The following is a 123,081-nucleotide window of genomic DNA, read 5'->3' as shown; positions in this document are numbered from 1 at the left end:
GGACTCAAGACTACACAATAAATTATAGAGTTTTATAATTATGCTAAACAGATTAAATTGAATTAAAAATAGCAATGCAAAATATTAAATAAAGCTTGTTGTAAATTCAGAAGATCAAAAAGCTAGGCCTAGGGAATTTCTCAAGAAATTATGAAATATTAAATCAATCAATAAATTAGGATTCAAACAATTAAGAACAGATCTAGAACTCTAAACACTTTTGTAAATTAAATCAGTTCTCACTGCAAATAATATCTAAATTTAAAACCAGAAAATCCAAATCTCTTTGTAAAATTCTAGGTAATAAATCAGCAATAAAAACAGGTTTAGATTGTTCACAAAATTATTAAATCAAATCTCTTTGCAAGAAATAATTTTGCTCATCAAAAGGTTTTTGTCAGGAAAATCAATTATATTCTCATATCAATTTATTTTCCTAAAGTATTAATTCTAGGTGATCAATCAAGAATTAATATGAAGAACAACCTAAGATGAAGATCTAGAAAGATAATGATCTAGAAAGATAATGAATCTTAAATAAACAGATCTAATAATTCATAAAATCCTTGTGAAAAACCCTAAACCTAACAAACAAATTACTCAGACATAATCAATGAAGAACAAGACATAATTCTGAATAATATGCAATTGAAATTAAAAGGGTAACGAGGGAGTTTAAGAATTCTTCTCTCAAAGCAGTTCAGATCTCTCTCCCAAAAGCTCTCAAAATCTCACAGGGTTGCAGAAAAATAAAACTTGATAGAATGAAACTTAAGGGTTTGGAAAACCTAAAAACACTATTTATATGTCCTAAAACACGTCAGGGACTTGTTTTGCAATTATGGAAAACTTTGGGGCAGATTTGTAAAACTTCCTAATTTGGCTCTTTTCTCGTTGGCAACAAGGGTGTCGATCGATGCTCTCTAGTGTCGATCGATGCCCTCTCTCGTATTCGACTCCAAGCTGATTTCCTCCAGATTATTGCTCCAAAATAATCCAAACTGCTCCACTTTGCTCCTTTCATGCTAAAAACCTGTAAAGACTCAAAAACAATCTAGAAACAAATGAAAATACACTTAAAGACTCCTTATATCATGGTTAAAAACCACAAAAACCATGATATATCAACTCCCCCAGACTTAGCCTTTGCTTGCCCTTAAGCAAAACATAAACTTAGACCTGTGAAAGAAGTTTGAAAACAGGGAACTCACTCAATTGCATGATGATTCTTATTTGCACTCTTCATTTACCTGACTCAAGAACTTACTTCTTATACTTAACCATGATAAGCATCAACATTCCTTACTCAAATCCCACAATCCCTTGGAATCTCTGAAATATCCATTGTCATCTCATTAGTCAATATTAAAGCATAAATAAGGTGAATTCTTACCTTGGGTGTATTGATCAGTGGCATGTGGACTCTCTTCAGGCCAAGACTTTCTTCTTACATCTCCTTTCCTCTCCCTTTTCTCACTTCCATTATTTTTTTCTTTCTTTTTTTTTTCTAAATCAAAGGTGTAAGCGAATACCGGGGTCATCGGTAATTTACCTACCCCTTGCTTCCAAGCTTCGTGTGATCATTTGACTCAAGAGTAGAATAATGAGGTCACAGGTAATTTACCTACCTCTCTAAACTGATCAAAATCATCTTTTATTCCTTTTTTTTTTTATTTTTTTTTTTAAAAGCACTGAAGGGAAGAGAGAGGGGAGACATACTCTGAAAAATTGCATTGTCTTGTATGGTCTGAAGAAGAAGTCTAGTCCACTGATTTCCAACCCCAAAGTAAGAGATTAAGTCCGGTTAAAATCCTGATAAAAGTTGAGACAATGTTAGATCAATCAGATATCCATTGAATAAGGGCTTTCAGGATTGTTGATAAGGCTCATAGTCTTTCTAAGCTTCAGTTCTGAGATCAAGCATAAACAAGTAATCATTAGAGTGTAAACCAAATAAGAGAAATCATTAGTCAAGATCATAATTCCCAAAGACAAAAAGAAAAATTTTGAAAAATTTGACTCAAACTTTATGGTTTTGACTAACACAACTGAAACTCAAAAACAGAAAACATAGTAACTAACCTCCCCTAGACTTAAACAACACTGTCCCCAGTGTTATCAAGTAAGAGGAAAGCAAAAATAAAAATAAAATAAATAAAAATCAAAATCAAAAGAAAAAGAAAAACCAACCAGTGGGTTGCCTCCCACTAAGCGCTTGTTTTCAGTCATTAGCTTGACTGTGTTAGAGCTCATGCATCCGGAGGATCAGAACATGGCATTGAAATCCTCTTCATCCAAGGCGGTGTATAAGCGTTAGGTGCATGAGGCTTGCCAAGGATGTTAGGAACAGGACCAGGGCGGGACTTAGGTATGGGAGGGTATCTTTTCTGTCCTGCAAAATCATCAACAGAAGAAACAAGCGCTCTACGATAATCTCGTGGCTTGGTTAACTGCAAAACAGTTTTTATCTCTTTGAAATTCTTGTTGATGATAGGAGGAAGTTTAGGAGAAGAAGATGCATACCTTGGCCTTACCTGAGGGCTCTGGAGTGTGGATTGATGACTCTTCTGTTTGGGAATAGGTTTCTGACTTGGAGCATCAGTTTTGGACAAGCTTTGTCGCGGTCGTGGAGGGGTGTCGATCGATACTCTCTTGGTGGCATCGATCGACACTGAGCCTGATGCTCGTGTTGCAGAAACTTTTTCAACAGAAAAAGTCTGTCCATCAATAGTAGGAGCCCTCCTCAGCTTATCCATCTCAAAATTCAAACTCAAACCATCCACATTCAGTGCTATGTGTCCCTTCTGCACATCAATGATGGCACCAGCTGTAGCCAAGAAAGATCTTCTTAAGATGAGAGGATCTTTAGGCTCTTGATCATACTTCAGCACCACAAAGTCAGTAGGAATCATGAAGTTGCCAACCTTAACTGGAATATCCTCTAAAACACCTTCAGGAGTTCTTCGGGAGCGATCAGCTAGGATTAGAGAAATCTGAGTTGGCTTGAATTCTGTCATCCCAAGTCTCACAGCAACAGAATGTGGCATCAAGTTGATGCTAGAGCCAAGGTCACAAAGTGAGTGAGAAAACCTTCCTGCTGAGATTGAGCAATCAAGTACAAAACTTCCAGGATCTGGTAACTTCTTAGCAGTCCTACATTGAATGATTGCACTCACTTCCTTAGAGACAACTACCTCATGCTTTCTCTCCTTCTTCCTATGAACAGGCTGGTTCAACAGAATTGCACTAACATCCTTAGTTAGCAATGCTCCTTCTTCAGGGCTCAAACCATTGGATACCATTCTCTTGACATAGCGCTTAAGTGGTGGTGAAAGCTTCACTGCATCAATTAAAGGCATCTCAATCATCACCTTATCCATCATAGTCTTGCATCTAGCTTCCTCAAGCTCCTGCTTAGACCTTCTTGGCTTGGGAAAAGGAACCTTAGGCTTGTAGACCCATTCAACAACAGCTGGAACCTGAGATTTTGTGTTTTCCGCATCTGACTGAGATGGGTATCGACCGACACCCAGGTGGTGTTGATCGACACCATCATCTGGATCCGACAGATTGGCCGATTTTTCTCCTTGTTCTGCAGAAACAATTTCACCATCATCTTCATCTCTCACTGATATGGCATTGCAAGCATGTCTGGGGTTTGACTCAGTTCTTGCTGGAAGATAATTCTCTTGCCTTTTGACAGACCCAGCAGTCTGTGCAACTTGAACCTCCAGCTTCTTAACATGAACATTCAATGCTTCTATCTTCCCATTCAGTTCAGTGTAGACATTGTCAATCTTTCCATTGAATGTCACTGTCAAATTCTCTTGACCTTGTAGAAGCTGCTCAAGCATGGCCTCCATTCTACTCTCAGAATAAGTCTTAGGAGGTGGAGACTGATAAGATGAATTCCCATAGGTTCTTGTATAGCCATTGTTCTGTTGCTGCTTCTGGTCACCATTGTAAGGTCTGTTTCCTTGCTGATTACCGAATCTCTGTCCCTGATACCCAGCTCCATACACATAGTTGACATTCTCCTCTGAATTCTCTGGCTCTGGCTCAAACGTCTCAACTTCAGCAGCAAATTGGACTGACTTCTTTCCCACAAGAAGATTGTGCACTGAATCAAGCTTAGCACTAACAGAAGCTAGCTGATTTGCATCAAACTCTCCATGCAGTCTCTTTCTTTCAGCATCAGCTCTTTTAGTGCTATTGCTAGAAGCCAAATTCTCAATCAAAACTTCTGCATCTTCTGGAAATCTTGTCTTGAAGTTCCCATGACTTGCAGCATCTAAAGCTAACTGATACTTCCAGTCACACCCTCTAAAGAAGATACTCAACAGTTGTACCCTTGAAAAACCATGGTGTGGACAGTCTCTTTGATAAGCTTTGAACCTCACCCAAGCTGCCTTGAAAGCTTCATCATGTCCTTGCTTGAATGAAGAGATCTTGACTCTCAGCTCATCTGACATTGCATCATCATAGAAATGGTTCAGGAGAGCCACCTTGATATCATGCCAATTTGTCAGAGATCCAGCTGGCAACTGCTTCAACCACTGAGATGCCTCTCCTGCAAGTGAGTATGGGAAGAGCTTGCAGAATATGAAATCCCCAGTCACTCCATTAGCCTTGATACTGGTCACAAGATCCTCAAAATGCTCAATATGGTCCAGAGGCTTCTCATGGGGCAGAGCAGAGAAAGGTCTCTGTCCAACCAGTTAAAAGTAAGCAGGCTTCAGCTCAAAGTCATTCCTCTGGAATGGTGGAGGAACAATTGCAGACTGGTTCTCATACATAAGATCAGCCCGGTTGTAGTCAGCAATGGTCCTGATCAAGTCTCGGTTCTGCTCCTGTCGTCGAACTGGGTTCTGTACGTGGTTGGCAGCTCCACGTCCGTCTGCAGGAAGGGGGTGTCGATCGATACCCTTTTGTTGGTGTCGATCGACACCGTCGACACCATCAGCTGGTTCGTCGACAACATCAATTTCAGCAATCACATTGCCCTCAACATCAATCTTTTGGCCCTGCTCATTGCGCAAGTGGCCCTCTTGATCCCTCAAAGCACCATCCTTATCTCGCATCAGAATGATAGTATTAACCATCTTTAGAGATTTGGCTGCCTTTCTGTTCTCACGCTCAAGTTTTCCTAACTCTTGGTTTGACAAATTCACAGTAGGACCAGACTTGTTGCTCCTTGTGTGAGGTCTAGGAGGCATGCACCTGAAACACCAAAGAGAAGAAAAACAAAAACGTGTAAGTAGAAAATAAAAAGAAAAATTTAGACAAAATCTAAAACTCAAATCTAATGGTAGATCAAAAGAGTCTCCGGCAACGGCGCCAAAATTTGATATGCTCAAATTAATCCCTAGAGCTACTCTCTCAAATTAAGAGATCACTGCAGTACTTAGGGGTCGAATTCCACAAGGACTCAAGACTACACAATAAATTATAGAGTTTTATAATTATGCTAAACAGATTAAATTGAATTAAAAATAGCAATGCAAAATATTAAATAAAGCTTGTTGTAAATTCAGAAGATCAAAAAGCTAGGCCTAGGGAATTTCTCAGGAAATTATGAAATATTAAATCAATCAATAAATTAGGATTCAAACAATTAAGAACAGATCTAGAACTCTAAACACTTTTGTAAATTAAATCAGTTCTCACTGCAAATAATATCTAAATTTAAAACCAGAAAATCCAAATCACTTTGTAAAATTCTAGGTAATAAATCAGCTATAAAAACAGGTTTAGATTGTTCACAAAATTATTAAATCAAATCTCTTTGCAAGAAATAATTTTGCTCATCAAAAGGTTTTTGTCAGGAAAATCAATTATATTCTCATATCAATTTATTTTCCTAAAGTATTAATTCTAGGTGATCAATCAAGAATTAATATGAAGAACAACCTAAGATGAAGATCTAGAAAGATAATGAATCCTAAATAAACAGATCTAATAATTCATAAAATCCCTGTGAAAAACCCTAAACCTAACAAACAAATTACTCAGACATAATCAATGAAGAACAAGACATAATTCTGAATAATATGCAATTGAAATTAAAAGAGTAAAGAGGGAGTTTAAGAATTCTTCTCTCAAAGCAGTTCAGATCTCTCTCCCAAAAGCTCTCAAAATCTCACAGGGTTGCAGAAAAATAAAACTTGATAGAATGAAACTTGAGGGTTTGGAAAACCTAAAAACACTATTTATATGTCCTAAAACACGTCAGGGACTTGTTTTGCAATTATGGAAAACTTTGGGGCAGATTTGTAAAACTTCCGAATTTGGCTCTTTTCTCGTTGGCAACAAGGGTGTCGATCGATGCTCTCTAGTGTCGATCGATGCCCTCTCTCATATTCGACTCCAAGCTGATTTCCTCCAGATTATTGCTCCAAAATGATCCAAACTGCTCCACTTTGCTCCTTTCATGCTAAAAACCTGTAAAGACTCAAAAACAATCTAGAAACAAATGAAAAGACACTAAAAGACTCCTTATATCATGGTTAAAAACCACAAAAACCATGATATATCAGTAATGTACCGGCCGATGTTGATGCCACTTTAGCATGTGGGGTACTAAGTATTTGTCAAGGGAATGAGGTTATGGCCGTCCATTACCTCCAGCTGTTTGATGCACATCATTATCCTCTGTTGTCTGCGTGTGTCAGGGCAACCGGCGATGATTTTCTGTTTGAGTTATCTCGTTATAAGACGGCCCGAAAAAACTCATACACAGCCTCCCTTCGCTATCCTGACAGCCCGTTACTCCCTTCACCCGCTTGTGCTGTGATGAGTTATTTGGATAACGGTCTCCATCCTCTTGGCTATGGAGACTGTTATGAAATCATGTGCAAAAACTGTTACCTTTGGTGGTTGTCCCTCAAAGTCTCTGAAATCCTTTAGGGTTTCCAGCAGTGATTTCCAGTTTTACCTTATCAACTCGTGACTCTAAAGTTTGTTTATTTTAAAATAATTATTTTTGATTTCTTAGGCGAGTTTCTTTTTCATGTATTAAAGGTCCCTGTTATCCACCTTTTATGCTTCCACATTTTAGTATCTCCTCTCATTTAACCGCTGAGTTATAGTAAAGTTATGGCTGAGTTATCACAAGAAACAATCTGAAAGCAAACGACTGATTTATACGTTTTTACGGCTAAGTTATGGTATTTAAGGGAAAACAAAAGGTCTCTTCGATACATGTAACGGTTGAGTTATAGTGATTTATAAATCTGTAATGGTTGAGATATCGTAATAACGGCTAAATTATAAATCCGTAATGTAGGATATTTATAGTCTTAGAGTGATTTTTACACGTTCTATTATTAGGTTAACTTATGGTTTCCCGCCAAAATATCGCTTTACGGCTGAGTTGTAATATTTACGGGAAAACAAAAGGTCATGTTACGGCTGAGTTATAGTGAGTTTTGGCTGAGTTATCACAAGAAACAATCTGATATATATGACTTTACGGCTGAGTTATTATATTTACGGGAAAACGAAAGGTCTCTTCAATTCATGTGATAGCTGAGTTATAGTGATTTTTTAGGGACGCGTGGCAAGAAACATTGAATGTTTGCACGGTCTTTTAGAGTGATTCTCGGGACGCAGTGGAATCAATGGCGGTTGCGTTCCAAGTTTTAGTATAAATAGGGAAAGGGTTGGAAATGTTCAGAGCATTCCAAACTCAAACGAAACTAGCAAAGATGCCAGTGACTACCCGATCTGCATGGTTGAAACGAGCCCGAGAACAGACAGCCGCTGGAGCTAGCGGTTTCGATCCGAATACGTAGGATAATCCCCCCCCCTCCCGTGAAGTCGTTCCGAGTTTCAAGTCGTCGAGCCGGAAGGGGATCCTTTGCAAAAGGAACTCCGGAGGTACCGAGCTCGCTGCAAGAGACTAGGCGCGTATATCAAAGCACTTTGTCTTAAACTCGAGCAAGTCTTTCGGCTCTGCCGATTGAAAGGGACTATCCGAGTCTTGGATGAGCTCATTGCTGAAGGTTTTTTTCTGGCGAAGTGGCGCATGACTCGTCTACTTGCTGAGCATGCCTCATGCGAAGAACAGGTCTCCTGTATGGTGGTGCCCAACTTAATTGATGGTGATTACGAACCTTTGGGAGAGTCTGACTTCCCGCGCATCATGGACGTCCGGGCCTACCAAGGTTGCCTGGAGAGGCTGAGGCGGTACGTCAACTACTTGGAGTCAACGGACCATTTCTTCCGAGAAAGCCATGCCATAGAAGGTCCATGTGCCTTCTTGGAGGAGATTGTGTCCAAGGGCTCCGAAGTGCCGATGGAAAGGCTTGAAGCCTTAATGCGGGAGCGTTAGATCTGGCGATCTGAACTGAGCAAGCTGGTGGTGGAAGAACCGTTGGAGTCCGATCTATTCGGTCCGGCTCCCATTCTGAGACGACAGTACCGTCCAGAATGCTAGAGACGATAGCCTTCCCATGGGAACTAGTTCGCTGATAGGACGCTTGTCGCTTTTTATTTTTAATTTTTATTTTTATTTTGGCAAATTTTCGAACTGAATGTAATCAATTTGAATTTAATGGAAAACGAAAGCTGAGTTATAGTGACTTGACCTCTCTGGTGTATATATGACTTGACGGCTGAGTTATAATAGTTACGGAAAAACGAAAGGTCATGTGACGGCTGAGTTATGGCTGAGTTATCACAAGAAACAATTTGAAAATAAATGAGTGATATATATGACTTGACGGCTGAGTTATAATATTTACGGGAAAACGAAAGCTCTTGTGACGGCTGATTTATAGTGAGTTATGGCTGAGTTATTACAAAAAACAATTTGAAAGTAAATGAATGATATATATGACTTGACGGCTGAGTTATAATATTTATGGGAAAACGAAAGGTCATGTGACGGCTGAGTTATAGTGAGTTATGGCTGAGTTATCACAAGAAACAACTTGAAAGTAAATGAGTGATATATATGACTTCACGGCTGAGTTATAATATTTACGGGAAAACGAAAGGTCATGTGACGGCTGAGTTATAGTGAGTTTTGGCTGGGTTATAGTAAAGTTATGGTTGAGTTATTAAAAGAGATTGATAAAACATCATTAACAACAACATTAATTTGCTTGGAATCCATAATTATTAACAACAACATTATGGGAACATAATCCCATCATACAACCAAACACAAAATCATGCTACACTAGCTCATCCTGCTATCTTAAATAGACCAAACATGATCATATAACCAAAAACTATCACAACTATCATCATCTTCATCCTTGCTTTCAATTCTGATTTTGCATCTTCAACCCTCTCAAATAGCTCTTTCTCAAGCTTCATTTGCATCTTCTTCTCAATCTCCATTTCCATTTGTATTTTTACAGTTAGAACAGAGAAAGACTCTACCTCATCCAACAGTGCCTCATCGACCCACTTGAAGAGGTGGTCATCATTCATAAGCTATCAAGGTGATGGAGATAACAATTAAAACAAGAACAGATTCAACATAAACCAAATCAACAAGAACAGATTCAACATAAACAAGAACAGACTCTACCGTCTTCGCAGCTGCATAACCACAACGGAAGTATCGTCGACAAGGATTTGACTCCGATTTCGAATTTTTGGCCATGATTGCTTCTCCACACCAACATCTCTTAGGAACGCCAACAACTCTACCTCGTCCTCTCTCTCGGACATTTGATGCACAACTCGAATCTCTAGATACATTGCTCATGATTCCCAGAACTTGATTTACGAGAATTTGATTTTTTAGGGTTTAAGCATTCGACATTTGGGAATTTTCGTTTTTAAGAAGAAGAACATCACTCTGGTTGGGTTCTGATTTTTTCTTGGGTTTTAAATTTGTTTCAAACCGGGTTTAGGTGGGTTCCTATCTGGTTCAGTTCGTAAACCGTCGAAACCCAGGTTATGGGGGGGGAAATAGTATGTGTTTCCTGCCAAAATATTGCTTTACGGCTGAGTTATAATCATTACGGGAAAACGAAAGGTCATGTGACGGCTGAGTTATAGTGAGTTATGGCTGAACTATCACAAGAAACAATATGAAAGTAAATGTCTGATATATATGACTTTACGGCTGAGTTATAATATATATGGGAAAACAAAAAGTCTCGTTGATTCATGTGACGGCTGAGTTGTAGTGATTTATAAATCCTTAATGGCTGATTTATCGTAATACCGGCTGAGTTATATTAATATGAAACATTACAAAAAGAAATATAAAAAAAAAAAACAAGTTCAAAGTTCATAAAGAAGAAGACACGACAGTACAATGTAATTCACTTTTAAAAACCGATTAAGAGGAAGAGGAAAAATGAGCTTTTAGTTTATCCCAATCAAGAGGAGGAGGAACCACACACTAGTCGGCATCGGCCTCCGTAATCTCTCTCATCTCCTCTAACCTTTTGTGCTCTGTCGCTCAGTCAAAAAGTTCTCCACCCAAGATTTGATTCAGTTGGGATAGTTGAGCGTCGATTAGTTCCACTTGATGCAGGAGGACGGTTTTCTCTTCCTTCTTCTTCATATGATCATCTATCATACGCAGAATTGCTGTGTAGCGATCAGTTGTCTCCGCCTCGGCCGCGACTCTTGTCGGAGTAAAAGCTTCGGACACGGCCAATAGTGATTCCTCTTCCCACTCGTAATCTGCATCTCTTGCTGGGCGTTTACTGGAACTTGCACCGGCCATGTTCATGGGCGATATTGCTTTGTCTGCCTTGCGTTTTTGATATTTATTGGAACCCTCTCCGTCCATAGCTCAGCTATCAAAGTAAAAACAACCGTCACCAACTGATAGGTGCAATGATCAGAAGAGATTGAGAGGGGATGGAGAGGAGACTTACATATGAAATGATCGAAGGAAATGCAATATATTAATATTGGATGTAGAGGAGATTTGTAGGTGCAATATATTGTGAAGGGATTCAGAGGATATTTATATGTGTGATGAGCGGAGAAGAACGAAACGATACAATGAATAAGAAACCGAAACGATACATTGAATTAAGAGAATATAAAGGAAAAACAATAGGAAAACGAAATGTCGCGTCTATTATTAGGTTAACTTATGGTTTCCCGCCAAAATATTGTTTTACGGCTGAGTTATAGTTTTACAGGAAAACGAAAGGTCACGTTGATTCATGTGATGGCTGAGTTATAGTGAGTTATGGCTGAGTTATCACACAAAATAATTAGATAGCAGAAAATGAAAGGTCACGTTGATTCATGTGATGGCTGAGTTATAATACTTGACAGCTGAGTTATTACACAAAATACAATAAATCTCCCTAACTATAGAGCACAAGTTTTTGCATTGTGCCCAACTTGCTTACATCGCGAACATGCGTGTTGCTTCCTAGGGTGTTTATTTTCAGTGGCAACTTCCAAAGATGATTTAATCCTACGCTTCTTTGGGCTTCCTGGCTGGTTCACAACAATCGGAGGCAAGCACTTCTGATTATCCACAACTTCAGGAGCAGGGAATGATTCATCTAGAGGCATGATTGAACCAGCCCATCCGTTAACCAAATCGACACTCCTAAATTTTGGATCGCACATGGATATACGAAACACATCCATATGCTCTACAGCTTCGATTGCATGGATGCATGGTATTTTTTCGTGGTCGAAACGACGGCACGTGCAACTTTTTATTTCTAAATTTACAACATGCAAAGATCATCCATATTTCACTTGCACACGTACAGCATCAATCGTTTGTACCTCCATAAGTCTTGCTATGGTGACACGGTCCTAGTAGGGAGTAGAACAAAAAAAACGTTTTAGGCTAAGTTATTAAAACAATTACGGCTGAGTTATTGAAACAACAATGGCTGAGTTATGAAAACTATAATGGTTATGGCTGAGATAAGGAAACAATTACGACTGAGATATGATAACTGTTATGGCTGAGTTATCATAATTGATGATTGACTTATGTAAACTTACCTATAACAGTTTCTCAATACCTCGAGTGAGCGTTGTTAGCTGCGATTTCGCATCCTCTCTCCGTTCAGAAAACCATCTGGTCATCATATTCCGTATCGATTCTAGCAGTCTAAATATGGGAAGACTTCTAGCATTTGACAGTGCATGGTTCATTGATTCTACAATATTCGTTGTCATTAAATTGTACATTTCACCCGGGAAATGAACACGCGCCCCCATTCGGACACCAGCTCGTTGGAGGTATCCATGTAGTTCGGGATGACGTGCTTCAATCTCATTGAAAGCCTCATTAAAATCAGTTAGCCTAAAACACCTTGCCACTTTTTTCACCAGAGGGAAAAAATGTTTTCCTTTGAACTTCACTAAGATGTTCTTATACAAATGGTAAGTGCAAATTCCACTCGAAGCCAACGGATACACTTAACCAATCGCTTTCCCTATTGACTTATGTCTGTCATAGATTATCGCAAGATCCTTTTCGTCTGGAATGGCAACTTTGAGTTGTGTAAAGAACCAACGCCAAGACTCATCATTTTCAGTGTCAACAACAGCGAAAGCTAATGGGAAAATTTGAAAGTTATCATCCTGAGCTAGGGCTGTTAGAAGCGTCCCTTTGTACTACCATGGAGAAACGTTCCATCGACAACAACAACTTTGTGCATGAAAGGAAACCCAGCAATACTCGCACCAAAAGCAATAAAAACATATTTGAATCTATCTTCATCACCTATTTGAAGACGCGTGACTGTACCCGGATTTTCCCTTTTTAACTTGTATATGTAAGAAGGCAACGCTCTAAAACTATCCTCAGGAGTTCCCAGATCGATCTGCCTTGCATTCAGCAGCGTTCGATATGCCTTCCAATAACCCATCTGTTGACACCAACAAATTAATAAATCAGCCATAATATATAGATAACTCAGCCGATACATTCGAATAAATCAGCCGTAAATAATCAATAAATCAGCCGTAACATGTACTCACCCTATACATACCTATAAGTCAGTCGTAAATAATCAATATGTAAATAACTATCAATAAGTCAGTCGAAACATATTAATTACCTTTAGACTAAATTGCTTATTGGAAAAGACTCCGACACTTTTAGGTTTAACTTCCGGACCAAGATCACCAAGATAGTCCCTGTAAAGACCTGCCAATACATCAGCTGTTGATTGGCGGGATCTAGTAGAACGTTCCGTCACAGAACATGTGTGTTCCGAATCGTATACACGAACATGAAAATCCGGGTCATCCCCTTGTACAGATGCACGAAGTCTCCAAAGACATCCTTCAACCCAGCACCTATAAACCGATTGTCTCGGATTTGATACTGGTATATGAAAATCGAATCCATCCCTAACCAAAATAAGTTTCACGTGATTCCTGAAATGCTTTTTGCTCCTGAATCATTGTCACATCAATTTTTAGCGTTGACACCTCCAACCTAATAGCCTCCGGATTCATCTTTGATCCGGCAAAGTTATCATCTTTATGAGCTTTCTTCTGAGGAGGCGGAGTAGGTGGGTCTTCCTCTTTACTCTGAGGCTCGCCCAATACAGAAAACTTCTCGTCATCAGATGACTCACCATCGGAGTCGTCGAAAACATCAAATCGGGTTGAAAATTCATCGTCTTCTTCCTCGTCAGATGCTACTTCAGCTTCTTCTTCTTCTTCGTTTTCTTTGTCAACGATCTTACCATAATCAAAACAAGTGCCTTCAAATCCCCCAACGTACACTTCGTATGTAGATTCTACTTTCGAGTCACTGCTTGGCCAAATCATACTTCCTCTAGCTCCACTAGTTTCTGTAGACTCTTTCGCCGAAAACTCTACACAGAGGCGTAGCTGATCGGTTTTCCATAGCCCCCAAAAACATTGCAATTGTCGATCATTGGAGACAAAAACTGGTGGAGTATCATGCGTCATATGTTTCAGTGCCCTGTTCGAGAACATGTAGTTCAGCTTTAGCTCATGGCTAAACGCGTCCAATCTGTAGTCTTCAAGAACAAATTCCACAAGCTTGTCGTGTGTTGTGCCTCCATCTATCTGCACAACTATACACCCTCTATCGTCGGTGTTAAATACATATCTCTGTGTCTTTATCCAATTACCGGACACAACTAGTACCGAAACTGGATCCATGAAAGATAATGAAGAACAAGGTGAAGAAGAAGTAGAAGAACAAGTAGAATAAGAAGGTAAATAGTTCACTTATTAACCAGTTGAAGAACAAGAGTCGAACGACGTTTCGTATTTCCGGAGAAAAAAGATGATGACATGGATGTTGCGTCCGACGTGGCAAGTCAGTCATCAAACAATTAATAACTCAGCCTAAATAAAACTCAGCCATCAAACAAATTATAACTCAGTCACAACATGAAAAACATTACAGTAATTATAAACAAACAAATTGATGCCAAATTCAGCCGCTTCATCAACTGAAAATATGTAACTCAGCCGTATCGTTTAATAAGTCAGCCGTAACTGAATAACATTCTAGTAATTAATATTTTGCTACTAAGTCAGCCGTGAAATGGCTGAATTGTACTATAAGTCAGCCTATCACGGCTGAGTTATAGCTTTTTTACCATAACCCAGCCGTAACAACATCTCATAAGTCAGCCGTTTTTTCATAAAATGGTAACTCAGCCGTGTCGTAGTGATAACTCAGCCAAAATTTTGACAACTCAACCATCGGGTGAAAACTCAGTCGTAAGGATGGTTAAGTTAGAGCATAACTCAGCCAGATTTTAATAAGTCAGCTGTAACACTTGGCTGAGTTATTCTCTAACTCAGCCGTCCGCTCTTACTCAAAACTTTTTTCCATAACTCAACCGCAATATACCTATAACTCAGCCGCAACATACCTTTGTAACGCGTTACAGCTGAGTTATGGTTACACGTCAACAATTTCTGACGTGGCAATGATATTTTTGTAATTATGTTTTCCGGTAACATAAAACAAGAACACGTTGGGTATTTTGAAAATACCCAAAATATTCTAGTAATAAATTTTTTTTTTTGTAAATTCTGGTAATATTACCTAAAATGAGTAACATTTAAGTAAATCACCCTTTACTTTTATTCGTTTTCTTTTAAAAAAAGAATGTAATGGTGTAGTTCATAATTTGGCAAAGTCTTGTTATATTGATAAATTTATTTATTCTGATTCTGTAACTCAGCCACCTTGACTTTGAGAACCGTTATGTATCGAGTATTGACCAATCTTGAATAATATAAGGTCTATTTGAGGAAAAAAAATCTTTAAACATATTTTTGGTATGGGAAAAATGTCATTTAAACCATGAACTTTCAAATTTTGGCCATTTAAACCATGAACTTTGTTGTAGGCCATTTAAAACATCAACTTTTGTTGAATAGTTTTTTTAAACATGAAGTTTCGGTGAACAACCCAAAAAAGACATGACGTTAAATCTGATAATTGACCTACTAACAGACGTTACTATTCCATTAATCACACCGTTACTAACAAAACGACATCGTTTTAATGGAAGTTTTAGTTTAAAAAATGTCATTTAAACCATGAACTTTTAAATATAGGCCATTTAAACCATGAACTTGTAAATGTATGTCATTTAAACCATGAACTTTCAAATTTCTGTCATATAAACTTTGAACTTGCCTTAGGTGTTAGGTGAAAACTAGACAACCTGAAAATTTTGGTTATCGAAGCAAACAGAAAAGAGAAAGCCTAACCGTTCGGCGCAATTGATTTGGAAAATTGGATTTCGGTTTGGTTCGGTAGGTTTATTAGAAACCACACAAGTATATAAGTCTAACCGGCTAAACCGTTTAACCCTAGTTTAGTTTCTCTCTTCTTTCTTCTTTCTTCTACTCTGCCTCATGATGCGATTGTGAAAAAGAGAATAAAGAACATCAATTCATCCTTCTTTTTCGATCTTTGTCATGTATTTTGTGTCTTTTTGTATTTGTCTTGAATCTTTTTTTTCATTTTTTAGGACACTACACTAGAGTTTGAAGGATTGATTATCTTGTTTTAGGACACTACACTAGAGTTTAAAGGATTGATCACCTTTTTTATGTATTATAGTTTAAATGATATAAATTTGAAATTTCATGGTTTAAATGACATACATTTATAAGTTCATGGTTTAAATGGCATATATTAAAAAGTTCATGGTTTAAATGACATTTTTCAAATTAAAGCTTTTATTAAAACGATGTCATTTTGTCAATAACGGAGTGATTAACGGCATAGTAACGTCTGTTAGTAGGTCAATTATCGGATTTAACGTCATATCTTTTTTGGCTTGGTCAACGAAACTTCATATTTAAAAAAGCTAATCAACAAAACTTGATGTTTTAAATGGCCTACAACAAAGTTCATGGTTTAAATGGCCAAAATTTGAAAGTTCGTGGTTTTAATGACATTTTTCCCTTTTTGGTATAATACGTTCATAACATTATAATAAAAAACACCAAAAATTAAATAAAAACAAAAGGAAATTAGTTCATGAATAAACCCGTATAATTTCTGATTTTTGCATTAGGCGCTAAACCCACTTAAAATGAATGATTAGCGCGCTTAACAATATTTTAAACATGATACAAACCTACATTTAATAAATTACAATGTATAAAGTATATGCAAAGTGTCTTAAAACATAAATGAAAAGCTAGATGTGATTAAATTATAAAATACGGTCTAGGTTTAGAGACATGGTCTTTATAAGTTTTAAAAGAAGCAATCATTATCGTGTAGTTGGATTCAAATGTCAACTCTCAACTAATCAGAACAAGAGTACATAGCCCGACTTGTGTGCCTCTTTATCTCTACTCTCCCCACACAAACGTGCCAGAATAAATATATATTCCACTCTCACCAAATTTCAAAATAATACTTTATTAACATACTTTGGTTACAACTTACAACAACTTGCTCCGCACATATCTCGTTTCAACTAAAATAATTAAATCGGCCCAATTTGGCCACCCACTCTCACTCTTTTTCTCACGCAACTTCCTCTCTTCTCAAGATTCTTCTCCACACTTCACCTTACCTTATTCTATATATCTATCTCTCTGCTCTTTTACTTAGGTTTCTTGTAACAATGGCGCTTGAAGCTCTGAACTCACCAAGACTGGTCGAAGATTCAACAAGATTCCATGGCTTTGAGCAGTGGACCAGAGGCAAGAAACGATCAAAACGTTCTAGATCTGGTCATGACGACCACGATCTCACTGAAGAAGAGTATCTAGCTTTTTGTCTCATGCTTCTTGCTCGCGACCGCGGCGATCTTGATACTGTAACGGCCGCCAAGAAGCCGGATTATAAGTGTGGCGTATGTGACAAGACGTTTTCGTCTTACCAAGCTCTCGGCGGTCACAAGGCGAGCCACCGGAGTTTAATCGGAGGTGGAGATAAAGATAAGTCGATGGCAGTTTCCGCCGCCGTGAAATCTCACGTTTGTTCGATCTGTTTGAAATCTTTCGCCACCGGTCAAGCTCTTGGCGGCCACAAGCGGTGCCATTACGAAGGGAATGGAAACGGAGGCGTTTTGAATTCGGAAGGTGTGGGATCTACTAGCCACGTCAGCAGTAATAGCCACCGTGGGTTTGACCTTAATATTAGGCAGGTACGGGAAATTTCGCCGGACGACGAAGTGATGAGTCCGATGGCGGCGAAGAAGCCTTGCCTGAAGTGAAGTTTGGTGAAGTTTACTATAAACTGTAAATACCAAATTTTCGATTTCAAATAATCCAGTTTTGCAAACAAAATATTCAAATTTTTTTTTGATAAAATATGATGTTAGACCATGGGCAACGCCGTCGATTCGGGCCGTCCCTGGTTTTTTTATGGATTTAATTTAATTCTAAAAGGCCCATTATTGAAAAAACGGTTCTTATTATAGGACGTTTTTCGTCCGTCTTCTTCGCCACGTGGTCTATTATGATTGGCTGTCGAATTCTCTAGGGTTAAACCAAAAAATTGTCAAGACAAATTTTGTTTGACTTCTTTCTTCTCTCGACGGCAACGACAAAGGCGATACACATCGTCGACGATATCACGAAGGCGCTCCGTTCTTCTCACCGGAATTTCTTTACAAAATACCAAAGCCGATATTCTGTTTCTCCCGAAGCCGGTCCGATCATCTGTCTCGAAGCTTGTCCGGCGATCCGATCTTCTCTCCCGAAGCTTGTCCGGCGATTCGATCTTCTCTGTCTCCCGATGCTTGTCTCGTCGATACCAAAACAACGGTCTTGCTTCTAATCGCTTACATCGTTGTTGTCACCGTCTTCAATCTCTTAGCTATTGGATCAATCGCTTACAGTGTTTTCCAAGGATTTTACGGTAGACCTGTGAGATTGATCTCCGCTGTTAAATCGAGCTTCGCCTCGTTTCTACCACTCCTCGCTACTTTGATTTCATCCAATTTCATCGTTTTAGGGGTTTTCTTGATTCTAGGGATTTTAGCTTTCTTGTTTACTAAGCTAATCCAGATCATCCCAGGTCTTCAATTCGGTTACGCTTCTCCGTAATTCCAAACTCTCACTACGGTAGTAACAATCATCTCGATTCTAGCTGTGGTTAAGCTCTATGTGGATTGGGTTCTTGCTTGGGTTGTTGTTGTTGTTGAGTCAGCTTGGGGTTTAGCTCCATTGAAGAGAAGTAAAAGCTTAGTTAAAGGAATGAAGAGTGTTTCTTTGTCTATCATCTTCTTCTTTGCAACAACTGAGTTGATTCTAGTTTGGATCAGTACCGTAGCTGCCTCTGCTCAGCTCGACGATGGTGGTGGGAAGTTGTGGACGAATGCTTTCTTTGTGTTGCAGATTGTGATCACGTCTGCGGTTTTGACGCTGTTGATGCTGTATAATCTTGCGGCGACTACTGTGATGTATATGTATTGTAAAGCTGTTCATGGTGAGCTTGCTTGGAAGATTGCTGAAGAGTTTGCTAGAGAGTATGTGAGTTTGCCTTTTGATGATGGTAAAGTTCCTCACTTGGTCTCTGTAGCTTACAACAACATCTGATGATGAATCATATTGATGATGATGAAGTAAAAGATCTATGTTTGCTTTTGTGTGTTTAAGGTAGTGTTTGAAAAATCTGGTCTTTTTGTATTATAAAAGCATGTTTTTCACTTTGTATATACATTTAATGTTCTTGTGACTTCAAAACTTTGGTAATGTCTCTGAAATGATCCAAAATGGTTTATCCTTCGGGTCATTTGCTGCTCTCTCTACATGTTTCCTTACTCCACAAGCCGATGTTGTACACTTATAGTAGCTCCTGTGAATTAGATCAAAAAGCATTAAGGAAAAAAGACCGATGAACTCTATCTTTAAACTCGATGACTGGTTTCTAAATTCACCTTGGATAAGGATTTCCTTTGACTACTTTCTGACCATACTTGCGCCACCTATATCCATCATCTAAGAGATCAACTTCACTCGTTGTTTGGACAATAATCCTAGGCTCTATCACAGTTTTGTGCGATGAAGCAACTGGTTCTGAAACCCGAACTTCAATATTTCTGCAACAATCAAATATTGTCTTAATCTCATCAGAAACACCAATACATATTTGGACTAACTTTGGACATCTTCCGGATAATGAAGATTGATTTTAAAATTTCTATGAGTTGAATAAAATGTTTGTTTTTGTTTTTATGTTTTTATGTTATATGTTTTCTGTTATTAATTTCTTAATTGTATGTTTTTGTTTTTTCAACTTTAAATAATTAATCTTTAAACTTTCAAAATATTATTATTTTATTAGGGGGACCAAATACAAATAGACACCAATGCTCATACTAAAAATAAGAAACTATCAAAATATTATTATTAAATGTGAGGGACCAAAAAAAGTCCCCAACCAATGTGGATGCTCTTAGCTCACTACCTTTTTACAGCATATGAATTTAATCGTCTTTTTACAGCATATAAATTCAGACAAATTCCCCATAAATTATCTAGATATTTATATATATGTCAATTTTGTTGAGTTACCTACAAAAGTAGTCTAAAAGATGTTCATGATCTACCTGAATTGTTTAGATGATTAGCTATATATATGTTTCAGTCCTCTGTTTCTAAAGTACACACACTAAACATTAATATATCTGCAGAACAGAAGTAGCAACAGCAAATTAAATTTGATTTAAACCACGACTTGTATATTTACAACCAGACTTCTTGTTGTTAAAGTTAAACTATCAAACTGAAATGGTCTCTCTATTTGAATCAGATGATCTCCTAACATTCTCATAACTCCAAAAAATTGACCATATTGAGTGGCTTTCGTACTTACATTCAGTTAACTTTTGTCACTTTTACTATTTTAGCTGTGTAATCTGTGTCTTCAAACTGCATTCCGTTACCTGCATAGTTTAAAGATAAATCCCCAAATTTCTAGTTACAGAATGGATCAAAATTTAGATATCGTACCTGCAGAGCTGAGATTGTGTTTAGGAGGTCCCGGCACACGTCGAGCATCCTTTCCTCCTTGACACTTACACTGCCAAGTTCTGCTGCCAAGCTGCTTATCTTCCCAACCTGAGAAAATGGGATTCACTTTTTAGTATATAAATATGAATAACTTATCGACGCAAATCCTCTTCTCACAATCACGTAGTGCTGACAAAATTATGGAACAAAGTAATTTAGACCGGATATTAAGACACTAATCATAATCAGAGAATAATGCGTAAACGAAGATAGTGGACTATTCACTTGACTGCAAGAGGAGATGGGCGCAATTAAACAAGAAGGGATGTGCTCTGTCAACTCAGTACATTGCTTACTCTCTATTTGTCTTAACATTTCCGTGTAGGTGTTAAAAATTGCAGCTACACACTATTGAGTTCGGCAGTAAAAAAATAAACACGACGAGGGAAAAGATTGGGTCACCTTTGGCAGCAACAAGCATATGGAAGATGCCATTGCCTGCATAACATCAACTGCTGAGCAAATGGCATCCTTAACACTTTGTACGTTTACCTGCATATGGTATCATCATCAGCAAGCATAACATATGTTTTCTCAATACAGTACTATAGGCAATACGTGTGAGTAAGAGTCAAACCATTGCCCCGCAATCAACAGGTAGACAAAGCGTGCTGCCTTTCAACGCTTCAGCAGCTCCTACCAAAGAACCCATGTAATCCCGTTCCATAACCAACCACTCTTCTAGATGTCCCATCTATATATTTGCACGAAAAAAAATTAACTTTCTTGCTAAGTAAGATCCAATTTGGAGAAGGTCCCAAAGCTATAAGAGGCAGAACATACAAATGAACCTAAAAGGGAAAATCACTCCTATAAAAATGTTACTTAAAGAGCACAGGGGGATAAGGCAGTTCAAGATATATAAAAAAAGCGGATTAACTTACCTGCCTATTGAGAATAGATATCAGTTTCAAGTTCTGCTTCAGGTGCTGCAATTCAATTCTTTTGGCTCTGACAGAATCATACAGCATAGAGATATTTATCCATGCATTGTACAATCTTTTCTGCAATGAAAACAACGCTTCATCAGAGTTTGTGGCCTCTCATTGAAAACCAACTGAAAACTAACAACTTAAAACTTAGCCACTTGAACATAGTTGGCATAGACAAGCTTGTACAACATAACAGATTTAACTTTTTGAACACAAGAGAGAGGTGCCTACGAGTTTGTTTTCATTGAAACTAACTTATTTTCTAAAACCATTAGCTATTGTCACATTCAAAGTGGCCGAATGTTAAAATCCAAAATTGATTGGAAACACTTACTGTGCTAATAATAAAGGTTCTAAAGCATTCAGTACGAAAAGGATTTACTAACCTCCGCTCTCATCTTTTGTGAAGAGATAACAGCATTTGCTCGTGCATTAGCAAATCGCCACTGCAGCAACCTATTGTGTAAAAGCTTTAACAAGTGAGCATCAGCAACCCCATTATCTCTGATCTTCTCTTTAGCATCCACAGCAAAATTCAGAACCAAAGGTGTGGTTTTAGTTAGGGAGCTTCTCACTCTTAGTGGGCTCATCCTGCCTGAAGGACTAATCCCTCTTGGAGGAACCACGCCTCTCGAAGGGCTTATTCCTCTAGCAATGCTGGTTCCTCTCGGGGAAGCTGCAGTCATACCAAACTTGCTAGGTGAAGCAGGTCGAATCTGCTCACTCTTTGGAAACAATTGGCTTCCTTTAGGAGACAAAACATGACTATCAACCGATACCTTCCTCAGTCCATTAGATTTAGAAACCTGTGAGCCAGGCTCTAACCGATGCTGCGACAGATTACTAGCCAATTGCGGAACTCTCCCCTGAACCACATTGCCACGAGCTGGTAACATTCTCCCTCTTCCATTAGAGCTTCCAGAAGAAACACTCTCAGTCTCTAATCCAACACTCAATGAATCTCTCGTTATCCGCGGTCTATTATTATTATTCACCATGGAATTCTGAAGAGCTCTAGATACACCATTGCCAGATCCGTTCAGTTTCTTCCTAGTATCAGTGAAGTCTACACTCCTACTCAAACAACTCGGTTGCACTGACCTAGGCCATTGCTCATTGAGCTTTGTCTTCTCTTGCTGAGCTCCACAACTCCTAGATGCTATTGCCGTCGGAATCGTCTTCTTCTTCTTCTCTACTGTTCCTCTCCCCGGCGATGAGTTTAGCTTCGATCTAAACTCAATCCCTGAGAACGAATCCGCCTGAAACGACGCAAACAAGCTTCTCCCAGAAGTCAACAACATTCTCTGCGCTGAAGAAACCTCTCCACCACTACCACTACCACTACCTCGTCGATCCAACGAGTCACGACGTGGTGTTGATCTCGGCCGATTTATAGTAACAGACGGAGTCACCGGTCGAGTAACAATCGGCGATTGACATCTCTTCGCCGCGGAGGACGGTGACGACGATTTGTGGAAAACCGACGACGACGAAAAGGAGGAAGCGCCGTTAAGGTATCGCGACGCTACATCTCGTGATTTAGGACGGCGATGCGATGCTTCCGATGGAAACGACGGCGGTTTGTTCTGTTTAGCGGCGTTGAACGAAGCCGAAACTGCAGCTGTCATCTCCGACATTGAGAAATCAACATTGCGAAATGTGAGCAGTGAGGAGAGATTTATACAGTGGATGATTTCTCCATCGGGTTTTAAGAGATTACCGGCGAAACTAGGGTTTGAGTTTAATTGGAATTTGAGTCAGTTTAGCACTGTAAAGTATAAATCTCCGGCGAGAGAATAGAGTGTGGGGAAGGTGGGAGAGGAGATAATTACGTGAGAGCATAACTCATAACTGTCGTCGTCTCTTTTACTCATTTAATATAAAATGAGCAAATCCTGATCTATAAAAACTGAAAAGTACCATAGACGACCAAAAAAAAAAAAAAAACTAAAAAGTCCCACATCGCTCAGACCCAAAGAGATGACTAGGGAAGCAGGGGTATAAATATAGAAGCGGTGTGTACGAGCAAATCACTTACCTGGACGGGGTCAACTCGTGATCAAGCAGACGAGTGGCCTAGGCTAGTGATAGTGTTAGACAGTTGAAATTTTAAATTCTAAGTTTGATTTATTAAGCTTACTATTAATATTTTGAATTTTGGAGGATTTGTTACCCTAACCAGTGCCAGCCCGTCCATAAAACAGCCAAAGCATGTGCTTTAGGCCGTATGTTATATTCTAAATTTTTAGATTAGATTTTAATAATTTCTCTTCGCAGGATGGTTATGTAGCTACTAAATGCATTCAACTTAAACAGACAGTATTCTTAATTTTTCTTCTATAATAGAGGAATTTTATTTTTTACTCTAATTCACATCTATTCTCACATATAAAATAGAAATTGCTATTTTTTTCTCTATAAATAGATAAACTCTATTTTTTTCCTCTATAAATAGATGAAAATATAGCAATCTCTATTTTAGAGGTGAGAATAGTGGTTGATTGAAGTAAATTTACCTCTAAAATAGATTGCTATATTTTTCTCTATTATAGAAGGAAAAATAGAGCAAACCATTGGAGATGCTCTTCGAAGGTAAGTTTTATCTCTTCCTAAAAAAAACTCTAACCCAAGTCAATAAATGAACCCATTAAAAAAAGCCCACAAACTAAACCATATCGGAAAAGGACATTTTTGAGATTTCACCAGCGGAATCGATACAATTCTCTATAAATACAGAAGGTTTGGCGCAATAAAGGAATCTATAATTCTTTCTAAAGCAAAGTACATGGCAAGATCGTCTAAGCAATTCGCCCAAAGAGAATATGACTCATTCAATACGTTGACTCAACCCGAAGCTCGACTAATTATATTCTTGTTCGGCATCGACCAATTCTTAGATTGTTTTACGTGCTCGTTCATCTTGTAATCGTTCCTATTTTTAGTAAAATTTAGACTCGTCTATAAAAGAGATTATTCTTACTTGCCTTGAGATTCCCACAACTTGTTTGTAAGATTCATAGAGGAATAAAACGAGGAATCCTAAAATGTATGCTCAAGACTGTTTCAGGTTTCTATAACTCGTTTCATGATTCTACAACTCATATAAACTTTTAAAATCGTGTAAGATAGTAAAAAGTGTGTTAATCATATTTATAACTAAAAAACATCTTACAAAATCTATTTAAAACCTTTTAATATTTTCTGAACACCTATTAAAATCCTTTTAAACCTAATTAAACAATATACTTATGTTTTATTATCATTTTAATTAAAAAATTTAAGAAAATTTTAAAATCTTTATAAAACGTTCTAAAATCGTTTACACTTAAAACAATAAGAATTGTGCTTTATAATAATTTTTTTTTCAACCAAACATTAATAATTAAAAGAGAACTGCAAGATTGGTGGCCCAAACAGGAGGATAAGAGTTTACAAAAGTAGTTTCAGAAATTAAAGATCTTGAAGATCGAGCAAGACAATCAGCCCTTGCGTTGACGTCTCGTGGAACCCTGGTGAGGGTGAAGGAGTTCGAAGCAAAGAGAGATCCTCCAGCAGGTTAGAAAAAGCGCGCCAATCATCCGGCGTCTGCACCATCGCAACTAGCTCTGCACAATCCGTCTCAAAAGCCTGGCAATCGACTCCAGCCACCAGTAAAGACTCCATAGCCCAGATCAGCGCTTGTAATTCCGCATGTAAAGGGGAGATGCTTCGTCGGTGACTCCGTGCTCCCAACAGAAGCGTTGAATCCTCTCCACTGCAACACCACCAGCCCAGACCCTGAAAAAGATTCGTACCTTTCCAAGAACCATCAACTTGACATCGGGGAAAGGAACCCCTGTCCTCCGATAAAGGCGGAGGATACAGGTATCTCACTGAGTAAGATTTGGCCTCCTCCCACAATAATTTATCATTAGCCGCTTGATTCAAAATATCAATTGGCTCTAGATCTATACCCTGGAGAACCTTTTTATTCCTATCTTTCCAAATTGACCAAACAATCCTAAGGAGATAAAGGGCTATATCCGAAACCCCAGATTGTGAAGACACCCGCCAGAATATGAAATCTAAATTCGCATATATCGATGTATATGGAAAACCTCCCGGATCTAACAAAACAGGGGACATCTCCCAAATACCTCGAGACCAAGGACACTCAAAGAGTGCATGGTTTATAGTCTCCACTGCAGAAGCACATCGCTTACATGAGGTATCACAGCGAATACCCCGATGCGCAAGACGTTCTAACACGGGAAGAGTACCAGAGCCAATCTGCCAAAAAAAGTGTTGGATCTTCGAGGGTACATCTAGTTTCCACGACTGTGCCCGCAAAGCCATACACGTCAGCCCATACTCTACATCCGTGATTAATTCCCGGGCCAACCGGTATCCTGATTTAACCGAATACTTCCCGGACTTAGTAAAGTGCCATATTAGTCTATTCGGTTGATAAGTTCTACTTACCGGCATACTCCGAATAAGTTGTATATCCACCGGATCAAAAAACTCCTCAAGAATAGGCAGATGCCAATCCTTTGTAACTGGGTTAATTAAATGATTAACAATCAAACCCGGGAGCCACAATCTCCCCCGGCCATTCGCCGATCTTGGACGAATATCCAGTAACCATGGATCACGCCAAACCGAGATGGAGCAACCGGAGCGTACCATCCATCGCGCTCCATGTTCCACCAACCCCTTGGTTGAATAAATACTTCTCCATGCAAAGGAAGGGTTATTTGATTTTTTTGGCATAAGAGGATGCTTGTTCCTGAAATATCGACCTTTCATCACCCTAGCCATTAAAGACGTCGGATAATGAATTAACCGCCAAAACTGTTTGGCCAGCATAGCTTCATTGAATTATTCCAGAGCTCGGAAACCTAGGCCCCCTTCATAATTATCTTTACACAATTTATCCCAAGCAACCCAGTGCATACCACGTGCCTTATCATTGGACTTCCACTAGAAAGTGGAAATAGCACTCGTTAATTTAGACGTCAAATCCTGTGGCAGTTTATAACATGACAAAACATGGGTAGGAAGTGCCAAAGCCACCGATTTAATCATAATTTCCTTACCACCCTTTGATAAACACTTTGCAGACCAACCATTTACACGATCATCCAGCCGATCCTTAACGTAGCTAAAAACTTTAGTTTTCGAGCCTTGTAGGTTTTCAGGAATACCCAAATAATAACCCATACCACCCTCCTTAGAAATCCCAATAACTAATTTCAACTGGGATCGAAGATCAGTAGTAACCTTTTTGCCAACCATGATAGAGGATTTAGCCAGATTAACCTCTTGTCCTGAGGCTCTGCCATAGTTGCCGATTATATCCATTACCGTCCTACATTCCTGCGCATTTGCCTTACAAAAAAACAGGCTATCATCCGCGAACAACAAGTGCGAAACAGTAAGACTACCACGGGCAATAGTAATACCCGTTAATTTCTTCTCCCTTTCAGCCTTTTTAATATTTGCTATCAAGACCTTTGTGCATAGTATAAATAAGTATGGTGAGAGAGGATTCCCCTGGCGTAATCCCCTCTGAGGTCTAATAAAACCTCGGGGCTGACCCTTCAGAAGAACTTGATACGACACTGGCGATACACACCACATGATCCACGAAATCCATCTCCTATCAAATTCTAACTGAATCAAAACCGCCTCTAAAAAATTCCACTCAACCCGATCATATGCCTTACTCATATCTGTTTTAAATGTCAAGAACTCCGAGTTACACCGGATATTAGTATTTAGTCCATGGAACATCTCCTGAGCCACAAGAATATTATCTGTAATTAAACGTCCAGAAACAAAGGCTGATTGCGTTTTTGAAACCAAAAGAGGCAATAAGCGCTTCAGGCGAAAACACAATACTTTTGAGATAATTTTATAACTCACATTGCAGAGGCTTATAGGCCTAAACTCCGCCATCCGCTGCGGACGGTCCGTGTTATAATCATTTTAAACGAAACTTCTTAAAACCTTTTAAAACCTTTTTTTGTCAACCAAATATTAAATTAAAAGAGTACTCCAAGGTTGGTTGCCCAAACCGGAGGGAAGAAGTTTACAAAAGTAGTTTCTGAAACTAAAGAACGCGATGAACAGGCAAGACAATTTGCCCTCACATTTGACGAACGCGGAATCCTGCTTAGGATGAAGCCGGGAATTAAAGATCTGTGTAAATTGAAATCATCCAACAAGTTGGAGAATGCGGGCCATTCATCAGGAGATTGCACCATCGCCACCAGCTCTGCACAGTCAGTCTCGAAAAGGGAACAATCAATGCCAGCCGCCAACAGAGACTCCATAGCCCAGATCAAGGCTTGTAACTGTGAATGTAGAGGTGAGGGGGTTCGTCTATAGCATATTGCTCCCATAAGTAACACTTTGTCCTCTCTATTGCAAAAACACCAGCCCAAGCCCACAAAGGAATCAGACCCCTTCCAGGATCCATCAACCTGACATCACGGAGAAGGTTCTAGATTTTCCATAGGTGTCGAATAATCCATGGCTCTGCCCGTGAATGACCTCGCCTCCTCCCACAAGATTCTAACATTAGCCGCCTGATTTATAATATCTATTGGTGCCGCCTCTGTACCCTGAAAAACATTTTTATTCCGATCCTTCCAAATTGACCATAAAATCCAAGGTAGACGAGAACAAATATCTGAAACACTCGATTGAGATGTCGCCCGCCATAATAAGAAGTCTTAATTAGAATAAACTGAGCCATAGGGAAAACCATCAGATGTTAACGAAACCAGAGATAAATCCTAGATCCTACGAGACCGAGAACACTCAAAGAGAGCGTGGTTTATCGTCTCATCCGCCAGCCCACACCGTGTATAAAGGGTGTCGCACCGAACACCCCGATTAGCTAGCCGTTCCAACACCGGAAGAGACCCGGATGCTATTTGCCAGAAGAAGTGTTGAACCTTGGAGAGAACGTCAAGTTTCAAAACTTGTGCCCAAAGGGCCGTACACGTCGGTCCGGACTCAACTACCTTAATTAAATCACGGGCTAGCCAATAACCCAATTTGACTGTATATTTCCCGGATTTAGTGTAGTGCCAAATCAGTCGATCCGGTTTATATGATTTACTGATTGGAATAGCCTGAATAATACGAATATCCTCTGGATCCATGAACTCCTCAAGGATGGGCATATGCCATTCCATAGTGTGTGGGTTGATCAAATGATTAACCATTAGGTTAGGATGGAGCAGTCTCCTGCGACCATTAGCTGGTCTTGGTTGGCTATCCGGTATACAAGGATCTTTTTATATCAAGATATCACAACCAGATCCTAATGCCCATCTTGCTCCTTTTTCCACTAAGCCTTTCGTTGAAAAAATACTCCTCCAAGAAAATGAGGGAGAGTATGACTTTTTGACCAATAGAGGACGTTTATATCTAAAATATCGACCTTGCATCACACGAGCCATTAGAGATGTTGGGTAATGAATTAAACATCAATCTGCTTAGCCAATATCGCATCATTGAATTGCTACAAATCACAAAAACCTAAACCGCCTTCGCATTTATCATCACACATTTTATCCCAAGCTACCCATTGCAAACCACGAGCTTTGTCGTTAGACCGCCACCAAAAACTTGAAATAGCACTTGTTAATTTAGACGTTAATGCATGTGGCAATTTAAAATAGGACATAACATGAGTTGGGAAAGCCAACGCAACTGACTTGATCATGATTTCCTTGCCGCCTTTCGATAGATATTTTGCCGACCAACCATTCATACGATCATCTAACCGATCATTAACATAACTAAAAACCTTAGTTTGCGATCCCTGAAGGCTTTCAGGAATACCCAAATAAGAATTCATACCGCCTTCTTTTGAAGTACCAATGACAGACTTTAATTGGGTTCTTATGTCCTCCCGAACGTTTTTACCAAACATGATAGATGACTTTTCCAAGTTAACCTCATGTCCGGACGCTTTTCTATAATTGCCTATAATTTCCATGACCGTACTACATTATGTCGCTTCTGTTTTACAGAAGAATAAACTATCATCTGCTTTATTGAAAATTAATTGTAAAAGGGTTTTTTGGATGTATATATAAGTAGTAATATACATTCCATAAATACTCTTTGTGTGCTAACTTATTTTTTCTAGTAAGTAATGACATTATTTGTAACTATAAATTTAATCAGAGACTATTTTTAAATGTACTTAAAAATGTTACTATAGATATGGTTACAACAACAAAAAAAAGAAAGGAATCTTTGACCATATCTTCAATCATATATTACTGCAAATATATATGCTATTTTTGACCCAACAGTTAACATTGTAATATTTATCAAATTAACATTTCCACATTAAAATGTTACAGTCAAAACATTTCTACACATGTGAAGTGACTTTAGTGCAGTGGTCAAAGGTAAGTCCTTAATGCACAAGGCACCATCACACCAGGGATCGAGTCCCGCTCCCTATGAATGTAGGAATTAGGCTAATGGGCCGGTATTGTGGCCTAATGGTTGACAAAAAAAAAAAAACATTTCTACACAATGGGTGTTAGTGGTTTATTCTTAGTGAGTAGTAAGTAGGTAAATTGTTTTCGGTTTAAGAATCAATTTGCAATTATAATAGAACGAAAAAACTGAATATAACTATTACAAGTGATATAAGTGGTATAACAGAGAAAAGTGGTATAATTGAGAAAAGTGGCATAACTATTAGAAGTGGTATAACTGGCATATCTGAGTAAAGAAGTATAATTGTTAAAAGTGGTATAATTAGTACAACTTGTATTCCTAAGAAACTAGTATTTCTGCTACAAATCATTATGTGTTAATTTCGTTTTGTTTTAATAAATTCAATTATCGGCTGATCCATTTTTTTATAGAATTCATATATATATAGTTAAGGAGGAAAACAGTATATTTATTGTTAATATGATTTTTTCTTGTTAATTTTGTACTGTCATTATGTTGTATTAGAGATAAATCTAAATTATATATCGTAATTTTGTAAAATTTAAAAATTAAAATTTGAAGTGGGGATTATGATTTAAGTCTTATTTTCTATTTTTATATACATAAGAAAATGTAATCTCAATCAAACATCGGTTACATCTGGAGAATTATTGTCAAACATGGTAAAGATAAAAAACATCTTAATATATTATAGTTACCGTAAATATGAAAATATATTAAGAAAGAAATAAAAATCATTAGAGGTATTTATACCATAAAAAATTTACTTTTGCAATTTTAAATGAATAAAGAACTTACGTAAATTAATTTAAAACTGTAATAGGGCTTAACCACCGTAATTGTGAATGCATATGATTTATTGAAATTTAAGAAATTAAGGAATAACCAAACTTAAAAAATTAAGGAGCAATCTAAGATTACAAAATGCCTAGATCTAGCAATAAAAATAAGATGACATTCTATAAATAAATAAGATTTCATTTCTTTGCTAAAAATGAAAAGATACAATGGAAATAAAATTATAAATAAGCTTTTTTTTACGAACAAAATATGTTGGAAACATTCTTCGTTACTTATTCAACTGCTACCAATTCCATTCTCTGTTTTGGTCTTCTGAGAGTCGCCATGAACTTACGATATTTTCTTTTGTTCCTTGCACGAAGTCTCCGAGCTCTTTCTTTGTTCGTCTCACTCTTGTAGTGTAGTGACATATGTGCAGCAAATTTTTGAGAAGTATCAAACACCTCATTGCATTTGGGACATGTATATGGACCATTTTTTTCACGTGGTATACTATGTGTACGACCATCATACTTATCATCACCACTTTTCTTATCTTCTTCAGAATCAAAAGTTTTGGTTGGTTTGAGAATTTTCTTCAAAGATCGACGATCTTGGGGAACATGGTTTTGCTTTGATGACAAAGAAAACACATCAGAATGATGAGGAGCAGCAGAATGATGAGGAGGAGCAGCGGATTGATGAGGAGCAGCAGCAGAATGATGAGGAGGGGCAACATAATCGTATGGATAAATGACACTAATAGGTGTCGGATTCAAAACTTTACGTTGTTGAGGAAGAAAATCAGCATGATGAGGAGGAGCATCATAGTGATGAGAAGGAGCAGCAGAATGATAAGGAGAAGCATAATCTTGGCCAGGATAAACAACACGAAGAGGTGTTGGATTCAAATCTTTGCGCTGATGAGGAAAGGCAACATTATGATGAGGAGGAGCAGCATGATGATGAGGAGGAGCGGCATAATGATGAGGACCATCATGATCATGGTCCGGATAAACGAAATTAAGAGGTGTTGGATTCAAAACTTTGCCATGATTACCAAGAAAATCTGGAGGAAGAGAAACAGGAATCCAAATATTGGGGTTAGAATCCATGACACTATTGACACGTTCAATTTCATATTTGGCACTATTAAGTATATTGGTAGAAAAATATTCAACACCAAAAGCAGAATCAAAGTTTCTCCTCATCATATTAAATAGAAAAGAAGATGAAGAGAGATGTGAATTTTGATAAGAAGAAAAAGAAGGAGTAGAAGCAAACAAATTTGCACGGTTCATATGATCATGATCAGATGTTGTGAACATCGATTGAACCATCTTGGAGTTTTGATTCATTTCGATGGAAGACATTTCACGATGGTTTACGAAATCATCACCGTATATATTGAACATATTTGGATTGGAAGACATATTGAAACTTTAAGTGTGTTTAACACCATTTGTCTACCTACCCTTTTATACAGTTTTAAGTAATAAAAAAAAGGTAATGAAATGAAAATTTTCAATTCAAAGTCAATATATTTTGTTATTTGGTTAATTTCAAATTTGGCTCGTTATTTATGACTATGAATCACTTATTTGGCGGGTTATTTACTTTTGTTGACTAGTTAGTAGAAATTAGTATTATGGTTTGAACTGTACATTCAGTATTAAATTTTATCATTCTAATCTTCATAGATTTTGAACACATGTTTTTAGCATTTATAGTCTTTCTTGACTGATTAATTAGGTTTGATAGTTAGTTTAAAAATTATGGGGGATTTTCAAATATCAGAATTTTTTAATTCATATAAAATAACTAATTAAATATGAAAAGAAATAAATTAATAAAATATTATTTTAAAGAAGTTTAAAATTCTGATATTTAATGTTAATATTTAAAAGTAAAGAGACTAAGCCAATGTAACAGAGAGTGGAGTTCGCCGGACTCCACCCCTTTTTGGATATGATGAAGAAAACGGCTTCTCCACAGTTTGAGTTTTTTTTTTATAAAGGTTGGAAAATATACAACATGGGCCAAAAAGGAGAAAAAAAAAGATTCGATAAAAAAGAGAGAGAAAGCTTCAAAAGGAAGTAGAGGTCGAGTTTGCCCGATGCCAGCAAGCAGGAACTCCACTGATGTTGGAGAGATTCAGTGGTAGCGGCGCCTCAATGGTTGTGTCTGGGAGAGAAAGTTAGGGAGAACCCTTATTTGATATAATCTAAATCTTACACTTTTCCTTATAATTCAGTCGACGGATCTGGAAACAAAGTTATTTATGTCTTGCCAAGCACTACTCTACGATTTCTTTACTTAATCAATCCAACGATGAGAAAGCAGCACAGATTTACTCTTGCATTATCGTAATAATGTATGTATTAGTTACACAATATTGACATCTAAAGAACAAAATTTAGATAGACACTCAACCAGTTGATATATTCCTTTTTTTTTTTTTGTCAAACACTTGATTCAATCTCATAAAACCAAATACAAAGAGAAGGATACAAGGATCCAAGTTCTAAAACAGAAGCAACAGAAAGGTAATCCCAAATGTCATACAAAGAGTGATAATAAATAACGACAAATGATCCAAAAGAGCTTTGAGGCACTAGCTAAGAAGCAAATGTCACATGAGAGGTAATGGTTTGTCGATAAATCTTCTATGGAAAGCTCAGTGGTAGACGGATTGGTCCCTGTCAAACTATGACTAGGTGACATTGATAAGGTTGTCATGGCTAAGCAACTTGCCGGCGCAAAAGATGCTTCTTGAGGTAATACAAGGGCCATAACATGGAACTCCATGTGTTTGGGAGCAAAGAAACTCTCCAATTAAGCTATCAGACGGATGTGCCAAAGATATGTGTCCAACCGTAGCAGAGCAGGTGGAGTCTCCCTCTCATAAGATCCTTGGCTATGGAGGTTAAGGCTTTCACACAAAGCTTGCAGTCGACATGACACAGACAATGAATGGTTTAGTGTTCCCGGCATTTGATGGGTGTTGGTTTTTAAAGGTGGCAGGATTGAACAAGGAAAAATGATTGTCAGCTACTTGAAGTATACGCCAACACATCGTCACACATACAAACAATATAAATGTCTTGTTAACTACGTGAACTATTGTCATCACATAAGGACATCCATAAACAAGCACATGTTATGTGTACAACACCATAAACATTCAACTCCGGTGGTTGGTTGGCCGGAATCCGGCGTTGACCAATGTTGACCGACATTGACCAATATTAACCGGTGTTGACCAGTGTTGACCAGCGTTGACCAAAAAAAAATATTCAAAAAAAAAAAATTTCCTATAAATAAGAACTTTTTTTGTTTTTAGGTATTTTTGATAAAGAAATAAAAAAGATAAATGATTTGTATAATTTACAAAAACAAAATATAACAACAAAAAGTTATACACCAAAATTTTATGTTTAGTAGATTTTTTCATAAAAATATAACAAAATATATATTTTTTTCCTTTTAAAAAGCATTTTTTATTTTGTATTTTCAAAGTTGGGAGTTATAAATATTTTTTTCTTTTTACTTATTTATAAGATTATGTCATTTGAAATATATCCAAAATATTGCCAACTATTTCTTTATTTTTAATAAGAAAAAGAACAGAAGAAAATAATGAAAATTTTTATTTATTTACATGAAAGACATATATCTAGAAGATAGTTAAAAAAACAAAAGTTGATTTTGTAAAAAATTTTGATAAATGTTTTGTATAATTTACAAAAACAAAATATAAATGTTTTGTACAATTTACTTATTTATAAGATTATGTCATTTGAAATATAACCAAGGCATTGCCAACTATTTCTTTGATTTTACAAAACCAACCTTTGATTTTACAAAATCAACTTTTGTTTTTTTAACTATCTTCTAGATATATGTCTTTCATGTAAATAAATAAAAAATTTCATTATTTTCTTCCTTTCTTTTTCTTATTAAAAATAAAGAAATAGTTGGCAATGTCTTGGATATATTTCAAATGACATAATCTTATAAATAAGTAAAAAGAAAAAAAATATTTATAACTCCCAACTTTGAAAATACAAAATAAAAAATGCTTTTTAAAAGGAAAAAGTATATATTTTGTTATATTTTTATGAAAAAATCTACTAAACATAAAATTTTGGTGTATAACTTTTTGTTGTTATATTTTGTTTTTGTAAATTATACAAATCATTTATCTTTTGTTTTTCTTTATCAAAAATACCTAAAAACAAAAAAGTTCTTATTTATAGGAAAAAATAATTTTTTTTTTGAATATTTTTTTTGGTCAACGCCGGTCAACACCGGTTAACATTGATCAATGTCGGTCAACATTGGTCAACACCGGATTCCGGCCAACCAACCACCGGAGTTGAATGTTTATGGTGTTGTACACATAACATGTGCTTGTTTATGGATGTCCTTATGTGATGACAATAGTTCACGTAGTTAACAAGACATTTATATTGTTTATATGTGTGGTGATGTGTTGGCGTATACTTCAAGTAGCTGACAATCATTTTTCCTTTCATATATCCGCTGTTGCACTATATTTTGACGTATGGGTTTCAACTTTCAAAGCCATGGTTTCAAGAGCTTTAAATTACATCTTCATATCTTTTTGGCCGTCAACTTCCCCAAAACCATTAATTTGCTGTCAAAGCTAGGGACGACAATAACGTAACATAACAACGCAACGACAAAGACAACAACACAAGATCCATGTTATAAATTGAGCACTTAATAACTAGCCTTATGCGTTTTGCTGAGGCTATCACTGCAAGAGTTATTGCACCACCGCTAGGTGTCTACGTGTTTTGGATCTTTTAACCATTTTGACCTACCAACGAAGTTGACAGACCTTCTGATGACCTGAGGGAATATATGCCCAATGCTCAAATCACAAAACTCACCGCAGAGTCTGTGAGTTTTGGTTGCATAATATTGTGGACTAATTATTTGAGAAGTAATTATATGCCTTGAGAAGTAATAAAAGAGAAATTATCACTTATAGGCTATGGTTGCATAATATTGTGCACTAATTTTCCACGATTTTTTTACCAAATTTTCTACCAAATATTAATTAAATAAGCATGTAAACAAATAATTGTTAAAATCATCCCCTTCAACTAGCTCCGCCATTGCTTATAATAAGTTTTTATGTTTGCCTAAATTATGATTTTCATTTGTAAACGGAGTCACTCTAACATGTGGTCGAAAATGTATGTATAGTATCAAATTAATGTATGTGTTCCATCTTGGTATAATGGTATTTTTGTTACATCTTGTCATAAAAATGATATAAAGAAATTATATAATCCATATTGAAACGATTTATACTTGTTTTGGTCATTTTTTAATGTAAGCTTTTATGTTTCATTGTCTATACCAAAAACATAAACAAAATGGAATAGGTGGTCTGAATTTGAAATGAGTAAACGTAGCCAATGGACAAGTTCAGTTGGTTCGCCGACTAATGAAATTAGTTAAAAAAATAACAATTTTACAAAGAAAAAATTTGAATACATACCTCAAACTTCATAGGGAATTTAAAATCTATACTAAATTTTTTTAGTCTTTGAAATGTACCTTATGTATTCAACTAAATGACTATATTATCCTCAATTACAAATTAAATTAAAATAAATATAATATAATTAAATTAATTCATTTGAAAAAATATTTTTAAAAACATTATGTAAACTAGATATTCAGAATTTTGCTAAAATTTTCTAATTAGAATTATTTAAAATTTAAAAATTTAAAAATTTAAAAATTCGGTATTATTTAGTAATTTAATTTTAAAAATTTAGTATATAAAAATTTAAATAAAATTAATTAGAATTATTTTTTTTCCATTTATGTTTAGTAAATGTTTTAGATAATATTAGTTTTAAATAAATGTATAATTCACTAATAATTCTTCAGTTTTTTCCATTTAATAAAAAAGTTTTGAAAAATAATTATATATTTTAATTTATTTTGAAAATTGTTAACTTTAGTAAAATAATAAAAAAATTGTGAGATTTTAGAAAAATAAATCAACAGTTCAAACAAATCGACTATGTAACAAATCAATTATTAAAAGAATAAATTGACTTTTTAATATAAGTCCACAAAGAAAAAACATAAATCAGCATGAACAAAATATAAGTCGACAGTTCAAAAAATCAATCATATTAATAAGTCAAGTTAAAATGAAATAAGTCTACTAAGAGCAAACAAATCGACGGAAAAAAAATAAGTCGACTTTGTAAAAAAACAATCAAACAAAAAAACAAGTCGACAATTTTAAAATAAATCGACGTAAAATTAAATAAGTCGACAAAAAATAAATTTAAGTCAACCATTTAAAATATCGACCTTATTAATAAATCAATGTAGAATATAATAAGTCAACAATAAATAAAAAATCAATAGAAAACAAATATAAATCGATGAACAGAAAAAAATAAGTCACTTGTTAAACAAATCGACTATGTTATAAGTCCACTAGCCATAACATAAGTCAACTGTTTTAATGTAAGTCGATGATAAAGATAATTAAGTCAACAGAAGTCAAAAACAAAATAATAGTTCAAAAAGTCGACATTATAAATAAATCAACATTGATAAAATAAATCTAAAACATTGATTATAAATTGTAATCTGGAATTATTTATTTTTAAATAAATTTAAATCTAAATAATAAAAATATTTAAATTCTTTTATTTATTCAAAATTTTAAGATCAAAAATTGATTGATGTAATCATTATTTAAAATACAATAAATACTTTTTGTTATAATTTTAAATTATTAAATAATTTATTCTGAATTTAACAATTTTAAAAAGTAATTTATTTTTAAAGTTGATTTATTTTTAAATATAAATTTAGTTTTTATTGTTTTTTATTTAATTGTTAAAACTGTTTAATAATAAGGATATTTCTGTCCATTTTCATTTCAAAATGTGTAGTTTCCAAATCACTATAATATTAAGTGTAGTTTTCAAATTTCTTTTCAAATTTAGTATATTTTTCAAATTGTCCCACAAAACAAATATATCAAAATATGGTATACTTAATAAATTTGGTAATTTTAATCATATAACACTAATACTAAAAGTGTACAAAACAAAAGTGTATAAGTATATTAGCACATTTCAAGTGAGAGCAAGAAATAAATATCTATTATTGATATCAAATACTGAAGAAAGTACCAGATAATCTCATCAAAATTACAAGATATAATCATACAAAACTTAAAGCTATAAATTTGCGCATAGCGCCGTACTAATCTAGTATATTGTGATGTAACAATCAATCACCTAATTCTGAAGATATGCAGTGGAGTTACGAATATATTGGCCCTTAGACCAAGAAATTAATAATTAAAAAAGGATTGAGTCAAGTAAAAAGGATAAAAAGATTCACACGAAAAGAATATGTAAGTTTGACACTGGGAAAAAAGTAAGGCATATATAAGAGATACATAAATTATCAAAATGCCTTAGTTACATTACATTTAATAAAATCAAAGAGTCGTTAGGTGAAATGTCCAACCAAAAAAGAGAAAAAAGCTATCACATCATCACACAATACTTGTTGAGTACTCTTTTGAAGACCGGCCTTTAAATAAGCCCAGAAGAAGCCGACACACATATATATACAAGGATGCAACAAACACACACTTGTTTGGACATCAGTATCTAACCAGTTGACTCTGACATTTCATCTTTCTACATGGATTCATTGGCTGAAATCTAATTATTTTAATAATGACCACTTCTAAATTGGAAGTCTAATATGCTTGATGGCATAAGGATACTTTTTTTTCGTTTTCTTTTTTTTCTTTCCGAAGAGAACAACAATTTAAAGATACCACTATCATTATTTTTTCCCTTCAAAGAGCATTGATTTTAGAACTAAATGTATCTATCATTTAATTCAAAAGAGAGTGTGTTCTTCTATTAGAAAATCCATTTGTGTATGTAACTTGGGAGTTTTTAGTTATATAATTTTGTAATTTAGCTATACATTTTGGAGTAATTAATTTGTCACCAAAGTTGATCAGTAATTCGTTAGCTTAGGTATCCAAGAAAATTAAATACTGATCTTTTGCTTTCTAGGGGTGTATGGAGAAAGAGTGTTCTAAAACATTTATTTCTCGTATTTTTTTCGCCTTAAAGATTAAAGAAAACAAAAATTATATTTCAAAATCTTTTCTCATTAAGGAATCAAGAGTTCTGTATTTCAATGTATTATAGCAAGTAGTAAATCTAAAAACTAGAGAGAACACTTGGTTTCTCAGTATATTATGGAAATGTAAGTAAGCCATCAAAGAAATATTTTTAGAGCCATGTGCATAGTATTATGTCTCAACATAGGTTATAAACTGTTTTTTTCTAATGTAGTTGAGCAAAAAACAGGGAAACCAGAATAGATGAACTTAGTAGTATCAAACTTTGTGTATTTTTTATATCTACAAACACTCATGTGATGATAATACTCATAAGTACACATAGAGGCATGCCACGGAATATATAACAGCTAAAAACTCTGCAACCTCGAGTTTATTAAAATTTTGCGAACCTCACCACACTGCAAGGGACCCGTCAAGGCTCTCTCAAATACAAGGATGGTTTGGAACATCTTGGGTTACATATATAATAAAACCGATCAGAATCTTTGGCAAAGATATGAACCAAGAAGATTCCAGCAAGGTTTCTTCCTCTGTTGTTGTTGTTGTGGTTTGATCTGTAAGCCGCGATTAAGATCTTCATTCTTGTGTAACAGATTCCACATTATGTGTATGTCTTCGTACTCACAAGAACTCACGTCATGTTGTAGCCTCAGGAGTCCTACAACACACAAGACCATCATTTAGTTTTTCTTTTTTTAAGATATAAAACCGATTCATAGAGACGTCCTATTAATCCGGAAGGTGAATATATTCTACTTAGTAAGGATCTTACCACAAGCCCATCACGGATAAAGCAATAAAACCCTCAAAGACCTTAACTATATTGAAAGCTCAAGAGCCTTTTTGGATCCTATATATAGCTAAAAATTTCCACCGACAGTTTCTTTACATGATCATGATTCACAAAAAGAAAATGATAAAATCTAAACTAACTATTATATGATCAAGAATCACAAAAGAAGATGATAAAATCTAAACTATTATAAGATCAAGAATCACAAAATAAATTGATAGAATCTAAACTAATTACTATTATATATATGATCAAGAATCACAAAAGAAATTGATAAAAACCTAAACTAACTATTTTTTTTTTTGGTTGGTTTCCCTCAAAGCGATGAAACAGAGAAAACGTTTTAAGGGGCTGGTGAAAGGGACAGTGAAGGGATCGGAGCTTACCACTGTGTCGGAAGCCAACGCGTACAGTGATACGATTCCAGATGCGTCGGGTGGGGAAGGCCATCGTGTTCCACCACTCTCTCCATCTAAGGCCGGCCATTTGATCAAAGTGAAGGGAGAAGAGAAGAGAACAGAGAAGGAGAGAGAAGGTAGAAAGGGAGAAGAAAACTCAACCCCCCCAAAAAACTGACGTTTCAAGCAATAACTTCAACTAAATAGACTCATAGAGAGGAAAATACTTTTTTATTTATAAGGAAAGACATACCAGCCGTATATTCTACTATGTTTTATTGGTAAGAAATATTTTATAAATATAAAATAAAATACGGAAAAGACTGTTAGGTCCTTTCATCAATGCAAAAAATAGGCATGCACATTCGAATTAAAGATAGAAAAATAGGCATGAGCATTTGGATTAATACGGATATTACTAGTATGATAGTATCGAATCAATTTGGTTCAAATTATTAGATTCTAATAATTTCAGTTCGATTTAACTTTTTTGTTTTTTACTCTATTACAAGGTATATTCAGTCAAAAATTTAATAAAATCATTGTTATTGAACTAGTATTTTGAAAATATAATTTAGGATCTGTAGTTATCCAAAACATTTTGAAAATATTATTTCTAATGATTTTAGGAGATTTTAGAGAACTTTAAGTAAAAAATACATAACCCTAAATCTCATAGTTTATCTTTTAAGTGGTAATTTGGAAAGTTTTACAATCAATCATAACAACTTAATCTAAAATTATGTTATTACATAAGAAAACTCACTAAAATTCAATCATTTAAAATATTGAATTCAATACGTCCCTAATATGTTTAGATTCATTTCCGTTTTAGATAAATGATTGATTATATTGAAAATAAAATATTCTATAAAATTTATGTAATATTTGTGTTTTTTTAACATATCTTATTATATAAACTTGGTTGCCAAAAATCAGTTAGGTTCATTCCAAATTCAGTTTTGATAATTCGAAATTGAATTAATACTATTCATATATTAAAATACTAGTAAATTAAATTTGTATTAATGGTGTGGTGATGAATTCCGGTTTAAATTAATTAAATTTTGAATTAGTTTTTTTTGTCCAATTAAAAGAATAAAGAGTTTCAAAGAAGGAGAATATAGGAATACTATTACTTACTAGCTGCGGTCCTTTGCCTTTCGGCATACTGACGTCACACCAATTAGATTTGGGCCACGTATGAAAAGATTCAGTGTGGTTCTCCCTTTTTGTCGAGTGCCGTTGAATACGAACGAAACTATTAAAAACTGTCGGTAAGCTCTTTGATTGTTCCCACGTGTTGATTTCTTGATGGCTTTTAGATTTCAATTTGGCTTTTTAAAAATTCATTTTCTGTGGAGAAGAAAATGGCGGAAAAAAACAAATATCTCGTGTGTTTTTTTTTTTTTGCTCTGACGGCAAATATCTCGTGCCAATTGTTTATTTTTTAGTATAAAGAAAATACGAGAAGAGAGTAGGACAAAAAATATAAGGACGATTATATAGTTTACTTTAGGAAGAAAAATGATGTTTTATTTTGTCCACTATGATGTTTTTTATTTTATGATTGAAAGAGGCAGAATGACCTAAAACGTGCCTAAGTTTGGTTTTGACAATGTGAATTATGTGGTTAACCTCATACTAGTTCTACCTACCCTAGTTTTCTTTTTTTTTTTTTGGCAAAGAGTTTTCTAAATATAAATATATTCATGAATTTTAAGAAAATAAAAAAATGTTGCAAATTTGAAAGTGTTACAAGAATGTAATACAAACACATTTATTCTAGAGTGAATTGGTGCATTAATTTTTTTTTTTGGGGCATTAATTATGATATTTTTCGAGAATGTTTAAATTTCTTGAAAAACTGTCCGTTGTGTTTATTTATGAATGTGTGTGAAGTGGTTCGATTTATGGGTAGAAACATGATTTATCTTTGCTCATTTGTTCGAGTTCCAACCTTATCACTTAAGTCTTAATTCGGCCAAAGACAACTGGTCGGTCTTACCCGAATCCTAGTTGGATTAATCATGCAAGTTTAGTTCCATGGTTAGATACATATTTCGTTGAACCATAACCTCTTAAACAGTCCTAATTATTCATTTGAAATACTTTGCTCATAAGACATTTGCTCAATGTTAATACTCAGTTACAACATGGTTTAGCGTGCAAGGTAATTTCCCTTGCCCCAATTCCTGTGACACACACACATTTATCTATTTAAACTTGATTAAAACCTAGATAATTTGAATGACAAAGGGTTACTGTAGACGAAGTGTAAGAGGGGGAGCCCTCTTAAGTTTGCACCACCACCAAAGGTTGTCCCTGTGGACAAAGAAAATATGTTGCTGGTTATCTCTCTCAGATGTTCATGAGTTCACCGAACAAAATCAGGATGTTCTTGTTCGGACTTCAGAAAGGTATGCAGAACCTCGCTCTTGAGATGAGACTATGGAGGGTCTTAGTAACATAGTTGAGTGGCACGCAGAGCAGCAGATAATAATTGTGTAATCGTATAATTGCTCAATGCTGAAATCGTACTTCATTCAAAAGAAAGACATGACTATAAATAGTCTTACAAAACAAGAAACAAACTGCAAACGAAACTGACGCTAGTGGAACAGAGCAACAGACGTGAGCCTATATACTCGGTCTCATTACAGACACTAAAACCAAACAAACAAAGACTGAATCAAACTTCCAAATCTAATGGCTCTAAAGCTCTTAATTAATCCAACGGCTACCTTCACTTCATGATCCATTTGCTCCAACAAACCCTCCCTAAACTAAGCTTTGGTGAACCAAGCTTAGCTTATCACTTGCTGAGCAAATCCCAAGCTTACTCCTTAGTCTCTCAAACACTTCCAGCTTCAGAGGTTTGGTAAAGATGTCAGCCACTTGCTCTTCTAAACCACAATGCTCCAACTGTATCTCTCCATTCTTCACAATGTCACGCAGGAAATGAAAGCGAACTCCTATATGTTTGCACCTCCCATGAAAAACTGGATTCCTTGAAAGCTTGTTTGTCGAAGTGTTGTCACAGTAGATTGTAGTACTTCCTTCCACATTGTAGCCCAATTCTCCTAAAATCCTCTTGAACCATATAGCTTGACAGACGCAAACTGATGCAGCAACATACTCTGCTTCTGTTGTGGAGAGTGTGACTATCGGCTGCTTCTTTGACAACCACGCTACAGCTGCGTTGTCCATAAGGAATGCATATCCCGTGGTGTTTTTCCTGCTGTCAACGTCACCGGCGAAATCACTATCAGTATACACCATTAGTTCTCCCTTTCCTCTTCTGTACCAGATTCCATAGTCCATTGTGCCTCTCAAATACCTCAGAACCCTCTTAACCGCTTGAAGATGCATCTTTGTTGGTCCAGACATGTAGCAGCTCAGTAGGCTCACAGCAAACTGCAGGTCCTGTCTCGTTTTCGTGATATACATGAGACTCCCGATGATCTGCTTGTAGAATGTTTCATCGATCCTTTCACCAGTCTCATCCACATCATCTTGAAACCAGGCACTATCGGATTGCGAACTGCATTGCAATCTTCCATCTCAAACCGCCTCAAAACCTCAAGAGCATACTTCGTCTGAGAAATGTGAATTCCCTGACTTGTTTGCAACACCTCTATCCCAAGAAAATACCTCATCTTCCCAAGATCAGACATATCAAACTCCTTTTCCATCGACAGCTTGAACTCTTTCACTATTGCAACATTATCTCCACTGTAAATCAAATCGTCTACATATACACTAACGATGAGGAGGTTACCTTGTTCATTGCTTTTGGTGAAGAGGGTTTCTTCATTTTCAGATTTGGTGAACCCCTCTTTGGTGAAATACTCCTCGATCCTACTGAACCAGGCCCGTGGGGCTTGTTTCAGTCCATACAGGGCTTTGTGCAGCTTGTACACCCTTCCTTCTTCGCCTTTTATCTCGTACCCTTCTGGTTGTTGAACGTAGACGTCTTCTTCGAGTACACCGTGAAGGAAAGCTGACTTGACGTCCAGTTGAAAGATATCCCATCCTTTCTGAGCTGTAGTTGAGACAATGGTTCTGATGGTGTCCATGTGTGCAACAGGAGCATAGACCTCTGTGTAGTCTATTTTGTGTTCTTGTGCATACCCTTTGGCCACCAGACGAGCTTTGAACTTGCTCACTTCTCCGAGTTCGTTTAGCTTTGTCTTGTAAATCCATTTTACCCCAATGCATTTTGCTCCATGAGGCAAGTCTGATAATTCCCATGTGCGATTCTTCTTAATCGACTCAACCTCTGCATCCATACCCCTTCACTAATTGATGCACTTCTGAGCTTCTGCAAATGTTGAAGGATCATCGGAGTTGAGCTGAACCATGTTTACCTCATCGTCTGCATCAGCATCATCACTGTTAGTGATGTAGTCTCTGAGATAGGCAGGAGGTCTCGTCTGTCTTCTTCCCTCCCTGACTGTTGCCTGTGGTTGCTCTTGAGTTTCTTCTGCAACAGTCACTGGTTCTGTAGCATCTTCTGGTTCTGCAACTTCTTCTTCTCCATCACTGTCGTTTTCTCCCCAAGGCTGATCATCATCATTCCACTTCAACTCGTACTTAGTGTGATCCTGATTCTCATCCCAGCACCAACCTTTTGTTTCTTCGAACACCACATCCTTGCTCACCACAATCTTTTTTGTTATTGGATTGTACAAACGATAGCCCTTTGATTCCTCCGAGAAGCCCAACAACACACATGGAGTGCTTTTGTCGTCAAGTTTCCTTTGCTTCTCGTTTGGAACATGCACATGTGCTAAGCTTCCCCAAACCCTCAAGTGCTCCACGTTTGGTTTGATCCCACTCCAAGCTTCTTGTGGTGTGACATTCTTAACAGCGAGTGTGGGGCATCTGTTCAGGATGTAAAAGGTCCAGTTGACAGCTTCTGCCCAGAGAGTTTTTGGTACCTTTCTCATTGACATCATGGATCTCACCATGTTCATCACAGTTCAGTTCTTCCTCTCCGCTACTCCGTTCTGCTGTGGGGTGTAGGCAGTGGTGAGCTGTCTTCAAACGACTTCCTTCTTACATAACTCAGAGAATTCGCTTGATGTGAACTCCCCTCCTCGATCAGTTCTCAGACATTTGATTTGCTTTCCCGTCTCATTCTCTACTTTAGCTTTGAACTCCTTGAAGTGGTTAAATGCTTCAGACTTTTCTTTTAAGAAGTACGCCCAAGCTTTCCTGCTGTGATCATCTATGAAACACAGGACGTACCTCACGCCACTTGTGGTCATGGGAGTGATGGGTCCGCAAATGTCAGAATGCACCAGCTCAAGGATCTCTTTGGCTCTCCACGAACTCTTCTTAGGAATGGGATTCCTTGTTTGCTTCCCCACCAGACAGTCTGAGCAGGTGAATTTCTGAACATCAAAGTTTGGCATCCCTCGTACCATACTCTGATTCTGCAGAGTCTTCATCCCCGTGTGACTGAGATGCCCATAGCGCTCATGCCAGAGCTTCGGTATGTCCTCTGTTGTCGCTTGGAAGCAGCGTTGTTGGCTCGTTTCTCCATTCTGATCAAACAGGACGAACATTCTGTTGGAGCTCATCTTACTTACAGCCAATAGACCCTTTTCTTCATGAAAGATCTTGCAGACACCCTTCTGTATGATGATTGTCAGCTCCTTTTCTTGAAGTTGACCAAGACTCAACAGGTTGTTCTTGAGCTCTGGTATGTAGTATACATCGGTGAATGTGTACACTACATTGTTCAGAGCCAGCTTCACATTGCCTTTGTCGACAACTTGCATTCTCTTGTCGTTCCCCAGCTTCACAGTGTGATTGAAGTCTTCATTCATCAGACATAATAGGTCTCGATCTCCACTCATGTGATTTGAGCAACCAGAGTCGAGGAACCATGCTCTCTTTCTCATGCTTTCATTCTTCTCTGCATACGCCATTAGAGCCTTTTCTGCAATTTCTTCAGCGTTCACTTTCTCATCTTCCTCTTCGATGTAGGCCATCAAGAGCATCTCTTCTTTTTCACCGAAATCAACATAGTTAGCTTCCTCTTCCCACTTTGGACACTCGTATTGAAAGTGTCCTAGGCGGTGGCATTTGTAGCACTCCACCGTGCTCTTGTCTCTACCACGACCTCTCCCTCTGCCATAACCTCTTCCTCTTGGTGTTGTTCCTCTTCCACGGTATGATCTAGTTCCACCATGAGTCACCTTCAGAACTTGATCATCAGCTTTCTCAACCTTCTTGAACTTCTGTTCATGAACCGCGAGGGAACTTTCAAGCTCATCGAGATCAATCTTCTCAATCTCCTTAGATTCCTCAATAGACACTACAACATACATGAATTTGTCGATGAGTGTCCGGAGAATTTTCTCCACCACCTTGGAATCGTTCATGATCTCCCCATTACTTCTCATTTGGTTAGTAACTGCTAGCACCCTTGTGAAATACTCCTTCACACTCTCAGATTCTCTCATTTCCAGAACTTCAAAGTCCCTTCTTAGCTTCTGCAACAGAGACTTCTTCACCCGATCATTTCCACCGAACTTCCTCTTCATCGACTCCCAGATGATTTTGGAGGTTCTCCTGTCTAAGATCTGCTCGAACGTCACCCTATCAATCGATTGATAGAGATAGTGCTTCACCATGTGGTCATTTTTCTTGACTTCTTCCAACTGTTGTGTCTGTTCTACCGTGAGCACCGTTATTGATGATGACTCCTCAAAGCCGGTTTCAATCGTGCTCCACAGCCCCTTCGATCTGAAGAAATTCTCCATGACCTCACTCCAGTGATCCCAATGCCCATCGAATTGAGGCAACTTCATTTTCTCATCTCCCATTGTCACTCACGTGTTTCTCTCTCTCACACAGTTTTCACAGAGCTCTGATACCAATTTGTTATAGTATAATTGCTTAATGCTGAAAACGTACTTCATTCAAAAGAAAGATATGACTATAAATAGTCTTACAAAACAAGAAACAAACTGCAAACGAAACTGACGCTAGTGGAAATAGAGCAACAGACGTGAGCCTATATACTCGGTCCCATTACAGACACTAAAACCAAACAAACAAAGACTGAATCAAACTTCCAAATCTAATGGCTCTAAAGCTCTTAATTAATCCAACGGCTACCTTCACTTCATGATCCATTTGCTCCAACAAATTGGATGTAGAGAAAAAGAAGATGGCAAAGCCCATGTTGGCAATATTTGTGATGGAACTTTCTTAGAAATATATGCTTGGATAAAAAAAATTCAAAATCCATACATTTTTATGTCCATATCTATGAGATACTGTTGCTGAATTGTAAACACAAAAAACAAACCTACTAGTACTAATATCTGATGTTTACTTGACGGTTCAATGGAATAAAGAGATTGCGAATTGCGTGTGACCAATAACAGTGTCCATTATTTCAGCTGTCAGCTTTCGTCTGGTTTGCCATATATGTCAAATAAATCGTCCATATATAAGCGCACGAGCTATTCATCAGTGGCTGCAACCACGAGATTACATGTTGAAGTTGAAATTTTATTTAAATCATACCAGACAATGGAAAAAGTCATCAGAGAGATATTTGGTTTACCTGTAGATGAACTGGCACATACTTAAATGTAACAAAATCACAGGCCGGCCAATAAATAAGTCCATTTCTCAAAGTTGGCAGAAGATCTCGCTTCAATCTCGCCAAAATTTCGTCAGAATTTTCACCTTTATGATGGACCAGCAACATGCAAGTACCCAAAACAAATGATGAGTATGATAAATATACAGGTACAACTGTGAAAAGCTAAATCCATTTAAAACAGAGATTCAGTCGATAAGCTTAATTATATGATATGTACCTTGTAAAATGGCATTATAAGAATAGAAGACAGTGTTGCTACAAGGTCCGAAAAGAACCTGCCCCATCATTATTTTCTTAAAGGTTGTCAACACGTCGCGCTTTGGCAATATTTTAGAAAGATAACTGAACCACAGATGCTGTGACGGCCCAAGAAATATCAACCCAAAGCTAGCCATTCTAGCTGTTCTTATCAGGTCAAAAGAACCAGCGGGCGGCATTGTGATCATCTGTTGAAGAATTAAGAGAGTCAGCACAGATAATAAACCAACAAAAAGAGACAACATGATCATCATAGATGACCGAAAAAGAGAGTTTATAAGCACCCCAAGACACACACCTAAGAAATTTCTGCCTTATAAGAATCCACAAGAGATAACAAGATCATTAGACAATTGGGATGTGAGTTTTCTGACCGACGACACGAATACCAAACTCATCCAGTATTCAGTAAAGAAAGACTTCAAATTCACAAAAGAAAATATACAGATTAGTCTATTATAATAGTTGGTTACCCGAGCTACCAAAACAGATAGATTTTTCCAGTGTCTCAGTAAAAACTGTTAATACAGTCTTTAATACCAAAGGAAACAGCAGTTGAGAACACAGAATGGACCAAAGATAAGTAAAACAAATTAGAAAATAACACCAACTAAACCAAACACCAAAAATCACAGCTTTTAGTGCTCTCTTAGCTAATTCTATACTAAAGTATATCATTTCTTCTAACTACTAAGATTCAGAGGTAAAAAAAAGTAAGAACATACACATCAATTTGGAATTCTCTAGGGTATGATGAAACAATGCAAGATTGGTGTTTTCTTCCAAAATGAAAATATAAAATCCCCTGTGAATGAACCCTAAATTCCAAAACTACAAATGATTCAACAAAACCAAATTCCAAACCATAAATACTCCATACAGAAACGAACAAGGGAGAGAGAGAGAGCCAAACCTGAGAAGTGAGATCGGCGGCCATATAAATAAGGGAAGTAGTGACGCTCTTAGTCACGAAAGGGTGTGATTCGAGCTTTCTCAAATACCATCGCAGAAACGCAGGCTGTTTCGAAGGAGACGAAGCGTTCGTCGATAGATTTCGCGACACGGAGAAGACGCGAGGGACTACGAAATTCCCAGCCTTGCGCAGCTCGTGAAACGATCGGCCGGAGAATCCCAGAATAGGTTTCCGACCGGATAACACAGTTTGGACGAGAGCATTGTTGATCCCGTGAAGAGAACGACGATCGGAGAAGAAACGTTTGCTCAATCCAACGATGTTCATTCTCTCTCTCTCCGATGTTTCGTTAATGGCGGCAGCTTTACACTGTTTTGATGTATCTCTGTATCTCTGTATCTCCGTACCAGGACAATACGACAGCGTTTCCAACATAACATTAAACCGACGTACAGTGCTTAGAGAAAACCAATAAACGACATGATGTTTGATGTGATAACTCTCTCCCACGAGAGGGCTTACAACAGATCAGACGACAACGTTTTGATTTTTCATTAGAACGACATACAAGTGCTGTAAAAACCAAAAACGACATACAGTGCTTCAAAAAACAGAACGAATCGTTTTACATATCCGCGGTACCATAACAAAGCAAACGACAGCGTTTGTTTCATATATTTAAAACTCCCTTCAGAGTTCAGACAGTTCGCAGTTCGAAACAGAGAAAACGACACCGTTAAACTACTGTACTTTCGAATGACAAATAAACGACATGAGGTTTTAGTTTAGGACTCGTATGTGATTTAATCTTTATGTAAGGATTCAATCTGAAATTTACCAGCCGAGATTTTAGAACACATGTTTCCTTTTAATTCATCTTCGCCGAGAGGTCTCTTTGCCTTCTTTTCTTCCACAGCGTAAGCTTTTTTTTTTTTTTTTTTTCAATGGATCCTTCAATTTTCAAGCTCCTTGAAGAAGACGAGGTTAGGTTTCTATATCTCATTTTGTTTTTTTTTTTTTTTTTTTAAATCCAATTTTGTGTGATGCCCTTGCTCGGTGGCTTGAAGCGTCGTTAGTGATTTTTGATTCCGGTCGAATTGTGTTGGTTAGGATGAATCGATGCATTCGGGAGCTGATGTAGATGCTTTCCAAGCTGCTCTGAATCGAGATATTGAAGGTTCTATGACAACTTCAATGCCACTCGGGACGAATCCTGGTATAATTCTCTACAAAATTCGGTTTTTTTTTTTTTTTTAAGATAGGGCTAGTTAGATTCTACGTCTGAGATTGTAATTGTAGCCTGCTTTGTGATGAGAGCTGTAGTTTGAAACCTATTGCTGAACGTTTTTGTATAGTTTCTGAGGGAACTCTGTGTCAAATTCTTGAACTTATGGACCGATTTAGGTGCAGTATTGGAAATAAAGATAGGATTTTTTGTTGTGGGTTTCTCTTAGAGTGGATGACTTGTCACTGTGAAGCTATTAGGTATCTGGGAAAGCTTTGGCATGTTAGCAATGTTGTGCTTGTTTTGATATACAGAGTAGTTTCTGATACATTATTATTACTCTCGATAACTAAAGATGTCTATGTTAGGCTATATTGTAAACTTCTCTTATCTACTGACATGTGAGAAATTTTCAATCCTACATTAAAGCAACTATCAAGGTCATGAAAGACTAGTTTTTAAGGGCTGTTGTATGCTAATAGCGGCATATATTTTGTTATCGGCAAGAGCCTGTATATATGCTTCACTGAATATGATCAATGTGATGGGACTTATTAGCTAGGATAGAGAGTAGGGTGATGGTCTTGGTTTCCTTTTTGGGCATTATCTGATTTTTCCTCCAGTTTAACTTGTGATTCTAGTTCATCAACCAGTTGCTTGAATTTTTTCTGTAGGAAACAACCATCCTCCCAGCCAGCAGTTTGCGCCATGGAAGAATGGTATTGGAGATGCTAATATCAATGTCCAGACGCAGCACAGCCTTGAAAGTACTCAGATGAAGGAGCAACAAGGATCGACTTTAGAAAATCAACATCAACATGATTTGAAACGAGCCAATGAATCTCATTTACAACACAACCAGCCTCAAGACCTTCATCGAGCAGGTCAACTGTGGGAGAATCCATCGCAGGTACCCCAAACAATTGGGTTGCCGATTTCTGAAAAGAATCCTACTGGTAATGAACCAGATAGATCACATAATATTCAAGAGAGTGAGTCTCAGTATGTGAAACTGCAAAAGATGAGTAGTCAACAGGCTCGGGGAGTGGAACCGTCTGCTAACCCTATGAACCGCAACCCTAAGCAAGTGCCATTTGCTGCTTTGCTTCCTACCTTAATGGCCCAACTCGATAAAGATAGAGCACTGCAGCTCCGTACCCTATATGCTAGACTTAAGGTATCTCTATCAGTGAAATCTTTTGACATTCTGTTCCACAGCTATTGCAATATCATTGCTTTCCTTCTGATACTTTTTTTTTTGCAGAAAAATGAAATCCCCAAAGAGGGGTTTACAAGACATATGAAGGATATTGTAGGCGATCAGATGCTCAGGTTGGCAGTTAGTAAACTGCAGCAGGTATTACCTTTTTGCATATTTTGTGTCAGGTAGGAAATAAAACCAGAAAACCGACTTAGAGTATTAGCTTGTGAACGGAATCATGTTGGAATTGTCTATTTAAGTCTGCTTTTGAGGCTCTAAATTCTTTACTTTTGTCCTTTAAATTTAGCTGGATCCAAAGACTATTGTTTTTTTTTTTATTAGCTTGAATGGTCTGAGTCTGACATCAGCTACATCTGGTGATCTTTAATTCAACTGGTTTTTAGAATATATACTTCTAGGCTGGCATCCTTCACGATAATCTGATATTGGTTTTATGGCACACCATCTAATTATCCTTCACGATACTGTATTTCTGTGATCTGATTTTTTCTTTACCAGATTCCAGTTGATGGGAACTTTGTTTGGTTGATTTTCTAGTTTCCAGCTGTTAGGTTTTTTCTTACCTCAATGTTTGAAACGTTTTTGTATCTCTCTGTTGCCTCTTTTCCAAAATCCTTAACCAGAAGGTCGTATTTGCACTGTCTGCATCTTTTCTCGCTTTCACTTCTTTCCTCTACCTTGCAGTGGCTTCATGAATTAGGCAAAACCTTTAATCTTCCTCTATTTTGTTCACAACCAAAAGTCGAGATTTACTTTTTTTTTATTAAACACTATCTTAGCGATTATAATTCTTTCTAAGGTTATCAGACTTATACCTGGAATGATTGATCATATGATTTTTATTGACTTTGTCCCACTTTTTGGTCACACCATGTCTGATATTTTTTAGTGGACATGTTAAAAGGGTGCTAAATTTATACTTCCAGAGTTTGTGGTCAACGTCTGCAAAGTGGGACTAGTTTAAGACGTTAAGTATATACCATCTGATACGATTTTTATCTTATTATTTCAAATAGTAATATGATACGAAAGTTTTACTCTAATTAAGTAGGATTTCCATTTTTTGTTATTTCCCGATAACAATAGGATTTCTATTTCTTTTCTTTCCCTTTTTTGTTTGGGAGTTATCTTTTCCTATATTTATATGGTTGACGCTCGTTTATGAACTTCTTCCAAGACTTTGGAGGGATTTGGGGTTTATTGGTGTATCCGAGAGAACCACAGTCATTCCCTTTGGGAGTCTTTACTTTGTTCTGTTTTCCACTATTTTAATAAAGGTTTTGCTTTTTGAACTGGGATCATAATTCCATCAAACAAAATTGTCAATCGTTGAAGCATCTGTACTTCTGAGCAATTTACCATGGGTGTGATTAAGTGGGTCTAGATTCTTCTTTACTTATAATCTGTGCTAATTGTTTTCAGATGAACTATAACCAAGGAAAAATTGGGATTCAAGCTCCTTCTACTGGTATAAATTATTCACTGATGCATTTTTTTTTTAAATTTTCCGTTCACTTTTATAATATTCTATACTCTCCTTAGATATATCTTATTATTTCCATGCTGGAGCCAGTATCATACCTGATTAAATCTATTGCATCGCAGAAATCAATAATCAAAAATCTCAGTCTGATCCTCGTGCAGTCCACCTTAACCAACTACCTTCCTCAACTTCAGGCACCTTAGGCAGTTCAGCTACAGTACAGGGACTTACCAAACATCCGCAGCACCAGATGCAGCATCCACCAAGTTCTTTTCCTATGTATACTACCTCTGGTAGTTTTCACACATACCCCGGTCCAAACACCAATGCTTCTGGTTCCGCGTTGAGACCGCACCTTCATGATTCCCATATGAGACATGGGGCACATAACCCGACTATGGGATCAACTGGTATTGGAGGACCGCCCCAATCTACCACAAACATGATGACTATGCCCAAATTTGAGAGGCCAAGTTCTGTAAATGACCCGAATAGGGTTCAAGGTGGCGGTACATCACACTTCCAGAACAGCTCATCATTACCTCTAAATTCTGCACCTGGTCAAGGATCATTAGTGTCCCATGTTAAGCAGGAATCAGTTGATCAAAGTTTTGAAAAGAATAATGCCACCTCAGTGACTTCGAATGAGGACTTAGAGAAGGATTCCTCCAGAATGGTTTTATCCACACCTAACAACATGGCGCCTGCAAGCTCTGTTTCTCCTTCCATGACAACTCAACTAGACGCTAGCACAACAGTAAGAGATCTGTTAATAAGTAATTTTTTCATTATAAAAGTTAGTCTCAACTGTTCTTGTTTTTGAGCTCCTGGGGTAACCATGGCACGTCAACAGCCCTTGCATATTTTCCTAGTTATTTGTAACAACCTCGGTATTTCAGTTGGACAATCTCTCATTGACATTGTTTGTGTATCCATCAGATGAATTCTCGTGGCCCATTGGGAACCTCTCAAGGAGGAATTAATGCTAGGATGCCACCCAAAAAGCCTTCTGTTGGTCAGAAAAAACCTCTTGAGACATTAGGTTCTTCACCTCCACCACCAAGGTAATTGATCTGCTCAGGCTTAGAAATCGGGAACAATTTTCTTGAGTCACTCTTTTTCAGTTAGCCAAATTTAATAAGAGATTTCGGTTGTATGGATTTTTTAAAGCTTAAAGCATTTTTCTTTTTGAGTCTCCAAGTAAAATAAAATCAGAATTGTTTTGCATGGGTCAACTTGCAGTAAGAAGCAAAAAGTAGCAGGGAATTCTATGGATCAAAGTATTGAACAGCTCAATGATGTCACTGCAGTCAGTGGCGTTAATCTCAGGGTGCGTTTCCTCCTCGTAGATTCAGTTTTCAGTTTGAATCTGGAAGTAGATTACTGAATAAATCATTTTTTTTTGGTCTGCATTTGGTTTAGGAAGAGGAAGAACAATTATTCTCTGGGGCCAAGGAGGATGCTCGTGTTTCCGAAGCATCTCGGAGAGTTGTGCACGAAGAAGAAGAAAGATTAATCTTGCATAAAAATCCGCTGCAGAGAAAACTGGCGGAAATTAGTTTGGATACTTCCCTTATCTTCTATTTTAATTTCTAGCTATTGAAACACTTGGAGAAGAAGCTTACAAATGTTTCTCATATCTGGCAGTGGCGAAAGCGGGTATAAAGCAGATAAGCAATGATGTCGAACGGTGCTTATCTTTGGTGAGAAGTCAACTTGTGCATTATTTGCTTACAGTACTTGAGCTTCTTTTCTTTTCTGTTTTCCCTTTTCTCATGTATTTGTGCTCTCAGTGTGTGGAGGAAAGGATGCGAGGATTATTATCCCATATAATTCGGTTGTCAAAGCAGGTCAGTCTAATTTTCTCTTACGACCTGCTTCCACATTTTTGTATCTATTCTTTCTCAAGGTAAAAATTCTTCTTCAGCGGGTTGATGCTGAGAAATCTAGACACCGGACTTTCATCACATCAGATATTCGCCTACAAATTAATGAAATGAACCAGAAGGTGAAGGAAGAATGGGAGAAGAAACAGGCTGAAGCTGAAAAGCTTAAGAAACCGAGTGAGGTCTGTTCTTAGTCATTATCTATGTTTTTGTTTTTACTACAGCACACAGACACTGCAAAATTTATTTTTCTTGCTGCAGAGTGAAGAAGGTGATGGTGGAGTTGACAGTGAGAAGGAGAAAGACGATAACCGTTCAAAGGGTGTGAAGGTATGGAGAAATTAGTAGCAGTTGTAGAGTCACATCAAATTTATCTTTGCATTGTTCTTAGACTAGTGGTTTCGATATGTGAAGGTAAATAAGGAGGATGATGACAAAATGAGAACGACAGCTGCAAATGTTGCTGCTCGTGCTGCTGTCGGAGGAGATGATACATTTTTAAAATGGCAATTAATGGCTGAAGCTCGTCAGAAATCTGTATCTGAAGGTGGTAAAGATGGGAATCAGAAAGCTACTTCAGGTGGAGGAAAGAACTCCAAGGACAGGCAAGATGGTGGACGACGGTTTTCTGGAACTGGTGAGTCCATTATATAACCGCTGTTTACGTAAGAGTAAAGAATCAGGACTGAACAAAGCTCAAAGCTTTTCTCTTGGTTGAAAACCGTTAAAGCCTCAAAATGCTAAGAGTCTAGTTGTATATATATGTGGCTTTTGTCTATTTACTTAAGTTCCTCGTGGTTTTGTTTGCGATAATAAGCTCTGGATTCATGTTTCCAGGTGGTCGAAGAGTAGGAAAAAACCAAGGTTCGTCTCCTCAACCAAAAGTGGTGAGGACAATCACTGTGAAGGATGTGGTTGCTGTTTTGGAGAGAGAGCCGCAGATGTCCAAATCCACTTTAATGTATCGATTAATTCAATAGATAGCAGAATCATTATTTATAAGCTTCTGATGATAATTTAATCGTCAAGGCCCAAGTGATTTATACCATTGTCTATTGTGTGGCCATTTCAACCTCAAACGTCAATTCACAATACAACCCCTAAAGATTCAAAACTCAATACTTGCATCCAGTGCTAGAGAGTTCAGATGTTCCAAATTCATTGAAATACAAACCCACTCCTACTGTCCATCTTTGTGTTGGATCACCTCTCACTATAAGTCTATAAGCAATTGAAAGGTATTTATTTATAAGAGAAAAACAAATACTTGATCCAGGCCAGGAACCGGGTCTTGAGTAGTCGGGTATAATGTTTTAGGATTGTCTATAACTTTTTTTTTTTTTTTTTGACAACAAATCGAATGTCCATAACTTCATTATTATTCTGATTGACATTTCTGGTAAATAAATAATAAAAAACTGCAGTGCTTAGTCCGAAATCCAAATAATGTACGCAAAGTCGTGAAATTATTGTCTACACTCTACACTAAACCATATATTTAAGTAAAAGAATGAGTTAAAAAGATCACGCGGACCTTATTGTGGTTTTGTGGTCCTCCCCACCTTCTGTGTGACTTGCACCTTTCATTTACTTCTTCACATAAAATACTCATTTCCCACTCTATCCAATGCCAAAAAAACAACGTTGTAACTACTAAGAACCCATACATATTTACGAATTTTCAAATATGTTTATAGTGTATCATCGTAACTTTAGTTTTTTTTTTTCATAATATATAAGGATCCGATCTTATCTATAGAAAGTTAATTGATTAATTCATTTCAAATTGCAATGATAAAGTAGAAGAAAACTCAACTAGGAAATAAAAAACTAGGACAAAGTTGTTACATGAGATATTGGTGAATTGGAGCAAAATGTCTCTACTAGGGTTTCTTTTTAGTAAATATGTGGATGAGTACTAAATGCAATCCTAATGCAATCATTTTATAAACTACAAAAGAAACCAAGAATAAGATTTTTAGTACTTACAAATTGATTTTCAACCCACTTAACACACCTTAACTCTTTTTGAAATCCGATACTGGCAGCTCCTTTAGTTTCAAAAACGGCATTTCTAAAAATTTTGGGGTCATTGCAACTTCTTAGCCATAAGCTTTTGTAGTCAACTCTTGGGGTTTTTCTTGTTGTTGCTACTAAGTTCACATTGTCTCGAAATGAAAAGAAAGATACTAATCCATCACAAAAGTACTAGTCGATCAGTCTAATTTAAAATGAAAAGGAAACTAATGAGAGATAGAATGAGATGCTAAATAGATTGCTCAATGTAAGTAATCAGGTTTCTTCCTTTCCATCACCATTCCTTCCTTCTTCTTCTTCTTCTTCTCGGATTCTTCTGTGATCGTCGACAAGCCTTAAGAGGGAAAAAGAACAATCTTGTGTTATCTAGAAGAGATCCAAAATCCTTTATTCATACACACATATGTAAAAGAAAATATACCGGTTAAGTGATATTTATCCTTGAGCATCATCCTGCTAAGCTTTTCTGCTCTAGCCTTTTCGAATAGCCACGTAGCCTCCATCTGTTTGCTGATCATTTGAGCAGCGTAGTAAGGGATTTTACCACGAAAGCAGCGGCCATTGACAAACATGATACAGTCCATCAAGCTTTCTCTTGAATGTCCTTTGATGTCATAAGCTCTTGATCTTGTCCAAAGACTCTTACCATGCGAATTCACTGGTTCCGACAAGCAAAGAGCTCTTGTGCAATCACTTATGGCCGCATCTAAATCTCCAAGGAGTAAGTAACACTCTCCTCTGTCGCTATATAGATTCATTCTCTTTCTCCTAAGTTTCAAAGGGCATAAGCCTATCGCTTCAGTGTAGCATCTAATAGCTCCCTCTATGTCTCCTACACAAACCAATTGGTTTGCTTGCTGCTTAATCAAATTCAAAAAACACTTGTCTCTGTCAGCAATTCTTGATTCTCACTCATCATCTTTTTCTCCCTCTTTCTCCTCTCTACTTTGTTCCTCCATAGTTCTTTCAAGGCTTTTTGAACCTTCTGAGTGTAGACACAACCTTTCTTTGTGTTGTAATGCATTAAAAGAACCTTAGTAATTCTATCTCCTAGGTTCGGTCTGACGTTAAGAGCTTTAAGCTCAACTAGATCTACTAGATAAAACAATGACATCTCAATGACTTTGTACCTTGTTTCTTGGTCTTTGAGAAGCAGCAAAAGGCAATCTATACCCATGTATTGCCAATCATTAGAAGACCGAGAGAGATTGCATAGACTCAATATCATTTCTCTTGATCCTGAGACATGACCTCGCCCTTGTTTACTATAACAAAGAGTCCGGATCAGTCCGATGCCTGCACGAGACGTGTGGTTAACCAATCCACCCCACATTTGGCTAAGCTCCTTGAGAAATTTTTTGTTGCAAATAAGAGAAATAGACCTTTGCTTGTAAGCAAAACAATTGAGTAAATGAAGTGACCAGCATTGGAGCTGACTTGCCCATTCCTCAGCTTTTCGGTCTTCCATCTCTAACCCTCCGAGGCCTCTAGTAAGCAAGTCACAGTTAGAGCTGTCAAAATGGGCGTCCACGTCCATTTTGACTCGTCCAATATTGTCCACTTTTATTTTGGACAAATAGGTGTCCGTGTCCATTAACGTCCGGTCCATTAACGACCATGTCCACTTATGCCCATTTTTTTATGGGCTTTCCATGGGTGTCCATTGGACAAAAATATAACAGATTTTGTAAAATGAGCAAAAATTATGTAATTAGCTTAGAACATAAACATAAAACATAAAAGATGGATCCAAAAGCAATGATAAACATCCAAACACAATGATAAACATCCAAACACAATGATAAACATCCAAAACACAATGATAAACATCCAAAACACAATAAAAAAACATCCAAAACACAATGATCAACATCCAAAAGCAATAAAGCAAACACAATGACACACATATTTCTTCGAATGGATCAACAATCTCTTCAAAACCTCTAAGCCAATTAGAAAACATGAACAAGCAAAGATATGACTAATAAATAAATGAACAAGCATCACGGATACAAGCATTAATAAATAAATGAACAAGCATCACCAATGAGCATCACCAATGAGCATCACGGATACAAACATCAATACAAGCATCACCAAAGTAATAAAAATAAGTTGCAGTGTAATAAAGACCAAACAAGCATCAAGGATACAAGCATCACGGATACAAACATTAACAAAACGTTTTGCTCAAAACATTAACAAAAAAAGAACAAAACAAGAACAAAACAAGCATCAAGGATACAAGCATCACCCAAATCAGAAAGCTACACACTTAAAGACGGCTTGACACCAATGAGCTTACCTTGTCTACCACCAATGAGCTTAACTTGCACACCCTTCTCCACCAATGAGCTTAACTTGCACACACTTCTCTTCTTCTGCAGAAAACAACAGAGCACAACATGAATTAGAAAAAAGTCGAACATATTTCACTTAAGAAACCTAAATCTAAACCACAGCCTGCAATAACATATGAACCCTTGTGAATATCCAAAATAACACAAACTGAGACTCAAAACTTCGTTATATAGCTATTCGTTTCTAATCAAACCATAAACACAAAACAGATCCGGGAAGATACGAAACCTAAATCTCACTTAAGAAACCTAAATCTCAAATGGGTATCTCGCAAAATCGAAAGAGAAGAAGAGAAGGAAGGAAGAAACCTAAATCTCAAATGGGTATCTCGCAAAATCGAAAGAGAAGAGAGAAGGAAGGAAGAAACCTAAATCTAAACCTAAACGGCTAAACCTAGATCTCAAAATCGAAAGAGAAGAAGAGAAGCAGATGGGTCTCTTAGTTTCGTAGTTTCGTACCTGAAATCGATGGAGATTGAAGGGAAGAAGATGGTATCGCCGGAGAAATCGCAGAGAAAATCGCAGAGAAAGTTAGAAGAAAATGAAAATGTGTTTTACGATTTCCCCCAAATCAATTTTGACCTAGAATTGTTTGTCCAATGGGCCGCCCAATGTCCAGGCTGTCCACGCCCATTTTGTCCTTGGGCTTTGTTGTCCAAGCCCACATAAGTCCGTTTCAATTATGGGCTTGTCCATGCCCGGTCCATAATGAATTGGACATGGTCTGCCCATGGTCAGCCCGCCCATTTTGACAGCTCTAGTCACAGTGATACCTCACTCTTCCTTCTTTTGCTTGAACACTCACAAACTCTTCATACACAACATCAACACATGTCGTTGCAATCTCCATGGATAATCTCACCACATCATTCTCGTAAGCAGCCACTGCCTCAAACGTCCTCTCGTAGCTCGCCAAGTGACCTAACGCCCTAACAACGACTCTTTGCTCGACCCAGCTCATCTTTCCTCTCATAAGCTCAAGCAATGGAGCTATAACTCCAGACTTCACAGCTTTTACAGCAAACGCAGGCTTCTTCATGGTGTAAGATCCAATGACATGAGCAGCATAGTAAGGAACATACACATTTTGGCCTGTCATCACCCATTCTACATCCTCAAGACCTTTCTTCATTAACCTTGTCATGCAGTCGAACACCCCAAGAGACGGTAACTCGGGGTTCTCAGGGTCGGCCATGGCGTATCTCCAAATAAAACTAAGTGTGAGAGCGAGCTCTGTGTCGTCTCTTGTCATGTGCAAATCTTTCAGAAATAACTCTAACCATGCTTTTCTTACACAAGGGTCTTTTTCCTCCATGGCACAGATGAAGCAACACGGTCTGGAACCGACAACAACGTGGGTCCTGGCCATCTTGTTTGTACTCCTGCAACGGAAGTGGTCCATGAAAGATCTGAGATTTTATTGATCTTTTTGGCTGTTCTTGCTGATTAAAGAAGGTTAAAAACAAAAAGGGAAAATAGGGTTTTGTATGTGATCCAGGTGGATATGCAGATCAAAGTGGGTTTTTGTTTATTAATACAAAAGTGAACTAAAGTGGCCTAGTAGTGTGATGACATCTAGCGGCCGCATAAGAAAGCGAAATGCAAATGTTTCCATTTAAACAATTCAAAAAAATTGAACGGTTTAATTTGTAACTTTGTTTAAATGGTATACAATGATACTAGTATCATTGTATATATTAAATCCAATTGTAAATCGATAAAAAATAACACATAACAGAAACACCTTGTCTGCTAATTTTATAAGAGTTCTTATGAGTCTAATGTCTCCCATTAGTTGGAATAAAGATCTTTGATTAATATATAAAAAATGTGGTATTTTCAATGCATAAATGGTCAAAAGAACTGCGATGGACAAAATACGTTGACGGACAAAATTGGAGTACACAAAGACCTGTTGTGTAGATAAAATTGTGAGTGGACATAAAAAACCTATCTAAAGGTTGAATCTGGTCCACCCAAAGTACCACAAGTTTAGTATATGTCTTAGCAGATTTGTAGGGTAGACAAGTTATTTTAATAACTTTTGGATAATAGTGGACATGTAAAGTCCAACCAAGCAGATCTGATCAATTTGAGAGGTTGATGGACAAATTAGATATGGACTAAACCTGACTAGGCAGATTTGGTCCACTGGAAAGTTATTTACTGAAAGGTTATTTCCGTCTTTTTACTATGTGGCGTGATAATGGAAAGTGGTATAATCGAAAAGAAAAGAAAAAAATAATATTTTCTACAAGTTTTGTTTCAAAAGTGGCATTCTGACTAAAATCCCTTATTTGAAAGTATATGAACAATTTGGAACAAAATAAAAGTTCTTACCAAAGATATGAAGTTGAAAGTCGTTTTTGAGACTAATGTTGGTTGACACCATCACCTACATATTTCTAAACGAGTTTTTGAAGACTTTTGGAAAACAAGGCTTTAGATAGAGGTTGAGAGTCTCAACTTGAGACGTAAATAAAATATCATTCAACAATTTGGTAAGATAATAAAAAATATCGAAAGAGAAATATACCATAGACGTGTAGAGCTGTCAAAATAGACGGGTTTTCCATGGTCAGCCTATGTCCAATTCATTATAGACGGGTCATGGACAAACCCATAATTGAAACGGGTTTAAATGGTCTATGTCTAACAAAGCCCACAGACAAAACGGGTTGGACAATCTGGACATTGGTCGGCCCATTGGTCGGATAATTCTAGGTCAAAATCGATTTGGAGAAAATCATAAATTCATTTCTCACTGTCATATTTATTTTTAGATATTTATGTTTTTTTCTCTTTAAAAAAATATGTTATATGTTGTCTAATAGACGCCAATGGACAGCCCATAAAAATAAGGTCATTAGTGGGTATGGTCGTTAATGGACTGGTCGTTAATAGACACGGACTGCTATTTGTCCAAAATCAAATTGAACAATGTTGGACGCATCAAAATGGACGCGAACAGCCCATTTTGATAGCTCTATAGACGTCCAACCCTTTTTTTTTTTTAGTCACAAAGGAATACATTCATTAGTTTTCTCCGTCTCTATTAATGATTAATCATGTCTTCTTTCAAACTCAACCCCTCCATCGATCACTACACTTTAAAAATGATAGCTTAAATTATATAAGAAAAGTTAGAGAAGATGAAAGGGGGTTCACTTTTAGTTATTGATCTACTAGGTAATTAGTCCATGCAATGCGTAGTTGTATGCATAATAGTTTTGATTATATTTCTTAAATTTTCTTAAACTAAAATATTATTTTACTAATGTATGAATCTTAAAAAATTATACTAATGTATGAATCTCAAAAAAAAATTATAGCAATTCCTCAAAATAACACTTCTGTCAACATTTTTTTGGTATGGTTATTTATTATACAAAATTTAAAATATATAAACTTCTCTATAAATCAAAAATTAACAAATACTACAAAAAATTATTACAAATTGATAAGCTATATTAACATAAATAATAATATAGAAATTTAAACATTTTTCTAATATGAGAGAATCTATGTTTGTCATGTTTTATAGAGGTTAAACATTGATTTAAAGAGTTTTTCTTAATGATATTGTAAATAGAAGACTGTAGTATAATAAAATTGAATCAAATAAAATTATCAAAAAATTTAGTAACTACGTATAAAATTATTGTATATAGAATATTCCTCATTTCAAAGTTTAAAGCAATTAAAATAATTAGAAAATATTAAAATTTAACCTAAAACATTTTTTCTTCAAAGATAAATATATTAGTTGGAGGAATGAATGTAAAATTATTGGGTAGGAATTACATTTGAGTTAAATGTAGAGTGTACATGCCTTTAAAAGTGGGTTAATTATAAATAAATACTTTAATTTATTTTTGACTTAAAAGAAAAAGAATACCAAGTGACTCAATCAAAATCTAAACTTACACTTTTTGATTGTTTTGTTGATATAAACTCAACACTCACACATAATATTCCAAATTGAAAATATAACATTTGAAGTGACAAACTAAATTAGGTTTCTTAAAAAATTCAATCTAAAGATTTTTTAAAACCCCAAGAATAACTTCAATCCTTTTGTTTTTTTTTTGTTTTTCACTCATCAATTTAATTTATAGTGCTAGATCTCATACCAATGGTTTCATCTTTAGAGGAGTTAGTTAAATCGTATTTTAATAATTATATTATTTTTTATATTTCACTTCCAGTTAAACATGATTTCTTTTTGGAATCATTTTTTTATTTTGCTTAAATCAAGAAAACCAATTTTTTTATAACTAAGTTCTTTATGTTTTCAAAAACCTCAAATCTTAAATAATATAAATATTATATTGATCTTTACATATTTATCTATTGGATCATAAAACAAAATAGACTTTATAAAATAAAATAGACTTTATAAATGGATAATTATATTGATCATTCTAAATTATTAAAAATGATACATGAATACGTGAGATAACCAGAATACATAATAGAGAATTATAGATGGATCTTTTCAACTTCATGAACTTATTGTGTGGTGAATATTACAAGAGTATGAAAATAATGACTTGTAAGATGTTAATCGAAAATAGACAATGAAGATAAACCTTTTAAAACAGATTCTCAATTAAACTTGATTTTTTTTGTTAAAACCAACATATGTGAATTTAAATTTAGCTATGGAACTTTTAAAAATAAATATGAATAGATTAAAAAGGCAAGAAATATAAAAGAAATATTTTATTTTTATATAAATAAAATAAAAAATTGAAAACAATGTTAATTATATATAATACTTTCTAAATTAAAATATAGAATCGTCAAACTCTTACACTACATATTAGATATAACAACATTTGATATTGGTGAGAGAGGAGGAGAGAATGATTACTTATAAGATGATAATCCAATTTAGATAATGGAGATGAATCTTTAAAAATAAGAACAATGTAAAATTGAAACGACCACATCCGGATTCCCAATCCTCACATAGGATCCACGGGAAACGATCTCACCGGAACCGCATAATTCCGACGATACAACCGGCGTAGAAATCGCTTCTTACAAAAATTTCACAAATTCGCACAACCAACCACCCCTAGCGACCAAGTAACAAGAGAGGTAGGCTGGAATATTTAATTTCGTCCAGCCACGGATAACACTTCCCCACAATTATTCCAACTCACTATCAACTCCTCTAGTGTCGAACATCACTTCCACCTGGTGTCGAACGTCACCCATCACACCACTTGCGAACCAACACACACACCGACGCTTAAGGCATCACTTTCATCGATCTCCCCTCAACTAAACCTAGCTCCAGCTGTCCTCCTATGACCCAAACACACAACAACATGCTGGTGTCGATGGACACCACATTGGTGTCGCTCGACACCCCAACCTTACCACAAAACTATCTATATCAGACCACAATACAAGTACTTGATTACAAACCCACCGTTGGATATGAAGTTTATAGCACCACGAATTTACCTACCAAAAATTCAGCCAAATCGGACTCCGTTTCATCCTCCAAACATTGCCCCGAAGTAGCCCTCTCGAACCAGTTTGCGCTGTTCATCCGCAGGTGTTGGTGTCGACCGACACCAACCCAGAAATCACGATCGAGCCTCCCATCAAGCTCCTTCTCACCGCAAAACTATAACCCTTCACAGCCATCTATTCCCTAATCGATTAAACATCAAACAACACGACTTACCTGGATAACAACCATGATAAAGCCTCCTTGACTCCTAATCCACCACCAAGTAATCACATCCTTCTCCTTACACATGAAGAGGATGGATCTCCTTTCTCCTCTCTTCCAAGTGAGAGTACCACAACTCTCTCTGCTTCTCTCCTCCTATAACCACCAAAACAGATCCCTCTGCTCCTCTTAACCCTCATCAAGGCTCCCTTCTCTCAGGATCAACAATCTCTCTTTGTCTTTCTTTTTCTCTCTTAGAAGCGACCAAAGACTCCGACTCCCCCCCCCCCCAGGAAATAGGCAGCTCGTGCCTTTTAAAACGAGACTTAGGGTTTCCAAACTAAACCAAGCAAAACCGATTGATTTTGAAACAAACCAAACAACCACCAATTTAGTGGTGTCGACCGACACCCTCCTTGGTGTCGATCGACACCCACCCAAAATTGGGTTTGCGATGTTACAATTCTCCTCCTCTAACAAAAGATTCGTCTTCAAATCTGAACACAACGCCACTCATCCGCAAAACTCATCCAACCATTATCGCAACGGTTCGCACCATCCAACCATCTGGTCTGTCGCAACAAGGAAACCACTGGTCCAAACTACCCTGACCCCACTCATCAATCCATCCTGACCCCACCGGTCAACACCATCCTGACCCCACTGGTCCACACAATCCTGACCCCACCGGTCAACAAAGTCTTGACCCCACAGGTCAATCCAAACCATCCCAATCATCACAACTCTGGTCCCCCCGACCAGCATACACCTAACCCTCCTGGTCAACACACAGAAACCCCGAGATTGAATCCCCATCAACCCCGAGATCCGCATCCGGTCTCAACCGGAAACCTGAGATTGAAACCCCCATCAATCTCCTAAATCCACATCCGGTTACAATGAAAATCTGAGATTGAACCCCCATCAATCTCCTTAATCCACATCCGGTTACAATAGGAAATCTGAGATTGAACCCCCATCAATCTCCTTAATCCACATCCAGTTACAATAGGAAATCTGAGATTGAACCCCCATCAATCTCTTTCATCCGCATCCGATCACAATAGAAAATCTGAGATTGAACCGCCATCAATCTCCTTAATCCACATATGATTGCTGCCTTTTCCCCTTCCTTTTAGTTTTATTTATTATTTTAATTTTATTTAGATAATTTCCCCCAAAATTAAAGTTATGCTATTTGGAACAATTTAAAAAATGAGCTAGTTTTGGAACAAAAACTTAAATTGATGTTATTTTTGAGAATTTCTCAAATTTTATTTAAGTTAGAGGATTTTAGGGAAGCTAAAAGAAGGAATTATTTCCCAAATAGACTATTTTATCTTGAAAAGTCAGATTTTCCATGGAGGAATTATTTCTGGAGCAATGACACATAAAACTGGTCGAAACGGGATATTCCGACGAGAAACGTTTAACGATTTGTGAAAGTTAGGCTTATAATCAATTAGAAGTGTTTTGATTGGTCAAGAGAAGACCAAATGGCTCATTCTCAGCCAATAAAACAAGATAGAAGCACTGGTGAGCTGTTGTGCCATGTGTTATCTTAGGAAGTGGATAAGTATGGTTAATTTGGAATGGCAAGTTGTGATTGGTGGAGAAGTGAACGTGAGACACTTGTTTAGGTGACTAAACAGCCTTAGCACTGACCTTACGAGAGTAAAAATAGGCAGCCTCCGTTCATTAATTTTAGCACACAAAAAATCAACCAAAAACCTTAGTTAAAATTCCTATTTTGTTTTCAAAGATCCTGGAAGTTTCTGAGCAGATCAAGGAAGTTTTTCGAAGAAGTTAGCAACCGAGTAGGTAAGTAGATTAGTCTTAGTTACAACTTCCCTTCTAGCTTTTCTTTTTAGATCCCAATTTAAGTGGATCTTAATGATGTGGAATCTAGAGTTTCTAGCTAGTCGAAGATGTAAAACCAAGTAAAGCTTCAGCCAAACCTTGTGAGTACCAAACACATGTGAAATAGCATATGTTTAGGCTTTATTTATTTATTTGAAATTGCGTATGAGTTTAGTTTATAGTTATTGAATTGTTTGGGTATTATGTTTATTATAGTAATTGTTGCATTTTAGGTTCATGTTCTATCACGTTATAGCTCACATCAAACAAATCACACAACAATGATCATGAGCTATAACGTGATAGAACATGAACCTAAAATGCAACAATTACTATAATTAACATAATAACCAAACAATTCAATCAACTATAAACTTTAACCTCACACACAATTTCAAATAAGTAAATAGAATCTAAATATTTTGCTACTTCACATGTGTTCGGTACTCACAAGGTTTGGCTGAAGTTTCACATAGTTTTACATCTCCGACTAGCTAGATCCACTCGAACTCGAAAGTTCTAGATTTTGAATCATCAAAATCTGTTTAGATTGGGTTCTTAAAAAAATCTATAAGAAAAATTGAAACTAAAACTAAACTACTTACTTACTAGCTTACTGACTTCCTCCAAAAACTCTCTTGAACTGCTCATAAACTTCAGAGGTCTCCGAAAACGAACTAGGAATTTTAACTAAGGTTTTTGGTTAAGTTTTGGTGTGCTAAAACTAATGAATGAAAACTAATGGAGAAAATTATTTATGAGCTCCAACTTAGTTTTTACTTCTTCTTACAGCCTCCTCAACTTCCTCTTAATTTATTTCATGGTCATGTCCATGTCACTCCTGTATGTTTTTAGGTTTAGTACGAGGTATTACATTCTCCTCCTCTTAATAGAATTCATTCTCAAATTCTCCTTAGCTTTGCCTTGAGTCTTCTACTAACTCAATCTCCTCTTTGGCCGCTTATCTTTCGAGACTTCTTCCTTTTCTTTCATTTTCTAATTTAGTTAATTTTGTCTTGGCGTTTGATGTAAATCTTGTATTAGCTTGACTTCGATCTTTTATTCTGTTTTTGGATACCACTCTTGAACTCTTTCTTTAAGTTCTTGCTATTAGAACTTCAATATTTCCCTCTTCCTCCTTCATCTTTAGTTGCTTCCATTACGACTTTGTTTGATTTTACAATCTTAGAAGTCGGGTCCATCCTGACTTCTAGTAAGGTACTATGCTTTGTTTTGGGGCTGCATGATACAACACTTCACTTGAATCTTCTCCATTATTTTCTTGCATCCTCTTTGAATTCTTCAGTTCCACCTTAAGTTCATGGCTCCTTTTACATTTTTCTTGTTTCTTGACAATCTTTGGTTTACTGCTCTCCTCTTCGTTAATTTTTCTTCATTATTGCTATTGACAAATCTCAAATACATGGTTTCTCAATCTCGCATCAAATATGATTACACACCTTCTTCTGATAATATTTTACATGCAAACCATCATTCAACCTATTATCTTATTAACTTATTTACATCAATTTATGAATCACCCAATCATATATTACTGTTGGAACATTCTCTTTAAGACCATCTAAAAAATACAATATGTCAAATATATGTCTCTTTACTTTCACTTAATTTGTATAATTTATTTAACCATAAAAACTGTTGACAAACATATATTTTGAATAAAATTATATCACAGAGCAATAATTGATGACATATTTATTTAAAAAAAAACTAAGATAATTAAATCTATGTGATTGCAATGAGTATATGACCAACCAAGAAAAGTTGAGAAACTAAGAAATAAAGATTGTAAACAATAAAGGATGATATTGTGAGTCCCAGATAAATCTGAAAATAGAACTTAAGAGTAAGAAATTTTAAAACACTACAATTAAATTAAAACTATTAGAAAATAAGAAGCATATATTGATCTTACATTTTTATAACTACAAAAAATCAAAATAAACAGTATCAAAGTTTCTAAGAAATTATCACATATTTCTAATTAGAAAATGATATGGATTAAATAATGTAAGTTTTTAAAATTTAATCATGACATTATTAGCATGATAATATATGATAAATCTTATGTAATTTGAAGCTGAATATAAAAATCATAATAATTAATCTAAAAATAAAATTAAGAATCTAAATATAAAACTATAGGCACCCTCTTGTTTAAACTTTCTATAATTCAAAGATGAAAAGAGAAAATAAGAAAAAATATACTACAATTATAAATGACGACAAAACATATAAAACTAAGTAAAACAAATATGAAAAAAAGGAAAATCACACATTATAATATAAAAACTGCACAGTATTTTACCGGCAGAATTGACAGCAATCATTTTAATGAGTAACTTTGATACCAAATTTTATATAAAAAGATAAAATATATCATTCTTTGTCTTTTTATATCCTCATCAACCTCTTAGTTTAATTACGACGGTTTTATCAATTAGAGACATCTAGAAGTTGGAAAAGATTATTTAAGCATAACCACATAACAAACTCAATCTCTACTTATCCGAATAGCATGTTAAGTCATGAGCTCATTTAACTTTAAACAAATTAAGTAATGAGTTAAGTTCCAGATTTTGGTTCTGAACTGATTTAGATCCCTCACCTTAAGCTGAATGAGCTTTTAATAATGTTGAAAAACTCCTTCAAGTCTTTAGGAAGCACTTCTCCCCGACTGCTCTTGTAGTCCACCAATCCTTGAAACAGAAGAATATCATCTTCCTCCGTCCAAAGTCTAGCGAACACTGCTTTCTTGGCAGATCCGCTCTCAGTCTTTGCTCTTTTGGATGGATTCTCTTATTTAAGAAGCTTATGTCTATTTTCTTATTTCATGTTAATCACTTTTCTTTATTTAAAATATTTTAGAATACTATTATGAAATAGAAAATATGTTATAATAATAAGATTCTGATCATAATATTTTTTTTTATCAAATATTTAATTTGTAAGTTAAAAGTTTTACAATTAAAACCATAAAGAATAATGTACACTACTCTTGAAAGAATACTAAACACCTAACCAATTTTTATAATTTATTTGTATTTTTATATTTATTCCTATTGAATGTTATTATTATTTTACATTTGACATTGTTAATTTATAAATCATGAAATATGTTTTAAGATTGAACTCTAAAATCTAAAGTCTAAACCCTAAATCCTATACCTTAAACCCTTTAGGGTATAATACAGGGTTTAAGGTTCAATTTTGAAACATATTTCATTATTTTTCAATGACAAACAATAAAATGCAAAAAATATTTTTTAAAAAGTTTTTACAAGTATGAATTTTGAGATCTTATTGTGTATATTCTTAAATCCATAATAAGTGATTATAGTTTTATTGTTAATAGAATTAGAAAAGTTATATTCTTATAAATAGTATATGAGAATATTTTTTTTTGCATTTTATTAAGTTAATTGATAAATAGTAAAATATGTTTCAAGATTAAACCCTAAATGGTTTAGGGTATAGAGTTCAATTTAAAGCATCTCCTATTTAAAATTTCGGAAGAACACAACTTCTTTTTGGTAGACTTTATCATAGTTATAAGTTATAAAATTATAGTTATTATTTGATTCATTATTAGGTTACAAAATAGGTTATATGGTTTGGCTTCATTAGTCATACCGAGAGTTAGGGGTTAAAATAATTACTTTACCTGCATTATTATTAATTACTAGCAATGAATACACTTAAAGAGAATATTTCAAAGAATAATACAACTTAAAGAAATAAAATTATGTACTACTTATCTCTTGTCTCCTTCATATTTATAGAAAAGAAAAAAAGAAAGAAAGATAGTGACTTATGTAGACCCTTTGTTTTTTGGACTTGATCGTTACTACTACGGTGCAAAGTTTATGCAGCTGTAAATGGTGATTTCGACGAGTCTTTTTGCACCCATGTTCATTTATCTGTAAAATCACTGGGAGGTACCTGTCTGGGATGATAATTTAGTGGCTCGAAGATTGATAAGAGCTTATAATATTTCAATGTGGGTGTCAATTTTTTTTGTAGTAAATGTGATACACAAGCAAGCGAGTTGTGTGACTTGTGAGAATAACCAAATAGTTGTGGTGATCACTGAAAAATGATCAATAGGTTGCTAAAAAAAATTAAGAAAATTTATTAAAATATAGGTAAAATTAGGTCTATTACATGTTCGTTCATGTTCTTACGCCAAAGAGTTTTAGTGCCATAGGTAACATATATATATAATTTTATTAATAATAAATGTCATACAAAAATGTAATTTTTGTATAAGTAAAAAAATGTAAAAACCCAAAACTTATAGATAAATTTTTGGAAATACATATCAAAACAAATATGGTGTTTAAGAAAAACTATGGATGCCAAAATGAGTCAAGATTCATGTTACAACTCATACATTCTAATGACTTGAAATTTTTTACTCTAATGGGTTAATCATTAAATAAGTTAATAAAAATTGTCAAAAAAAAAAGCTAATGGGTTTGGTTATAATAGCGCTAATTTTTCACCAAAATGTGAATTTATAATCCACCAAAAAACGTAAATACACAATTGCACATCAAAAAATGTGATGATGTGCAAGGATTTTTAGTCAAGTGGTTATAGCACCACCTCTGCGACTGATCCCACCGGAGTTCGATTCTATTAAGTCGCGTTATTTTGCGTAGTAAGGATTGATTATGGATGTTGATTCAATGATGACAAAAAAAATGTGATGATGATGATGATGGTGATAATTATAATTAAGATTAGGAAATATCTCGTGCTTAAAGCACATGTCAATATTTAAAAAAAAAAAATTATAATAGAATAATAAAAGTTATTGTTAGATATTTTTTAAAAAAATTATTTTGTTTTAGATAATATTTATTTTTAATTATTCTGTAAATCTATATATGTTTTTTGAATACTAATTATTTTAGAATATTATAGTATTTTCTTTTTGACGTATATTACAGTTTTATATTGTTTGTTTGTTGTATTTGCATCATTATTTTGTGAAATATGAAGTAGTAATTTTAATATTATAATTATGAACAAATAAAATTTATTAATTTATCAGCTATATAAATTTAGTTTTACCACCCCGCCAATGTGAAAATTAAAACACACATTTTATTTTCATAGATCGAATAATATATTTTTGTTTTTAAAAATTCAAATCACAACATATGCAGAAAAATATGCATTTTATTAATCATAAGTATTATATGAAAATTTCAAACAATTTGTAAATAAAATAAAATAAAGATGATAGGATAATCATAATTTGAAATTTTAACAAAAATTTTGAAATCTAGTTATTAAAAATAATTATATTGACTACTTGGATATAAAATCTTATTTTTTGAAATTCTGATTTGTTTTTTTAAAAAATATTTTGTAATTTTCGTCCATAATTTATTATAGAAAGAAAATATATATTTTTAACTAATAATTATTTAAAATCATTGGCATGACAATATAAAATTAAAGAAGAAAATAAACTCTACTTGAAAAATATTTATCCTTATTTTTAAAAAATCTTGGCAGTTAATTTTTATTTTTTATTTTTCAAGTACAAATTAGTTTTGATTTGAATATGTTTCTTTTACTTTTCTACATTTTTTTATATTGATCTGTCAGCGTTTTTATTTTTAATTAATTTTATTTATTTCTTTATTTAATTAATCTTAATTAAAATTTTCTATTGGCAATTGAATGTAATTTTTACACATATTAAGGTTAGTTTCATATTTGTACTTCTCAATTAATATAATAGGATTAATTAATTATAATTGTTTTATGCTAATATTAATTAATTAATTAATACTTTAATAGATCAACTCAATTAACCATTTACCCATCAAATTAAATGGGTTCATGAGTTAATTCCTTTTCATGATGTTCGGTTATAGATGACTACGCTGATTTTGAATATTTATCGGTGTTTAACATCCAAATTTTGAATATTTATGTTTATTTATCTTACTTATTTTTGATTTCAAGACAAAACCCTTGAAAAAATAATCAGAGTTTTATTGCCCTAGAATGAGATTGCAGATATACACAGAAAATCATAAAGACCATTCAAAAACGTATCAAAACTCAAAATATTGAGATAAATACACCTAAGTGATTAAGTGTGAGCTTGAGTAGCTTTGTCTCACACAAAACAAACCCTCACGTCCTAAACTTTTCAAATACCAAAACACCTCTCGAAATCAGAAATTAAGCAAGAAGCGAAAAAACATTCCAACCATTTTTTCTCTATTTTCTTTCTTTTAACTTATACATCAAAAATAACACGTAATAACTACATCAATTTACTTAAAATCAAAGTGTCTTTTTAATTAGGAATCTTGTTTCCTGTGTTTAATATCTTTCTATCAAACGTATATAAAATATATATAAAGAAAGAGAGAGATATAAAACTCTATAAGTGATGGGGAGGCTCAAGCATTAGATGTATCAGAGGAGAGAGGCTGAAGTTCTTGTTCTTTAACAGCAGCACTTACAGGCTCATAAGTAGCTTCCTCTTGCTTTCTACGTCTCCACACCAATACAAGTTTGATCATCGCCGAAGTAACCAGCAATGATATCACCACTCCCGCAACCACCCCGAATACGTGTTTCTCCCACCAGCTCCTGCCAAAATCACCACTACAAAACCCGTAAGATAGATCAAATCCACTAAACCAGTGTGACGATAGATATGAGAACAATGGAACCTACTGTTTCTGCTTTTGCTCAGCCTTCCATTCTAGCAACTTGTAGCTTCCAAATTGTCCAGGTAGGCGCAATCGGTTTTCCTTCAGAAGCAGCATTATGTTCTGCAAACACGTAAAAAGTAGAACTCACATCTTTTCATCTGCGTATGAAGATACTTAAACCATCATTTGTAAGGAAAAAGAAAACTACCAATGCCGTAGTATTGGAAATGTACTCAGATGATTCTGCGGGAAAGATTCCCCATTTCAGGCGATACTCATTTCCCCTGGATGAGATATTCAGCAAGTGAACCTGACAATAACAATAGTCATATGGAACGATTTAATCACAACGAAAGCACCTCAGACAGAGAAAAACTAGTCAAATGACTGTTAGAAGCATGCCTGTGAACTTTTAATGTCTAACTCATGGGCAATGAAATCAGCCATCTCTGAGAACTCAGGCTTCTCTGAAGAATTATTCACGCTAATTGACACTTCGAAGGTGATAACTCCAACTCGGAAAACACCTACATGTTCACAAGATATAGCCAAAAACAGGTTAACGCCAAAATAGAAAATTAAATGAAGTTCTGATGTAGCCAATGACAGTGATATGGATAATGTTGATGAGGCTCTGGGTTATAACGACTAACTTATTTTAGGAGTAATTTAATTTAGTTTAGGAGAAATTTCACTTTTTCATCACCAGAAAACCAGACTTTCAATGCGGATAAATAGTCTTCCAAAAGAATTTAGGAAAATGGCATGTCCAAGAAATGTTTCGATTCAGCAAACTTCTGAATAATTTTCTCAATACATACAATGACAGATATAGTTCCTACTCGTTTGCAGTCGCTAGCGACCAACGACTGCAACTTTGATAGCGACTAGCAACATAGAGACATACAAGGCTAAACTACCTGGAAGATCAGTGGTAGAAGACTCGCTCGTAGCGGGACTTGGAGAAATACTAGAACTTTTATTTTGGGAAACTGGTGAAGTAGGCGCAGGAGAATCTGGTGCCGCAAGCCTTCTCCATAGATCAGAACAGTTGGTCTTCAGAAACCCGAGCTTATCATTCTCACGATCATAAGTGACAAGCGTATTGCGGACAACAATTCCTGGTCACAATATAAGATGTACCAACTTTACGCTCATCACATGAAAGCAAAACCAACATAAAAATTGAAAATGACTTGAAAAGACAGGAAACCACATTGTCTCCTTTGACATTAAAGCCTACATGATAAAATGCTTTAATGGAAATGGGAATGCATGCAAGATATTTAGTACCTCCTAGGAGTGTCGTTGAGTCTCTATCAGGAAATATTCCAAGGCAGTATGCGCCTCTAACTTTAGTGTGCTATAAGCATGTCAGGAAGGAAAATGGAAACTGTTAATACTTGCCTGAAGGATCAAACAAGTACTTATAAGAAAAAGATTAGCCAAATTTACTTTACCAAGTTATTACCCTGAATAAGTAGTTCTCAGGAGAAAGAATCAGTTTCTGACCATTTCCAAATTCCATAGCGATCTCAGGAAAAAAATTGTGTATCTCAGCCACATCCCTGATTCGTATCCAAAATCAGTATTCTTAGAAAACATATAAATTTGAAGTTGCGTGTATTGTTGTTCAAACAAACCTTCCAGCGCCGGAGAAACAAACATCATCATAATTTGGGTCTGGACCATGGATCCGTTTCAGAGATGGAATTTCCTTAATGACCTGCAATACCACATAATCACATGCGAGCACAATAATGAAGAAACATCAGCATTTGTCTCCTACAATTTTATACTATAAGCTCAAATAGCACAATCTTTTGTCAAAGGTCATCCATTAGGCATGACAGGAATATTTTACATAGCTCTAGCAACTTTATTAAGTTCTTAATGTCTGACAGATTGTAATTGTGATGCATGTGCGATACAAAATAACATAAACAGGAATCTCTTAACACCAATGCTTCAGAGACCAAAAACAAACTAGTGGAGAATAGAGACTCGTAAAGAGGAAAGAGCTGAGAGATAATGAGCAAACATATATACGACTTAAGATATCTTACCGCAGCCTTAATGGCTATAAAGGCTTCCTTGGGGAAATAAGCATATGTTGTTCCACTATCCAAAACGGTTCCATGCTTTCCATTAAAGACCTTGGGGTTTAGCTTTAGAGACTTGCCAGCAACATGCATTTGTTTCAGGTCAATGTTATAATACGGACTGCAAACACCCGAAACTACAGTGATGTTGTGAGAAGCTCGAAATCAACTCTCAAATTACTCAGATACAAACGAACTGCAAATATTATGAAGTTACTCTACCTGCGGAAAGGATCCGAATGAGAAAACACCATTCCAGCTGGAGGAGATATTTTACCAAGTACCATAGCACCACCTCCAACTTCCATACCTCCATAACACAAAGAAAAAGTATCCTCGATAACACCCTTATCAACAAGCTGATCAACAACACTAAGCTTACCACGACCCAAACCCATTATACCATCAGCACGTTGGCTAAAAAGATCGCCAGTTTCCACATTCTCGCATCCAAAAACAGCACGTTGCGGAGAAAGCTGACTCTCGTTACCAAAAGATATCAAATCCTCACTTAAAACCCCACTACTCGAACTCATCTCAGCATACCGTCTTTCGTAAACACATAATTTCCCTTCATCATCACAATTACAGTCAGGATTACATTTCAAAGCCTGGTAACTACTAGACAACTCAGGTTGAAACTTGGGATCCTGAAAACAGTTATAAAACAAAATCCCTCAGGGCAATGAAAACTACAGAACCATCCCTCAGGGCAATGAAAACTACAGAACCAAGCCTAATCACACAAACAAGACTCACCTGATGCTTCCCACACTGTTTACAAGTGGAGCAAGGAACGTAAGTAACAGTACTACCGGTATCTACAATCAAAGCAAACTCTTGTGGTGGTGTTCCAATCCATAATCGTGTAGTGTAGTAGCTGTAAAAAGATGAGTCATAAACCTAGATTTTAACACAATAGGACTAAAATTGGTAATTAAATCGAGAAAGAAGACGAACCCGTTAGAGAGGAGGTCATCGTAGAGTTTCATGTGAGCGTTAGGGAGCTGAGATTGGTGGAGACGACGGCGGCGAATATCCTCGACTCGCGGAGGTAAAGAAGAGTAGCTAAGCGGGAAAATCATAGGCGATTCGGCTGTTAAATCGAGCTCATCGGCGGTGGTCAGATCGAAGAAGAATATAGAGACGGTGGTGATGAAGAGAAGGAGGATGAGGAGGAGCGAAGCTCGATCCATGGGTGGTGGATTGAGGAGATCAGTGGATTGGGATTTAAATTGAAGAACGCCGGTGGCGACGGAGGGGGTTTAAGCGGAGTCAACTCCACCGTGGCTCCGTCGTCGAGAAAAATGAAAAGAGGAAGAGAGAATGAAATGGTCTCTCTATTTTATTATTTTCCATTTTTGTGCCTCTTAAGACGAATAACGTACTGACACGTGGCGGTTAACAAGTCTGTTAAAGTCAACGATCACAACTCCTTTACCTGCTTCAGAGCGCGTTAACTACAACAGATCTTACTTACTAGTAGTACTACAATGAAAATACAAAAACAAAAAAATCCAAATTTGTTTTGGTTTATCACAGGACAGGACGCCTCAATCCAATCAATGAACTTTTACATGCATGCAACCTTTGTGAAACCTCATTGTTGTCATGTCATGATATAGGAGAGAACCCAAACGCGAACAAGCCACCCTTTCAAAAGTGGTGGTTAAGGGTAAGCCACTTCTCCTCTCCTCTCCAAAAGGGCACAAACCTACATGCCCTTCTCCTTAACTTCCACACTGATGTCGTTCCTTTTGAGGATTCCAAATGGATAAACCATCCTCTTCACTCCACACTCACATTGACCACCACGCTGCTGTCACATTTACGTTAGAGGTTCACAGGACTGAAGGTTTGTAAATTACAATATACCAACAAGGTCCACAATAATGTGATTCGCTTTTAAGGTTTTGTTTTTTTTTTCCATGGGTTTTTTTGGCCAACCAAAGCAAACTGGTATCCGATTCATGTTTCAACCGGTTCAGCCGACCAATCCGGATTTTTATTTTGTTTTAAAACACTGATAAGATCTAAGAAAATTTATTTGAGACAATTAAAACACAAAATCTCAATAATCACTTTTTTTCTTTATAGAGTTGATATTTATAGCACTAAAAAATAAAAGAGCAAAAGCAGCCTTATTGGAGGTCAAAAAAAAAAAAAAAAAGCAGCCTTATCATCAGAACATATAAAGTACGTATCATTTCTAATTAGGACGGAGCAGAAACAGAGATAGTCAAAGAGCTTTGACCAAAGTAAGCAATAATGGAAAAAAAGAAGAAAAAAGACAACAAACATCATGACTCTAAAAATAAAGAATAGTTCAGAGTTTTACATAGAGAAAAAGCTCAGAACACAACACAAAACACACTTAAATCTCACACAAACAAGACATGGTGTGTTTTTTTTGGTGCTGTGTCTAACAATTATCCTATGATTTAACAAAACGTTAAAGTAAAAGAAAACACCCACAGAGAACACTCTCACCTAGAAAACATCAACAACGGCTAATCAAATACTAGTAATCAGCAACAACACAAATCTGAATCAATCAAAACAGAGAAAGCTAACAACACCAAAGCCAACTAATAAACACCAAACAACATTGTTTCTCTTTTCTACCATTGGGCTCCTCCTCTCTCCTTTAGAGATTGAGCCTCTCCAGAATCTTGTTCCCAAACTTGTTACACCTCATCAACCGAATATTACGCTCAATATGCCACTTCAACATGTGGCGCACATCATCCTGCAAAGACACCAAACAAGATTCCTCATTATCTCACCATCCCTCTAAGCAGAAACCAAAGTTTTAGACAAACGTATAAGCACACGCGGCCTTTACCTTAGAGACAAACCATGCGGTTTGAATGACATAGTTCCCAAACGGGTCGACAAGAAGTGTATCAATCTCTTGAACCAAGTCATTTACGATCAACCTAGTGTTGATACTCTTTAGCTGCAGCAACTTCTGGACAGCATGACTTCCATATTTGTTACGGGCGAGGTATGCATAGCTCCCTAACAGCTGTACCACGAGCGCTTCTGTCACCTGTTGGTTTTCCAGCTCCACGACATATTGCACCACGTAGTTTCTGAAAGGAAAACATACTTGTGAGTAATAAACAATAAAGACGATTTGTGTATCATTCATCTTATGCTTACCCGTAGCAGTTCAAGCAGAGTTTCAACGCATGAGTGATTATCTCGCTAATAAAACGTTGCCTTATTTGAAAAGGCATCGGACGTTTATTGTTAAAACATTGCTGAATCAGGCAGCAGCCGTGTTGATCAATCGCTATCTGGTAACAGTGTCCAGCTACAACTTCAACAAGATGCTGCGAAGGATAAAAGACAAAACACAGATGGAGAAGAAAGAGTGTCATTTCCTCAAGAATACTTAGCATATGAAAATATGATCCATGGCTCATTTTACTTGTACCACAAGAAATAAAGTTACTAAGGTTAGACTATACTACAGATTCTAGGATACTTTTCAGTCATGAATTCTATAACAAATCTTGAACCTGAATAAAACAGACATTGCAAAATTTAACCGACAACAAGCAAATCGACTAATCTACTTGAGCTGCTACAGTGGATTCTCTTCAACTATATGGTATAAGAAAGTGACTTGAAGCTTGATAAAGAAGGGCTCATCTTAGTAAGCAAAAGTACTAAACAACTCTATGACCAGAAACAAAGATTCATCAGATGAATAGATTTCAAGTTTATCAACAGAAGGTTCATTACTAACCAACTTAAATTTTGAGGTATCCATTCACATTCACATTCACATAACAAAGGACCAACCATCATCTCTAACATAATATACTTCCAAGTACTGAAGCAGACAACTGCGAATGAGATGCTTACCCTACACTGCAGGAAAGTAAACTGGCAAAAGCATTCCAAAATCACTTCTTTAGCATTGCTGCTCCTTGACAATCGAAGAGCTACCATGGTTATAGCTCCCAGGAAGCGCAAAATTTGATCCTCCCCACAACGAAGTCTTATATTAATCACCAGCGATTGCATTGCCTTGGTTCTGATATCTCCAAAACAAAGACATTACTAGTTACAAACTATAGCAATCATAAAAACAAAGATTCATGACCCTAAGCAATGCATAATCATATATATCAAAAGTCAAAAAAAAGATTCAGAAGTGTCTACCCGAGTGGATCAAAGCATAGGTTAACAAACTGAGACTGGGACTGAGTAACCATATCAAGAATCTGAATGATCTGTTCGGGGCTGCATTTGTCCATAAGCCTCCTAACGACATCATTAGCATGAGAGTCCACCATCAAGTCAAAGAGATGAGCAATGAGAGCGTTGAAGATCACATCAACTCTCTCCTGAGGACCCAAGAGAGTCATCAGCAGATGGTCTCTCAAATCTTTATCCTTAGCCATCGAAAGTATCGATGGCGGCTCCCTCCAGTTCGCCATAGCCAACGCCTGATCATGGTTATAACCAAAACCCATCCAAAGATTGTTCATTCCAGTCCCAAAGCCATTACTGTGGTCCCAAGGGTTCTGATCTGAGACATGGTTTCTTGAAGAATAAGAAACTCCATTCAAGAAACCATTGTTAAGCAACCCATAAGTATCATACGACGATCGATTAGAACAATCGTTCTGAACAGACAGTCTCTGCTGCATCCGATTAAACCTCGGGATCTCTTCGAATTCACGCTGGTAGTAACCAACACTCAGAGGAGGCATGTACCCATTACCACCACCAACAACGCCACTACCGCCGCCGTTGATCACCTGGTTGTACCGATTAGGGGGCATCGGTTGACCGTTCTGACGAACAGTTGAATCAGAGAAAGAGAGGCCACCAAAAGAGGATTCTAGGGTTTGCAGATCACTCAAGAAACCATTAGAAACTCTCTGGTGAGAACTCTCCGGTTGATGAAACTGAGACGACGGCTGCTGCTGCATCTGCGGTGGTTGTGACTGAGTCCCACCTCGCCTAAACGTTGCCGTTTCCGGAGTCTCCTCCGCCGTTGACCAGATGTCGCGTTCGCCGTTAGTGTTGACACGAAACTTCTTGTCCATGACTCTCTCCAAGGAAGCTGAAAAAATCTATGGAAATTAAAAAATAAAAGTGAAAAGAGTAAATATATATATTAGGGAAAGAACTAAGAAAGAGTACTTTTTTATCTGTAAAAAAAAATAATACGAAGGGAAAAAAAGGAAGGTGAGATACTTAAGAGGATTTAGGGATTAATGGAGGAAGGCGTGATTATGGTAAACTTAATTGCAGAGGAAAAAAAAAAAAAAAAAGTAAAAAACAAAAGAAAAACTTAAGGAAAAGAGAGATTGAATACGTTTTTTTGAGAAATCTCTCTATCACCTTCGCTTTCAATTGCTTCTTCTGCCTCTTCTTAAGTTTTTCTTTCCCATGCACATTAAATAGTCAGGAAAAATATATTCCAAGTCAAAGTCTTGATATACTTTTTTTTCACAATTTCAATAATTTTTATTTTTAACGATAATTACATCAGAATATCTATCGTAATCTTCTTTTGTATATATCTAAATCTACACTTAAAATCTCTAATATCAAATAACATAAATATAAAATCTAATATATTTTCATAAAAATGAAATATAATAAAATATAATATTACTTGAAAATTAACCATACTTTGTAAACCAAACCTGAATTGACGATTGAACCGGTTCAATTGCAAATCGAATATCAGATTTTAGGTTCACCGTCAGAATCTATAGAATATAAGATACTTAAAACACCATTAAAGATAGAGAATTCGGTAAAATTGATCGAACCACCAACCCTTCAAAATTCTACATTTAATTGTGAAAGATTTACACCATTATCTTCTTTGGATTTTTTTGTGCTGATTCATCCGATGAATGATAAACAATGTTTTGAACTTGGAATAAAGACGACGAGAATATAATTATCAAATATTAAAGAAGAAGAAACAAAATGATGAGAAATAAAGAAAAACCACAAGAAAAGAGGAAGAAGGGAGGTGGCGGTGCTTGTAAGAGAAAAAAAAAATTAGAGTTACGAGTCTAGGGTTTTCTTTAAAATATCTTGTTTTTATTAAAATATTTAATTTCACCTAATTATTTTAAATTTATGCTTAGCAATTATAATTTTTTGATTATTAAAAAATATCAAAAACAACATTTTATAAACCAAACTGGGATCTATAATTTCTGATTTTTTTTTTGTAAACTTTTATCTTCCTGTTTGGGCAATCAATCTTGGAGTTCTTTTTTAATTTAATTTAATGTTTGGTTGAAAAAAAAAACCAAACTGGGAAAGTTGAGTGAACCGGTTCAATTGTAAATCAGATATTAGTCTTTAAATTTATCGTCAAAATCTTTAAAAGAGAAAATACCTAAAATATCAGTAAAAAGAAATTCAACAAAATGGATCGAACCAGCAACACTCCAAACGTGGTGTCTATTTGTAAAAGTTTCAAACCATTATTTTTCAAATTTTTTTTTTGATAATTCGTTCCATGAATGCTTAAACAATGTTTTGAACTCGAAATAGAGATGAGAAGAAGAATAAATAATCATTTTTTGTCAACAACTTTATAAAATTAGCTCAAACAAGTCACAATATTGTTTTCACATAAACTCATCAGCGGTTCAATACGTATTTTATGTGTCAAATTATCTACTTTGATATTAGCTTGACGAAGTAATAAAAGTTAAAGAAAAGGTAAAGAATTCTCCCTTGTCGCTTTGCATCTCTTTGAGTTATGTTGAAAAACTTGGCCACTCGGCTGGGAAAGACACAATTTTCACCAAAACAGAGTAGTTTGCAAAAAAAAAAACCATTTATTGCTTGTTTGCCACAAATATACACTTTGTTGCTCACACTAGAGTTTTCGCCTAATGTAAGTATCACCTATGTATGTAAGGAAATCAGAATTTTCCGATGAATAAAATAATCATATTATCGGAGAAGAAATATAATGATGAGAAATAAAGGAAAACAAAAAAAATGAATGAAAAGAGGGAAAAGAAAGGTGGTGGCGCTTGTAAGAGAGATAAAAGATGATAAGATTGTTGGGATTACAAGTCTAGGATTTCTTTTAATATATCTAATTTTTTATTAAAAATTTTAATTCCATTTAATCATTTTTTATTTACTTGTTCCATGTAAATTTTACAATTTCAATCATTAAACTATATATTTTATTTTTACAAAAATTACATAACAGAATCTATCGTATCTTTCAAAACCTACACCTAGAATCTTTATCATTATATATATATATATATATATAATCTAATATTTTCACATAAAAATGAAATAAAATAAAATCTAATATTACTTGAAAATTAATCGTATTTAGTAAACCAAACCTGGATTGATGATTGAACCGGTTCAATTCTAAATCGAATATCAGATTTTAGGTTCATCGTTAGAATTTATAGAAGATAAGATACCTAAAACACCAGTAAAAACAGAAAAATTTGATAAAGTTGATCGAACCAGCAACCTCTGAAACTCTATATTTATTTGTGAAAGATTTACACAATTATATTTTATGGAGTTTTTTGGTTGATTCGTTTTCGTTCCATGAATGATAAACAATGTTTTGAACTTGGAATAGAGATGACTAGAAAAATAATTAAAAAATATATTAAAGAAGAAGAAAAAATATGATAAGAAATAAAGAAATTTCACAAAAGAAAAGAGGAAGAAGAGAGGTGGCAGAGCTTGTAAGAGAAAAAAAAACTAGAGTTACGAGTCTAGGGTTTTCTTTAAAATAATGTTCTGAGTGGGCCCATGTTCACTCACAGTCCATAGGTCTGTTTCTTAATGGATCTTACGTTCTCTTCCGATCCGTAAACCTACTTATATCTGGCGTTTGGTTTGCTAAGTACGAAAAACTAAAAAAATTTATAGTCAAATATTATATAGTTAAAATCTCTTTAACTAAAAATTCTATAGTCAAAATTTATACAGTCAAAGTGTCCGTAACCAAGTCACAAAATGTCTGCCGAAAAGTCACAATTTTACCAAGTACAGTTTCATATTCTCATGGTTTGTTCATCTCCATGAAACTGGCATTTATTGGCTACACCTCGTCATGATTGACCTGTACGACCCGAAATCAACTTCCAACACAACTATCTCTTTTGTTTCTATACTCCCCTTGTTGTTTTGTTGTCCTTGACTTTGTATCTGTTTTATATTTTATTTATTGGATTCGACAAAGTAAATTTTCTTTGTCATGTTATAACTTCATTTTGTGTATTGTCAAAAAAAAAAAACTTCATATTGTGTCTACTTTGGCTTTGATAATATTAAGCAACTCTTTGAATTGGGTCCCTAGTTTACATTAAAAAAACACTACAACCTGAACTAAACCAAAACACTCGATGTTACACTGAATAAAAAATAGATGGATGATAACCATTAAAAAAGAGATCTTTTGCGTATAGTAACAAACTGATCTCATTGGCAAAAAAAGATCTTTTGCGTATAGTAAAGATCTTTTGAGTATTATCAGTTTTGGCGAAATCCAAACGAAAATTTCATTAACTCTGTAACCAAAATCTTTGAACATTAGTTTAGATACTTAATCACAACTAGAAGTAGTCCTAAGATATGTACAAACCCAAAACACTAAGAAACGAGACCAACAAACCACTTCCTGAGTTCCTGGTTTTATACTATCTTTGGTCAAGCTCTCACTAAATGTTGACATCTTCAAAAACCGTAAGAGGCAGCTCTGGCGATACAGGCATTGTCGCCACACACTTGAACTGTGATGAACAAAATAGACAGAGAGAAACGTGTAAATCAAAAGGAACATTGGTACTTCACATTCAACTCAAATCATCATATTTCAAAGTAGTTAGTTTACCTTATGCTGCTTGTATTTCTCTCTTATAGCTTGTAAAGCTCCACCTTTTCTACTCAGATACAAGTCATGTATCATTCTCACGCATTCTTTCAGATCACCCGCTTTGTATTTTGTGTATTCTTCTAACATTACATTCTGCTACATTAAACACCAGCGCTTTAGTTTCTTATGTAAAACTAGTGTACATAGAATTAGAACGAGATACGCTTTGCAAGAAATGGCTTACCCAGGGATGTTGCTTTGGACGGATGATGAACCTAGCGAGAAAAACAGCTGAAGCAGCCACAATAGATGGAAGAAACTTCAAAGAGTTATAGTCTAACATGCTTAACTCTGAAAGATAGCTACAAAGAAACTCCATCTGTAAAGGTGACATCTAAAAGAAAGAAAAGAAAAAGAAGTCTTAGCAATTGATACTTTATACATTGCAAACGCCACAATTTAAAAAGAGAGCTTACTTGGAAATCTTCTTGTGCAACCCTTGTGAACCGTCTGCACAAGACAAGCATAACCAAAAACAAAAACACAGTGAGATAATGAACACCAAAACCTGCCTTCTGCAATAGATTCTAACCTCAGATACATAACCAATTAGACAATGAACTAGACAAACAAACAAAAAGAATCAGAACCTAACCTTAGAAATGTGTTGCTTGTTGGGTTCCCTAATTCAAACTCCAGAGCAAGAAGTATATCAGCTTCCATCTTCACAATCTCTTGTTTCGTGTAAGTATGGTCTGTGATGTAACAAAAGTCATTCACATTTGGAGGAGTAATCTCTTCATACTTTCTACAAAATCCAAAACCCAAAACACAAATAAGCAAACAACAAAAACAAAAGAAAACAAAACAGACAAGAGAAAGAGTAGTCTTACGAAGCAATAAGCATTGAAGCAACTCCCAAAAGCTGAAGCCTTTGTCTATTAACAGTCTTGAGAGACAAGAATCTATCAATGTAAGAGACAGCGAGGTAAAGAGTCTCTGAGAGAAGTTTGTATTCTTCAGCAACTTCAACTAACCAATCAACCAAAACTCCTCTCATACTCGAAGTTACATCTTTCTGAATCTTGTCAATGTAATCAATCAAAGGTCTTGACTTTGCTTTCCCCTGAATTGTGAATCAAGCAAAAACTACTCAATGCTTGGTTCTTTCTTCTACAGTTGTAAAATTTAGAGATGGGTTTTTGTTTATTTACCTCTAATTGACGAAGATACTCAAAGATTGAAGTAACATAAGGAGCACACATCTGAGGATCATCAGATCTCGTGTCAATGTCTGAGTTTGAGTTTGCGAGTGTCGGAATCGAAACTGGGTTCTTCTGTTTCGTTGTAATAACCTTAGTGGCTTTTCTTCGAGGCTTCTTGATGTTGCATAAGTTAGGAAGCTCTCCGAGTACGACTCTCTTCTTCTTGTTGATTCGTTCTTCGTCTATGGTCGCCGCCGCCATGGCAGCTTTTCGTTTCGTCGCTGCTCTTGTCATTCTAACGCAGTTCTCCTTATCGTCGTCGGCCATGGATTCAGGTTGAGGATGAGAAGGAAGGAGAGAGATGGGTGAGAAAAAGAGAAGAAGCGAAGAGACATTTTTGGGAAATTTTTGGAATAAAGATTGAAACTTTTGGCGGTCTCTGTGATTATTTTCGAATTTCTCGAAAAAATTAAGCTGAGTTTTTGTTTGGCGCGATGTTTTTGTTATGTGTTTTTCGAGCTTCAAAATTTTCACCGGGAAAATGCTAATTTGGCCGTCACATGAAGACCTAAATCGTAAACGAGGAAGATGATTATTAAATGTCGTCACTGTCTATGTAAAATCAAACGTTTAATGGGCTTTCTGAATCGGCCCAGTAGTGATTATGTAAAAGCTAAACCAGTAAAGTATTTGCCTATTTGGTCTTTCAAACCAAAATTATTTGTTTTGTTTTTAGCGATAATTGATGAATCTTCTAATTATCCGCTGATTTTATCATTTTATTTATTTGGTAGAAAAATCTATATAATATTTTTGAAATACATTTGAACGAGAAGTTTTTATTTTATAAAATATTATTGATTTTAAAACCAAATTAGAAAGATAAATATGAAATAGAAAAATATTTATATAGATGGTATCCAAACAAACCTCTACAATTATTCATCCAAAAAAAACAACCTCTACAATTAATTTTCCTTCTATCCATTTTACAAACACAACTAAAATAAATAATTTTATAGTAAAGATATTTAAAAGATTTTATTAAGATTTCTAAAAAATCTTATTTAAAGTATGATTTTCTATAGCTTTTTTTTTAACGCAATTCATTACTGATATGAAAAAGAAGATAGTCCAAACAAATAAAAACAACAGGGGAAAAACATGATCTCTAAAACCAAGTAAGTCATTAGAAGACTCTGCGCCAAACACCTCATCGATCTGGTTGTGTAACCAAGCTGGACCACCTAACACAAGGTATGAGGTAAGTCGTCCGTCCCTTGTGACACTAGATGCAATCGTCCTGGCCAGTGAATTGGCCTTCGGTGAAGAAAGTTTGATACCGAACTCCCCCATCACCCGTACTACATCATTGATCTTGTCCAAAACAGAACGATACCTTGGCTAATGTAACGGAGAAACGATGGCCGAAACCACCGCATGACAGTCTGTCCAAACTTCAAAGGCAGTGATATGAAGATCATTAAGACTTTGCAGACACCATAGCAAACAATTAAGCTCTGCTGCAATTCTGTTTGATCGTGGTAAGAAAGCATCTCTTGCATGGTATAAAACATCTCCAGTGTGATTCCGTAAGATCCACGCACCACCGCTGTAACTCGAATCGTTGGTCCAAGCTGCATGTATGTTACATTTGAGCTTACCAAATGGAGGTTTAATCCAATAGTGAACCATATGTAGCTCCCTTGTAGTTCCGTTGGCTGTTTCCTGCATTATCAACCTTTGTTGTTTTAACCATTCCTCTGACTCTTCTAAGGCCGTAGCCACAATAACATGAGCATCCTGGAGTCGGTCCGCAAATATAATAGAGTTTCGCGCTTTCCAAGTCTCCCATAGAAACCACGGTATAGCCTGCCTCCTCTCCACAGCTAAATCTGTCTTATCCATTAGTTCCAGCAAAAACGAGATGTTTTCTGCTACTGACCCAGAGAACCCTTGTGGGGGAGTTGGAAGAGTTGTTGCAGCCCAAACTCCACATGCTAATGAACAACCAAACAAAACATGATTAATTGTCTCCTCTGCACTATTACAAATTGAACAGGGAGGAGTAACTGTAAGCCCATGTCGATGCACACAGTCTGTAACAGCCAGTGCTCCTGAAAGAGATCGCCATAGGAACATCCTAATCTTAGGCTCAGCCAGCAACTTCCACACCCTTTGTTTCTCTTTGTTCACAAAAACCATATCAGCTGGGATTGGATTCAAGATTTCCACCTCATGTGCTAAAAGCCAATTCCCACTTTTAATTGAGTACTGACCATTCTGAGTAAACGCCCATATAAAACTGTCAGAGAGACTTGGTGCCGGAGGAAAGGATCGAATCCGAGTGATCTCACAGGGTGGAAACAATTCCTGAAGGCGTGGTACATTCCATTCCCCATTAGTTGTGATAATGGCTTATACCTTAAGGTTCAAATCAATCGTCATTTCTTTATTGAATGGTCTTCTTGGCATGTTCTCAAATACCCATTTGTCGAGCCAAACATTAGTATCTTGGCCATTACCAATAGTTTTTATGACACCACGTTAAAGTAGTTCTCTTCTAAATAATATGCTCCGCCACGCATAAGAAGGCCTATAACCGAGCCGTGCCTCAAGGAAAGGGACATCCACAAAATATTTAGCCTTATACACTCGAGCTAATAAAGAGTTGGGAGAGTCAAGAATACGCCAGCCCTGTTTTGCTAGTAATGCATTATTAAAACAGCCAATGTCACGAAATCCAAGTCCCCCAAGCTCCTTAGATTGACAAACCTTATCCCATGATACCCAATGAATCTAATGCTTGTCCTCACTTGCGTTCCACCAGAACTGACACATCGCATTGGTAAGTTGTCGACACTGATGTTTGGTAAGCCGAAAGCATGACATAGCATAAACTGGAAGTGCCATTGCTACAGATTTGAGCAAAACTTCTTTACCACCCAAGGATAAAGTCTTTTCGTACCAACCACTAACCCACGCTTTTAAGTTATCACTGATGAATTGTAACAGATCCCTCTTGGAGCCACTAAAGCATTCCGGTAGCCCGAGGTATTTGCCCGTCCCTCCTTCTTGTTCAATGCCTGTATACAGACCAAGTAAGTGTCGCATGTAAGGATCTATCTTCTTTCCAAAAGTTATCGCGGACTTCTGGAGGTTGATCTCTTGTTCCGAGGCATTTCCATATAATTGCAGGCACTTTAAAAACTCTGAACATTCTCTCAAGTTTGGTTGGCATAGAAATAAGCTATCATCTGCAAACAAAAGATGTTGGATCGATGGACAGGAAGAGGAGATTTTCATTCCTGTGACACGACCCTCCATCTCAGCTCTGTTCATTATGTGTACCAATGCCTCAGTACAGAAAATGAATAAGAATGTTGAAAGAGGATCCCCCTGGCGAATTCCACGTTCAAACTTGATGTATCCATATGATGAACCATTTAAAAGCACTGAGTAAGTTACCGACGTAACACAACTCATTATCCACTGCACCCATTTAATATGGAACCCCATACAAATGAGTAACTCTTCTAAAACTTCCACTCAACCCGGTCATAAGCCTTCGGCATGTCAGTTTTAATGGCCATGAAGTCCTCATCACACTGTTGATTCGTCCTCAACGCGTGAATCATTTCATGTGCAATCAAAATGTTGTCAGATATTAAACGCCCCGAGACAAAAGCTCCTTGTGTGTCTGACACAATCGACGGGAGAAAGTGTTTCAACCTGTTGTACAACACCTTGGAAGCAATTTTATATAGAACCAAGCAGAGGCTGATTAGTCGCAAATCCATCATTTTGGATGGATTAGGCTTCTTTGGAAGAAGACAGAGTTGTGTAAAGTTCCACTTCGGCTGTAAGGTACCATATTCAAAAAACTGTTTTACTTCCTCAACCACCTGTGGACCAACAATGTTCCAAAATTCCTGATAAAAATGTTTGGACATGCCATCTGCATCGGGTGTGCTATCCCCTTTGATACTTAAGGCTGCAGTCTTAATCTCCTCACTTGTTACTGGTTTGATCAGTACATCATTCATCTGTGTGGTAACCCGTGGAAGCATCCCATCTAAAGCATCATTTATCATCTCAGGGTTCGACGTAGTGAACATGGTGCGAAAATATGCGATTGCTACCTCTCCCTTAGATCCCTCTGTAAATTGTTCCACATCATTGTGATCTACTAAGGATAAAATTCTATTTTGCACCCTTCTTCGTTGGACACTACCATGAAAAAACCGAGTATTACGGTCTCCCTCCTGCATCCATTTTTCTCGACTTTGCTGTTTCCAGAACAGCTCTTCGGCTCTGTATGCCTCTGCCAATTCCCACCGTAGATTCTTTATCAGATGAAGATCTGGTTGAACTTTAGCACTTTCCTTGTCCAACTGAAAGCGCAAAGTGTCAATGGCTGTTTTTGAATTTTGTTGAGTCGAGCTTTTCGAAGTAGATATCGCCCTCCTACAATCAGCAATTCTATTCAGAATCGAGTGGTGCACAGTCTCATCCCCCTTAGACCACCCTGCTCTCACAACACTTTTGAAATCTGGCTTTGATATCCAGCGCTTCTGGAACATAAACCGTCCTTTACGGGCCATATATTCACTAACAAATCTTAACAAGACTGGTCTGTGATCAGAGCCAATCCGTTCCAAATATTCAGCTTGGACTCTCGGAAATAGATGGAACCAGGCTACGTTTCCCAAAGCTCTGTCCAAGCAGCACTGAATCCACATTTTTTTTTCCCCTGCCCAAGAAAACTTGTTACCAAGATTAGGAACTTCCTGTAGACGACAATCACTAATCATATTCCTGAAGGAATAGAACGTTGATTCTGCCCGAGCTGGTCCATCAATCTTCTCAGTATTACCCATGATTTCGTTTAGCTCACCCACCACTAACCAAGGGTCATCTCTCGTTGCACCAATATGTATTAACTTATGCCATACCACTTGCATGTGCTGATAAACAAGATCACCATACACACATGAGATATAGAAGCTCACAGATCCAAGTTTAACTGCCACATCAATAACTCTTGTATCAGAACTGAGAACCTCAACCTCATAAGTAGACTTCCAGAACAGAGCTAAACCACCACTCAAGCCAACTGGATCCACAATATGTGAGTTCTCATACCCTAACGATTGCTGCAAATTCACCACACGCTGACTGGAGTTTTTTGTCTCCAGGAGGAACAAGAAATCTGGGAAATGGTCGCGATGCATCTCCCTTAATGTAGGAATTGTCAAGGTGCCCCCAATCCTTGACAATTCCAGCTCATGAAACTTATAATTGCGTCGGTGATTCCTCATGCGGAATCACCTTTTCACCATCACGTTTGGCAAGTTTAGAGGATAATATAGCCTCCTCTGTAGCTTTCCTTTTTGATGACAAACCATCTTCAGAGTCTGGTATCGGTACCAAAGGAGAGTTATCAGAGTGATGCTGGATTGCTTGGGCCTTACCAGTAGAGAAATTATCCCTGACTTCCTTTGCACTCAAGCCAAAAACAGGAGCTGAAACAAGAGAAACAGAGTAAGCTTGATCTTGGACCATCGTTTCATTCAGAGATCTCCCCGAACCTGCTACTGGGGCCGAATGTGCCTTCCCATCATTTTCAGCAGGACCTACACCTTCAAAGTTGAACACCAACCCATTTCCCCTGTTTTCATCTGTGATGAACCTCGGTGGTGCTTCCAATCTCAGTAATCGTTGTTGGCTTGCAACATCACCCTCCAAGTTCCAAACAGATTGACGAACACGTTCAATATGAACTTTCTTCAATTGAGGATCAGCAACCGACAAATATTTACGCATTTCATCCAGAACAGGCTTCGCAATTTTTGGTTTGCCAGTTATTGGATCAATTCCAACATCCTCATCCGTGAGGACACCAAATAAAGGGTCATCCTTACTTATTCTTGGAATGAGACGACTTCGCTCCACTGGTGTAGTTTTAGTCCCTCCCGTTGCAACGACTTGCCGGTTTGAAGGATTTAAAGTACACCTCTCCTTATCATGAGTCAGGCATTGAAATTGATAGCACCTTCGTCTTATCCTCTCATACTCAATTCCAATAGTAACAATCTTTCCAGATGGTAGTTGAAGCTCTCTAGTATTCTTCAATGGCCTACTCATGTCAAAAAGGATACAAACTCTAACGTATCCTTTGCTCTGTGGTTTCAAGGGGTCAAAGGCCACATGAGTAACCCTACCAATACGCGATGTGATCTCCCTGATGGTATCCGACGTGTTATGATTCACCGGTATGTTCCTTAGTCTTATCCATATGGGTAGAACCTTTAAGTAGTCAGAAGGTGGCTCCTCCACCCATCTCTCCAATCGTTAAAAGTCCAAGCACCAGTGTCCAACACTGTAGAGAGATCTGTTTCTGAATCAAACAGAAACTGAAATCGATCATTAGGTAATGCAATACCCCTAGCCCGATTGTAAACTCGCCATAACCGAGGCATCTCATGAATCAAACTGGACATCTTCTGATTTTCGGGACAGAGTAACTTCCCGATGATGCTCTGTTCATTGCGAACACAAGAACTAAACTGAGCCAGATTCTGCAATACAATCGGTTGATCTTCTTCTAGTGACATTTCTTGCAGAGCTGTATCCAAAGCGTACTCCATTCGCAACAATACTAAAAGCACATAATTAATCAGAAGTTTCTGGTGATGAAATGAAGAATTGTGGCTGGCGGCATATTGAAGTTTGATGAACTAGGTTAAACTTGGTCGTAATCTTCAAAGATACGCAAAATATTACGTAATAAACAGAAAAGATCTTCTCAAATCCGGCGAAAAACAGAAAATTTCCCGGTATACGTTAGCCCCTCCAGCGGAAGTAAACCCTCTAGGTGAAAAGGAGTGTCCTAAGCAAAAACTAATAAGATTTATTTAACATTTATTTTTAGTTGTGTTGAATCATCATGATTCATAAACACATAAAACTAATAAGATTGTAGATTATTTATGCATTTGTTGTGATTTTAATTTTTCAAAACGAAAACTTATTACTCAAGTAATAAAAAAATATGTGGTTTAACGGTTAAAATTATTAGAAAATATCTTAGAATTGTTATGAATAATAGATGGATGCCCATTATAAGGTCCATCTTCTAGAAGTCTCTAGAATTACTTGTAAACTAGGTTTACTTTGTCATCAAGCAAAACTCTCTCTCTTTGTATTCCTATATAAAGGACATTTCATTCATTGGAATAAGACACTGATATCTTCCTCCACTTTTGTCTATCTATAACACGTTATCAGCACGCTCTTTGAAGCTAAAAGGTATAGAATTTTTAGTTTACTTATTTATTTACTTTGTTCTATAGAACCATGTTTATTATCAACTCATGGTTCATCGTATACTGAAACAAACAATACACATAAACCGACGACTATTATTATATGGGGAAATTGGAGAAAAAGGACATTTTTTACAAAAAATGTCCATCTAAACTTTAGTTTGATAGGTTTGGTCATATAGGTTTTATAATAATGAAAACCCAGCTTTACCCTCAATTTTTAAAAACTAAATTAACAAAAAAATATACATATAACTTTAAAAATTAATGTATTTACGTAAATATATTAACAAAAAAAGGTAACCTAAACTTCTAATTGATTAAGAGACTTCTATGAATCATCAAACCCTTTTTTCTTTCTCCTCTTTCACCTTTTACGAAGTCGTAAAAAACAAAAACAAAAAATCTTCAATGACATTGACGACGGCGGTGGCATTCAACATATTTAGATCATATTTAAGGTCTGATTAAACCAGTGTCTCCAGTTTCTCATGGAGCTAGATGTGTTTTGTAGGGAATGGAAGAGCCATTTCACAACATTGACAATGTCATCAAAGCTGCAAACATAATGGTAGATGAGCATGGACTTCATTTCAGGCCCCGTAAGGAGAGAATGTATCAACCAGAGAGTATACAAGATACATAAATTGAATCGTTGATGGAAATGTCAATACATGAATACCTTCGCCAAAGTGTTAAACGGTAGACGCCGGCGACACATCACGGCGGCGTAGATTTAATGTAATAACACGTCGCAATTATCGTTAGTGTGGATTATATTAATTTTACAAAATTCATGTAAACTGTTTAACTGTTAATTTAAACCGAACTTGAACCATAATCTTTAAACCGAGTCTATAAAGCCTATGCAACTTCAAGACTCCAAAGGCAAAATGATTATTACGTGATTAATCTCATTCTCAAAACTTTTTTTTTTTCGTGAGAACAGAGAAGGAAGCAGAGCAAAGAAGAGGAAGAAGAAGAAGAAGAAGATGATGATGATGATGATGGAAGAAGAAGTTATAGACCGTAACCACAATATGACCGTCGACGACATTAATCTCTCTCTCCTCCGTATCAGTTCTCCACCTTACGACTACTCTCTCCTTCCCCATCCGTCTTATTTTAAATTAGAAATCAGAGAAAAATCCTCTAGGGAAAATAAACTTGGGTGATCAGAGTGTATACACTTTTTATTTTATTTTTTTATAAAATACGATCTTGGATAAATATTGGTTTCCTATTCTAAATATTAACTTTCTATATTTAGCAATCACTAAAAGTTTCAGAATATACAATCTACTTTTTGGTAGTAGATGTCAACTAATTTTCTCAGAGATAGAGTAAAAAGAATAAAACACATTCTAACGATTTTAGAGCATAGAGTAAACCGTAGAAAGATTATACTAAAACGTTTAGAACATAGAGTAAACCGTAGAATACAAATTCTGAATTTTGTAGAATTCAGAATTTCGGGCCCCTAAACTATTTAGAACAGAAACCGTTCTTGAATTTAGTATAACATGTACAAAGTGTTAGAACACATCATCTTAAATTTTCAGAACAGTAGAAAACGTTTTCTAAATTTTTTATATCAAATTTTATCCATAAAAAAAACAACTTATACAATTTTTTTTTTTTGTAAAAAATTATATTACCTCTATTATTGTATATCTACTTATTTTCCTATATTTCACATTTTAAAACTTGTTAAATTTGGGGTTTTTAATTTCTATGAGTATTTTAGGTAAAAATGACCATTTTCAAAAAAAGGTGTAGATGAACAATTTTTTTTTTAGTGATCCTTTATTTCCAATTTTCCCTTATTATATAGATCGGTGAAGCATAATTCAATGATTCAACGAAGAAGAGAATCATGCTTATTGTTTGATTCTTTAATTATCATACTATGATTCAATGATTCACAAGAAGAGAATCTATTATTATAATAATAATAATGAATATATTTTATAACTACTTATGTATTACATAATATTTTATTTTCAATACATAAGATCTGTTTATAGATTGATATTTTATTACTATAATTTATCTAAATCTTTACTATTTGGTAAATATAATTATGTGTATTATTTACTTTACTTTTAATATATAAGATCTGTTTATAGTTTACATCTAATATAATATTTTGTTACTATAACCTACTCATCTACGTCTTTATTTGGTCAATCTAATGTTTAATATATGACTTTGATATAATTATGCACGTACGTATACTAAAATATTAATGAATGTATGCTTAATTTGCTGTTTGAGCTTTTTCTATGTCACTTTTGATTTTTGCAATTGTGTTCGGTTACTATTTGATTATTTATTATTTATCTTCATTGTTGATTTCTACGTGCATATTTTCATCTTGATTGATAGTTATATATTTATGAAATTTAATCATTGTTTCAGTCATGTCAAAACTCACTAGTCTTGAATTTGGAGTTCTTGACATCAGTGGAGACAACTACTTGGCATGGGCACTAGATGCTGAAATTCATCTAGATTAAAAAGATCTCCTTGACACCATCAAAGAAGGAAATCAAACTCAAAGCAAGAACAAATCCAAAGCTATGATTTTCCTTCCTCATCACCTCCATGAGGATCTCAAGAATGAATACTTGAGTGTGAAAGACCCACAAATCCTTTGGAATGATCTAAAGGAAAGGTATGATCATCAGAAGACTGTGATCTTACTTAAGGCTCGCTATGATTGGACTCACCTAAGATTATAAGACTTCAAGTCTGTAAGTGAGTACAACTCAGCTTTGTTCAAAATAACTTCCAAATTGGAATTATGTGGAGAGAAAATCACGGATGCAGACAAGTTGGAGAAAACATTCTCCACTTTTCATGCTAATAACATTGTCCTGCAGACACAGTACCGTGAGAAGGGATTCGTGAAGTATTCCCAACTCATCTCTTGTCTCCTTGTAGCTGAGAAACAAAATGAGCTGTTGTTGAAAAATCATGGACTACGCCCTTCTGGCTCTGCTCCATTCCCTGAAGCGAATGTGATATCCTATGATAAGACCAATAATAATGGTCAAGATCGTGGTCGTGGTCGTGGACGTGGATACGGTCGAGACCGTGGCCGTGGGATTCAGTTTAAGAACCATTCTCACCAGAAGTGGGAAAACAAAGGTGGTAACAAACAAGAAAAATCAACATATCCGAATATATGTTACCGTTGTGGAGGAAAAGACCATTGGTCCCGTACTTGTCGTACCCCAAAACATCTTGTTGAGCTCTACCAACAATCAATCAAGGAAAAGGGAAAGAAAGTGGAGACAAATATGGTGTTTGAAGATGGAGAAGATGATTTTGACTTTGGTGATCTTGCTCACCTAGACATTCCAGATTTCTTCCCTCCTGAAGAAGAGAAAATCTGATCAAGCTAGAAGAGCTAGATTTATTCAACATTGTCTCTTATTTTATTGTTTTTGGCTTTTAGTTATTTGGATTTCATATTTTATTTTATTTTATTCTATGCATTTATGTATTTTGAGACATGGTTAAAGTTGATTTATAAAGATATTTATTTATTTATAAATTTCTATTTATATTTTTTTTAATTAAGTAATACTTATATGAGATTAATTTATTCTTGTTTACTTATTTGAAGAACAATGAATGGTGGAGATTTATGCTTGGCCGACAGTGCAACTAGTCATACAATTTTAAAAAATAGGAGTTATTTCTCCTCTTTAACAATGAAAGAAGCAAGTGTAAGTACCGTAACTGGTAGTGCAAAGATAATTGAAGGCTCTGGAAGAGCTAATATATCATTGCCTATGGGAACAAAATTAGAAATTGTTGATGCATTATACTCCCCTAAGTCTCATAGAAACTTATTAAGTTTTAAAGATATCCGCAGAAATGGATACCATATTGAGATTTATGCTTGGCCGACAGTGCAACTAGTCATACAATTTTAAAAAATAGGAGTTATTTCTCCTCTTTAACAATGAAAGAAGCAAGTGTAAGTACCGTAACTGGTAGTGCAAAGATAATTAAAGGCTTTGGAAGAGCTAATATATCATTGCCTATGGGAACAAAATTAGAAATTGTTGATGCATTATACTCCCCTAAGTCTCATAGAAACTTATTAAGTTTTAAAGATATCCGCAGAAATGGATACTATATTGAGACAATGAGCAAAGGTAGCACTGAATACCTTCAAATCACAAATAATACCCAAGGCTCTAAAAATATTATGGAAAGACTGCCTGCATTTGTCATTGGGCTTTACTATACAACAATTAATATAATTGAAGCAAATGCTATAGTAAACCAGAAGTCCACATAAACTTTAAAAGTTTGGCATGACCGGTTAGGTCACCCCGGCACAACAATGATGCAAAAGATAATAACAAATTCATGTGGTCATTCATTAAAGAACCCGAAGATTCTTCCTAATGATTTTTCATGTGTTGCTTGTTCACAAGGCAAGTTGATTATACGACCTTCGCCAGCAAAGATAAATTAAGAACAAATTAATTTTCTGGAACGCATACAAGGAGATATATGTGGGCCTATTCACCCATCATGTGGAACCTTTAGGTATTTTATGGTCTTAATTGACGCATCTAGTCGATGGTTACATGTATCCTTGTTATCAACTCGAAACCTAGCATTTGCAAGATTACTTGCCCAGTTGGTTAGACTACGAGCACATTTTCCAGATTTTCCTTTTAAAAAATTCGTCTTGATAATGCTGGTGAATTCACATCTCAAGCTTTTAATGACTACTGCATGTCTATAGGGATAAGTGTTGAACATCCTGTAGCACATGTTCACACACAGAATGGCTTAGCAGAATCACTAATCAAGCGCCTTCAGCTGATTGCTAGACCATTACTAATGAAATCAAAACTCCCTATATCTGCTTTGGGACAGGCTATATTACATGCGGCAGAACTGATTCACATCAGACCAACAAGTCAACATAAGTTCTCCCCATCACAATTAGTTATGGGTCAGGAACCAAATATTTCTCATCTTAAACTTTTTGGATGTGTTGTATATGTTCCAATTGCTCCACCACAGCGACCTAAGATGGGACCTCAAAGGAGGTTGGGAATATATGTTGGATTTGATTCTCCATCAATAATAAAGTATCTTGAGCCATCCACAGGGGATTTATTCAAGGCTCGATTCGCAGACTGTCATTTTAATGAGTCTGTTTTCCCAACATTAGGGGGAGAAAATAAACAGCTGGATAAAGATATAAATTGGAATCAATTGTCAATGGCTTATCTTGATCCTCGGACTAAAGAGTGTGAATTAGAAGTCCAAAAGATAATTCATTTACAGAGTTTAGCAAATCAATTGCCAGATACGTTTGCTGATCCAAAAAGTGTAATCAAATCATATATACCAGCTGTAAATGCTCCAATAAGAATAAACATCCCGAAGGACAAAATCAAACTGCTAATGAGTCTAAGACACGTTTGAAACGTGGTAGACCCGTTGGTTCCAAAGATAAAAATCCTCGAAAAAGAAAAGGAGCAGAAATTAGCAATGGTGAAACAGAGGAAATAATTATGAAAGAAAAATCTCTAGAAGAGACCTTAGACATGACAAAGAAAGAAATTCAGGTACCTGATGATGAAGAGATCTCAATTAATTATGTCTTGTCTGGAATAAAATGGAACTGAAAGGAAATCGACGTCGATGATATGTTTGCATACAATGTAGCAGTTGATGTTATAGATGAGGATCATGAACCAACATCTATTGCAGAGTGTACACAAAGAAGTGATTGGCCAAAATGGAATGAAGCAATAGATGCAGAATTAAAATCTCTTGCAAAGAGAAAAGTTTTTGGACCAGTAGTCCATATACCTAAAGGTGTAAAACCAGTGGGACATAAATGGGTTTTTGTGCGAAAGAAGAATGAAATTGGTAAAATTGTGAGATATAAAGCACGTTTAGTTGCACAAGGTTTTTCACAAAGACCTGGAATTGATTATGAAGAGACATACTCTCCTGTGGTGGATGCAACTACTTTCAGGTTCCTCAATAAAAGAAGGACTTGATTTACGTTTAATGGATGTAGTCACAGCCTATTTATATGGACCATTGGAAAATGATATTTATATGAAAGTTCCAGAAGGATTTAAACTGCCTGAAGCAGTGAATCCTGATTCTCGAGATCAATACTGCATAAAATTAAATCGATCTCTTTATGGATTAAAACAGTCAGGACGTATGTGGTATAATTGTCTTAGTGAGTACTTACTAAAAGTAGGCTACAAGAATGATCCTGTTAGTCCATGCATATTTATAAAGAGATTTAAGAAAGGATTTGTTATAATCGCAGTATATGTCGATGATTTAAATATCATGGGAACTCATGCAGAGATTTCTTTCACAGTAGAATATTTGAAGAGAGAATTTGAGATGAAAGATCTCGGGAAAACAAAATTTTGTTTGGGACTACAAATTGAACACCTAAAAAAATGGTATTTTGGTGCATCAAGAGACATACACGGAAAATGTGCTTAAAAGGTTCTATATGGATGGAGCACACCCCTTAAGTAGTCCAATGGTTGTAAGAACACTTGATGTGGAAAAAGATCCATTCCACCCTCGGGAAAATGATGAAGAAGTTCTTGGTCCTGAAGTACCATACTTAAGTGCAATAGGGGCATTAATGTACCTTGCTAGCCATACAAGACCTGATATATCATCTGCAGTAAATTTATTAGCAAGGTTTAGCTCATGCCCAACTCGACGGCACTGGAATGGGATTAAACATATACTTCGTTACCTTCAAGGTACGAAAGACATAGGTTTATTCTTTTCCAATTTTTCCAAGAAAGATTTAAGTGGTTTTGTAGATGCAGGATACTTATCTAATCCCCATACTGGTAGATCACAAACAGGATATATATTTACATGTGGAGGTACTGCTATTTCTTGGCGTTCTATGAAGCAAACTATTACAGCCACCTCTACTAATCACGCAAAAATTTTGGCCATTCATGAAGCTAGCCGCGAGTGTGTATGGTTAAGATCCATAATTCATCATATTCGAGAAGATTGTGGTCTATGTGCAGGGAAAGATGCTCCAACAATTATGTATGAAGACAATGCTGCATGCATCGCAAAACTTAAAGACGAATACATCAAAGGCGATAGAATGAAGCATATTCTACCAAAGTTCTTCTACACACACGACCTGCAGAAAAATGGCGATGTACGCATTTTAGAGATTCGTTCGAGTGGAAATTTGGCGGACTTATTTACCAAGGCGCTACCTACTACTACTTTCAAGAAGTAGGTTTATCATCTCGGATTACGTCGTCTCAAAAATCTCAACATGTGTACTCATCAGGGGGAGTAGTTGCGCGCTGCACTCTTTTTCCCTTAACCATGGTTTTTCCCATTGGATTTTTCTGGTAAGGTTTTTAATGAGCCAGCATTTCTGGCGCATTATAAGTTTCATTTTTATAATGGACATCCAAGGGGAAGTATTATAAATATTAGATAGATGCCCATTATAAGCCCATATTCTAGAAGTCTCTAGATTTACTTGTAAACCAGGTTTACTTTGTCATCAAGCAAAACCCTCTCTTTGTATTCCTATATAAAGGACCTTTCATTCATTGGAATAAGACACTGATATCTTACTTCTCTTTTTTTCTATCTATAACAAAAATCTTATTATAAATAAGATCAAAATAAATTTAAATATGAAAGAATTAGAAAAAATTAACTTAACAAACATCAGAACTTAAAAATTTATATCTAATTAAATTTTTGTTTTTAGTCGAACCATTTTACTATACCGGATATAAAAATTTAATTTATTAGCATTTACCGTAGAGAAATTTTAAATTATAAACATTTTCCATCATAATATTTTTTCTTCATCGAGATATGTAAATTACAAAAAGAAAATATTTAAAATATAAATCACGCCTAAAACGATAGCTTTCTGTTTTTGTTTACAACAAACGAATGTAAACGCAACGCACCACCCAATCCATTAAACGACATCGTACCAGACCCCTCTTTATCAGTAAAGTAATCTATCAACTCACAGGCCACAACAACACACCCAGCCGGTAATTTTCAAAATCCCTAAAAAGCTTTTCAAATTCAAAAATGGCCGAAGCCGACACCACCACCACATCCCCGCCGCACATCCCAGAATCCGAAACCTCCACCACATTACCAACAACGGAGAAAAAAGAACCAAACAACGAGACGGAGAAGAATCCGAATCCGGGAACCATCTCGCTCCGAATCTGGCCGCCGACTCAGAAAACTCGCGACGCCGTCGTCAAACGCCTGACCGACACCCTATCAACCGAATCAATCCTATCCAAGAGATACGGAACCCTCGACTCCGAAGAAGCCTCCTCCGTGGCGAAATCAATCGAAGAAGAGGCTCACGCCGTCGCTTCCGCCGCCGTGGTAGGTGATGACGATGGGATCGAGATCCTCAAGGTTTACTCCAAAGAGATTAGTAAACATATGCTTGAATCGATGAAAGCTAAGAAGACCTCTGCGCCAAAGGCCGGTGATGGTAATGAAGAAGAAGAAACTGAATTAGCCGCAGGATTGGGTTCGGTGAAGCTTGATGAAAACGAGGCTTGAGTTTGGTGTTTTCTAACTATCTTTTTTTTTTTTTTTTTTTTTGTTGCTTAGAGAGTTCGTATGAGATTATCTCAAGAGTTCTTGTAGTGATGATCATGATAATGCCTTGTTGATTTGGCAATTGGATGCTTTTGGTTTCTTAATCATGGTAATTAACGAGTTAAGTGAATGGTTTTATGCTTGCTTTATCGTTTATTAACTAGTTCTTCATGCATTCGTCGTTAATTAGATTATTATATATGTGGCTTGCTTTGCTTGAACTCGTTCATCTAAGCCCTTTTCACATCAAAATCATCAAATCATCTTATAGCTTTGAAGTTTGATAATTTGAATTCGGTTGTTGTTTAGGTGTGCATTGGGGGCAGTTCAATACTAGTTATGTTCTTGGAATTAGAGAAATCAGCCTTTTTGATTTTTCTGACTCTCATTGTCTTTTACTCTTTATTGGTTTTGGAGACTTGGAATTTGAAACCTTATTAGTTTTTGAATTTGAAGGTTCGATTTAAACATGTGTTTTTTTTTATTAGTTTAGTGCAAAAACAATCTAGTCACAATAAAAAGCTTCAGATAATATATAATTGGGGGTACATGATTACACTTAACCCTACCAGCAGTAGTAATACCTGGTAATCTTCTGTTTCTTCGATTATATGATAGTTTGCTATATGTATATATGATAGCACTCGTTTATTATATGAACTTCAAAGTCCGATATAAAAAAGAAAACAATCAGGAGACGACTTACACTAGAGAGAGCGAAGTTAATACTATATTCAAGTGGTCGTGATATCAACAATTGTGATGCTGTGACTGTATGACAGTATCTAAGATAATTGATACGGTAGGTGATGATGAGATTTGATACTTTTTTCAATAGTATTTCTTATTGGTAAAATGAAAATGAAACTGAAAAGAAACGAAAGTCCCACAAAAGCAATTTAAAAAATAAACAACGAAATAAATTACTATTAACAACTGTAGCAACAAAGGGATAGTAGTACCTTGACATTCACAACACGACCAATTGTATCAGACATTATAGGCATGGTTTGCTTTTAATTTTTTTTTTATATATATTTGTTTTAACGATTATGGAATTAGAAAAATGATTTAACTAAGTAGAATTCATCTTTTATAAAATAGGAACTTTTAGTATGGGAAGTTGTCAAGTTGAGCAAGTTTTAGTTTTTTTTTTCATACCAATGTAGTGAGAAAGTTGATAACGCGCGGTAATCTCATTGTTTAAAATATTTGGCTAAAATTTACTTTACTAGTTTAATACTGTAATCACTATTTCTAACTATTACTGATACTAACTAACTGGGAAAACAACAATAAAACATTTACTTATTTCATTTTCGAAAAACAATAAATGACAATAAAACATTTACACTCCATGGATTTTTTTTTTTTTTTTTTGACATAAAATACTCAATGAATATACTATCATATAAAATAATCATTCTCTTCTTCTTGAAAAATAATATATTATAGGAACTCCTTGAGAAAACCATTCACTTCTTTTATCTTTTTTTTTTGGCCGAAACAAAAAAAAAATATATAAAATAATCCAACGAACAAAAAAAACACACACACACACGTCGAAAGATGTGGTAGTTGTGGATTAGTGACCAGTTCCTCTTCCGCTCGGTCCAGACGCTAAGATCCTCATTAAAGGACGTCGACTGTACGAGCTGTTCTTCACCTTCATGATGGTCACCGTCGATTGATGATGGCCGTTGATGTCTCTAAACAACTCCGATCGTACGGCTCTGCAATCCACTCTCTCAAACATTAACGATGAGCCCACCAATAAGACGATCATACACCACAGCATGAACATATTCTTTTTCTCCATTTTTGTAACTTTTTTTTTTTTTGGTTTTCTTTCTCTTTGGATCACAAAGAATGCTTCGTGATTTTTTCTTTTTTTTTGTGTCTATATGAGATTGTGTGTGCGTGCATACACTTTAAATAAGGAGCATCAATTCTTGACCAAGTATCAACGACTATTTCATTAATTGTGTTTATCGCGTTTTTACATGTTGAGTCAGACTCTTCAGGTTTTTGATCGTTTACTATTTACATAAGCCAGACAAAACAAAATAATATGAATATGTATTCATATTTGAAGTGAATATCTAATGAGTTTCTCCAACCACCTGCTTCTCCACAAGAGATGTTGTTGAACTCTGTGTCTATATATGACTTTCATAAAATGTTGAAAAAAAAGACATTTGTTTCGTAAGAAATAATAAGTAACAAATGAAAAAATAGTTAGCAAACACGTTGTAAAAGACGAGATATTATTGGTTCGTAGGAGACCAAATGGGTTTTCACCTGTCAATTTTTTTACTTTTTTTACTTTTATATTTTCTTCGTAGTCCGTTTGGATTAACACGGTGTGAAGTCATTAGAGAACCGATTCACGTTCGTTAGGATCGCCAAAAAGGGAACAATATCAAAACGGTGAAACTTTAGCTGCTGACGAGTGACGACTGACGGACGTGTTCACCACTGCACGCTCTTACCCAAATCTGTTTCAACTTTGCTTTTGTTTTGAAAACACAGCTAGCCTTTGATTGGTAATATCATGTTTAAAATAACAAATGAGCAAGAATGTTTTTTTTTTCTTGATTCTTCAAAAACATTTCGTATCATTTCAAAGCAAAAATTTCTTAGGGTGTATTCAATCTAATATTCCAATGGATTTGAGTTTTCATGAGATTTTAAATAATTTGGATGATTTTAAGAAAGTTTATATGATTCCAAGTAAAAAAATTTCAAATCTCACCTATAATCATGAGATTTGGATTTATGTATTTTTAACTTAAAATATCTTCTCAAATCCTCTAGAATCTCTAAAAATCAATAAAATCCAAATTTACAAATTGTTTTGAATAACAATGGATTCTAAGATAGATTTTTAAATCATTACTTCAATAACAATATATTTCATTATACTTTTTAAAATCCATGATTGAATAATATATAATTTGTAAATTTTACACAAATAACTAAAATGTCAAATTATATACATCCCCGTAACTTTAGCTGTTCATTACGCATATAAGCCAATTATTGCTAGCAGAATTATATATATAATTGGTAATATGACCAACTTGGTGGTTCATGTGACCAGTTGAACCAGAAACTTTGTAAGTTCTGTTTATGTTGTCTCATATATCGTTTGCTCAGAGGAACAATCTTCCAGTGGGCTTGCAAAAACAGTTGGTAGCTCATTTGTCTTTGATGTACAGAACCGATTCAGAAGGCCTACAAGAAATTTTGAATGCCCTCTCCATATCATGCAATAAGATTATAGTTAGTGAGCCAATACTCGCACATACAAGGCAAAAAATCCAAACATTTACATACACTGGATGGAGCTAGGAACTTTGTGTTATGCGTGCGTTACAATCTACTTGAAAGAATAATTATTTTCTTCTCATTTTTTTCTGGCTAAAACAAAAGCTTTCCCTTTATACACACACATACACACAAAAAACTAATTGAGACAACGCAAAAAACACCATAGATCAAAAGCGGTAGTTGTTGATCAGTGACCAGGTCCTCTTCTGCTTGGCCCAGACGCTAACCGGTAAACAAAGCTCTTCACCAAAGGACGTTGACTTGTCCAGTTGTTATTCACTTCCATGGTCACCGGGGATTGCTCATGTCCTTTAATATTTCTCAACGACTTCGATGGTAAAGCTCTGCAGCAATCAACTCCTTCAAACATCAACGACGATCCCACTAATGCCAAAATCATACATAGCACAAACACATTCTTCTTCTCCATTTTTTGTATAATTTTGTTTAGTTCTTCCCCTAGACGCTTTCTTTGGCTCTCTATTATACTTGTTATCTTTATCTTTGAGAATAAGTAGTTTGGATTCGTGATCTTTTGTATATATATATAAAATGCGATTGTTATGTGCGCGTTTATGCGAAGGGCATTATTTATTGACTAAGAATGTTTGACTATGTCATTTTGTGTATCGCGTTTTCGCATATTTAATTGAAGTCTTTCATGTTTTCAATCTTTTACTATTTATATATAATTCAGAGATGAACAAAACAATTGACGTGTATTCATATTATAACGAGTTTATCTAACTACCAGCTTGGCCACAAAGATTTGTTTGTTGAACTCTATGACTTTCATAAGAAGTTGAAAAAAAAATCACCGAAATATTGAGAAGCAAGTGGTGAAAAGAAAAAAAGTCTCAGAAAAGTAAAACTTGAAAATAAAAACATCAAAGGAATGGTTGACATTCACAACACGACTAGTTGTGTCACCTTTGATTTTTTTGGTTTGATTTTTTTTTTTTTTTTTGACATTTACAACAAGTCAAAGAATACGAAAGAAACAGTTTACTTGTATTCATCTTTATAAAAAGTTACTTTTAGTTAACGTGAGAGGCTTAACAAAGTACTTCAACGCCGTATTATATATGTAGCACAGTGCTACTAGCACTAATAGAAGAGGGACGTGTAGACTAACATTGTTATTGATTTTTTTTTTTTTTGAATTTTAAGATTGTAGAGAAGTTTACTCCGTAAACACTTCCGTGTGTTTTTACTAGAGTTGACCAGATCAACCGATAGAATTAAAAACAAAAAATCGTTTAAGTCCGCTTGATAACAAAATGGTTTAGTTTATAATGTTTAAATTGATAATCCTTACAAATTTATAGCCGCCTCTTGTACAAGCGCACACCTATATCGTTTTTAAAAACATTTTGAATTAATTAGTATCAAATTCTTATACACAACTAGGAAATGCATCTGTTTCCTTTAAAACTGAATTGTTGATAAATATGAAACATTGTTTTACCATTACTATTACTATTCCATTTGGAAAGAATAAAATAATCAAATATTTACATCGAGAAAGCTAGGAACTCACTGTTACACGATAATTCTCTTTGAAAGAATGTACCTATTCTTTTCTTTTCTTTGGCTAAAACAAAACTTTTGATTTACACATTAAAAAATATCTAACAAAAAGACCAGAAAAAAAACATTGGAAGAGAAAAAGAAAAAAAAGTGACAATTGTTGATTAGTGACCACGTCCCCTTCTGCTCGGCCCGGACGCTAACCGGTAAGCAAAACTCTTCCCCACAGTACGTTGTCTTGTCGAGCTGTTCTTCACCTTCATGGTCGCTGAGGATTGATGATCATGTCCTTTAATATCTCTCAACGGCTTCGATCGTAGAGCTCTGCAATCAACTCTCTCAAGCATCAATGACGATACCACTAGTAACAAGATCATATACAACACAAACACATTCTTCTTCTCCATTTTTAGAACTTTTTTTTTTGGCTTCTTTCGTTAGTTTCTTCTTCCTTTCTCTCTTCTTTACTTGTTCTCTTTTTAAGTTGAGGTTAAGTAAGAATAGCTTCGTGAATTTATATATATATGCGATTGTGTTAACGTGTGTAAGCGAAGGGCATTAATTCTTGACCAAGAATGTTTGACTCTTTGATTTTGTGTATCGCGTTTTTACGTATTTAATTCGAAGTCATTTAATCTTTTACTATTTTAATTATATATATAAGCCGGACAAAACAAAATTATGTGTATTCATATTACAAGTGAATAACTTATGAGTTTCTCTAACTACCTGCTTCACCACACAAGAGACGTTGTTTGAACTCTGTCTCTCTATGACTTTCATTTAAAGTTGAAAAAAAGACATCTGTTTAATTTGTAAGAAGTAAAAAAGTAGGAATTGAAATATTGTTAGCAAAGACGTAAAAAGTGGAATTTTAATTGGTTAGTAGGAGACCAATGGGTAGACTTATTGAAGAAACAACAATTTTTTCTTGAGTGTGTGAGAGATCTGTCAACTTTTGACTTTTTTTATATTCTTCATAGTAGGTTAGGATTAACACGGTGTGATGTCATGATCAGATCGATTCACGTGCGCTAAGGCCATCTTTATCGGTGTATCAATAAGGGTGTTCTTGAGCTTATTTTAATAAGAAAAAATGAAAAAGTGTGCTTAGATCAGTTTAATAGTTTTTATTGTAGAACTGTTTTTTGGGTTGTTCTTGTGTGACGTGGCATTGTCACCGAGTCCACAAGCGAACATTATCACACAACAATGAACATGACTTCGTCTTCTTCTTCATCTGGTTCTTCTCTTCCACGACTCTGCTTCACCAAATCCCAAACCTACAAGTCTCCTCTTTTACCATTCTCCACTCCAAAACGCCGTCGTTCTCGTCCTCGCCGGAACCGTAAATCCAATGGCTCATCTTACGACAACACCGACGGCAATCTCCTCACACTCACCACTTCATCTCCCGCCGGAAACGAAGACCAAAGCCTCAGCTTAACCCTAGACATTCACCAGATTTCAAAACTAGCTAATTCCAGATTCCAATTGTTTCTCGATTCAAGCAAAGACGCGTTCTCCGACTTGCAAACACTAATCGCGCTTGACGATAACCGGAGAGTCGTCGTTTCTTGCAAGAAATCAACTATGCAGTTCGTCGGCGGTGTGGTTATGATTGGATTCGTGTTCGGTTTTGCAATTAGGGTTCTTTTGAAATTAGGATCAGTCTTAAAGGGTAATTTCCAAAGTAATCCTAAATTAGTTGTTAGGAGAGATAGGAGTCTTGGTGGGAAGGAAGTGGTTGTCTCTGTTGATAGTATTCGTTCATCTTCACGGGCTTCGAATAGCTCAATAGGTAGTGAACTCGATGAGTGGCAAATTTGATAGTGTTTTGATGATGTTTAGCTAAAATTTCCTGTAATTTGGATCTGTTTGAATGTCTATTCAACATATGCTGAGAATTTGATGTTGTTTCTTGTTTGTATCCATGAACAACATCTGCTGAGAATGTGTTCTTTAGAGTCCGTGATGTTTGATCCATGTCTATGTTTCGCTATTTTGAGTGCTAATGTTATCGATAGGTTGGATTAGTGGAAGTGAGATGTAAAGCACTAGACTTGCCCTTCTCTGCTCAGTTTCTACTGAGATTCTACTTATGCTTGTGCAATGACTGCACTATGATCATGTGTAGCTAACAGAAGGGATCAGACCATTCACAATGCCGCTAATGAGACTAGCATGTACTGCACTTGGAAGGTAGTTTATATACGAAATAATGGAGCTTGAGTAGCTGAGTCAATCCTAAGTTAGGATGTTGGTGACATTGTATGTTGTGATAGTCATTGAAAGAAGTTTTAGTTTTAGAGTGTGTTTGAGCTAATGTGTTCATTTTCTCTCTCAAGTCGTCATGTTGGGACTCCTCTGCACCATGCTGCAAAAAGAGGTCTTGAGAACACTGTTAAGCTACTTCTTTCGCACGGTGGTAAATGTTTGTCCTCTTTTACAACTTGATCAATTTGAGTTTTACAATGTTCTTGTGACTCTGTTGGCAATTAGTTCTTGGTGAAGCTTTCTCACAACTTGATTGATTCTTGGTTCGCAGTTAGTTTTTGGTCTGCAGTTTAGCTTTCTCACACTGGCATATATTCTGTTCATTGACAGGTGCATCTACCGCATTTGCAAGTTCAACAAAGATCTGGAGCTCTTGGAGGCAGAGGCGAGGAAGAGATCCAAGGAAGAGTAAAGGTTTTCTTTTAACTGCATTTTTTACATTCAAATATTACTGAACCGGAACGAAATTTTGTTAAACAAACCTCAAGTATGCTTCTCAACAACATTTTGATTATGAAGCTAAGTTTGCAAAAATATAGATACTTGTAAATGTTCTTGATATGTTTAATATTATTATATTATTTAATCTTATGATCTTAAACATGTTCTCCTTATAACTAACTTTTTAGCAAAAGTTCTTAACAACTGATTTTAGATTATTTTCCTAATATATTTAATCTAAGAACACAAAAAAAAGTTATCCCTTTAAAGATGCCCTAAGAGGGCAAAATTCAAAACGATGAAATTATAGTCGCTGACGACTGATGACGCGACATCACTTACCAACTCTTACTCTTCATATGTCCGTACCACTTCTTAACTTTTTATCTCACAAGATTGGATGTCAAGCCTTTCAAAACAAATTGTTTAAAGTTGTTGATCTCTATGATTCAAGAACTTTATGATTGGTCCTATGCTGTTTTCCATTTGATTTAGTCAATACTGTCAGTCTTAGCCAATCGGTTTTGCTTTGAAAACAAAAACAAGACCTAATTAATTGAACCGAACCAAACTGAAGTATTGTTAGTATGCCTAGAAGGCAAGGACTACTCGGCTGTTGTTAGTTGTATAGTTTCAAATTAACTTATGTTTTCCTACTTTCATAAGTAAATAGGAGATGTAAAATGTAGGAGTGCCTTTCGTATAAGTATTGGCTAGAAGTAGGTAAAGGACCAATGAAGAGTAAGTGTCGCGATAACACAATATTTTTTACTTAGATATAATTTAGTAAAAAAACCGGCCTTTAAAGTCGGAGATGAAGAGTTTACCAAACCAAAATACATGTTTTTAATATTTTTTTTACACTAAAATAAAAGTAAAAAAAAGAACCATCTCCAGTGGTAATAAATAAACTGGTCAACGTAATTAGAAAATGTAGGTTTGTTCAAAAAAAAATATAAAAAAATGAAGGCCAGTCACAAAGTTCTTGAATCGTGGGGATTAAGATTAAACATATTTGTTTGAAACTCTTCACAACCAATCTTTTTTTTTTGGTTCAAAAATCTTCACATCCAATCTAGTGAGATGAAAAGTTAGACAAACCACTCTAGCAATTTCAACTCCGACTGAAGAGGGATAGAGTGCACTGCTGACTTGGGTACCCATCATATCATTTAGGACCTTTAGGTACTATATTATATAGTCTATATATACTTGGTTTATGTTATGGCATTTGTAAGGCATTCAATTCAATTCGTTGGCCATCGACCAACATGAGATTAATTTAGGAGAACGGCATTTACATACTTCAAATAAGGGTCGTGGTGACTGATATATCATGGTTTTTGTGGTTTTTAACCATGATATAAAGAGTCTTTTATTGTCTTTTGATGTGTTTCTAGGATGTTTTAGAGTCTTTGCAGGGTTTCTAGGATTTTAGCATGGATGGAGCAATTTGGGATCGTTTTGGAGCATAAATCTCGGATCAAAACAAGGGCATCGATTGACACCAAGATCAAGAGCATCGATCGACACCCTCTTCAGCCGATGAAGAATCACAAAATTGGAAGTTTTACAATTCTACCCCAAAGTCTTCCAAAATTGCAACATAAGTCTCTGACGTGTTTTAGGACATATATATATAGTTTTTAGGTTTTTGCAAACCCTGAAGTTATTTTCTAGCAAGTTTTATTTTCTGCAACCCTGTGAGATTTGGAGAGCTTTGGAGAGAGAGAGAGATCAGATCTGCTTTGTAGAGAAGAATTCTTGAACTCCTTCTTACTCTTTATAATCTCAATTGCTTATTATTCAGAAAGATGTTTTGTTCTTCAATGATTATGTCTGAGTAGTTTGTTTGTTAGGTTCAGGGTTTTTCACAGGAATTTTATGAATTATTAGATCTGTTTATTTATGATTCTTTATTTATCTAGATCTTCATCTTAGGTTGTTCTTCATATTCTTGATTGGCCATCTAGAATTAATACCCTAGGAAAATAAATTGATATGAGAATATAATTGTTTTCCTGATAAAACCTTTTGATGAGCAAAATTATTTCTTGTAAAGAGATTTGATTTAATAATTTTGTGAACAATCTAAACCTGATTTTATTGCTGATTTTTAACCTAGAATTTTACAAAGAGATTTGGATTTTCTGGTTTTAAATTTAGATATTATTTGCAGTGAGAACTGATTTAATTTACAAAAGTGTTTAGAGTTCTAGATCTGTTCTTAATTGCTTGAATCCTATTTATTTCCTGATTTAATAATTTATAATTTCCTGAGAAATTCCCTAGGCCTAGCTTTTTGATCATTTGAATTTACACAGCTTTTATTTAATATTTTTGCATTGTTTATTTTAATTCAAATTTATCTGTTTAGCATAATTATAAAACTCTATAATTTATTGTGTAGTCTTGAGTCCTTGTGGAATTCGACCCCTAAGTACTGCATTGATCTCTTAATTTGAGAGAGTAGCTCTAGGGTAAATTTGAGCATATCAAATTTTGGCGCCGTTGCCGGGGACTCTTTGATCTACCATTAGATTTGAGTTTTAGATTTTGTCTAAATTTTTTATTTTTATTTTTTTACTTACACGTTTTAGTTTTTCTTCTCTTTGGTGTTTCAGGTGCATGCCTCCTAGACCACACACAAGGAGCAACAAGTCTGGTCCTACTGTGAATTTGTCAAACCAAGAGTTGGAAAAACTTGAGCGTGAGAACAGAAAAGCAGCTAAATCTATGAAGATGGTTAATACGATCATTCTGATGCGTGATGAGGCTGGTGTTTTGAGGGATCAAGAGGGCCACTTGCGCAATGAGCAGGGCCAAAAGCTTGATGCAGAAGGAAACGTGATTGCTGAACATGTTGTCAACGAGCAGGCTGTCGTTAACCAGCAAGCTGGTGTTGTTGACGAGCCAAATCTTGGTGTCGATCGACACCAACCAGGTGGCATCGATCGACACCCACTTGCTGCAGACGGACGTGGAACTGCCAACCACGTCCAGAACCCAGTTCGAAGACAGGATCAAAACCGGGACCTGATCCAGACCATTGCTAACTATAACCGGGCTGATCTTGTGTATGAGAACCGGTCTGCTATTGTTCCTCCACCATTCCAGAGGAATGATTTTGAGCTGAAGCCTGCTTACTTTCAACTTGTTGGGCAGAGACCTTTCTCAAACCTGCCCCATGAGAAGCCTCTGGACCATATTGAGCACTTTGAGGATTTTGTGACCAGTATCAAGGCTAATGGAGTGAGTGAGGACTTCATCTTCTGCAAGCTGTTCCCATACTCACTTGCAGGAGAGGCATCCCAGTGGTTGAAGCAGTTGCCAGCTGGATCTTTGACATCTTGGCAACAAGTCAAAGTGGCTTTCCTCAACCATTTCTATGATGATGCAATGTCAGATGAGCTGAGAGTCAAGATCTCTTCATTCAAGCAAGGACATGATGAAGCTTTCAAGGCAGCTTGGGTGAGATTCAAAGCTTATCAAAGGGACTGTCCAGTCCATGGTTTTTCAAGGGTACAACTGTTGAGTATCTTCTTTAGAGGGTGTGACTGGAAGTATCAGTTAGCTTTGGATGCTGCAAGTCATGGGAACTTCAAGAGAAGATTTCCAGAAGATGCTGAAGTTTTGATTGAGAATTTGGCTTCTAGCAATAGCACTAAAAGAGCTGATGCTGAAAGAAAGAGACTGCATGAAGAGTTTGATTCAAACCAGTTAGCTTCTGTTAATGCTAAGCTGGATTCAGTACATAATCTCCTTGTGGGTAAGAAGTCAGTCCAATTTGCTGCTGAAGTTGAGACATTTGAGCTAGAGCCAGAGAATACAGAGGAGAATGTCATCTATGTGTATGGAGCTGGATATCAGGGACAGAGATTTGGTAATCAGCAAGGCAACAGACCTTACAATGGTGACCAGAAGCAGCAACAGAACAATGGCTATACAAGGACCTATGGGAATTCATTTTATCAGTCTCCACCTCCTAAGACTTCTTCTGAGAGTAGAATGGAGACTATGCTTGAGCAGCTTTTGCAAGGACTGGAGAATTTGACAGTGACATTCAATGGAAAGATTGACAATGTCTACTCTGAGCTGAATGGGAAGATAGAAGCATTGAACATTCATGTCAAGAAGTTAGAGAATCAGGTTATTCAGACTGCTGGGTCTGTCAAAAGACAAGAGGGTTTTCTTCCTGGAAGAACTGACTCAAACCCCAAGCATGCTTGCAATGCCATATCAGTGAGAGATGAAGGTGATGGTGAATTTGCTTCTGCAGAAAACAGAGAGAAATCGACAAATCTCTCGGTTTCAGATGATGGTGTCGATCGATACCACCTGGGTGTCGGTCGACACTCCTCTCAGACGAACCCAGAAACTGCAAAATCTCAGGTTCCAGCTGCTGAAAGGGTCTACAAGCCTAAGGTTCCTTTTCCCAAGCCAAGAAAGTCTAAGCAGGAGATGGAGGAAGCTAGATGCAAGGCAATGATGGACAAGGTGATGATTGAGATGCCATTGATTGATGCAGTAAAGCTTTCACCACCACTAAAACGCTATGTCAAGAGAATGGTATCCAATGGTTTGAGCCCTGAAGAAGGAGCCTTGCTAACTAAGGATGTTAGTGCAATTCTGTTGAACCAGCCTGTTCAGAGGAAGAGGGAGAGAAAGCAGGAGGTGGTTGTCTCTAAGGAAGTGAGTGCAATCATTCAATGTAGGACTGCAGAGAAGTTACCAGATCCTGGAAGTTTTGTACTTGATTGCTCAATCTCAGCAGGAAGGTTTTCTCACTCACTTTGTGACCTTGGCTCTAGCATCAACTTGATGCCACATTCTGTTGCTGTGAGACTTGGGATGACAGAATTCAAGCCAACTCAGATTTCTCTTATCTTGGCTGATCGCTCCCAAAGAATTCATGAAGGTGTTTTAGAGGATATTCCAGTTAAGGTTGGCAACTTCATGATTCCCACTAACTTTGTGGTGCTGAAGTATGATCAAGAGCCTAAAGATCCTCTCATCTTAGGAAGATCTTTCTTGGCTACAGCTGGTGCCATCATTGATGTGCAGAAGGGACACATAACACTGAATATGGATGGTTTGAGTATGAGTTTTGAGATGGATAAACTGAGGAGAGCTCCTACCATTGATGGACATACGTTTTCTGTTGAGAAGATTGCTCAGATAAGCTGCAGAGAAGCAAATTCACGAGCATCAGGCTCAGTGTCGATCGATGCCACCAAGAGGGTATCGATTGACACCCCTCCACGTCCGCGACAAAGCTTGTCCAAAACTGATGCTCCAAGTCAGAAACCTGTTCCCAAACAGAAGAGTCATCAATCCACACTCCAGAGTCCTCAGGTAAGGCCAATGTATGTATCTTCTTCACCTAAACCTTCTCCTATCATCAACAAGAATTTCAAAGAGATAAAAACTGTTTTGCAGTTAACCAAGCCACGAGATTATCGTAGAGCGCTTGTTTCTTCTGTTGATGATTTTGCAGGGCTAAAAAGAGGCAACACAGTCAAGCTAATGACTGAAAACAAACGCTTAGTGGGAGGCAACCCACTGGTAGGGTTTTCTTTTTCTTTTGATTTTGATTTTGATTTATTTTATTTTTATTTTTGCTTTCCTCTTACTTGATAACACTGGGGACAGTGTTGTTTAAGTCTGGGGGAGGTTAGTTACTAACTATGTTTTCTATTTTTGAGTTTCAGTTGTGTCAGTCAAAACCATAAAGTTTGAGTCAAATTTTTCAAAATTTTTCTTTTTGTCTTTGGGAATTATGATCTTGATTAATGATTTCTCTTATTTGGCTAACACTCTAATGATTATTTGTTTATGCTTGATCTCAGAACTGAAGCTTAGAAAGACTATGAGCCTTATCAACAATCCTGAAAGCCCTTATTCAATGGATATCTGATTGATCTAACGTTGTCTCAACTTTTATCAGGATTTTAACCGGACTTAATCGCTTACTTTGGGGTTGGAAATCAGTGGACTAGACTTCTTCTTCAGGCCATACAAGACAATGCAATTTTTCAAAGTATGTCTCCCCTCTCTCTTCCCTTCAGTGCTTAAAAAAAAAAAAGAGAAAAATCAGAAAAAAAAAAAAAAGATGAGATGATTTTGATCAGTTTAGAGAGGTATGTAAATTACCAGTGACCTCATTATTCTACTCTTGAGTCAAATGATCACACAAAGCTTGGAAGTGAGGGGTAGGTAAATTACCGATGACCCCGGTATTCGCTTACACCTTTGATTAAGAAAAGAGAGAAAAGAAAAAAATTTGGAAGTGAGAAAAGGGAGAGGAAAGGAGATATAAGAAGAATGTCTTGGCCTGAAGAGAATCCATATGCCACTGATCAATACACCCAATGTAAGAATTCACCTTATTTGTGCCTTAATATTGACTAATGAGATGACAATGGAGATTTCAGAGATTCTAAAGGATTGGGGGATTTGAGTAAGGAATGTTGATGCTTATCATGGTTGAGTATAAGAAGTAAGTTCTTGAGTCAGGTAAATGAAGAGTGTGAATAAGAATCATCATGCAATTGAGTGAGTTCCCTGTTTTCAAACCTCTTTCACATGTCTAAGTTTATGTTTTGCTTGAGGGCAAGCAAAGGCTAAGTCTGGGGGAGTTGATATATCATGGTTTTTGTGGTTTTTAACCATGATATAACGAGTCTTTTAGTGTCTTTTGATGTGTTTCTAGGATGTTTTAGAGTCTTTGCAGGTTTTCTAGGATTTTAGCACGGATGGAGCAATTTGGATCGTGTTGGAGCATAAATCTCGGATCAAAACAAGGGCATCGATCGACACCAAGATCAAGAGCATCAATCGACACCCTCTTCAGCCGATGAAGAATCACAAAATTGGAAGTTTTACAATTCTACCCTAAAGTCTTCCAAAATTGCAACATAAGTCCATGACGTGTTTTAGGACATATATATAGTTTTTAGGTTTTTGCAAACCCTGAAGTTATTTTCTAGCAAGTTTTATTTTCTGCAACCCTGTGAGATTTGGAGAGCTTTGGAGAGAGAGAGATCAGATCTGCTTTGTAGAGAAGAATTCTTGAACTCCTTCTTACTCTTTATAATCTCAATTGCTTATTATTTAGAAAGATGTTTTGTTCTTCAATGATTATGTCTGAGTAGTTTATTTGTTAGGTTCAGGGTTTTTCACAGGAATTTTATGAATGATTAGATCTGTTTATTTATGATTCTTTATCTATCTAGATCTTCATCTTAGGTTGTTCTTCATATTAATCCTTGATTGGCCATCTAGAATTAATACCCTAGGAAAATAAATTGATATGAGAATATAATTGTTTTCCTGATAAAACCTTTTGATGAGCAAAATTATTTCTTGTAAAGAGATTTGATTTAATAATTTTGTGAACAATCTAAACCTGATTTAATTGCTGATTTTTAACCTAGAATTTTACAAAGAGATTTGGATTTTCTAGTTTTAAATTTAGATATTATTTGCAGTGAGAATTGATTTAATTTACAAAAGTGTTTAGATTTCTAGATCTGTTCTTAATTGATTGAATCCTATTTATTTCCTGATTTAATAATTTGTAATTTCCTGAGAAATTCCTTAGGCCTAGCTTTTTGATCCTCTGAATTTACACAGCTTTTATTTAATACTAGGTGCTTCCCCACGCAACGCGTGGTTTGTGGTGTAGTTGGCACTTTTTTTTTTTTTGGTCTTTTTCGTTTTCTCTTTTGTATTATTTCGTTTTAATTAGGCATATACGGGCTTTGCCGTCACTTTTATTTATACACTATATGTTTATACCATTTCGTTCAGATGTGTATAATTGTGGCATTTACTTTTTATGAATTATGAAGATGTTGTTTCTTGCTTTTGAGGATCCAATTTTATCATTGACTGATATTGTTTCCAATATATTTATTGTATTATATATTTTCTAATTAACTGCTTATGTAAACCCTTCATACATTGATGTTGTAATAATAAGTTATTTTTTTAAAATATCTTCCGTGTAAGTGATTATGTTTGTATGCCCATGTTTTGGTCTAATATCAATAAGATCGTTTCTATTTTTCTTTAGTTGGCTTTGAAACCAATATTGAATTAAGCAAATAATGGGTCGAATTATGGTGTTAATAAGTAATATAAATTCTTATGTATATATTGTATATATGTGACTCTAACTAAAAAATTATGTAATATTTAAATACAATCTTGAACATATATATATATATATATTTATTTTTATTTGTGGGAGGAATGTATGAAATTATTGGATAGAAGTTATTTTTGAGTTAAATGACCTTTAATGTCTTTAAAGTGAGTTAAATATTAATAAATTTTTATATGTGTCTTGACTTTTTTTAAAAGGAATACCAAGTGTTTCCTTCCAAATTTGAAGTGATATAGTATTTTAGTTTTCTTATATGATTTTATGAACTTCAATGTAAAAGTTTTTCAAAGTAATAAGTACACTCACTGATTGAATTATAAAATTTGAAGAAATGTTTATTTCGTTTAATCATCTGCTCTTTTAAATAAATTAAATAAGTATGTTGTTATTTCTACAAATAGGACAACATATATTATAGTTTAACCATTGAGTTAAGCAATGGAAATGGAACTTGTGATTGCAAGACAAAATGCTTATATGTTACACATTGATCGTTTAAAAATGAATAGGAACATCTAATTCTCAAATAAAGTTGATTGTTTTGTTAAAACCAACATATGTGAATTTAAATTTAACTATGCAAATTTAAAAAATAAATATGAATAAATTAGAAAGGCAAGAAATATAAAAGAAATATTTTTTTATATAAATAAAATAAAAATTGAAAACAATGTTAAATATATATAATACTTTCTACATTAAAATATAGAATCAAACTCTTACAAGTTACAACACATATGAGATATAACAACATTTGATATTGGTAGGAGAGGAAGAGAGATTGTTTACTATAAGATGGTAATCCAAATTAGATAATGGAGATGAATCTTTAAAAATAGAACAATGTAATATCTATATATATATAATACTTGCTAAATTAAAATATAGAATCAAACTCTTACAACACATATGAGATATAACAACATTTGATATTGGTGGGAGAGGAAGAGAGAATGATTACTTATAAGATAATAATCCAAATTTGATAAAGGAGATAAATCTTTTAAAATAAGAACAATATAAAATATATATCATGTAGTCTCTAATATTAAAATTTAGCATTAACAATTTACAATGATATTTCATTTTTTTTACAACCCATACAACAAAAAGAAGAAATCAAAAATAACAAAAAAAAATGAAAAATGATTTGAGGTATTGTAGAAGAGAATGAGAGAATGTGAAAACGAGATAGTAAAAGAATGTCAATATGAGAGAATGATAGATTGAGAGAATGCTTATTTATATGATAAGAAATGATAGAAGTTACATTTAGAACTATGGAGTTACAATAGTAATTTATTGTGTTTGAATAGAATTGAGTGGTAGAATATGATTAATGCATAATTTATTTTATTTTCAGTTATAATTTTATTTTAATGTGTGAGTTAAATGTATTGTGTTTATTGGATCTTAAATATTAAAGCAATTAGAAAACAAATAAAAAAATAAAAAAAATTAGAAAACATTAAATGAAAATCAACCAATAAGGAGAGACCAAAACCTTACTTTAAATTATATTTTATTTTTATATTTAAGTTCCAGTTGAATATGTTTTGTTTTTTTGGATCATTTTTTATTTTGATTAAAGACACAAAAAACCAATTGTTTAATTATGTTCTTTTTGTTTTCAAAAACCTCAAATCATAAAATATATATATATATATATATTATATTGATCTCTGCAGATTTAACAATTGGATCACAAAACAAAATAGTCTTTATAAATGGATAAATGGATAATTATATTGATCTTTAAATATTATATTGATCTTTATAAATTATTTAAAATGATACATGAATATGTGAGATAACCAGAGACATAATAGATAATTACATATGGATCATTTCAACTTTATGATCTTATTGTGTGGTGAATAATGTAAGGAAGTATGAAAATAATGACTTATAAGATGTTAATATAAAATAGAAAATGGAGATAAACATTTTAAAAGATTAAAATAAATATATAAGATATACATATCATACAAACTCTAAAACTAAGCTTTTACAATGATATTTGATTTGATTTTTTATAACCCATACAACAACAATAACAAAAAAAATACAAAACAAAACAAAACAAAACAAAACAAAAAAGAGATTTGAGAGTAGTGGAAGAAGATGAGAGAATGAAAGAGTGATAGGCTAAGAGAATAAGATAATGAGTATTTATAGAAAGAGAAATGATGAAAATTTACATTTAGAAAAATGAGAGTTACAATTTTAATTTATTTTTTTTGTTTTAATACAATTAATTAATACAACTTAGTGGAGAAATAAAGTTAATGCATAATTTATAGGGAGAAGCTATAAAGATTTCAGTTTTATATTATGTGAGTTAAATGTGAAAATTAATTGTTTTAAATTTGTGTTTTAATATAATTTTCTTTTTTGTTAAAATTGCATTGTCAAGTGGACCAATAAGGAGAGACTGAAACTCTACTTTTATATATATGATTTTTACATTGTTTATTTTAATTCAAATTTATCTGTTTAGCATAATTATAAAACTCTATAATTTATTGTGTAGTCTTGAGTCCTTGTGGAATTCGACCCCTAAGTACTGCATTGATCTCTTAATTTGAGAGAGTAGCTCTAGGGTAAATTTGAGCATATCAGCGACAATACATGCCTTGTGTACGTAACGTTGTTGATCGATATATTTACTAAGTTACCCATTTCATACAAAATAATGTTTTTTGGCCATAAAAGATCTCTCCATATAGGAAAGTGACATTGCTTTTTTCGCTCCTAACCAAGGGATCCTTATATATGAAGCAAGATGGAGGAAGCTTTTGTGTAATGTGTCTTGTTAAATGAGGAAATTGAGAAAAAATCATTAATAAAGGGCAAATCCCAGATAATTTTAGATTAAATCTGATGGATTTTGAAACAAAGGAAATAAATGAGCCAGTACCCATAAGCATTTTTGTTGAGCCAAGACCTACTTTCTCGGAGAGGTTGTAATGGGATATCATATATCATATCCCATTAGGTTGGTCTGAGGGAAGTGGCGGATAGATGGAGACACTTCAGGTTTGGTTTGAGTAAATTGAGTACAAGTTTTATATACCATTCGAGTTATAAAAAAATTGGTTCAAAATTGAGATTTAAACTATTGAATTTTGGTTTGGTTTGTGCCCACACAGTCACACTTATTCTCTTTTAAATACTGTAAACAACATGACACATGCGTTAAACATCTTATGGCGTATCTTTATAGTTTACATTTTAATCGCTTTTGCATTTAAATTAATCCCTTTTTAGAGATCTCGTTTTGGATTCCATATCATAGATATATATAAACATTTTATATATGGCAACTTGAAAGCAACTCATTGCACATGGTTTGTGATCTATATAACACGGCAACTCTGTTGATGGGCATACATGCCTCTTCAATTTGTTGGATCATTTGATCCGAATAAATAATAAGATGGGATTCAACGTCATCCAACAATTTCAACACAAAGAAATAGATGAATCATGTTACAACTTGTCCGATCCCAATTATATATATATATATATATATCTTTGGATCTAGCATTTGTATATATATGTGGAACATATTAAAAATTCAGAGGTATCTGAGGATTGAAGCATTATCATTATCAAACAAATAATTTAGCTAGGATTACTATTATATGTTTTTTTTTTTTTTTTTTTTGAACAAAGGATTACTATTATACGTAAGTATTATTTTAAGTATATATTGCAAGTAGACTTTATGATAAACGATAGTACTCCTACAACATAACCACACAATCCCTGTGACGTTTTCCTTGTTTATTTTGTTAATTAGATAATTGATCTTGAGATGTTGTTCAAAAAAAAAAAAAAAAAAGATAATTGATCTTGAGGTGGAAAAAAAGATTAACATGTTTTTCTTTATTCCCTTTTTGTCTCTCTGGTGATCTATCCTCTTACTTGCGACTTTTGTTAATTAGTTTTTTGGAAGATGTACAGTACACTTATTGAAGACTGAATTGCGTATGGTTCTACAAGTTGGAACTAATCAATTACGTAACCACGTTAATGTTGGGTATGGACGTCAAAAGAACGTGCTCTACTCTATTTTGTATCGTCGTAATACAAACTTCTCAAACCTTTTCCCGCGAATAAATCTACGTTTCCTCAAATTATAATCAAGTGCTTAAAAGAACGATTTGATTCATCTAAGAAAGTGATTTGATATTATGAAATGGTTTTCAATATATCTTTAAGCTTTTAAACATCTAAATGGAAGTCTTATAGAATTGAAGATATAGCTTCAAAAGAGAATAGGACAGGTTTTGTGAACGAGTCCACCAAAATTTTTGGGTAAATGATAAAAATTGTATGTCGTGGAGCAAACCAGTACATCAATGTGTTTCTCGCCAGAGTTGAGAAGTGAAACGAGAACCTGAGCATCCGAAAACACACGGAGGTTCGAGTTCGAGCTACATCTGTTTCAAGTTTAGAAGAGTGTTGTTTTCAAAGTAATTATGTCTCACCTGCCAAGATAGAGGGAACAAAGTCAGCTCTACCATTCAATACAAGTATTCATTATAATCGAAGAGAGTCCAGCCTAGACTACACCTTAGGCATTTTAGGTGTCATAGGTTGTTATTCTAAGATAAAGAACTTGAAAATATAAGAACACTTTTTCTTATTAAATTTAGAAAACTCTCTCGAAAACTAAATCTCTCTCAAGTCTATGGAACAACTCTCTATAGACTCTTGTTTATATATAGGTTTAAGCTTCTCCTAAACCTAATAGGATTACAATATTATTTAGAAACTTTTCATTTTCCTATTCTATCTCTCTAGGCAACTCCTAGGAGATAGTTTTCACTTCAAGTAAATGGAATTATCCAACAGTTATTAATTGTGTCTCACTTTTTGTCTCTTTTGTATCCATATTAAGTTATAACTCCATGGAGTCTAATGAAGAAGGAAGATTAAGAGTGGAGGACACAAGTGATATGAAGACCCAAAGAGTTTAGTTACATTAGGTGCCCATATCAATCATAGGCCATCTAAATCTATTGTAAACTAAAAACACAAGATAATTCACATCAGTCGTTGCTTATCTTGTGTAATACTTTATTGTGGTAGTATAAGTTATCCTTGTTTTGGTCTTTGAGCCTGTATTAATTCACTTGTTTGTTTGTGTTTAATATGCTTTCAATTGTTCAGATTTTGTGTAAATAACCTTTCATATCTTATTTTTCATAATACAGCTTAATGTGCATTTTGCCTTTTTGTGTGTATTCAGTCGTTACATAATACACAACATAACAATATACTTGCGGACTTGTGGTTGTGACTGGGCAAAAACATCTTGGCCACGTCAAGTTTTCGGCAGTGGCGAAGCTTTTGGCACCGAAGTTGGGATAAATGGAAAAACCATTACATTCTTTAAGCTATATACTGTACTACTATTGTTTTTTTAGTTCTTTGCGACTTTTAAGTATTTTTTTTTGTCAATCCGATCATTAAAGTCACAAAAACTTTTTTGACCAAAAAAAAAAAAAAAAGAAGTTCACAAAATCTTTCAAAGGAGGAATTACATTACATCCAAACGAAAATAAAATATAAAAAGAAGGCAACAAATGCCAAGATATCTAGCAAATGAAGATTAACTAGGGATATATTGAAGAAAACTCTATAAAATAAAATAAAAAAGAGAACCCAAATTTTTTTTAAGAAAAGTCTCGAGAACTTCTTGAATGACTGCATGTATGCATGCAGTGTAATCCGAAAGGGTGAAAACTCTGCCACAAATTCAAACAAAAAAAAAAAATTTATTCGAGAGGGAGATTCTCACAGTACCGTTGACGTTTTGTCATTTTATCCATTCATTAGAGAAGAGTTTTGTAAGAGAATCTCAAAGTGCATGCCT

General features: G+C 35.5%; 18 protein-coding genes, 2 non-coding genes and 5 pseudogenes across 39 annotated transcripts; 8 read left to right on the top strand and 17 right to left on the bottom strand.

Moving 5' to 3' along the window:
• The first annotated feature begins 4,356 nt into the window (after nucleotides 1–4,356).
• On the top strand, nucleotides 4,357–4,463 carry LOC147919505 (small nucleolar RNA R71). The gene has a single exon (XR_015594293.1). It is a non-coding gene; the product is annotated as a small nucleolar RNA R71 (small nucleolar RNA).
• A 12,318-nt stretch (nucleotides 4,464–16,781) lies between these two features.
• On the top strand, nucleotides 16,782–17,718 carry LOC104771458 (zinc finger protein AZF3). The gene has a single exon (XM_010495985.3). The coding sequence runs from the start codon at nucleotides 17,052–17,054 to the stop codon at nucleotides 17,643–17,645; it is 594 nt and encodes a 197-aa protein (XP_010494287.1). The 5' UTR covers nucleotides 16,782–17,051; the 3' UTR covers nucleotides 17,646–17,718.
• Nucleotides 17,719–17,952: 234 nt separating this feature from the next.
• LOC104743522 (uncharacterized) lies at nucleotides 17,953–19,149 on the top strand (annotated as a pseudogene).
• On the bottom strand, nucleotides 19,039–22,127 carry LOC104771456 (QWRF motif-containing protein 9). 2 transcript variants are annotated; one of them, XR_015593668.1, is made up of 8 exons: nucleotides 21,767–22,127; nucleotides 21,333–21,452; nucleotides 21,026–21,142; nucleotides 20,851–20,940; nucleotides 20,389–20,496; nucleotides 20,252–20,321; nucleotides 19,314–19,475; nucleotides 19,039–19,231 (listed from the first exon to the last, which is right to left on the bottom strand). XR_015593668.1 is itself a non-coding variant. In XM_010495983.3 (6 exons), exons 1-6 carry the CDS (start codon nucleotides 22,064–22,066, stop codon nucleotides 20,277–20,279), a joined length of 780 nt encoding a protein of 259 aa, XP_010494285.2. In that variant the 5' UTR covers nucleotides 22,067–22,127; the 3' UTR covers nucleotides 20,078–20,276. The 2 variants fall into 2 exon arrangements, 1 of the variants encoding a protein (XP_010494285.2); XM_010495983.3 differs by lacking the exons at nucleotides 19,039–19,231; nucleotides 19,314–19,475 and having other exon boundaries at nucleotides 20,078–20,321.
• On the bottom strand, nucleotides 22,073–23,221 carry LOC104772749 (QWRF motif-containing protein 9 pseudogene; annotated as a pseudogene). Its single transcript, XR_015592296.1, has one exon. The product of XR_015592296.1 is annotated as a QWRF motif-containing protein 9 pseudogene (transcript).
• A 4,484-nt stretch (nucleotides 23,222–27,705) lies between these two features.
• On the bottom strand, nucleotides 27,706–29,376 carry LOC147919504 (uncharacterized). The gene is made up of 3 exons (XM_087503992.1): nucleotides 28,971–29,376; nucleotides 28,251–28,665; nucleotides 27,706–27,847 (listed from the first exon to the last, which is right to left on the bottom strand). Exons 1-3 carry the CDS (start codon nucleotides 29,374–29,376, stop codon nucleotides 27,706–27,708), a joined length of 963 nt encoding a protein of 320 aa, XP_087360118.1.
• Nucleotides 29,377–30,815: 1,439 nt separating this feature from the next.
• LOC104772747 (uncharacterized) lies at nucleotides 30,816–32,064 on the bottom strand. The gene has a single exon (XM_087506635.1). The coding sequence runs from the start codon at nucleotides 32,048–32,050 to the stop codon at nucleotides 30,929–30,931; it is 1,122 nt and encodes a 373-aa protein (XP_087362761.1). The 5' UTR covers nucleotides 32,051–32,064; the 3' UTR covers nucleotides 30,816–30,928.
• Nucleotides 32,065–39,060: 6,996 nt separating this feature from the next.
• Nucleotides 39,061–40,230, bottom strand: LOC104771455 (uncharacterized). Its single transcript, XM_019241726.2, has 2 exons — nucleotides 40,003–40,230; nucleotides 39,061–39,481 (listed from the first exon to the last, which is right to left on the bottom strand). The coding sequence occupies exons 1-2, from the start codon at nucleotides 40,100–40,102 to the stop codon at nucleotides 39,300–39,302; spliced, it is 282 nt and encodes a 93-aa protein (XP_019097271.1). The 5' UTR covers nucleotides 40,103–40,230; the 3' UTR covers nucleotides 39,061–39,299.
• Nucleotides 40,231–47,237: 7,007 nt separating this feature from the next.
• Nucleotides 47,238–49,230, bottom strand: LOC104771454 (uncharacterized). Its single transcript, XM_010495980.3, has 4 exons — nucleotides 48,816–49,230; nucleotides 47,862–48,090; nucleotides 47,603–47,727; nucleotides 47,238–47,512 (listed from the first exon to the last, which is right to left on the bottom strand). Exons 1-4 carry the CDS (start codon nucleotides 49,140–49,142, stop codon nucleotides 47,432–47,434), a joined length of 762 nt encoding a protein of 253 aa, XP_010494282.1. The 5' UTR covers nucleotides 49,143–49,230; the 3' UTR covers nucleotides 47,238–47,431.
• A 131-nt stretch (nucleotides 49,231–49,361) lies between these two features.
• On the top strand, nucleotides 49,362–55,750 carry LOC104772745 (transcription initiation factor TFIID subunit 4b). Of its 2 annotated transcripts, none has more exons than XM_087504290.1 (15): nucleotides 49,362–49,798; nucleotides 49,926–50,031; nucleotides 50,715–51,217; nucleotides 51,305–51,397; nucleotides 52,685–52,730; nucleotides 52,868–53,502; nucleotides 53,685–53,809; nucleotides 53,988–54,075; nucleotides 54,168–54,303; nucleotides 54,393–54,448; nucleotides 54,539–54,595; nucleotides 54,673–54,813; nucleotides 54,893–54,961; nucleotides 55,046–55,268; nucleotides 55,469–55,750. In XM_087504290.1, the coding sequence occupies exons 1-15, from the start codon at nucleotides 49,760–49,762 to the stop codon at nucleotides 55,609–55,611; spliced, it is 2,460 nt and encodes an 819-aa protein (XP_087360416.1). In that variant the 5' UTR covers nucleotides 49,362–49,759; the 3' UTR covers nucleotides 55,612–55,750. The 2 variants fall into 2 exon arrangements, with proteins under 2 accessions (XP_087360416.1, XP_087360417.1); XM_087504291.1 differs by having other exon boundaries at nucleotides 49,526–49,798; nucleotides 52,940–53,502.
• Nucleotides 55,751–56,781: 1,031 nt separating this feature from the next.
• On the bottom strand, nucleotides 56,782–60,511 carry LOC104771453 (uncharacterized; annotated as a pseudogene). Its single transcript, XR_015592442.1, has 3 exons — nucleotides 59,797–60,511; nucleotides 57,090–58,174; nucleotides 56,782–57,002 (listed from the first exon to the last, which is right to left on the bottom strand). The product of XR_015592442.1 is annotated as an uncharacterized LOC104771453 (transcript).
• Nucleotides 60,512–72,826: 12,315 nt separating this feature from the next.
• Nucleotides 72,827–76,901, bottom strand: LOC104771451 (aspartic proteinase 39). 10 transcript variants are annotated; one of them, XM_010495978.2, is made up of 13 exons: nucleotides 76,353–76,736; nucleotides 76,152–76,272; nucleotides 75,796–76,042; nucleotides 75,615–75,702; nucleotides 75,357–75,513; nucleotides 74,934–75,016; nucleotides 74,762–74,858; nucleotides 74,584–74,653; nucleotides 74,211–74,411; nucleotides 73,693–73,817; nucleotides 73,499–73,600; nucleotides 73,313–73,410; nucleotides 72,827–73,240 (listed from the first exon to the last, which is right to left on the bottom strand). In XM_010495978.2, exons 1-13 carry the CDS (start codon nucleotides 76,586–76,588, stop codon nucleotides 73,033–73,035), a joined length of 1,833 nt encoding a protein of 610 aa, XP_010494280.2. In that variant the 5' UTR covers nucleotides 76,589–76,736; the 3' UTR covers nucleotides 72,827–73,032. The 10 variants fall into 10 exon arrangements, 8 of the variants coding, with proteins under 8 accessions (XP_010494280.2, XP_087360410.1, XP_087360412.1 ...); XM_087504284.1 differs by having other exon boundaries at nucleotides 72,827–73,225; XM_087504286.1 differs by having other exon boundaries at nucleotides 72,827–73,225; nucleotides 75,357–75,529; nucleotides 76,353–76,733.
• A 780-nt stretch (nucleotides 76,902–77,681) lies between these two features.
• On the bottom strand, nucleotides 77,682–81,530 carry LOC104771450 (putative pumilio homolog 13). 2 transcript variants are annotated; one of them, XM_087504498.1, is made up of 7 exons: nucleotides 81,068–81,530; nucleotides 80,734–80,800; nucleotides 79,569–80,488; nucleotides 79,269–79,440; nucleotides 78,558–78,730; nucleotides 78,238–78,487; nucleotides 77,682–78,141 (listed from the first exon to the last, which is right to left on the bottom strand). In XM_087504498.1, the coding sequence occupies exons 3-7, from the start codon at nucleotides 80,459–80,461 to the stop codon at nucleotides 78,040–78,042; spliced, it is 1,590 nt and encodes a 529-aa protein (XP_087360624.1). In that variant the 5' UTR covers nucleotides 80,462–80,488; nucleotides 80,734–80,800; nucleotides 81,068–81,530; the 3' UTR covers nucleotides 77,682–78,039. The 2 variants fall into 2 exon arrangements, with proteins under 2 accessions (XP_087360624.1, XP_019097677.2); XM_019242132.2 differs by having other exon boundaries at nucleotides 79,569–80,478; nucleotides 81,068–81,335.
• Nucleotides 81,531–83,913: 2,383 nt separating this feature from the next.
• On the bottom strand, nucleotides 83,914–86,020 carry LOC104771449 (putative cyclin-A3-1). 2 transcript variants are annotated; one of them, XM_010495974.3, is made up of 7 exons: nucleotides 85,467–86,020; nucleotides 85,146–85,378; nucleotides 84,908–85,060; nucleotides 84,729–84,762; nucleotides 84,497–84,646; nucleotides 84,271–84,405; nucleotides 83,914–84,169 (listed from the first exon to the last, which is right to left on the bottom strand). In XM_010495974.3, the coding sequence occupies exons 1-7, from the start codon at nucleotides 85,782–85,784 to the stop codon at nucleotides 84,098–84,100; spliced, it is 1,095 nt and encodes a 364-aa protein (XP_010494276.2). In that variant the 5' UTR covers nucleotides 85,785–86,020; the 3' UTR covers nucleotides 83,914–84,097. The 2 variants fall into 2 exon arrangements, with proteins under 2 accessions (XP_010494276.2, XP_010494275.2); XM_010495973.2 differs by having other exon boundaries at nucleotides 84,271–84,408; nucleotides 85,467–85,971.
• Nucleotides 86,021–86,861: 841 nt separating this feature from the next.
• LOC147919503 (uncharacterized) lies at nucleotides 86,862–87,905 on the bottom strand. The gene is made up of 2 exons (XM_087503991.1): nucleotides 87,882–87,905; nucleotides 86,862–87,740 (listed from the first exon to the last, which is right to left on the bottom strand). The coding sequence occupies exons 1-2, from the start codon at nucleotides 87,903–87,905 to the stop codon at nucleotides 86,862–86,864; spliced, it is 903 nt and encodes a 300-aa protein (XP_087360117.1).
• Nucleotides 87,906–88,993: 1,088 nt separating this feature from the next.
• On the bottom strand, nucleotides 88,994–90,691 carry LOC147919502 (uncharacterized). Its single transcript, XM_087503990.1, has one exon. The coding sequence runs from the start codon at nucleotides 90,689–90,691 to the stop codon at nucleotides 88,994–88,996; it is 1,698 nt and encodes a 565-aa protein (XP_087360116.1).
• Nucleotides 90,692–90,752: 61 nt separating this feature from the next.
• Nucleotides 90,753–92,107, bottom strand: LOC147919501 (uncharacterized). The gene is made up of 2 exons (XM_087503989.1): nucleotides 91,797–92,107; nucleotides 90,753–91,701 (listed from the first exon to the last, which is right to left on the bottom strand). The coding sequence occupies exons 1-2, from the start codon at nucleotides 92,105–92,107 to the stop codon at nucleotides 90,753–90,755; spliced, it is 1,260 nt and encodes a 419-aa protein (XP_087360115.1).
• Nucleotides 92,108–95,208: 3,101 nt separating this feature from the next.
• LOC147919500 (uncharacterized) lies at nucleotides 95,209–96,186 on the top strand (annotated as a pseudogene).
• A 3,128-nt stretch (nucleotides 96,187–99,314) lies between these two features.
• Nucleotides 99,315–100,082, top strand: LOC147919499 (secreted RxLR effector protein 161 pseudogene; annotated as a pseudogene).
• A 564-nt stretch (nucleotides 100,083–100,646) lies between these two features.
• On the top strand, nucleotides 100,647–101,573 carry LOC104772744 (WPP domain-containing protein 1-like). Its single transcript, XM_010497324.3, has one exon. The coding sequence runs from the start codon at nucleotides 100,910–100,912 to the stop codon at nucleotides 101,402–101,404; it is 495 nt and encodes a 164-aa protein (XP_010495626.2). The 5' UTR covers nucleotides 100,647–100,909; the 3' UTR covers nucleotides 101,405–101,573.
• Nucleotides 101,574–102,737: 1,164 nt separating this feature from the next.
• Nucleotides 102,738–103,344, bottom strand: LOC109131349 (uncharacterized). The gene has a single exon (XM_019242218.2). The coding sequence runs from the start codon at nucleotides 103,260–103,262 to the stop codon at nucleotides 103,029–103,031; it is 234 nt and encodes a 77-aa protein (XP_019097763.1). The 5' UTR covers nucleotides 103,263–103,344; the 3' UTR covers nucleotides 102,738–103,028.
• Nucleotides 103,345–104,754: 1,410 nt separating this feature from the next.
• On the bottom strand, nucleotides 104,755–105,298 carry LOC109131343 (uncharacterized). The gene has a single exon (XM_019242207.2). The coding sequence runs from the start codon at nucleotides 105,204–105,206 to the stop codon at nucleotides 104,964–104,966; it is 243 nt and encodes an 80-aa protein (XP_019097752.1). The 5' UTR covers nucleotides 105,207–105,298; the 3' UTR covers nucleotides 104,755–104,963.
• A 926-nt stretch (nucleotides 105,299–106,224) lies between these two features.
• On the bottom strand, nucleotides 106,225–106,777 carry LOC109131337 (uncharacterized). The gene has a single exon (XM_019242189.2). It carries the CDS (start codon nucleotides 106,711–106,713, stop codon nucleotides 106,471–106,473), a length of 243 nt encoding a protein of 80 aa, XP_019097734.1. The 5' UTR covers nucleotides 106,714–106,777; the 3' UTR covers nucleotides 106,225–106,470.
• Nucleotides 106,778–107,394: 617 nt separating this feature from the next.
• Nucleotides 107,395–109,117, top strand: LOC104771448 (uncharacterized). Of its 5 annotated transcripts, none has more exons than XM_010495972.3 (4): nucleotides 107,421–107,987; nucleotides 108,444–108,508; nucleotides 108,655–108,740; nucleotides 108,914–109,117. In XM_010495972.3, exons 1-3 carry the CDS (start codon nucleotides 107,519–107,521, stop codon nucleotides 108,700–108,702), a joined length of 582 nt encoding a protein of 193 aa, XP_010494274.1. In that variant the 5' UTR covers nucleotides 107,421–107,518; the 3' UTR covers nucleotides 108,703–108,740; nucleotides 108,914–109,117. The 5 variants fall into 5 exon arrangements, with proteins under 5 accessions (XP_087359590.1, XP_010494271.1, XP_010494274.1 ...); XM_010495971.3 differs by having other exon boundaries at nucleotides 107,422–107,987; nucleotides 108,655–108,734; XM_087503464.1 differs by having other exon boundaries at nucleotides 107,395–108,508; nucleotides 108,655–108,734.
• Nucleotides 109,118–112,432: 3,315 nt separating this feature from the next.
• LOC147919498 (small nucleolar RNA R71) lies at nucleotides 112,433–112,539 on the bottom strand. Its single transcript, XR_015594319.1, has one exon. It is a non-coding gene; the product is annotated as a small nucleolar RNA R71 (small nucleolar RNA).
• Between the last annotated feature and the right edge of the window lie 10,542 nt (nucleotides 112,540–123,081).

The sequence above is a fragment of the Camelina sativa genome, chromosome 20 (genome assembly GCF_030686135.1).
Source record: "Camelina sativa cultivar CO46 ecotype springtype chromosome 20, ASM3068613v1".
Classification (NCBI taxonomy): domain Eukaryota; kingdom Viridiplantae; phylum Streptophyta; class Magnoliopsida; order Brassicales; family Brassicaceae; genus Camelina; species Camelina sativa.
The sequence above is the reverse complement of the archived record's forward strand: the minus strand, read 5'-3'. Positions and strand labels throughout refer to the sequence as shown.

What these genes read in the sequence shown, in the direction of transcription:
- LOC104771456 (XM_010495983.3), bottom strand. Translation starts at nt 22,066, where the DNA reads ATGACTGCAGCTTCCCCGAGAGGAACCAGCATTGCTAGAGGAATAAGC. An exon ending in CACAAAAGATGAGAGCGGAG is followed by an intron (nt 21,453 to 21,766) that starts GTTAGTAAATCC and finishes TTTTCATTGCAG; the next exon opens with AAAAGATTGTACAATGCATG. An exon ending in CTGTTGATTGCGGGGCAATG is followed by an intron (nt 20,941 to 21,025) that starts GTTTGACTCTTA and finishes TACCATATGCAG; the next exon opens with GTAAACGTACAAAGTGTTAA.
- LOC104771454 (XM_010495980.3), bottom strand. Translation starts at nt 49,142, where the DNA reads ATGAACATCGTTGGATTGAGCAAACGTTTCTTCTCCGATCGTCGTTCT. An exon ending in TTATAATGCCATTTTACAAG is followed by an intron (nt 47,728 to 47,861) that starts GTACATATCATA and finishes TCCATCATAAAG; the next exon opens with GTGAAAATTCTGACGAAATT. An exon ending in ATGTGCCAGTTCATCTACAG is followed by an intron (nt 47,513 to 47,602) that starts GTAAACCAAATA and finishes TCGTGGTTGCAG; the next exon opens with CCACTGATGAATAGCTCGTG.
- LOC104771451 (XM_010495976.2), bottom strand. Translation starts at nt 76,588, where the DNA reads ATGGATCGAGCTTCGCTCCTCCTCATCCTCCTTCTCTTCATCACCACC. An exon ending in AACAGTGTGGGAAGCATCAG is followed by an intron (nt 76,043 to 76,151) that starts GTGAGTCTTGTT and finishes AACTGTTTTCAG; the next exon opens with GATCCCAAGTTTCAACCTGA. An exon ending in TTTCCAATACTACGGCATTG is followed by an intron (nt 73,411 to 73,498) that starts GTAGTTTTCTTT and finishes ACGTGTTTGCAG; the next exon opens with AACATAATGCTGCTTCTGAA.
- LOC104771458 (XM_010495985.3), top strand. Translation starts at nt 17,052, where the DNA reads ATGGCGCTTGAAGCTCTGAACTCACCAAGACTGGTCGAAGATTCAACA.
- LOC104772747 (XM_087506635.1), bottom strand. Translation starts at nt 32,050, where the DNA reads ATGTTCAATATATACGGTGATGATTTCGTAAACCATCGTGAAATGTCT.
- LOC104771448 (XM_010495969.3), top strand. Translation starts at nt 107,519, where the DNA reads ATGAACATGACTTCGTCTTCTTCTTCATCTGGTTCTTCTCTTCCACGA. An exon ending in ATTAGGATCAGTCTTAAAGG is followed by an intron (nt 107,988 to 108,443) that starts GTAATTTCCAAA and finishes GATCATGTGTAG; the next exon opens with CTAACAGAAGGGATCAGACC. An exon ending in GCATGTACTGCACTTGGAAG is followed by an intron (nt 108,509 to 108,913) that starts GTAGTTTATATA and finishes GTTCATTGACAG; the next exon opens with GTGCATCTACCGCATTTGCA.
- LOC104772745 (XM_087504290.1), top strand. Translation starts at nt 49,760, where the DNA reads ATGGATCCTTCAATTTTCAAGCTCCTTGAAGAAGACGAG. An exon ending in GCCACTCGGGACGAATCCTG is followed by an intron (nt 50,032 to 50,714) that starts GTATAATTCTCT and finishes TTTTTTCTGTAG; the next exon opens with GAAACAACCATCCTCCCAGC. An exon ending in ACGACGGTTTTCTGGAACTG is followed by an intron (nt 55,269 to 55,468) that starts GTGAGTCCATTA and finishes TCATGTTTCCAG; the next exon opens with GTGGTCGAAGAGTAGGAAAA.
- LOC147919501 (XM_087503989.1), bottom strand. Translation starts at nt 92,107, where the DNA reads ATGGAGTACGCTTTGGATACAGCTCTGCAAGAAATGTCACTAGAAGAA. An exon ending in TTTAACGATTGGAGAGATGG is followed by an intron (nt 91,702 to 91,796) that starts GTGGAGGAGCCA and finishes GGATACCATCAG; the next exon opens with GGAGATCACATCGCGTATTG.
- LOC109131343 (XM_019242207.2), bottom strand. Translation starts at nt 105,206, where the DNA reads ATGGAGAAGAAGAATGTGTTTGTGCTATGTATGATTTTGGCATTAGTG.
- LOC104772744 (XM_010497324.3), top strand. Translation starts at nt 100,910, where the DNA reads ATGGCCGAAGCCGACACCACCACCACATCCCCGCCGCACATCCCAGAA.
- LOC109131337 (XM_019242189.2), bottom strand. Translation starts at nt 106,713, where the DNA reads ATGGAGAAGAAGAATGTGTTTGTGTTGTATATGATCTTGTTACTAGTG.
- LOC104771450 (XM_087504498.1), bottom strand. Translation starts at nt 80,461, where the DNA reads ATGGACAAGAAGTTTCGTGTCAACACTAACGGCGAACGCGACATCTGG. An exon ending in CTATGCTTTGATCCACTCGG is followed by an intron (nt 79,441 to 79,568) that starts GTAGACACTTCT and finishes TGGAGATATCAG; the next exon opens with AACCAAGGCAATGCAATCGC. An exon ending in CCGCATGGTTTGTCTCTAAG is followed by an intron (nt 78,142 to 78,237) that starts GTAAAGGCCGCG and finishes GTGTCTTTGCAG; the next exon opens with GATGATGTGCGCCACATGTT.
- LOC109131349 (XM_019242218.2), bottom strand. Translation starts at nt 103,262, where the DNA reads ATGGAGAAAAAGAATATGTTCATGCTGTGGTGTATGATCGTCTTATTG.
- LOC147919502 (XM_087503990.1), bottom strand. Translation starts at nt 90,691, where the DNA reads ATGCATCGCGACCATTTCCCAGATTTCTTGTTCCTCCTGGAGACAAAA.
- LOC147919503 (XM_087503991.1), bottom strand. Translation starts at nt 87,905, where the DNA reads ATGACGATTGATTTGAACCTTAAG. An exon ending in CGATTGATTTGAACCTTAAG is followed by an intron (nt 87,741 to 87,881) that starts GTATAAGCCATT and finishes GCGTTTACTCAG; the next exon opens with AATGGTCAGTACTCAATTAA.
- LOC104771455 (XM_019241726.2), bottom strand. Translation starts at nt 40,102, where the DNA reads ATGGCCGGCCTTAGATGGAGAGAGTGGTGGAACACGATGGCCTTCCCC. An exon ending in CGTTGGCTTCCGACACAGTG is followed by an intron (nt 39,482 to 40,002) that starts GTAAGCTCCGAT and finishes TGTGTGTTGTAG; the next exon opens with GACTCCTGAGGCTACAACAT.
- LOC104771449 (XM_010495973.2), bottom strand. Translation starts at nt 85,784, where the DNA reads ATGGCCGACGACGATAAGGAGAACTGCGTTAGAATGACAAGAGCAGCG. An exon ending in AGTATCTTCGTCAATTAGAG is followed by an intron (nt 85,379 to 85,466) that starts GTAAATAAACAA and finishes TTCACAATTCAG; the next exon opens with GGGAAAGCAAAGTCAAGACC. An exon ending in AGAAATACAAGCAGCATAAG is followed by an intron (nt 84,170 to 84,270) that starts GTAAACTAACTA and finishes TGTTCATCACAG; the next exon opens with TTCAAGTGTGTGGCGACAAT.
- LOC147919504 (XM_087503992.1), bottom strand. Translation starts at nt 29,376, where the DNA reads ATGGAAATTATAGGCAATTATAGAAAAGCGTCCGGACATGAGGTTAAC. An exon ending in GTCTAACGACAAAGCTCGTG is followed by an intron (nt 28,666 to 28,970) that starts GTTTGCAATGGG and finishes TGATATAAAAAG; the next exon opens with ATCCTTGTATACCGGATAGC. An exon ending in CTAGCTAATCGGGGTGTTCG is followed by an intron (nt 27,848 to 28,250) that starts GTGCGACACCCT and finishes CCGTGATGTCAG; the next exon opens with GTTGATGGATCCTGGAAGGG.